General features: G+C 43.2%; 2 long non-coding RNA genes across 3 annotated transcripts; one reads left to right on the top strand and one right to left on the bottom strand.

Moving 5' to 3' along the window:
• Window positions 1-47,306: 47,306 nt before the first annotated feature.
• Window positions 47,307-56,117, top strand: LOC308473681. Of its 2 annotated transcripts, XR_013984191.1 has the most exons (4): window positions 47,307-47,525; window positions 48,162-48,282; window positions 49,892-52,332; window positions 54,765-56,117. It is a non-coding gene; the product is annotated as an uncharacterized lncRNA (long non-coding RNA). The 2 variants fall into 2 exon arrangements; XR_013984192.1 differs by lacking the exon at window positions 54,765-56,117 and having other exon boundaries at window positions 49,892-52,716.
• Window positions 56,118-56,125: 8 nt separating this feature from the next.
• On the bottom strand, window positions 56,126-142,748 carry LOC308473748. The gene is made up of 3 exons (XR_013984278.1): window positions 142,634-142,748; window positions 58,510-58,562; window positions 56,126-56,952 (listed from the first exon to the last, which is right to left on the bottom strand). It is a non-coding gene; the product is annotated as an uncharacterized lncRNA (long non-coding RNA).
• Window positions 142,749-144,179: the final 1,431 nt, after the last annotated feature.

The raw sequence follows: 144,179 nt of genomic DNA, 5'->3' as shown, positions 1-144,179 counted from the left end.
CCTTAGGCATGCACTCTCATATGTTTACATGATTTTAAACAGGCTTGCGGGATCTGTACTGAGGCATGAATCTCAATGAGCTGAAACAAGCAGGGCTTTTTCCAATAGTGAATAATATTTGCATTTTAAAAGCTCTGACAAACCTCAGTTATGGCTGCACACATGCATTATAGGCAGAGTATGTACAATCACAGTTATCCACTATCTAACTCAGACTCCTTTGAAGGCCAGTTCACATGGCCCAGTTGGTGTGATAATGAAATGGATTCGGAAGATTATTCTGAATTTACACCACCCTAGTTAGCCCATGAGCCAATCCTCATTTAGTGCTTCTTCTTCTTCTTCTTCTTTGGCGATCACTCGTGGCCGAGTAAGATTGTCTTCCATAAGCACGGTTTTAACAATGAGTCTGTAAGTGACTGTGGAAGCCAATTCTGGATCCACACGTCCTTCCACAGTGGGGACATTGGTTCCCGGGTGGGAGCTGATCACGGTGTGGATTTGCCAGGCATGTCTTCCTCTTAGCACATTTATCCCTTGCGTCCTGAGTTCGAGTGTCTTCAAAGCCCATGACACCTTTGATCAAGGCTGTTCTCCAACTGGAGTGCTCGCAGGCCAGTGTTTCCCAGTTGTCAGTGTTTATACTACATTAACCAATTACAACAACTCCCATTCCTAAGAAGGACAGAACCCTGTCTAAGGCTTGGTCATACTTTACTTACAGCTGGGCATCTGGCATGCTGGAGACCTTGGTTGTGCCACCCAGGAATGGTAGATTGTTGATGGGAAAGGTGTTGTGAGCCCCACAGTGCTGTCAGGATGGGGTCTGGACTGGCAGGCCCTGACACGGGAGGAGGAAGAATCAGGTGTGAGGGGGCCTGAATGATGGGAAACTCGATTGGAGGGGGGTCTCCTCTTTCCGCCTCCACTTTAGCCACTTTGGAAGAGAAAGAAAGGGTGTCACCTATTTCCCTTGACCTTCCTGTGGAGCAGAGAGCCGCACTGGATGTTGGAGCTAGCTGTGAGCAGGTGATGGAGGAGTCAGTACAGGAAGCATCAGTGACTGAACGGAAGCCTGAACAGCAAGGCACTGTCCTGTCATTTAAAACCAGGCGCTCCCAAAATATGGTGTGTGGAATAATTTAAATCTATGTTTGGTGTAAATTGAAAAGTATAAATATTTTTTAAAAAAACAAACAAACCAGGTGCTCCCAATTCTGGGCATTTGCAATGCTAACATTTCCACAGGGCAAACAAGTGTTGTGAGTCAGTATGCCGTGCCTCACCTTTAAAAGCTTGGTTGGTGGGGTGTGAGAATTCGTTGGGACGTCTTCGTAGCTTCTATCCAGCCCTGAGCTTCTTGGCTTATTCCTGAAGTCCTGAATTGTGATGCCTGAGCTCTGTGTACTGTTACTTGCCTGAATAACTATCTATTTATTTACTGCACGTTAGAGCCTCTGCCTATTGTGTTGAGTGGCAGCAGGATAGAATGAACAATATTGCAGCATATCGGTCTGTGGCTTTTCTTCACACCTGCAAAGTCCTCTTGCTGCCACAGAGGGTCTTTTGGAAGTTTCTTGTCAGGGCTGCTCTTTGGCCCTGGGTCTATGTTTAAACTATACTAGGTCTGCCTCAGTCAGAGCTGTGACAGTCAAATGAGTTAGATGCTAGCTACTGATATGGACATTTCAGCCTTTAATATGACCAAGACATCTTTTGTGGCTGAGGCTGGGCAACAGACCATGCAGATGGAACAAAGCACTCTTTCTTACTTCTTCCTGTCTATTCAAATATAAGTCTTAAAGACCTTGTCCATAATTTATCTGATGGTGAGCAGATTGTATATCAATATCTTGTGAAACCATGCTGTAATCTGATGTCCATATTCAGAATACCAGATTTTTTAAAATGAAAATGCCACTTTGGCCTTGACTGTGCTGCTTGAAGTCTACAAGGGCCACTATAAATACATACATGCAATTTATATTGTCTATTTATTATGCTGCTGTACATATTATTTATTGCACACAGTCCATATTTGGTAGATGAAAAATGACTCCGTATCTAAGTAGGTGAGCAGAGTCAGGTATGAAAATACAGCCATGCATCCATGTGATCATATTTGGCATTCCTCTCCAAAGGCCAGCTCAGATTCTGAGTTTTCAAATAGGGTAGGAAAGGCTTACCATTTGCTGTGCTACCCTACACCCCAGTATAGCTGTGCCACCCTTTCTGGCAGATTCATCACACTTTGCAAATAATGTAATTGTCTAGGAGAAAAGGAATTCAAATCCACAATTCAAAAATATTTCAAGAGTTGCAGGAGACCCAATTGCATTTCTTAACTTCTAAAAGGGAAGAAAAAGGCACACAGATCTCTCCAAGTGTTAATCAAGACCAGCCCTTCTGCATAGTTGGCATTTTAGTAAATTCACGTCATTTCTTTCTTTTTCTTTGTTGATTTGTCTAGGGGGTAGGAATTCATCTCTTTTCAATGCAGATTTTGTCATGTAGTTCACATCCACTTTTTATAGTCTACACTTAGTCAATGTAGAGGAATCTCAACCCTCTCTCCCAATCCAGCAATATGCTTGAGTAATCGCTATGTGACAATAATGATCTTACCCAATGGATATCTATGTATAAATCTGAGCAAAATTATCTGCTTGTGTTTGTGGTGCAAATGATCTCTGAGCTTCATTTCTGTTCAGAAATAATATCCATATTTTAAAATAAATGCCTGGCAACTTCCAGAAAGCTACATGTAGCCCTGCAACCTCCACCTCAAAAGACCAATTGGGAGCAATAGCACACGATAATATAAAGGTATAGTTGGCATATATGTCATGGGAACAGTATGAAGATTCTGTGCATTGGCAAGGCCACATTTGGAAACCCCATCAAAATAGTTCTTGCTCCATGATACTTTAAAACCAAGAATATGCACAAGATGACAAAATCAACCAGTTTAGAAATGCTTTCAGCCTAATGATCTAAGTGCCTAAAACCAGCTTGTAGAACAGGAGAAACTTCCAAACAAGGTTAATGGGATTATTTGAATAAGGTCTGTAGGGAAGGGCCCCTAGGATAGAGATGGAGAACTTCCCTTTGACCATCTTGACTTTGATGGGAGTTGGTGTCAACCAACATCAGGAAGGTCACATGTTTCGTGTTCCTGCCATAGGGCATTTTGAGTTGGTCTTCATGGCACTCACAGTGTAGGTCATCCTCTGTAATGCAGCTCAGCATCATTGCACTATTAGACTTAATAAAAATACTGTGCAACCTTTGTCTCCTGTGTGCTTAGGCAGAGGCATCAGTACACAGCCTGTCTCTTCTGTTTTATGCTTCCAGACCTCCTAAGCCCTAGTCCCACAAATGTCATGCTTAAGTCCCATTGAGTTTTGTAGGGCTTAAATAAGCTGTGGCAATTTCATTTATTCATTATAAGTATTTTTAGACTGCCCGTCAGTCATCCCAGAGTCAATTACACACAAAAACATAGAACAATCAGCAAGATTAGTTATTTCGTTTATTTACTTAAAATTTAGAGTAGGACAAATATACAACGAACACTACAGTCCCAGTAATGTTGCATAATATGATTTAAAACGGTGTTGACACACAATTTAAAATTGTATCTGAACATTCGTGAAAACCAAAAGGTCTTTGCCCTGATTCTGAGAAGGTAATAAGGTGAACCTCTTTGGAGGGGCATTTTACAGCTGGCGTGTTTCCACAGAGAAGGTGCTTTCTCCAAGTGGAACTTAGTATCATTGATTTAAAACAGACAAGCTCAATTCACTTTTATTTGGGTTGATTCAGGCCCCTCTGCTATGCTACTCTAGCGCTGGTACAGCAAAAAAGAAAGAAAGGAACAAGAACATGACCTCTGATCTGCTACTCTGACCACCGAACGCTAGCAGTGCTTCAAATACTCCAGTGGCTTTACTGCCCTGATAATCCCCTGGGCAAGGATTGTTCTGCTTGTTGTTGAGAGTAATGAAGTATGTTCTCCCAGAGGTCTTCACTATTCAGCAGAAAGCACACGAGGTTAGCCCTTGCACCATATTGTAGCGCAACACACAACATGGCAGCAGACCCTCCAAGTGTCCCTACTTTCCAGGGACAGTCCTGGATTTACAGAAGCCATCCCAGTTTCGGATTTGATCCAGGAATGTTCTGCTTCTCCTTAGGGTGTTCCTATTTTATCGGAGAAATGTTGGAGGGTATGGAGTTATGTGACCCCCCCCCCCAAGCTGAGGAGATAAGCTAAGGAGATACAACCTTTAGAAGACATCTGAAGGCAGCTCTACATAAGGGAAGTTTTTTAATGTTTCATATTTCATTACGTTTTTATATATGTTGGAAGCCATCCAGGGTGGCTGGGGCAACCCAGTCAGATGGGCGGGGTACAATATTATTATTATTATTATTACTATTCTTCTTCTTCTTCTTCAGGCTGTCACTATTTTCATAGGAGAAATGTTGGAAGTATGTGGGCCCTATGAATGTACTGATGTATGTGCATAGAGGGGAAATTTCCCATGAGGGAAAATCCTGGGCCAATTACCGTGAAGGTAAAGGCTAGCCAGTATAGCCCCATAACTCCCTCATGCATGCTTTCTAATGGGTTGGTTGGTTGGTTGTAAATCACTTTGAGTTGTCCTGGGCTAGACTACAAATTCTTCTTCTTCTTTTTCTTCTTCTTCTTCTTCTTATTATTATTATTATTATTTTGACGCTTGAAGCAATTCATGTGAACCTCCCTCAGTAGATCTTTCTTTGTCAGAAGAGTTTTTGGAGGCAAAGAAGCGCCTGCTTCTGAAATTTGATTTACAGTTATTGTATGGAAACCCATACAAGAAGCACCTAGATAAACCAACACATAGGCCCTTGTACATGGATGGGGAATGGGAATCACTTTTAAGGCAGCTTCAGATCTAATATGGTTCCTAGAGTAAAATGTAAAAATGAATAAAAGGGAGCAGAATTGGGGCCATTATGTGGTTTTACGGATAATGAATATAAACATCAATCTTTTACCTAACTTGGAAACGTCTCTCAGACAAGAGTTGGTGTTAGACAGTTATTACAGCAGAAGCGATAGATCTTCCCAATCTTTCTTGCAGAATACCCTTTGCTCAAAGATCATTGTGAGCACATGTGGGCAAGCTGCTTTCACTTTAAATGGGGAATGTTCACAAATAATGGTGCAGTTGGAATTTGATCCAATGGGTAGAAACAGGGAGAGAAATCTTTCACACACACATAAGATTTTTCACACCCAGAATGCGCTTACTTGGAAGCCTTGATGTCAGTGGAATTTGCTTTTATGTCAATGTACAAAGCATTGCCGCCTGTGTGTGGCATATGCATGCTTTCAATTTGATTCTGATAAAATGATTGTTTTTATTGCTAAAGCTGCTGTAGGTAACACAGAAACGCGCAGTGTTCTGTGTGATGTACATACAACATCTTTGTATTGATTCAGCTTGTGCTGTGCTCTTAAACTGCCTCTTTAAGACCAGGATCTTTGGAACATTTAAGGGGGAATTACAAATTGCTGTCATATTTCAATTTGGGGAAGCACCTTTCCCCTCTCAAAAATAAAAACCCTCCACCAATCCAAACTTCCATATTTTTCTTGGAAACCAAGCCAAGGATTACGGCTTTGAGTTCTAGGTGACATACACCATGTGCGCCCCATAGGAATCAGCAATATGAACATGCATAAATATTATATTTTATTATGACCACTACACAACAGCATAGAGTCAGGTAGGTTTAAGCCAATCTTTCTGAACCTGGAAGCATCTAGATTTTTTGGACTCCCACCAGCCTCTGTCAGCATAGCCAATTACCCAAACTGATGGGAGTCATGGTCCCATACAACTGGAGGGCACCAGGCTGATGAAGGCCAGTTAAAGCCCATTGATTACAATTGGCTTAGCTGGACTCAGCGTACTCTTAATTATCCTGACCAGAATGTGGTCTAGAACCCAGTTCTCTACCAGAGGTTTTCATACCTGAAATGTGCTCTACCACCAAACTGCCCTTTCAAAGCCATAACATCGCCCACTGCATAATCATCACTTGAACCATACATAATCTTTCTTTTGTTGGACATCCTATGCATTCTCCAAATAAGTCATATATGCTTTCATTTTGTAGTGAGATTTGAGTTGTTTCATGTTCTGCTTTATCCAAGAATATATCACCAATTATAGGCTACACTCATGATTTGAAAATGACTCAGTAAAAGATGGCTGGCTTCCTTATATAATATCATTGATTGATTTAAATGCCATACATTACTCTGAAATGGACAAAATATATAAGAAGAATGTGCCCTGCCAGGTGGCATGGCTACCACAGCGTCACTTTCTGCAATGCTACTGTGGCCATCAAGTAAAAATGTGGCACTGCTGTCTACGCTTAGATTTACTAAAGCCAACTACAGTGGTACCTCGGGTTACATACGCTTCAGGTTACATACGCTTCAGGTTACAGACTCCGCTAACTCAGAAATAGTACCTCGGGTTAAGAACTTTGCTTCAGGATGAGAACAGAAATCGTGCTCCGGCGGCGCAGTGGGAGGCCCCATTAGCTAAAGCGGTGCTTCAGGTTAAGAACAGTTTCAGGTTAAGTACGGACCTCCAGAACGAATTAAGTACTTAACCCAAGGTACCACTGTACTTCAACCCTTTGCTGTAGAGAACATATCCAGTGCAATGCTCCATGCAAGTCATTTTGCAGACAGCTCCAGTTCTTTGCAATGGTGTTCAGATGCATTTACTAAACCAGAGAGAGAGAGAATTGTCAATGTCATAAATGCTCTGCATAATTTAAAAGGAAAAACATCTGCAGTTGATTTAAATGTAAGTATAAATTATAGTTTCCTTCAGCACTCCTAAAACAAATAATGTAATGGAGCATTTGAGTTCCAGGGCTCCACTGGCAAGCTATATGTTTTTGTACCACATCTTCTGTTTATATATGTTCTTGCTTGTTTGACTACAAATTCATTAAGCAGCCAAAGCAGAAAAGCAGACCATCAATGTTGGTCATCAGTTCTGGGGCAATTACAAACGCAGCTCTGGTATGTCGTTGTCTGTTGATGTGGATTCAAAAATGCTTTAGGTTTTAATTCAGCAATGTGAAACTCTTATTAGTCAACAAAATATTAACCCAAACTCTATTTTGCTGCTGCTGTTCTTACTAAAGTCAAGTTTGGATATTTAGATAGATTTATTGGGCCACACCGTTCTTTTTTAGAGTGTTCACACAGCATGAAATTGGTCCCTGGATCAGCTCAGCTTGATGGTCTCTGAAAGCTGTTTTCATGATGTGTAAAAGCAATAAACACCCACCACCTGATATGCGTCTTGTCTATTAGCTGTAGAAGTACTCTAAATTCTCTTGATTGAGCTCTCCAGAGGAGTAAAGGAGTTATAATTTAGCTAAGGCAGAGTTGTACATTCATTTGCGAAAGTATTAGTTTGTTCATTAAGGCCATCATTCCAACTCAAACTCTCACCATATGTATTTATTGTCCTAATCTGATTAAAGGTATAATAATCAGATTCCCTTATGTTTGTCTCTTTGTCTGAGGTTTAAAGTAATCTAGACCTAGAGCTGGCGTAATTGGTTTTGAAGATTTCCTCTATTTCTGGGGCGCAATGGCACCTTCAGGCAACCCCCAATTTTATCACATGACCAGGAAATTACAGCACACAATTCTCACCATTTTCTGGGTTAAGGTAGTTGCAAACAGATTTTTTTTCTGAAAGCAATTAGTGCAGAAACGAACACCCAAGTTACATTAGAGTTAACTAGCCTTTTACATCATGTGAATGATCACATAAAATGTGGAAATTATCAGTCAAGGGAAAATTGGGAATATGGAATGAAGTGTGGTCTGAATGCAGCCATAGACTTAATTATAGCACAGCATAGTAGAAATTATGCTAAAGAGTTCATGGGAAAGGTGTGTTTTGAGGAGGGATCAGAAGGACGTGAGATGAGGAACATCACACAGGTGTTCTGCGAGGAAGTTTCAGGGATAATAGGTAAAAAGACAGGTGTCCTATATGAGTAAGGAGGAAACATTGAGACAGTTGAACTGCAATCTCCTTATCCTTTTAGGAGCTGGGATATATTGAACTATTCTCAACCAACTGGAAGTTATTGACAAAATGGTACTGCATCCATTCGCTTCTAGTCCCCATGTAATCAAAGATCCTCACGTATGCTCCCAGGGACAGGGCACAAGTTATGAAATTGTTTCATAAATGCATTCTAAAAAACCTTAACTCAGGTTGCCATATTTGAACAGATTAAGTTAATGCAAACAGCAGATGAATTTTGCAGCAATGAGACAAATGTTCAGCTAAATTAAAGTTATTCACATGCAGTCTCCCAGGAAATATTTGCATGATATTTTACTAATTGCTCGGAAATCTGATTGAGCTAAACAAACAGAGGGGGAGGAGGGAGAAACCAAACAAAGATTAGCCCCAGGCCTCTTCAGTTATGAGTTCCCAAAGCCTATCTCCAGCCACGAAGCTTTTTCCCTCTCTGTGAGCCTGATGTTATTTCCCAGTCTCCCAATCACTCTTTTTCAGGCCCATTATCCTTCTGCAGACACACACAGTTTTCCCCTGGTGACTAAATTTCTTCCAAAAAGCACTTGGTTTTCTCCCTTCCTTGGAGTCCAAATCTCTCACAGACTTCAGGGCTGTCTGCTTTGGTTTCTTAACTCCAAGCACATACTGATACGCTGCATTTATACCATCTGAGTCCAGCTTAATGTTCGTCAGACTTACTAAAAGTATTCAAAAAATACTGCTTGGGGGGGGGGGTTGTTTCGTTTTGGTTTTTGAGAACTATGAGCTCACCCACACTGAAGTTTAATTTGGATTTGAAGCTGTTAATGTGGATTTGATACTCTCTGCTTTATTCTTTTCCTTTAGGCATCCAAGTGGCAGACTCCACTTGCCTCCAACTAAATCAAGATGTTCCTGATGCACCGATAATGGGAAAGGGTAGGGGGGAATCCAATATAAAGGACTTAACCGTCCAGGGGTCCTTTACCCTGTATGGAAGTGCCGTATTTTTCGCTCCATAAGACACACCTGACCATAAGACACACCTAGTTTTTAGAGGATGAAAAGGGGAAAGCCCTGTTTTGGGGGGGATCAGCTCACAGTTGTGCAGATTCTTTTGCAAAGGGGAAAAGCCCCGGTTTTTTGAGGATCAGCTCGAAGTTGTGCAGCTTCTTTGGCAAAAGGGAAAAGCCCCCCTTTTGAGGATCAACTCAAAGTTGCTGAGCATACTTTGCAAAGGGAAAAAATCCTGTTTTGATGGGCTTCAACTCACAGTTCTGCAGCTTCTTGAGGAAAGGAAAGGGAGCCGTTTCTACAGATAATCTAATCAGCCAGTCACATGTCGCTGGGGAAACAAACAGCCTCTGCCTGCAGAACATTCAGCAATGGAGGCCTGGGCAAGGGGGCGGTGCCAGCAAGGGAGCCAGTGATGGACAACACATTCGCTCCATAAGACGCACAGACATTTCCCCTTACTTTTTAGGAGGAAAAAAGTGCGTCTTACAGAGCGAAAAATACAGTACAGTGGTATCTCAGGTTAAGTACTTAATTCGTTCCGGAGGTCCGTTCTTAACCTGAAACTGTTCTTAACCTGAAGCACCACTTTAGCCAATGTGGCCTCCAGCTGCCGCCATGCTGCTGCCACACAGTTTCTGTTCTCATCCTGAAGCAAAGTTCTCAACCCGAGGTACTATTTCTGGGTTAGCAGAGTCTGAAACCTGAAGCATCTGTAACCTGAAGCGTATGTAACCTGAAGCGTATGTAACCCGAGGTACCACTGTACCATTGTAATAATGAGCTACTGAATGTTCCACTGAAATGACTGACTGATTAAAACTGTACCTTTCAGGAGCCTAAAACACCTATGTACCATTTGAAGGAAGTCAGCTGAAGAATTTGGGAAGCCTCCTCAGCTCTTTACCACCTGTGCCCTTCAAAGTTGTCTGTGACAATCATTTCATACAAAATACCAGGTAAGGTCATTTAAAGAAGAAAAAGGAAAAAAAGCCTGTATTCCAAGATGCAGCAGTTCATTAAGGACAATAATTTACAATTGACAGCCAAGTACACAGGATGCCAAGAAAGATGGGGTAGGTTGGGCTCTACGGTCAACACACCATTACTAGTATCACCGTTGTTACTGCAGAGGTAAGCTACACGTGGTTTTCTTGTAATGTGAATATTTTGCGAAGGTCTTTGAAGTAGCAGACAGCTGAATACTGTGAGAGCCTCAGGATTGGAGCCTTAGTGAAAAACTTGCAGTTCACATAGCTTGCTGTAAAAAGTGAATGCGCTGGATTTGTTGAGATCAGATTTGGTGAGGTGGAAAAGACAAATATGTTGTTGTCCTAGTTTCCCTTCTGCAGCTTTCAGAATTTTCCCCAGCCTAATCCAGAGTCTTCTGAGTAGGAGGAAGAGAGAGATTTTCTGTTCCTGAACTATATGTTTCCAGGTTGTCATAGTCTTACTCTTTTCCTCGCCTCCAATTTCCTCCAGCTACTAGAGAAGCACAAAGAAAGGATATGTTTTATTGGGAATCGCTTGAAATGAAGTACATGAAACACACCCTTTCCTGCTACATAACATCCCTGATGCCAAATCACAGAAATGAACCACAACTTCTTATTTCAATTATGGAAGACAGCCCAAAGTGTAATATTCTTTCAGGAACCATAAATTGTATTGCTGGAAGTAATAGCAATCTCCTTCATAGAATCCCCTAGGAATCCCTTTATTGTCTTTAGTCAAGGACTGCATTCATATGCCTGTTGCATGCACTTCAAACAAGATGAGTGTCCTAAAACTTTGCTGTAGAGTACAGACAATTGGAGAAAGCTCTAAAAAGTTGTGTTCATTGCTCTTGCTAATAACCAAAATTATAAGTTTTGGAATGGCCCGGGTTCATTGCTTTGGACCCTGTTCGTATGTGGAATAAATAATAATAATAATAATAATAATAAATTTATTTATTTAATAATTTTTATTAAGGTTTTAAACAAAGAAGAAAGAAAAACAACACACACACAAAAACAATACAAAACTTAACAATAAAAACACAAAACATAACAATTAAAAACAAACTCTCTTTTCCTTTTCCAATTTTAAATTACTTATTTTCTGGACTTCCTCATACCTCCCTCTTTTGTATTCCAATCCACATTATTTGTCCAGCAGTTTCTTTTCCACTTTTTTAATCCCAATCTTTAATTTAATAAAATGTTAAAATATATAACTTCAACTTTTTTAAACTTTTTTTAAACCTAATCCTTGATCTTAATGTCATATAGCTTTAAATTTTTCCCTTTTATTATCAAATTTCCATTTCTTTAAACATCTTTAATCTTGATCTTTAATCTTAATCTATCCTTAACTTTAACCTGTACAGCTGGAAACCACTTATTTTGAATCCAACATCACTCTAACATTCCTTAATTTTGCAATGTTTCTGAAGATAGTCTTTATTATTAAAGAAAAGAATAATAATAAATTTATTTATACCCTGCCCTCCCCAACCAAGGCCGGGCTCAGGGCAGCTAACAACCAATAATAAAAACGAGTTGGATGAATACAACTTAAAAACAAGATTAAAATACAAAACATTAAAACAATTAAAATGCAGCCTCATCACAGGAGGAGAAAGGAAAAAGAAAGAGGGGGAGGGAATCAAATTGGCTCCAAGCCAAAGGCCAGGCGGAACAACTCTGTCTTACAGGCCCTGCGGAAAGAAATCAGATCCTGCAGGGCCCTGGTCTCATGAGGCAGAGCGTTCCACCAGGTCGGAGCCAGTGTTGAAAAGGCCCTGGCTCTGGTTGAAGCTAATCTAACTTCCTTAGGGCCCGGGACCACTAGGGTGTTGCTATTTATGGACCTTGAGGCTCTCCGTGGGGCATACCGGGAGAGGCGGTCCCGTAGGTACGAGGGTCCTAGGCTGTGAAGGGCTTTCAAGGTCAAAACCAGCACCTTAAATCTGACCCTGTACTCCACCAGGAGTACATCAGAGTCAGATAAGGCCATATGAACCCCTACTAAAGGGACAGGATACCCAAATCCTGTCTGTGAAATCACCCCAGGCTTCAATAATCAACCAGGCCTCAAAACTGTCCAAAATTCCTTTTGTCTTCTAAAAATCCAAAACAGCTTTTCTCTGCTCTTCTCTGCTTTTCTCACAAGATGCTGTGCATAGGCAAAATGTTACTTTTAAAAGCTAATGAATAGGCTCTGTTCAAAGCAGGCCTGAGAAACGAATCTTATCTCATTCTAGTTGCAACATCTGAACATGCTGAACGCAAGGCTCTCATTCCCCTTTTCCTGGGAAGGGTACCAAGAGTCCACAATAATCCCAAGACAGCTTTCTGTTCATGCTCAGAGGAACTCATGGGGCAGGACTCCTGGAAAAGGAGGAGAAAGGGGAGGGAACAGGAATGGGTATATATGCTCTGTGCACATGACTGTGAACTGGTGCATGCTTTTTGTGAGTTATCACACTTGCTCCTTCTACCAGTTCATGGATGCTAGAAATAAAGCTTTTTCTTTGAAACTATTCCTTGAGTGTCTGTTGACTCCCACTTCCCTCTCCCGGGCGCAATATTTTTCCCACCCGAGGGCAAAGCCTCATAGGGCTACACTACCTTGTTTATTAGGGCCAATAAACTGAAGCTTTATGCCAGCAACGTGAAGTTTAGTTGGCACATAGTTTATCTGACTAGGTAGGTGGTTTGCAACCTCTCCTGGATAAGTTTTTAGGCTCCTTAAGGATAAGGTCCACAGTTTTAAGGGTACCGATAGATCAAGCATTGTCACTGGATATCCAGGTAGTATCTATCACATATTGTGTGACTGGTACAACAGCTGCAACTCCTTTGGAGTAGAATTAGCTTGGACAGAGTTACCCATTCTCTAGTAATCTCTGCCTCTGATGACCTCTCAGATACTTCAGTTAGCAAAAAACCCAGTTGCTAGGCTGATAACTGGGATGAGATATAGATTAGATGCAGATATACAGCACCAGTGCTGGAATGGGTACAATAGCTGCCAGTCTATTTTGAGGCACAGTTCCATGTCTTCTTTTTCACTAACTATAAAGCCTAAATCAGCTTCGGACGCAGCTATGGAAGGGCCATTTCCTACACAAGCCTATCTGAACCTGAATCCTCCGTTCTTCATCTGGGACCCTCTGCCAGGTCCTCCTCCTATCCAGGTTTCAGCAGGTAGTAACTAAAGAAGGGACCTTTTCGGTTGTGGTGCCCCTCATATGAAATGCCCTCCCCAGGGAAGCTTACCTGCTGCCTGCCTCATTGTCCATCTGGCTCTGGGCAAGGTTTTTTCTTTATCTTTTGCCCAGGCAATTCAGAACGTTTTGCAGCTAATTTTGGATTCTGCTTCTTCTACTCCTCCTCTTTATTCTTTATATCATGCTTTTCTCTTTGATGTTTTGGGAGGAATTAAACATTGCACTACACCAATCATTCCTTCGGGGGCAAGTGTTTAAGCCTGCTAGGTGGTGTGACCCACCCTCTCCCTCCCCCCTTACATACTATGCTGGGGGTTTTCCCAACACATGCACCCTAAGCCAATGTTTTGGGAGGGGGGCACAGATAGAGGGAAGCACCGCTGCACGAGCTAAAGTCCTTGTGCACACCTACCTCTAATAGAACGCATTAATTGAACCCCACTCTTTTCTCTAGTGCTTTTTATTAAAATGCAATTACCTGGGATTTTTATATTGCGGGGATCCTAAAACAAACAAATGGCTGGAGGTTTTAAGAAAGGCAGGGCCGTCTTAAGCATATCTGGCGCCGTGGTGCAAAGATCCCTCCGGGGCCGCCCCTGCCGTTTTCCAGAGTTGTCAACTTGTCGACCTTTTCCCAAGCCTCTGCAGGGATCGCTCTCCTCCTGCGGAGGCTTGGGAGGCAAGCCACACACCCGCCAGCCATATGGTTGATGGGGCACAGCTGGCGGGCATTTAGGGAAAGAGGAGGCCAGTGGCAAGCCACGCAGCTCCCCTACTCGCTGGGGTGCCCCTGAGAGGCCAGCGCCCTGGTGCAACGTGCCAGTAAGCCCAACAGGAAAGACAGCTTTGAAGAAGGGGCTTGGTGGCTATCTGTCAGGGAATAATATACCGTATTTTTCGCTCTATAAGATGCACTTTTTCCCTCCTACAAAGTAATGGGAAATGTGTGTGCATCTTATGGAGCGAATGCAGGCTGCGCAGCTATCCCAGAAGCCAGAACAGCAAGAGGGAGCGCTGCACAGCACTCCCTCTTGCTGTTCTAGCTTCTGGCTTAGCCGCGCAAAGCTTCCTCAGAGCACGGGGAGCCTTCATCCCACTGCCCTGTGGAGGCTTCACATGGCTATCCCTGGCTTTTGCAGCCCCTGGGCAGCTCCTCTGTCCCTTCCCCCACCTCCCGGAAAAGCCTGCAAGAGACACGCTCCCTTTAAAGAGCCACGCGGAGCGTGTGTGCGGCTCTTGGGGGCTTTTTCCTGAGGAGGGAGAAGGGCAGCCTGTCAGTGACGGGCTGCCCTTCTCCCTCTTTGGGGAAAAGCCCCCAAGAGCCGCGTACACGCTCCTCACGGCTCGTGAAAGGGAGCGCTGAGCAGACCCTGGGATGCAAAGAGGCTCTGCTCAGCGCTCCCTTTAAAGAATTTTTTTCCCTTTGCATTCCCCCTCTAAAAACTAGGTGTGTCTTATGGTCAGGTGTGTCTTATGGAGCGAAAAATACGGTAGTTGCATCCTGATTGCAGTTCCTGTACTGAGCAGTAGGGTTGAATATGATGTCCTTCGAGGTCTCAAACAAACAAACAAAAGACATGCAACTTAATCCCCCCCCCCCCCGCCCTACCATAATACTTCCACATGCATTGCGGAATAATAATAAACTGGCCCCTGCATTGGCCCTCATGAATGAGCCCTGCCTGGGGCCAGGAAAGTGCTTAACATGCTAATGTGCACTTTATAAGGGAACAAACAGTATATTTTGGGTGTGCAGAGGAAACATTCCAGCGTAAATACTCAACTGGCAGCTAGTTGGAAACTTGCCACTTGAAGAGAAATGGCTCATCATGGCCAATGGTGTCAGGTTAACATTTTCAAGCTGGACAACGTACAAATGGTGTTCTTGGAATGGAAATAGAAATAGATTAAAGTGATCTCTCTGCAGTGCAAAATCCAAACTGGCATCCAGCTGGCCACTGGAAAAGAAAAGGCTGCTGCTATGGGAATGTGCTTAATGGCAGAAATATTTTGTTTTGGAGATAAGGATTAACAATAGGGATAGGAGGAGAGTTCTTTAACACAAACCATATTATCCTATCTTGCAGCCCTTTCCATGAAAAGCAGTTTATCTCCTGTCTTCAGTGAGAGTAAGTGCACCTCATTTTTCCTTGGAAGAGGAAATATTTGAAGGCATATCTCACCATCTTGGATTATAATGCAGGGGTCTTCTGGGTTAAACGTGTTCATTGGTAAACATGCATTTAAAAGGAGGGGGAGAAGGAGCACAAGGATGAAGAGACAACCGAGGGAAAAGAGAAGAAAACTGAAGACGAAAGAAATCAGCAGAAAGGACTTCCAAGCAAGCATAAGGCAGTCTTTGCCAACCTGGTGCCCTCTAGGTGTTTTGAACTGCAACTTCCATCAGCCACAGCAAGCATGTGCAAGGCTTCATCCACCTGCAGCACCAACTCTGCATCCATCAGGTCCTCTACAGAAGCATTGCCACTGACTTAACTGGAAGTATCTCCACTCTGGGTCAGTTGGTTATGATCTAAGTTGGATGATAAATGCAGGCTAGATGTACTCAGAGACGCTATTGATTAGAAAACAGTTGAAGAGCTAGGTAACCCAACTAAATGCTATGTCTAGATTTCAAAAAATGAGGAGGCAGCATGCATTTCATGGTCTTTAATGTATGTTCAAGGTTTGGGCTATATCCTCATCATCAAAACACCTCCAGAAATCACAAGGCTATGAAGAAAATCCACCAGACAAAACTTCTAGTAGGACACAGAAGGACATAGCAAATACCTGTAGAATTTATAACTTGGGGTATTTGTGTTTATTATTACATTTATATTCCTCACAGTCCTCCCCTCATTTCCTCACTAAAACAGCACTGTCAGGTAATTTAGATTGAAAGATGTTGACTGACCCAAGGTCACCCAGTGAGCTTCATGGAAGAGTGAAGATTTGAACCCGGGTCTCCCAGGTCCAAGTCCAGCACATCACACGGGCCACACCCCAACAGAACATGGCTATAAAGCAGCTTCCTATGTTGTAGTGCAACTAGTGAACAACCAGAGTAACTAGTGAATCTCCAGTCCATAGTCCAACTCCAACTGCTCAAGGGCAAATGATATACTCTAACCAATTTGATATCTGTTTGGAATGGGGCATTTCGGTGTTGCCATGTTGCCAGCCAATATCAGTGACAGAAGCCTTCTATTGTTGCGTCTAGACAGATGTGTGCTGCCCAATTGGAAGGAACTATGAGAGCTCTGGAATGTGGGTAGCCTGCCCAGAAGGAAGCCACTGTGCTCCAAGGTGCCACCACCCCAAACCCCTCCAAAAAAGGTGTGTGCTGAATTCCACAAGCACGCTGTGTATACTTTTGCAAAAGCACAGAAATTTCCCTTATTGCCCTAGAAGACTGTAGGGCAATCAAATTTGTTAACACTTGTAATTCACGGGCTCAAAAGCAAGCTAAGGAAAAGATTAAAGGGGCTTGACAAAATAAATACCTTTTTTCTGGTTGGTACTCTCTTTATCTCTGAAATTCCCCGAGCAGCCCATCGAGTACCTCACATAATAAAAACTTCAACTTCAGCACTAATCCCTATTTATTCTGTCCTGTTATATTAAGATTGAAAACAATGCAATGCACTAATAGCTCAGTACACTTCAGCTGCATTTCCCCCTCTGGCCTTGTCCTGTTCTGTTCAGAGCGGGGAATATGGGCAGTGAGTGATGTAGAGTCAGAGCAATCGTGATGGCTGAGATGCCTTGCGTATGTCTGGGTCTGTAGCATTACACTTTTAGAAGTCACCACCACCACAATGCCCATGCTGTCTATGGATCTTAACCGAGAGTGAGAGTGGAAAGCCGTGCGTGCTTAAGAAAAAGGAAAGGCGGCAGATGTGTTCAGTGGACGTCCCACTCCTTGACCTGGTTAAGCCGTGAGATTTGGATTTAAACTAGCTAAGACCCGGCGAAGGCAGTGGAACTAAATTGGGAGAATTAAATCCAAGTATTCCAAGTATTTAACTGCTTGGTGGATATTCCGCAGGGCACAGGCCCAGCCTGAGTGGAGCCCCTGACAGAGAAGAAGAGCCTACCTTGCTCTCTGGGCTTGATTCCGTTAAAATTGCCCATAGCCCAGAATACAGGAACTATTTCTGCATCGCAGATATATCAAAAGCCTGATCAGCATGGCTCTGATCATAGCGGATTTCAGCTGTGGGATAGATAACAGTGCAGTCATACCTCTGGTTGAATGAGCTTCGGGATAGTGCGTTCGAGTTGCGCTCCGCGGCAACCCGGAAGTAACAGAGCACATTACTTCTGGGTTTCACCACTTGCACATGCGCAGATGCTCAAAATGATGTCACGTGCATGCTCAGAAGCACCGAAATGTGACCCGCGCATGCACAGACATGCAGATACGGGTTACGTTTGCTTCTAGATGTGAACGGGGCTTCGGAACGGATCCTGTTCGCATCTAGAGGTACCACTGTATTAGGAATGTCTGCCTCCTTTTGAGTCTCTCTAACTGTCTGCATGAGTAGGGGCGACACATTTTCATAGATCCCACTCCTGTGCTTTTAAAGAATTGTCTGATGTACATAAATTAAACAGGTAACTTCCCCCCACCTCCAAGTCTTCCTGCTATGAACAGGACAGCAGTTGTTAAATTTATAGAAAGGAAGGAAGGAAAGGTGTAGGAAAAAGGGAGTGAGGTCAAAAATTGTGGAGCCCAAGAACAGGATTTCTTGAAAGTCATTTGACTGCAAATTTAGAACTTCTACATTAGGAAATTAAGACTATGGTCAAGATTTTTACCAATAGGCAGTTTCTTGCATTCTCCGCCCCCCTACATAATATTTAATGCTGTACTGTTTTTAACATTTGATTGGGAGCCGCCCAGAGTGGCTGGGGAAACTCAGCCAGATGGGTGGGGTATAAATAATAAATTATTATTATTATTATTATTATTATTATAATACATTTACGCAGGTTTATTCTGCACCAATAATCTGCATACCTCAACTGGAACAAAAGCCAAATGGAAAACAAATAGACAGTATAGACAGTACCATAAGGAAGTACACAGCATATGCATATGTGTTTACTATGCAAGTATGTGCATATTATGTCCTCCCCGGGGCGCCCGCAATAATAAATATAATACACACTAATTTATAAATGGATAAAAACATTTTATATCACTAGTATTGAGAACTCATTGATCCCAGAGCACAGTAAAATAGAGGAAGGGAGACAATGTCTATTTTTTGACCTTTCAAAATGCTGGAACCAAGATCTTGAAAAATACAGAATTGCTCCATTGTTTTTGGCATCAAAGCAAAAAAAGAAAAATGAATGTTACATAGTTGGGCTGCTCTTTCTCTACCTAAAGCTTTGCTTTTCGGGAAGTGGTTTGAGGGAATTAGATGTTTTCTATCAGTAAAAGGTTCAGAGCAAAGACTATGCATTTAGTCTTCTTCATTTTCATTGTTCTTTTTCACTTTTGATAGCATTTTTAGGTTCATTCGCTGCCAATTTTGTTTCCCTCTGAAGTGTCAATAGCCAAGGTGCTCTGAAAGTAGTACATCTCCTTGAACATAAAGCTGAAATAGAAATATAATTTTTAAAACCTCTGCATTTGAAGGTTTTATGGAGGACAGGTGCTCTTTTCATTATGTTGCTCCAACAGCCAATTCTCTGCCCCCCTTCTGGGGTTCTTTTTATGTATTTGCTTTTATTTTGTTCAGATATATATATTATTAACAGGGAAATCTCCCAAAGACAAAGGTTGCCTTTAGGCAGTGCCAAACCGCATGGTTCAGGGCTGGAACCTACACCACCTTACGAACCATGGTTTGAGAGGGACTGCCAAACCAGCACATCAGTTCATGATTTGAAGTTGGTTTGCAAGCCACAGTTTGTGCAAACTGTGGTTTGTGATATGTCTGGGTTCACAAACTGTTAACCAAGTAACCTGCTACATCACAGCAAGAGGACTGATCTTACGAAGCTACTTTTGTTATTGTTGTTTAGTCATTTAGTCGTGTCTGACTCTTCATGACCCCATGGACCAGAGCACACCAGGCACTTCTGTCTTCCACTGCCTCCCGCAGTTTGGTCAAACTCATGCTGGTAGCTTCGAGAACACTGTCCAACCATCTCGTCCTCTGTTGTCCCATTCTCCTTGTGCCCTCCATCTTTCCCAACATCAGGGTCTTTTCCAAGGAGTCTTCTCTTCTCATGAGGTGGCCAAAGTATTGGAGCCTCAGCTTCAGGATCTGGCCTTCCAGTGAGCACTCAGGGCTGATTTCCTTAGGAATGGACATGTTTGATCTTCTTGCAGTCCATGGGACTCTCAAGAGTCTCCTCCAGCACCATAATTCAAAAGCATCAATTCTTCGGCGTTCAGCCTTCTTTATGGTCCAGCTCTCACTTACATACATCACTACTGGGAAAACCATAGCTTTAACTATATGAACCTTTGTTGGCAAGGTGAGGTCTCTGCTTTTTAAGATGCTGTCTAGGTTTGTCATTGGTTTTCTCCCAAGAAGCAGGCGTCTTTTAATTTTGTGGCTGCTGTCACCATCTGCAGTGATCATGGAGCCCAAGAAAGTAAAATCTCTCACTGCCTCCATTTCTTCCCCTTCTATTTGCCAGGAGGTGATGGGACCAGTGGCCATGATCTTTGTTTTTTTGATGTTGAGCTTCAAACCATATTTTGCGCTCTCCTTACGAAGCTACAGTAACTGCTGAAATGGAAAGCAGACGAGCAGCACCATTCATGGATGGCCTGGTATGACAGCAGTATTCATCTGACATCCCAACAGCTGAGTCACTGCTCTTTTCCTGGGAAGGAGGACGAGTGAGGCTGCATTGCAGACACACTGGCAGGAAGGATGGATTTGCAGAGTAGCATGAACCCAATAAACATCTGTGAAGAATCGGAATAGATAAAATACAATGTAGTAATCGCCTATTACAGAAAGCAGAGGTTCCATGACCATCAACTACTGCAGCAGGAAAAGCTTATGAGCAATGCAGTACAGTGGTACCTCGGGTTAAGAACTTCATTCGTTCTGGAGGTCTGTTCTTAACCTGAAACTGTTCTTAACCTGAGGTACCACTTTAGCTAATGGGGCCTCCCGTGGCCACTGCCACGCGATTTCTGTTCTCATCCTGAAGCAAAGTTCTTAACCCGAGGTACTATTTCTGGGTTAGCAGAGTCTGTAACCTGAAGTGTCTGTAACCTAAAGCGTATGTAACCCAAGGTACCACTGTATATGGAAACATTTTCAGAACTCCCTGTGTTGGAGCTGTTATAAGGAGCAGCAGTGCCAGAGAAGAGCATCATCAGCACTCGCATCCCAGACTCCCTGGAAATAAGGGTTGCATTAAGAGTAAGTTTCTTGGCTCCCAAACATTATATTATTATTATTATTATTATTATTATTATTATTATTATGTGGAGAAGTTTCTCTGCAGAAACCAGTCCCAACCAATAACACAGATTCTTGCCACTGTACTGTAGGTAAAATTATGTGGTGGACACTTGGTGCTTAGGATAATAATAATAAATAAATAAATAATAAATTTTATTTATATCCCACCCTCCCCTGCTAAAGCCAGGCTCAGAGCGGCTAACATCATACAAGTAAGACAATGCATAAAAACAAGCGATCAATAAATTAAGATACATCCCACAATTAATTCAAACAAATTAAAATTAAAACTGGACAAGTGGCAATCTTCAGGTTAAAACTGAAAGCAGTTATCAACTATTTCCACTGATATTATAAGCACCTGTGAGTGGACTGGGAACTTCCTTTGTGCTTGTTCTTATACAAGGAGAAAATGAGTCAGACTGAACCCTGACCAAAGGCCTGGCGGAACAGCTCTGTCTTGCAGGCCCTGTGGAAAGATGTCAAATCCCACCGGGCCCTAGTTTCTCGTGAGATAGTGTTCCGCTAGGCCGGAGCCACAGCCAAAAAGGCCCTGGCTCTGGTTGAGGCCAGTCTAATCTCTCTGGGGCCCAGGATCTTGTTGTTATTTGCAGACCGTAAGCTCCTCTGTGGGGCATACCAGGAGAGGTGGTCCCATAGGCACGAGGGTCCTAGGCCATATAGGGCTTTAAAGGTTAAAACCAGACCTTAAACCTGATCCTGTACTCCACCAGGAGCCAGTGCAGCTGGTATAGCACTGGGTGAATGTGATCCCACGGCAAGGACCCCGTAAGGAGTCTCGCCGCTGCATTCTGCACCTACTGGATGATGGCTTTAAGAATTTGTTTAATTAGTGGGTGTTCCAATACCTTGATTCCCCTTCCCTTACTTTATCCTTATATTACCCATAAAGCCTGCAGATAAAGAAAAAATGCATTCCTGGAAACCCTCTTCATTCACTCATTGGTGGAGTCTCCCACGAAAATTGAAGAAGGCCTTTAGGGAGGTGTTCTTATATGCAACGGCCGCAGCTCAGACTTTAGTGGCAAAGGGGTGGAAGGAACAAGAAGCCCCGACAATAATGGACTGGCATTACAAGCTACAAGAATTTGCTGAAATGGCGCAGTTAACAAATACCCTGAGAGGCAATTCAAAACAAAAATTTATGAAAAAGTAGGATAGATATAAAACATATGTTCAAAAATACAGTACAGGTTCACTCTCTATGCTAGCATTTGATTGACGTTGGAGTGAGACTGAGTTGAGAAATAAGACTAAGAGCACAAATTGATATAGGAATGTATTAGATAAAATGTAAAGAAATATACAATAATAAGAGTACATTCTTTTGTAAAAAAGGAATATACAATGGGATAGACAGGAAATCTAGTGTGTTGGTATGTATATAATTTTGAGGGGGAAATTATTTTTGCTTTTTCTTTGTTCTTTCTTTTTGTTTCATTTTCTTTCTAGGTATATAAAATTTGTATATAATTTTTGTATACAAGTTGGATATTATATTATAGTAAGTCCTGTAATGTAATAGGTAAAGGTAAAGGGACCCCTGACCATTAGGTCGAGTCGTGACTGACTCTGGGGTTGCGGCGCTCATCTCGCTTTATTGGCCGAGGGAGCCGGCGTACAGCTTCCGGGTCATGTGGCCAGCATGACTAAGCCGCTTTTGGCGAACCAGAGCAGCACACGGAAACGCCGTTTACCTTCCCGCTGGAGTGGTACCTATTTATCTACTTGCACTTTGATGTGCTTTCGAACTGCTAGGTTGGCAGGAGCTGGGTCCGAGCAACGGAAGCTCGCCCCGTCACAGGGATTCGAACCGCCGACCTTCTGATCGGCAAGTCCTAGGCTCTGTGGTTTAACCCACAGTGCCACCCGCATCCCTGTAATGTAATATGACAACGTTTATTGATGTAATATAAGAATGTTAACAAATAAATAAAATGCAAATTCAAAAAAAAAAGTTGAAGAAGACTTGGCCCTATAAAGAGATTGCAATAGCCTAGTAGGGTGAGCAACTCAGTGCTGAACCTGTGAAGGTCCAGGTGACATGGTGGTGGGGATGTAATATTGGACTAGGCCAGGGGTCTGCAACCCGCGGCTCCGGAGCCGCATGTGGCTCTTTTACACCTTTGCCGCGGCTCCGGGGCGGATACTAGCGAGGGGAGGAGGCGCATTGTGCGCCCCGACACTCCCCACTGTGGCAGGCGCTGTACTGGCTGTGACATCGCATGGGGGCGGTGCGTGCGTTAGTCACGCACCGTCCCGACGTCACCTTCCCGCCCGCCCGCTACATTGTAAGGGGCATGTACGCTGGTCACTGTTTTGAAGGGGAGTGAAGAACACACACACACAAAAAGGTAACTTGTTAATTTAACGTTTATTTCTATGAGGAGGAGTAATTCTGAGGGGTCAAACAAAGAAATAATAAAAAAGTGACTAAAAAGTTATTTTTATAATGACGAGTTTTGCGGCTCCCAGTTTTTTTTTCTTCAGAAACGGGTCCAAGTGGCTCTTTTTGTCTTAAAGGTTGCAGACCCCTGGACTAGGCCAAAAGCGCTGCCTCACTCCTTCAGCATGAATGTTCTGCAACACGAGTACATGTGAAAAGAGAGCAGTACATGTGAAAAGGATCTAGGAGTCTTGGTTGACCACAAACTTGACATGAGCCAACAGTGTGACGCGGCAGCTAAAAAAGCCAATGCAATTCTGGGCTGCATCAATAGGAGTATAGCATCTAGATCAAGGGAAGTAATAGTGCCACTGTATTCTGCTCTGGTCAGACCTCACCTGGAGTACTGTGTCCAGTTCTGGGCACCACAGTTCAAGAAGGACACTGACAAACTGGAACGTGTCCAGACGAGGGCAACCAAAATGGTCAAAGGCCTGGAAACGATGCCTTATGAGGAACGGCTAAGGGAGCCTGGAGAAGAGGAGGTTAAGGGGTGATATGATAGCCATGTTCAAATATATAAAAGGATGTCACATAGAGGAGGGAGAAAGGTTGTTTTCTGCTGCTCCAGAGAAGCGGACACGGAGCAATGGATCCAAACTACAAGAAAGAAGATTCCACCTAAACATTAGGAAGAACTTCCTGACAGTAAGAGCTGTTCGACAGTGGAATTTGCTGCCAAGGAGTGTGGTGGAGTCTCCTTCTTTGGAGGTCTTTAAGCAGAGGCTTGACAACCATATGTCAGGAGTGCTCTGATGGTGTTTCCTGCTTGGCAGGGGGTTGGACTCGATGGCCCTTGTGGTCTCTTCCAACTCTATGATTCTATGATTCTATGATTCTATGAGTAAGCATGTGAATGGGACTACAGTGAATGCACTCTCTGAGGGAGATGTTGCATAAAATATGGTGGATTCGGTGCTTAGAAAATGTGGTTCCTTGCAACTCAAGCTTCAGATTGGACTGTGCACAAAAGAAACAGGTACATTCATTCCACAAACCACTGGTTGTCCGGAAAGCTAATCATAACAATGGCGTGTTGTTTATATAGCACTGTGAGTGTGAATGAAGTAGTCACTGCATTCCCTTCATCACAAGCTTCTCACCTCAGTTCTGTAAGAAACCACTCTTCCTTTTTCCTGCACCGGCCATTTTTTGCCACCTTTCACTGCTGTGGTTGGCAGATGTACACTTCAGTCATTCACATGAATGGTACAACAAGACAGAAGGCAAAGTTCAACGGAGAGCAGTTAACTTATCAGATGAGCTCTTTGGTCTTCCTAGAATTTCTCCTTCCTTGAGGTACAATTTTGCCGGAGGCGTAAGAGAATCTGACCCTCTTCTTGCACTGTGCTATTCTAGAAAATAAAATAAAAGGAGTTGTACATTTGTTTTTGTTTTTACAGCATGCCTCTCACCACTAAGTCTTTAAAACGACTACCGCCGTATTGCAGGTAGAATGCATCATAAAATATTAAGTGGTGCTATGCAGAACTTCCCTCTGTCAGTAGATCTCCAAACACAGCTGGATCAGCATTCATTTAGCCACTCAAAAAAATAAACCAAAAAAAGTTGGCTACAATTATAGCTACAAATGTTCAAAATGGCATAGTACCTCTGTACTACCAAGACCTCTTTATGTCAGCTTTGGAAGATTCTATGCTCTTTCAGTTGACAGTACTGACACGGGATTATTTCATTTCCTGCTGTAATAGGGGACTTTGAGCAAGTAAAGTCAGTGTGTGCATGTGTGTTTGCAAGGACAGGCAGAGTCCCCCAAACCCTGGGCAGCCGCCCCCCCCCCCATGTGGAATAACGACTCAAGACAACGTGCTATGGGATTAAAATTGGTCACATGTGGGTAGACCTTGGCTCAGGCATTGGGCGTTTATCCCTCCCAGTCCCCAGCCAGGGATCTGGGGAACATCAGGGTTATCCAGTTGGGGGGGGGGGCCGGCTCTGGAGAACATATGTTCAAGCAGAGAGAGCCGCCCCCATTATGCTGCCGTCGCAGGGGAGAGCAATGACGACCTCTCGGCGTACGGTCAAAGCCTCCCCTCAAAAAACCCTTTAACGAGGAGCCTTGGTATCGCCGCCACAAAGAGGAGAGGAGCGTGGGTCACCGCTGCACACCGCCCCCCCCCCTTAGGGAAGATAGACTAAAGGATTCTGCCCAAGGCCTGATACCGCCAAAGTTGTGATGTTTTGCTACAGGAAAGGCAAAACCTGCCAATGCAGGGGAATTCCTTTCCGGCCCTTCAACAGCGACCTTGACGTAGCAGCGCCCGCGTACCTGTGGAGAAAAGGTTAACCTGCAAAAGAAGTCTTAACTGAGGGTGGGTAGGGTGGGAGAAGCTCTGGAGCCAACTGAAGATTCCCAGGTAAGATCGTCCCTCTATTGTGTGGGCAGGTAGTCCCTCCCCCTACCTAGCCTGGTCACCTTGGCAACACTTCCCCCAGGTGGGATTGGACAACTGACTGAGGTAGGTGGAGACCTCCAGGTATCCCACCTGGGGGGAGGCGAAGCCAAGCCTGTGCTAATGGAGCAGCACAGGGTCCAGGGGCTGCACACAACCACGCAAAGGATGCCCCCCCGTTTAATGTGGGGAGCGGTCATTACCATTTCTGCATAACCAAAAGGGTATTAATAATCCTATATCACAAAAGTGTGAATGAGACATGACCACATGATAGCATTGTCTACTCTTACCCATCAACATGTTTTAACTGTGTCTGCCACATTTTTTGTACAGTGAATGTCCATGACAAATATAATTATATTATTACCTTGTCAACAATTCTGTACGAATCTTTCCTCAAACCCAACTTCCTAGTGAAATGTCTTGGCCATTCACCATGTTCCTCACATGTGCCCTGCATCTGGGCATCAATATAATGCCGGAATAATGTCATGTTTTTGTAATATCCAACATCCTAATCAGGGCCAGCCAGTCCATGAGGCAGACGGAGGCAGACGCCTCAGGTGACAGAATCCAAGGGGTGCTTCTGTGGGTGCCCAACACCACCAGAGAAGGAAGGAGAAGCAATTGCAGTGGCTTCCGAGTTCCGATGAGATCTTGCAAGATACCCACGAGATCGTGCAGAGGCTTTGCACGACCTTCCTGAGACCTGTGTAAGTGAGGCAGAGTGTCTCCCTTACCAGGGTCCAAGGAAGGTTGTGTGAGGCTTCTGAAGGTCTGCGCAATCTCACGGAGCTCTCACAAGATCTCACCAAAACCTGGAAGCCTAATAATAATAATAATAATAATAATAACTTATTATTTCTACCCTACCCATCTGGCTGGGTTTCCCCAGCCTCTGGGCTGCTTCCAACAAAAGATTAAAAATACATTAAAACATCAGTCATTAAAAACTTCCCTAAAGAGGGCTGCCTTCAGATGTCTTCTAAACGTCAGATAGTTGTTTATTTCCTTGACATCTGATGGGAGGGTATTCCACAGGGCGGGCACCACTACCAAGAAGGCCCTCTGCCTGGTTCCCTGTAACTTCACTTCTCGCAGTGAGGGAACCGCCAGAAGGCCCTCAGCGCTGGACCTCAGCCATGTGAGCCTGCCAAGGCTTTGGCGGGGGCAGCAGGGGGGCACAGCACGGGTCAGGGGAACACCTTCCCATTTTGCCTTAGGCAGGAAAATGGGACAGTGCACACACACACACACACACACACACCCATCCTAATGTGCTGGCACAACCAATTTCAGAATCCTTAGCGCTTGACTTATTTCTAAATGACCGTAGGAGCAATTCGTTATCGCGCCAAGGTGATCGTTGGAAGTCCTGTGCAAGATCTGCTCGTACATTGGGGCTTTCCCCCCTCCTCCCTCTGCGTACTGTTCCAGGGGCCCTGCAAAACCCTTCCAGAGCCAACTTCGGGGAACACAAAGGGAGCAAAGAGAGGGGAAGCCCCACGACACAAGCAGGAGTCCTTGTGCAATGCTTCCACTTACGGGATTTACTTGAACCTCACCCTGTATGTATGGATATATCTACATCAACACACAAAAACATAGTTCGTCTGGGTATCTCTTGGTTTGGTTTTTCTTTGAGAACTTGAGAGTCTCCTTCAGCCATTCTAGACATATTTAAATATAAATTTATAAAACAAATAATAATACAGTGAATCTCTTTGTCCATATTTATATTCTCTTAAATCATACTATTGAAAATTTCCAACAGCGTTTTAACTGCCTTCCAGCTTAGTATATTTAAACCTCTGAATGAATTTATTGATGGTGGCAAAGAAAAAATATGTAGGAAAATGAATGAATTCCCTTGAGATACATGGTATGTCATGAACTTCCTGAAGTTATTTTCAAATGTTTCTGCCAGCACCAATAAATCCCTCAAGTTTCAGAATAGACTGTATTAATTAAAGAACTGGATTAGGTGTTTTAAAGTTGCTGAAAGTTATATCTGCAATCGGTCATGTTCGGAGTGTATGTTCAAGATGAAATATCTGCTATTTTAACAAGCAGACATACAAACCAGCAGCAATAGCATTTCAGATGTTTGATTAGTCATATTCTTCTTGTAATTTTGGTTTACAGGATGTGTGTTTATTATTTCCATATACAGCACACAGAGTCTAAGACTCTCCTAAACATATTGACTCTAGTTTTGGGGGTTTTTTTAAAGAACTCTTGAAATCTTTATGAGAACCATTTTCATCCAACTTTACCGCTTCTGTTTCTTCTTGCCATGTGCTAGTCATGAGAGGCTGGTGGAAAAGACATGGGTCTTCTTTGAAGGGGTGTTGTGCACTTGTAGTTTAGGACTCTTTAAGGTTTGGAGCCAATATTCATCATTACTATAACTATATCGGAAATAAAAGAAATATATCAAAGACAAGCATACAGCAAAGTCTCCTCTGTAACCAGAGGTAGCCTTTTTTAAAGTTTATTCTGAATCTTTTGCAGAAAACTGCCTGCATATGCTTTTCTTTTTCTCTAGCGTAAGAAAAATCAGACACTTGTTCATCGTATTCTGAAGTGGACAATATAAACCTCATAGCTTTAAGAAATTCCCCATATTATCTGCTAGAAAAGTAAAATTTTAAATTGATTTTAATATTGTAATATTGATCTGTGAGGTGGAAGACGTAGTGAATGAATATTGTATGTTATTGTTGTGCCCTGCCTTGGGTACTAATACAGTGGTACCTCAGGTTACATACGCTTCAGGTTACATACGCTTCAGGTTACACACTCTGCTAACCCAGAAATAGTGCTTCAGGTTAAGAACTTTGCTTCAGGATAAGAACAGAAATCGTGCTCCGATGGCGCGGCGGCAGCAGGAGGCCCCATTAGCTAAAGCGGTACTTCAGGATAAGAACAGTTTCAGGTTAAGAACGGACCTCCGGAATGAATTAAGTACTTAACCCGAGGTACCACTGTACTCCTGCTGCTACTACTATTAATATTTTTATATGAGATGAATAAAAAAAATCACATACGTGTGGATTCCTGGACTACCGCAATAACAGCTAAAAGTCCTACCAATTTTTAAAAAATGATAAACTCCCTGAATTTGAGCTGTTTTAATCCATTTTAATGGGGAAAACCTACATTACTATGCACGGTTATAATTTGGAAACATGTTCCACTGAAACTCCATTGGGAGGAGGGGTTGAAGTGCCAATTGTTTGAAACAAAATTACCTCAGCCTCAACCTGTTTGTGGATAGCAGCCTAAGAATATAGTGCAAGTCACTAATTTGGAAACAGGTAATGTACCAATGCGCACATTTTTGACATGGTAAGTACTAGACGTTCCCACAAGGAAAGAATAATGTAAGTTTCCCAACCCCTGAAGGAAACATAATCCTGAGTTTATATCAGATGCTTTATGGAAGTTTATTGGAATATCCAACAGGGTTCATGTAGTGTGTCACAAGGTAAAGCCTGTTCATTGGTGATTTAGTAGCAGCATGTGCCAGTGTTACTGTAATTTATAGAACACAGATGGTCAGGGAGTTGCCCTGCTGACTTGTACCTCAATAAGAAGCGAAGCCCTGCACGTTATGGGCTGTGGATACCTCTAGTTGACTTTCCGAAATTATACGCTGATACAGAGATCTCCCCTAATGTTAAAAGATTCCAGGAACCAGCAATCTTGCAATTAAGAGGCCTATTTGCGAAAGTGGGGGCAACTGCAAACGAATAACGTTTACAAAGGCAGATACAAATGAACTACATGAAAGGAAAATGAATTGTAAGAATTATAGCTTCCTTTCTCCAGGGTTGAGATTTTAAACTGATGCTTTCTGTCATCTGGTAAATCGATAAGGGGAAAAGGTTAACGCTATTATCTTGAGTCTCTGCAAAATAAGCATTTGGTTTTAGGTTTTAGTTTAGTTCACTGTTTGTTTGCTCCTTATAATTTAATGGATGTGACTCAACCAATGTTAAGCACATCTAGATCATGTTAATTTCAATGAAAGGGTTAAGTGTATGCTAAAATATTTCTTACATAAATCAGTGGGTGTTAAACAGCACAATCCTATGCAGTTCTACTCAGCAGTAAGTCCTACTAAGTTCAGTGGGGCTTAAAAAGGTAAAGTAAAGGACTCCTGACAGTTAAGTCCAGTTGCGAACGACTCTGGGGTTGCGGCGCTCATCTCGCTTACTTCTATGGGGATTACTTCTAGGTAATTCTGGGGTTCTATGATTTTCAGTGGGTAGTGGATTGCCACCTAAAGTATTTATATTTGCATTTTATCCAATACATCTAGGCACTTTAAAACAGGTTTGGTGTGCACCAGGAAGTGCAGAAACTTTGGCCCTCCAGATTTGCTGAACTGTAATTCCCATCAGCCGTAGCAAGGATAGCTGGTGAGAGTTGCAGTTCCACAGTATCTGGAGGGCCAAAGGTTCCCCACTTCCCCACCAAACCCAGCAACCTTCTTTATGTGGTAGAGAAGAGGACACGTACCTGAGGTAACGTGGAAAGTGGGCAATTCACAGGGCCACATAAAGGCCTGATTCCTCTGATTCTTCACTTGTAAAAAAAAATGGGGAGTCCTGCAAATTAGGCTGACAGGTGTCAGTACAGGTGTCCACAAGCAATGCCTTTTCCAGGGGTGTCAACTCTATGGAGTTGACCCACCCAATGGGTCTTCGCACCCTACCCAATATCCTTTTGGAGGAGGCCAGGCCCCATCAGTGTTGAGGGGAGAGGAAGACCGAGCATGGAGCTGAGCATGGTGTGGTTTCAATGACCAGCTCCTCCTGAGCATGAGAGAGAAGGAGCCAGCAGCCATTGAAGCCACGTTGTGCTGGGCTCTGGACTCAGCCTCCTCCTGACGATGCCATGATACATGCATGATGTCACACACACAACACATGGCATTAAACGGCCACAGTGCACGCCAGGCTCTCTCAATCTTGGGTGCAAGTTGGCCTCTCTGGCCTTGTGTCACAGGCTGCCTTGCAGAGCACTTTTCTACCAGGTAACAGTAGTAGTGTGTTTATTGTGGTCAACCAGCCAATGACACAAACTGGAAGATCACCGCTTTGATCAGGAACGGCAGACTAAGACCTACAAGACTACGCAATAAAAAACCCACTATTTTTAAATTTCCATCTTCTCAGTGAAACCGAGTATTTGTCCCTTCAAGAAAAATACACATGTGAACTGAACTAGAATCTTATCTTATTCTGTTGTTTTTTCCTCTTGTATTCACATGATAGCCAGTTCTTTGTGGTCTGTGCTGAATATGGTGTGTGTGTTCCTTTAAACAAAAAATAAAAAACACCTTAGCAATGATAATAACACTTTGACCCTGGTCACTTTGCAAGAAGCATATTGTTGCAGTATTTTTGCTATAATGTCCTGTTGCTGGGTGCTGATTTTTAGAACAATAATATTTGTTAAAGTAAAAGCTAAAGGGACCCCTGACCATTAGGTCCAGTCGTGGCCGACTCTGGGGTTGTGGCGCTCATCTCGCTTTATTGGCCGAGGGAGCCGGCGTACAGCTTCCGGGTCATGTGGCCAGCATGACTAAGCCGCTTCTGGCGAACCAGAGCAGCACACGGAAATGCCGTTTACCTTCCCGCCAGAGTGGTACCTATTTATCTACTTGCACTTTGAGATGCTTTTGAACTGCTAGGTTGGCATGAGCAGGGACCGAGCAATGGGAGCCCACCCCGTCAAAGGGAATTTGAACCGCTGACCTTCTGATCGGCAAGCCCTAGGCTCTGTGGTTTAACCCACAGCGCCACCAAGTCCCTATTTGTTAAAGTACCCTTATTCAAATGAACATTTGTAGAACTTAGTTCCAGGAGAATGTATTAGAAAGAGACTGCTTTCTATATGAAGTGAGGAGAGAGCAATTTAAGCAGCTAAAGAAGAAACTATATTAACTCACATATTAGAGCTCTTTGGTGCGGGGACGGGGGACGGGGTGTATAATCTGCTTCATTGTATTTGTTTCAAATAATTAGCATTGTATCTAGATGGTGTTAATGTTCCTCATCCTCTGCTTTCAGACAGAAAGGAAATGTTGCAGGTGAAATGAGAACCAAGTTGAATAACTGGGCAGCTGCAAACACAAGCAGCAGGAACACCTTTTGCATTACCAGGTGATGATGTTCTTGACAATTTTGCTACAGATCCCCAGCTGGGGTGTGTCAGTTTCTATTTTCTCAGAGCTGTGCTGATTTACACCAGCCGAGAGCCTGGTCCATTGTCTACTCCATTGCTTTTAGCAGGCAAATCATCTTGCTATGGAATGCATCTTCTGCATGCAATTTGTCAATGAACATATTGTACTATATATCTATACATATATCTATTTATTTATCTCAGTGTGCGTGTGTATGCACACACACACACACACAAATGCTCACTCATCCTGGACAGTGTTAAAAGAAACTACTATATAGATTTATTCCCATTAATATCGGTCATTTCTACTTCTGGAGGGAACAGTTTCCACTTCAACTTATATTAGCAGCCTGGAACTGATACACTTTTAGTAGCACTACCAAAAGCTTGGAAGGCATACTTTTTCTCAATGTAAGTTGAAGACTTCTGATTCCTCAGAACTTGGATTCTCCAAATTCAGATGCTTCTTTTGAGAAATGTTGTTTGACAATATTTAATGTTATATACGATTACCAAGGCTAAGCTAACAGTGTACAATAGATCATACATGGGTTTCAGAAAATGTCTGCACCGTGCCAGAATGCCCCTTAAATATAGAGACAGACACCTGAATACACAAAGACTACTGGGTGACCAGTATCACCTCCATATTTCCAGTCATAAAAGATTGTCAACATTGCCTTAAGAATGTGGATTGATTCCACATTTTGAACACATAACTATAAAATATATACAGCACTCTGGTAATCAAAGGCTAAGATCAAGGGAGGTTGCATTTGACATAATATGAGGGACAGAATTAAGTTTGAGTTTTGAATGAATGATATTTAAATAACATAGATTCCCATGTAGATTACTTGTTCTGCTTAATGATGCTGATGAGAATATACACTGAATATTTGGGGTAAATGGGGAATGGGCAAGGAGGATTAGATTTAAGAACAAAATAAGCCCACACAGAGAAAAGAACCAGAAGGAGAGCTGTAAGGCAAATAAAATTGACAGCCTCTCAAAACTCAGGTGGCACTTTCTCTTTCCAGTTAATTACAGTTTTAATTACATGGCTTCTTGTGACTCCTTCATACCTAATAAAGTAGACTCTGTGGGGCGGCAAAGTTGGGTTTTGCTTGAACTGCAGGTGTAAGGCTCAGCATGAGACATAAATCAACTTCTTAAACATGTTGCCAGGATATGTTCTGACTTTTTCTTCTCATTCACTTGTAAAATTATGGCATCTTTTCACCATTTGTCCTCACAGAACCGTTCAAAGGGGCTGTGTGTTGAATTGCGTCTATATTTTCACTGTGTCAGAATATTTTCACCTAACCATATTCTATAGTCCTGGGGCCACTTTCATGATGTGCAAAATCAGCTAAACACATGGCAAGATGGAAAGTGGATGGTGGTTGAATGAATGAGTTCATTTTCAATAAAGCAAGAGGAAAATCAACCATCTGCCACCTATACCATCTTGCCATCCTTGTTGATTTGATGTCAGTTCCAAGTAATTTCAATATAAACAATCCGTAGCCGATCTTGAGTTACCATTTACCACGTGGTAAGTTACCTACGTGCAGGTAGCAATTTAGTCATCCAGGCATCTCAACTGTCCTACCAAGTGGTGAGTATCTTACTGCTTTTGTAAATTTCTGATCAGGTGCAGAAATGTGGCAAAGACTTTTTCCACTCCACTTGGCAAGAAATTACAGCATTAAATTTCCAGTTTATTTCATGTGCCAGTTCTAGGACTCTTTAAAATAAAACTGAAATCCAATTGGCACCGTAATTTAAAGTGTTTTGCAAGGAAATCTGTCTGGCAATAAGTAATGACAGCTGAGTGGTACTTTTTCATAGGTTGCTAATGCAGATTCAGAACCTATAGAATTTCTCTGAACACAATCAAAGGTACTTTCTCAGTTGTGAGGGGTTTTTTTTTTAAAAAAAAAAAAGCATCTACAAGATTGCCTAAATCAAATCAGAACCACAGTGCTGGTAGTGAGGGCAGACAGTAAGGAGGAGCCAATGGAATAATGGTTCAGGGGAATAAGTCAACCCCCACACCCACCTACTGTGGCTACAATTATTAAAGGTGGGCTTTTGTGTGTGTGTGTTTTTAAAAAAGGTAATAGTGAAACTTGGAGATAAGATTACATCAAGCCTGTTGTCACATAAAGTTTGGCTCTTCATGTGCTGCCAAAGCAGAGAAATGTGGGGAACAAAGAGAGAACAGCCCAAGAAACCAATTTAGTGAAGAAAGCAATAACACATAAGTAAAGAAAGCCAGGTGTAGATCTTAAGCAGCAGCAAATGATCTTTAGGGACATCATTAGCTGATTAATTTAACCTTGCTATTATCACTATAAAAATTCCACTTTGGGAAGAAGAGTTTAATGGGGAAAGTGGTCCACGAGGAATAGTGTGAGACTGGAGCGTAAGCAATTTTGAGTTTTCTCAACTCTGCTTGACTTGTGGGGAGATTTTAAAGAAACATGATCTTGAACGAAATTTAAGGAGCTGACGAGACTGCACGTGTCCATTTTGTATCCTTATGGGAGCACTTCTGCGAGAAGCAAAGATAAATGTGGAGGAATGAAGCAGCCTGCGTCCAGGGGGTTCATTATATTAAGGTTGTTGGCAAACTATTTTCCAATTATGGTTATTGAATACAAGACTCTACTCAGTTCCACCCAATAACACAATCAACTGGAGAAAGCAATTTATTTTAAAACTTGACATAAGTTTTTGGAACTCCAAACACAGTTCTTTCAAGGCCATAGTTGAGATCTTAATCAGTTTGGGGTTTGGAGGAGAGGCTGGGATTTGTTCTAACCCAATTTGGGTTTTTTTCTGCAGAAGATACTCTCCTACTCTGCATTCACCCCAATTAAGTTCTTGTGATGTACTGACTTCTAAATCTAGAAATCTAAGATGATTCTGTTATCACCAGTTACTGATATTATGAAGGGTCACAATTTCTGTTTTGTATTCATATAAGCTCTAATTGAATTGTCACAGGCTGCACTTTATTCATCTCATTGGCAATTTGACTTCAAACTTTACAAAGTCTTCTTTCTATATGCCCAATTGGCCCTACCTGCCAACTGAAGATTGCATTTCATGCATCTAATGAAGTAGTAGTGTCTAGTTCACAAAAGCTTATGATTCTGGTGGGCTGCCTGCCATATTCAATACTAGAAGATTTTTAATAAATGCATACACACTTTAGAAATGGGAAAGCCATGGGAACTAGAAAGACATACAAAAGTTAATACATAAACCCTTTGTGGGGTTTTGCTTTGTTCTTTTAGCTGAAGAATTTTTAGAAAAACAAGGACTTTGAGGCCATTTGATCTTATGCAGAGACAGACAAGGAAGATACCTAACATGTCAGCAAAAGCACTATAAATGGTTTGCCAGTGATAAGCCCATTGTAAGTCACTTTGGGTTGCCCTGAGCAAGATATAGTGACTAACTAATACAACAAATAAATAAATTCTGACAGTTACCAAAGCTGGATCCATTGGAAGAACTAGAAACTAAGGCAGGCATAGGCAAACTTGGCCCTCCAGATGTTTTGGGACTACAACTCCCATCATCCCTAGCTAACAGGACCAGTGGTCAGGGATGATGGGAGCTGTAGTCCCAAAACATCTGGAGGGCCGAGTTTGCCTATGTCTGAACTAAGGCAAAAGTTCATGAAGTCCTTTTTGCATACTGCTGGCTGACCTCCAGGAGGAACAACCTGATCATAAGAGTACATGATCAAATCTTATTGAGTAATAGGCAACGTTGGAGGTAAAGGCGGACCTGCTAGAATCACACAATGAGATCTTACACAGAGGGCTTCAACCATACATATGCATTTAGTGTGAGAGCTTTTTGACAGCCACTTGACTAGCATGGGAAAGTCCCATTTCCCCAACCCCACCACACTTCAAAGTAGCTACACAGGACCAGTCAAGTAAACCATTGAGTGGATCTCAAGCAATAATGATCAAGAAAGCCCAATGCCTATCATATTTGAATGCACGGCTTGTACTGTCGTGTAGGAAGAGATGTATTGGTTGAAAGTAGCCCCAGGTTTTCTGAACAGAATGAGATTGGGGGTGGGCAGTGCCTGTTGTTCTCTCTTCAGTTTGGAATTGGGAATGAATCGTGTGTTTTTGCCGCTTCATGTGTAATTTTAAAACTAATATTAATCATGACTTTGTTCTTGGTGACTCTGACTACAAAAGCATTTAGGTAACAAAGCAAAATACAATTCGTGTTTTTAACTGGCTTCAAAAACAAAGCTGCATATTGAATACAAAGAAATATGGCATTTGCACAACACAGTGTCTATTTAACAGCTAGTGAATGGTTCAAGTAAGAGATTGAGCTGTGAAAAGAAATCCTGGATTCATCTCTCACTTCCTACTCACACCAGATAGGATTAAACAAGCCACTTTCTCTCTTAGCTTTGGCCACCCGCAATTCCCTACATATGATGCATTAATAAGTGTTGTTGTTTAGTCGTGTAGTCGTGTCCGACTCTTCGTGACCCCATGGACCAGAGCACGCCAGGCACTCCTGTCTTCCACTGCCTCCCGCAGTTTGGTCAGATTCATGTTTGTAGCTTCGAGAACACTGTCCAACCATCTCGTCCTCTGTCGTCCCCTTCTCCTTGTGCCTTCCATCTTTCCCAAGATCAGGGTCTTTTCCAGGGAGTCTTCTCTTCTCATGAGGTGGCCAAAGTACTGGAGCCTCAGCTTCACGATCTGTCCTTCCAGTGAGCACTCAGGGTTGATTTCCTTAAGGATGGATAGGTTTGATCTTCTTGCAGTCCATGGGACTCTCAAGAGTCTTCTCCAGCACCATTAATAAGTATTCTTATGATAATATATTTTCCAGTGTGGCTAGAGTTTCAGGCAAGCAAGATGGCCCTGAGTTTTACTGGAGTAAACACTATTCAACTTTGTTCTAGTTAGGTGGTATGTTGGCATCTGTCTGTCTTAGGAAACAATGGAAGAGTGCATAAAGTCAAACTGTTGGAGAGTTACAGTGCCTACTGTGGCTGTAGAGATCAATATGGGAGAGACATGTTTTGTTGCAGCATGTTTTGTTACACCATGGCATTTCTGCTCTCGGTATACTTTACAGCGGCCTCCTCTGGTGACTGCTGTGGGTAACCACTGTGATCACCTGCAAGGGATTCCTAGATGGCAGGGTTAATGTTGCCAGCCTTCACGACACATTCGCAGGCATCTTTGTGTAACAAAAAGAATAACATATTGGAGGTCCTGAGCCTCAATGAGATTAGACTGACCTCGACCAGGGCCAGGGCCTTTTCGGCCGTGGCCCCGGTCTGATGGAACACTCTGTCTCAAGAGACCAGGGCCTTGCAGGATTTGACATCTTTCCGCAGGGCCTGCAAGACGGAGCTGTTCCGCCAGGCCTTTGGTCGGGGTTCAGTCTGACTCCTCCCCTCCACTTCATAAGAACTTGCATGAAAACAACCTCCCAATTTTTCTCACAGGCTCACATAAGTTCAGCACAAACAGTTGGGCCTGGTGAGCATTTAAGGTCCCCAACCCTAATCTGTGGGTTGCCATCTGATTGGATTTTACATTGGTACCTCAGGTTATAGACGCTTCAGGTTGCATACGCTTCAGGTTACAGACTCCGCTAACTCAGAAATAGTACCTCGGGTTAAGAACTTTGCTTCAGGATGAGAACAGAAATCGTGCAGTGGCGGCGCGGCGGCAGCAGGAGGCCCCATTAGCTAAAGTGGTGCTTCGGATTAAGAATAGTTTCAGGTTAAGAACGGACCTCCGGAACGAATTAAGTTCTTAACCCGAAGTACTACTGTATGCTGATGCTGATCTGATTTTAGGATGTATTTTAATTGATTGCCTGATTTTATGTTAATGTGTTAATTTGATGTTAGCCGCTCTGAGCCCGGTTTTGGCCAGGGAGGGCGGGGTATAAATAAAAATTATTATTATTATTATTAACAGAGTTGGTCCCGCAACATGTCTAGTGCCTGAAGCCAATTGCCCATAGAGCATATCTTTGGGAATCCTGCCATCTTCCATTCTGTGGACATGTCCAAGCACAGACATCATTGAGACTGAAGTGCAAACAAACTGGGGATGTGGGCTTAGGAATTACTATAGCACTGAAGTTATAAATTTCCACAACATGCAGCACGTTGGGCTGCATCCTAACTTTCCTTTCATTGGTGTTTATGGCACAGGATTGATTGTAGTCCCTTAGGGCAGAGTGAGTCCATGCCTGCATGAGAACAGCACTGTCTGTGCCGAATTTTATTTTTTATTTGATTTTTTTTATTGATTGGTAATGGGTGGAATAGGATGCGGGTGGCACTGTGGGTTAAACCACAGAGCCTAGGACTTGCCAATCAGAAGGTCGGCAGTTCCAATCCCCACGATGGGATGAGCTTCCATTGCTCAGTCCCTGCTCCTGCCAACCTAGCAGTGCGAAAGCACGTCAAAATGCAAGTAGATAAATAGGTACCACTCTGGCGGGAAGGTAAACGGCGTTTCCATGCGCTGCTCTGGTTCGCCAGAAGCGGCTTAGTCATGCTGGCCACATGACCCGGAAGCTGTATGCCGGCTCCCTCGGCCAATAAAGCAAGATGAGCGCCACAACCCCAGAGTCGGTCACAACTGGACCTCATGGTCAGGGGTCCCTTTGCCTTTACCTTAATGGGTGGAATCCAATTCTGCTGTTCCACACATAATGGCTTTTGATCCAGCAGCTACATCAGCTAATGGAAAAGGAGGGAAGTCTATGTCTGCAGATCTTCCTTCCCCATGCTGTGGTGCCCTGAAAACCTGGCCCTGAATGGTGTGGACAGTAGTGCAAGAGTTTACGAGGCATGGGAGAACGGAATTAAATTCTCTTTTTTTAAAAAAAATGATATTTATTAAAATTTCAGAAGAAAAAGATTACATTAATAAGAAAAATAACAATAAAGAAAGAAAAATACAAAGTACAAGAAAAAAAACAGTTAAAAACAATTCCATCTTTTCATCACTTCTCTTACATTTACTTGTTCCCGGACCTCCTCATACCTCCCTCTTTTGTATTCCAATTCAGTTTGTTAGTCCAGCAATTCCTTTCCCTCCTTTTTAGTCCTAATCTTTACTCTTGATATATTATAACATTAAATTTTTACGTATTAAAAACCAATTTTTCCATATTCTTTTATACCAGTACAGCTAGAAACCACTTAACTTCAATCCAACATCATTCTAACATTCATTAATTTTGCAATATTTCTGTAAATAGTCTTTAAATTTCTTCCAATCTTCTTCCACCGACTCTTCTCCCTGGTCTCGGATTCTGCCAGTCATTTCTGCCAATTCCATGTAGTCCATCAATTTCATCTGCCATTCCTCCAGTGTGGGTAAGTCTTGTGTCTTCCAATGCTTTGCAATAAGTATTCTTGCTGCTGTTGTAGCATACATAAAGAAAGTTCTGTCCTTCTTTAACACCGATTGGCCGACTATGCCAATAGAATTAAATTCTCTCCCTTCCTCTTAGATGTTTCTGCTGGAATAAAAGTGAAATGGCAGCATTGCATGTCATCCACATATCATAGAGATATGTGAAGAACAAAAATCTGATTAAAAGTGTGATAGCAAAACGTAAGTTCCTCATTGCAGGGAAATCAAAGTAAAATAAAAATTACACACACCCCACCAAAAAAAAGAAAAGAAAGTAAAAAAGAGTTCCTGAAAGGTAGGTCTTAGTACAGAAAGCTAAAAGGAGAGTATATTGGAGCAAATGGTCTGTAATCCCCAAGTGCTACAGAGCTATTGAATGTTGAGGCTTGGGCTGGGTTGAGCTTTTGGTCTTCAACAGCTGCAAGAAGGCATTCAGCATAAAACCTTGTAATTTGCTTCCAGGGCTAGTTAAACTAAATGGCCCATACTTATGGAAAGGAAACACCAAAGAATTATGAATATAACTGAATTAATGATTTCGGCATATCTTCATGAGATGTTTTTACTATGTGCCCAACTCTCATTAATGTTCTCAGTAACATCCTTCAGAAGTTGGCAGTATGGAAGTCGCAGGAATTTTAAATATTACAGATGCTGGTTTTAAAGGAACAAATCGCTCGATCTGTAGCCCTGCCCAGAGTGGTGCTATGCATTAGATTTGCACCCCATTAAACCCTTCTCTATAGTGGTGGTAAATCTGGGGCTCATTAACATTTAGAGATCCAGTTTGCTCATAGCCAGATGACTCCATCTTATTCTTTGAGATGAATGTGCCTTTACCCAAAAAAAAAAAAAAATGCGATAATTGATTACAGAGCTGTGCTATTTGCAAATTCATTTTATTGGCCTTTCATTAGCTCAATACTAGCTCTTGCAGAGCATTTTTAATTAGTGCAGTACAATAAAAGGATCAGAACAACTTTATGGTGGATGCTATTAATAAGAGAAAAGGTAATTTTTAAGTAACCCTTGGGTGAACTGCTGGGGGGAAACCCCACCCCCATTTCATGTTTGAAGAGGTTTCCTGTGCATTCCATGCACCAGGAGTCTCTGTAGGCCTATTCAAATTTTACCAGCTTTTCTAAAAGAGGTTCTCCATAGTTAAGATTTTTAAAACCCCAGACCACATTTGAGTTTGAAGTTTTAAAAACCCAGCCTCCATTTTTTATTTTATTTTTTGCTTACTTCAGCACTGAGATGTGAATGTCCTGAAAGTATTGCATGTGTCATATGCACGAATAGATAAAAAAAAAATCTGAATAACTGATAAAACAGGACCCTAAAACTGAAACACCTTCTGCCCTGAGCCCCGCATGTTTATAAATGACTAGGACGAAGGAACGGAGGAGATGCTCATCAAATTTGCAGGTTTCCCCAGTCTGGGGCTTAGCTCCCTGAAATTTCACTCTCAGTGTGGACTTTGATGTCGAAAGCAATCCTCCCTGAAAAGAGAACAGAAGGAAACATAAGCAGCAGGAAGTACAAGGAGAGTTCAGCTCCTGTCACCAGTGTGCTGCCTTCTACCCTAAAAATCTACTCCACTCCAGCTTTGTCTGGGTTGGAGCAGACAAGCTTTAAACAAATACATCTGTAACCATCACATAGTCTAATCCTGGTTTAAACGTTCAGTAAGGGGCTTGCAGACCATCTGCTATAGACAGAACTATTTCTCTTTCTATCAGAATACCAAGGCATCCTCTGACATTCCCCTTAGGGCCTCTGCTCATCCTCCAATGGGACAAGTATATCAGCGGGTCGTATAAGACCCTTAACAACAAATAACAATTGTTAGGTTTATCCATAAAACTTTTGGCTTACCCTGGGCTATCACCAAGCAAAATCAACTATGGCTCGTTGAATTAACTGGATTGATTTGATTTGCTGTACTTCTACGCCGCTTTCCATTTCGTATGACTCTCAGAGCGGCTTAAAAGGTAAAGGGACCCCTGACCACTAGGTCCAGTTGTGACCAACTCTGGCGTTGCAGCGCTCATCTCACTTTACTGGCTGAGGGAGCCAGCGTACAGCTTTCGGGTCATGTGGCCAGCATGACTAAGCCGCTTCTGGCGAACCAGAGCAGCGCACAGAAAAGCCATTTACCTTCCCGCCGGAGCGGTACCTATTTATCTACTTGCACTTTGACGTGCTTTCGGACCGCTAGGTTGGCAGGAGCAGGGACTGAGCAATGGGAGCTCACCCCATTGTGGGGATTTGAACCGCCGACCTTCTGATCGGCAAGTCCTAGGCTCTGTGGTTTAACCCACAGCGCCACCCGCGTCCCCAGAGAGGCTTACACACAGTAAATAACAATAACATAATGAAGCATAATAGAACATCACAAATACGGCATAAATAATATAAAGTAATTAACACATCATCTATAAAACAATTACAATATATTGTGAAGCCCATTGTGAAGCCAGCTCCAGCAGATGCTGCGCCAGCAGGCTCCTCAAGGTCCACCTGTAAGGTGCATGTTGAATCTAGGTGCCCTGCCCAGGTGCCCACCTCACTCTCAATAAGCAGGAGATCCATTCCCACTCAAGGAGTCCAAGATGAGCCTGTTCCTCTGAAGCAGCCTTCCTCAACCTCAGCCCTCCAGATGTTTTTGGCCTACAACTCCCACGATCCCTAGCTAGCAGGACCAGTGGTCAGGGATGGTGGGAATTGTAGTCTCAAAACATCTGGAGGGCCGAGGTGGAGGAAGCCTTGTCTGGAGCAGTGAGACACAACTGCACTCAGTCCATGCAGCACCTCCATGCTCAAAACATTGATACTCTATGTACTCTGCCCATAAAGTTTGTTCCCCCCTCTATCTGGGTTTGTTCCGTGCTCCCCAGGAAGCCATGCAAGATACTTAGGGAAATTATTTTCCATCCAAGGTAGGTTAATTGCTTACCTTCTGTGTTATCGGATGGCCAACTTAAGTCTACCCCTTCCAGTGAACCACTCAGCTTCTATTCCCTCAAAAATTTCCACCTTTCAGCAGATCGGAATAAATTATTATCAGAAACTGTGGCTAGATTTCTCTTTCTGGTTGCAAAAAAACCCCAAGGAAACCTCCCCCAATTAAACCTTTCCTGTCCAGCTGCTGTTCTCGTGCATTATATCTTTTTGTAAACTGCTTTGAGGGGTGTGGGTTTTTTACAATCAAAATGTGCATAAATTTAATGAAAGAAACAAATAAAATTGCAGTTTTTCATCTGATGCTTTTAAGGCATGGTGCATGAATAGGCTTACACACCACCAGTTTAGGGCTTCTGGAGAATTTGGCACAGGGGGCAGAAAATGGCAGGCCAGCACTGCAGCCCGGCTTCTGCTATGGAGCATAAGTGCGACTTGTATTCACCTCACTGAGACAACAGCAGGCCGGTGCAGACACAAGATACGCATGTATGTGGACTACTACGACCAAGTGCAATAAATAAGCCTGTCCAGTCCCTTCCAAAAGCCCTGTGCAACTAAGAAATCATGTCTTCATTTTGCCTCATCTCAGGAATATACATCTCAATAGAAGACCTCTGTCCAAAATATTCTTCCTCAAATCAGCAACAGAGGAATCAGCTGAGGAATCAACAAGGAGGATTCTGTCTTCATGCAGTTGTGTAAATCTTTTTACTCTCCGTTTTCCAAAGTTACAGATGCAAAATCCAGCAGTCTGGGACAGCATATAGATTTATGACTTGGGATTTATGTACTGGCCTGGATAAAATGCAAGCAGATCTGACTTTTGAGGGAAGCAGACAACACGGGGATTCAGTCTACAAAAGTAGGATTTGACTGTGGAAAGCATTCCTTGTGACAGACATTCATGGGAGTTAATGGCATTTATTTTTTTCAACTTTCCAGAAGGCTTTTGGGAATCAAGCCTTTGTGAAACTTATTTTCTTAGTGATTTTAATTTTCACCTACTTCTGCACTTCCTGGTTTTGACTTGGATTGAAAGCTGAAATACCACAAAAAAGTGATTCTCACCATATTTTCTCAAGTCTGGTTTCAGTCAGGAAGTAGTGGTAATCTTACAAAGAAAGATACCTCTCTCAAGACAGTTTTAGCTCAATTTCCAGAGTTTTAAAATGGTACTTATAGGTTTTACTGAGGCTTAGATAAGCCCTGAATATTTTTAGGGTTATCCAGCCAAACACTCAGACTCTAAGTTTCATATGAATTGCCTCTGACAATTTCAGAGGAATCTGATAGCTATAAACCAATTAGCTTTATTCCCTTTAAAAATATGACAAATTACCTAAGAAAACATGAAACTTGCCTGTATATACAGGAAAAAAATATTATAGAACTTTCCCATTTATTCATGGATAGGGTTGTAAAGCGAGGGTTATAAAGTTTACCAATCGAATGTTCTCGATTTATACTGATAGTTGGAATGGATACAACAAATGCACTCCAGACACCTAAAGTACATCCATACGCACATACAGGGGGCTTTGCCAATTTTTGTTTCATACTGCAATCCCTCGTCTGCATCAAATGCATCTCCAGGGAATCCTTCCCCACCCCGCTAATTTTCAAGAGTAACTTTTCAACGGGTACGACAAAGGCGACTGTACGCACCCATTTGGAAGCTGACCATTTTCTTTGTTGGACAAAAACTGGCAATTGTTTTGTTGTAAGTGACAAGAAGGGACGCAGGTGGCGCTGTGGGGTAAACCACTGAGTCTTGGGCTTGCCAATCGGAAGGTTGGCGGTTCGAATCCCCGCAACGGGGTGAGCTCCTGTTGCTCAGTCCCTGCTCCTGCCCATCTAGCAGTTTGAAAGCACGTCAAAGTACAAGTAGATAAATAGGTACCACTCCGGCAGGAAGGTAAATGGTGTTTCCGTGCGATGCTCTGGTTTCGCCCGAAGCGGCTTAGTCATGCTAGCCACATGACCCGGAAAAACTGTCTGCAAACAAACACCAGCTGCCTCAGCCTGTAGAGCGAGATGAGCGCCGCAACCCCAGAGTCGTCTGCGACTGGACTTAACTGTCAGGGGTCCTTTACCTTTTTAAGTGACAAAAATTTGGGCACGTGCATTTCAAAGAAGTCTCTTGCATTAATTTAAACATTTAGTTTTATACTGATGGTGGTCAAATGATGACGCTTGACCAGGAATGACCCCAAGGGGTTAGTGTAGGGTAATGGGCACTCCTGCATTTCACATGGCCAGCTTCCAGTAAGAACCCAGTAATGGTCTCCCGCCTTCCTGCCCCCCTTTCAACCACCAACCCCAAATTGGTTTTTGATGAAATTGCCCCCCATTTTCATTCATCCCTACCTGAGCATTTAAAAAGTTTGTATATATTCATTTTAATTGTTTAAGAAATTTCTATACTTCTTATTAAGGAACTCGGGTGGCGCTGTGGGTTAAACCACAGAGACTAGGGCCTGCCAATCAGAAGGTTGGCAGTTCGAATCCCCACGACGGGGTGAGCTCCCGTTGCTCGGTCCCTGCTCCTGCCAACCTAGCAGTTCGAAAGCACGTCAAAGTACAAGTAGATAAATAGGTACCGCTCTGGCAGGAAGGTAAGCGGTGTTTCCGTGCGCTGCTCTGGTTCGCCAGAAGCGGCTTAGTCATGCTGGCCACATGACCCAGAAGCTGTATGCTGGCTCCCTCAGCCAGTAAAGCGAGATGAGCACCGCAACCCCAGAGTCGGCCACGACTGGACCTAATGGTCAGGGGTCCCTTTCCCTTTACCTTATACTGCTTATTTATTCATATTTCTGAGTGGTACACATAAAAACAATTCACAGAAAACCTAATCATCCAATTGTAGAGTTAGAAGGGACCACGAGGGTCATGTAGTCCAACCCCCTGCAATGCAGGAATCTTTTGCTCAGTGTTGGGCTCGAACCCATAACCCTGAGATTAAAAGTCCCATACTCTACTGACCGAGCTATCCCAGCAGTCAAAATTAATTGCCCAAACAGGGACATGGACCCTGGACCCTCAGATTAAAAGTCTGATGCTCTACCAACTGAGCTATCCAGCCAATAAGACAATAAAAATAATCATAAAACCAAATATTACCTTAAAATGCCTGATGGAACAAGAAAGTCTTATTCCTGGGCCTGAAGTTCAGTAAGGAAGGTGCCTGTCAACTCCACCGTCTCGAGCCCACTATACCGAAGGTACGGATTCTGGTACTTACAAACCATGCATCTGAGCCATGGGAGACCACCAACAAAGACTGTCCCCCAAAGCTCAGTGATAAGGTCGGGACATAATGGATCAGGCGGATATTAAGATAACCTGGACCCACGCAGTAAAGAAAAACATGCAGATTAAAAGCCAATTGCACTTTAGAGAGCTTTTCTACTGAACATTTAAGCAAACGTTTAAAACATTTCTGTGGGGCAGATAATTTTACAATAGGGCAGAACATAAACCAATACCTGCTTTAGAAGACCCAAAATTTAAACTTAGGTAATTACCTCAGGTCAAATAAATTAAAATCCACATAGAGAAAATGCAAAAGTCTTATTCATCATATCAGTAAATATTAAGAAACTAGTTACAGGTAGGTAGCCGTGTTGGTCTGCCGTAGTCGAAACAAAATAAAAAATTTCCTTCTAGTAGCATCTTAGAGACCAACTAAGTTTGTTATTGGTATGAGCTTTCATGTGCATTCACACTTCTTCAGGTGGAAAGATTTTTTTTATTAAGAAACTATTTATTACTAATTTCTTGGATATGTATTAACAAATTGTCATTTTCCCCATTTGTCTGTCAGTCATTTCCACCAAGGGAACTAATACTGATATGACAGTTTCGTGTAACAATCTATTTTAAATGTAAAAGTTTTTTCAGTTCTAATATGTATGAAATCAAAATTTGACTTTAAAAAGTTAAATTAAAAACCCACACTAATACTCTGAAATGCTTGGAAACCTTAAAAATGTTCTTCTAAATCCTTTTAATGGAAAAGGACTAGGCCTGGAATGTTTGCGTGTGTGGAAGGAGACAACTTCTGTCATATGACTGAAAACCTTTAATTCAACAACTTGCCAGTATGGTGCCAGAACTAATGACAATTGATTTACATTTGTTTCAAGTAACTGCAAAAAAACCCGAAAACACCCACCATACTGGGGAGGGAATTGGCCTTACAATAAATTGTGCGCTCTCTCTGCTATGATTTTCTGCAGAGGGCTGCCAAGTAACTGAAGTTTTCACTTCTTTTTCAACTGAGGAAGGGAAAAAGGCCCTTAGTGTAATGGCTTCTCTCACTGGTACATCTGCAGTATGTTACACCTCACCTGAATCAAAGTGAAAAAGGAAAGCTGTCTAATAGCAGGTCCTATTTACACCAGATATCAGAGAGCAGGAGAGGTGAATATGAGAGCAGTGTGAGGAAATGTCAGCCTGACTGAGCTGAGGAGGGAAGGCTTTGTGAAGTTTGGTGTGTTCGTGTAAGAGCAAAATGTCAGTCAATTCTGCTTTCTGTGCTCGGGGAACACCAGCCAACACTACAAGGAGGCAACTGCAATTCTTACCTAGATTGCTTTGTGAAATGCTGACATCTTCCTAGCTTGTTCTTGATCCCAGCATTAAAACCTATCTACTCAGATGCTAGGAATGGGCAGGTGCGGGTATCCTGCCGTCATGGCGGTCGGCCAAAGCCACCCAGAAATTTAGATTATTATAGGATGTCAACAATTTGCATACATGTTGAGAGGTGAGTGTCGACGATGCATGTGCCATTTGGCAAACATTAGCACCAAATCCTATTTGATGAAATAATTGATTATTATTGGGAGGGGGGTTGGTAAGGTGGTTTCAGCACTGTCTCATTGGGTCCTTTAATAACAACAACAACAACAACAACAATAATTTATTTGTACCCCACCCTCCCCGGGATTAGGATTGTTGTAGAAAGGAATTAGTGCTGTTCTTGGGGTTTCTTAAGTTGGTGAGGAACTGGGTACCAAAACAACCGGTTGCAATTGGGAGACACCAGAACAGCATGCAGGAATGTAAGTGCAATGCCTTTGTTTGTTTTCCCTGTCTCGAAGGCAATAAAATGCATTTATTTTACTCATTTGTATATAAACAGTGGGAGGAGAACGGTGATGATTCCAAACTCATCTTTTAGAGGCCGATGTTCAGCAAGAAGACTTCTCTCCTTCTACTGCCTTACGGAGAGGTTTGTTGGCATTTTAATTTTGTTTCTAGGAAAACGCCTGGCGCTCTACAGACTCTGTTTGTTCTGTCTTTCCTTTCTTTCCCCTCCACATTGCTTATCTGAATATATATGCCTGCCCTTTGCTCAGATTTATGGGTTGGGGCAGTGCTGTGTGTATTTACAGTCTCCTGACCTGAAGACCTGGAGCTGAACAGGCGAGGGAGGAAACCAGGGCCCGTTCCATAAACAGAGACAGATATGAGGGGGAGGAAGGAGGCGCTGCTAGCACTTAACATTTTTAACTTCTTGACCAAGTGAAGGAATTAGCGATTAGATTAGAGGCAAAGAAAAATGAGAAACATGGTTAAAGATCTTTTGGGGGAGTAAGAGATCTGTTTGGGATCTGGGGTGTATTCTGTGTTTCTTAAGAGAGAACAAACGCCAAAATAGCCGTAATGAACTTATTCAAGTTGTTAAAAATAAATAAATCAAGGTATGAACAAGATTTCAAAAGTTTTAAAGGCATTTTGGCCAGAGACACTCTTTCTTTAGGTGAAATAAAAGGAAATCTTTTAAATGCAGGCCAAGTTAGAAATGCAAGCTGTTACTGAGGCAGAGTTTGGTCATTATGAATATCTCCTATTTTTCATGTTTCAGAGTTTTTTTGAGTCAAGGCTTGTTTCGGATAAGATGAGCTGAAGCTAAAAATGGGGATGTCTTCACACTGTAGGCAGCGAATGCTGAAAAAGTGACAGTGATCTGAATTTGTAAAGGAAACGTAAGTTTGAAGAGAACCTGCAATTCACACAATGAAAACACGGTGTTATTGTGATGAGCATTTTGGATGAAGCACTAAACAAAATGGCATTTGTTTATTCCAGATTCCCTTTCACTATAAACAAACCAAAGACTAAGTATCATAGATATATCTAAGCAGAGGCCAATATTTGAATATTTATTTTACAGACATGTCATAAAAGTTTATTTTACAGACATTTCTTAAAATTGAAATTGCCTTTTATTTTTTTGGTGCAGGGCGGCAATTCTGCTGTAAATTATTTCCCACTGCTTCAAAAGTGTCCTCGTTCTATTTAAAACAAGTCGCAGGTACATTTACCCTCCCTTTACAAACCTGGATAATCCATTTAAGCTTTGCTATTTGAGAGAGTCTGCTTCTCACTCATCAGATATGGCACATCCAAATGCATTAAATTTCAGGCTATACTTTTTACAACTACTGTGAACTAAACGCATCCTGGGTGGGTGGGAAGAATTGGTTCGTGAGGCTTTATTAGCTGCGAGCCCCACACCTGGGTAGCAAACTCAGACGAGTCTACAGTTAAGAGATTGGGTCTGCTTTTTAATAAATGTAAGAATTTCGTATTGTTCGCACTAGTGCAAAACTCAGAAGGGCCAATTTAATAAGCAAATGGATGACAGAGCAGGTGAGCAATGTAATGTGCAAAAAAAACCAAAACACATTCCTCCCTGGAATTTGTTTATTTTTAAATGTTTTAGGGTCAACATTGCAGCTCCCTGCTTGCAGCGAGGCAGGCTTGCAAATGCAGGCGAGGGAGGCACTGCCTGTGAGAATTTTGGAGGCGATTACTCAGCTTCTAACCTCTTCTGCTTTATTGTTTGTGCCGTTCTCCGTTTGCCAGTCAAATAATTCTGCTGCTGCCCCCCCCCCTTTTTCGTATGGTGCATCCCGTAGCAACAGTACATTTGGCCTCAACCATTCCGAACGGAGACCCATCTCTCTATGCCAGGGGAGGGGGGAAAGCACCACAAAGAACATTGAGATGAATTACTCCATTTTATGAGCCATAAAAGTTTTATTCATCTTGACACTGAAACAGGTTTAGGCAGTGAGTTGACACGCCTTAAATAAATAAGTGGAATTAATTCCCCTGCTCTTGAAACAATAGGAGCATGCCTGTACTGCGGGACAGCTGCCCACGTTGTTTTTCGTTGCTGCTTGATATCGATATTATTTGTGTGTGTTTCTGCGCATCTTCCTCTGGGGTCTGCTTGATCCACTTCAGATTCTTAGCCTGTTTTATTAGAGGTTGGAAAAGGTTCAAGACCTGGTTGTACCAGCGCTCCCACCGACAGCTCAGGAACCAGTTTGGCGTCTGGTTTGTCTGTTGTTTTACTGCTGACCTTCAAATCAACTTTCACCCCTGACCCTCGGAGGCATCTATCATGACAAGAAGCTGTTTAACACAAATGGTGCCCATTTATAGGGGAAGAGAGTCCGAAAATTTCCTTTTTATGAAGAATTGGGGGGGGGGGTGCGCTGCGTTGTGTGTTTGGAATATTATTATTATTATTATTATTATTTTATTATTATTATTATTCTACCCTTCTTTTCTCACTCACCACAGGTGAAATCCCTCCTAGCAGCTGGCTTATGAAATAATGTGAGGGGAGGCCTTAATGAGCTGAAAGCACCCTCAGCTGGAGATAAATATATGCAAATGAGATGCACAAACAAAGGCGCCTGGACAGAGAAATATCTGCAATTCCGGCAAAATGCTGCCTGCAGCTAGAAGATGAACAGCTTTGATAAAATGGTAACAGAAAGCACCTTTTTATCCCGCAGCTTGTTTTACATTGCAATAGACCATTGTCACTGTGACCCATCGGAGCAGGCAGAGGTTTCTGCGCTGTTTGGAGCAGGGGGGACAGGGGGGTGGGAGTCTTTAAACACTTGTTTTTAAGACATTCATGCAATATAATCAATGTGCTTATTTCGTTTTAGAAATGGGTATTTATTTTTTTCCACACTGGAGATGGTCAGGTTTATTTTACCTCTTCTTTGAGGACATTGCATTCAATACTGTGTTGTTTTGGTATATTTCACCTGCCGGTAAATGTTGCTGCATAAGGAAGATTAATTTGTTGTTTGAGATTTTACGGGGAGAAAACTCCCAAGTGGACAGCTAGTGAGAATCAGCATTGGGGCGAGAGAAGGTGTGGAGAAAGCCGGCACTTAAAACATTTGCGGGAAAAGCACCCAAACAGGCAGCATTAATGAAGGCAATCACATCTCTAAATTCAAAGACAGACATGGAACATGCTGGTTTTAATAAGCTTTTAAAGGCAGTCTCTAACTTTCCAAACGCTTCCTTTGCAATGTGATTGTTTGGGATTCATATATTGCCAAACACATTCACTTAAATATGTTTCCAATGCATATGGTGGAAGTACCATATCTTTAAGAAAACGTGTTGGCTTAACGTCTGAACTTTTTGCAGATTTAAGGACATTCTCAGAACAGCACATTCTGCATGACTGAGCCATGTAAAGTTTAACTTCAACCCATCTATTTTTGCTTAGCAATTAATGATATTTAAATCCTCTTTGGATATAAAAATATAATTTAGAAGCTTGTAAAAAAAAAAAAAAAGTTGCATGAATCAGTAATGTCTAAATCTAAACACAATATACCGGTACCTAACCTTGTAAACTGATACTTTTATATGGGCTTGTTCATTCAGGAATTGTCCTTCAATTTTTTGTACATAGAAAAAAATCATTTTAAAGTCTGGGTGTTTGCAGCTGCTACCACGAAAGTTCCAAATTTTGGAGTCTCAAATCATTCCCCCCACCACACACACATTTAGTTATCTGTTTGGAAGAGCTTCATTTTTTTTTCAAAATATAGATACAGATGAAAATAAGTATTTCCATGTGCCTGTGTGCCTGTGTACACATGTATGTAATATTTTCATAGCATACAATACTCTTTTATTAACCCTAGTTTCTGTGTCTTTGGAGCCTCAAGAGTTAAACGAAGCCTGGGTGTATTAAGAAGGATTTCTCTCCTCCCACCCGGGTTTGAAGTGGCTGCATTATTACATTCAGTTGCTGTTGTTTAGAAAGGGCAAACAGCATCTTAGGCAGAGAACGATGAAATTACAGCTGAGATTTAGGTTAGCAAAAGCAGCCTTCCGCAGGCTTTTATGATTCATTATTTCCCATTAAATACAGTATTAGAAATGTACACCAGATAGCTCATGGTTGCTGCTCTCAGAGCACATTATCTATATTACACAGGCCTGGGGAGCAGAATTAGAAAACTTTTGGGGAATGAGCAATATGTGTTTGCTGATAGAAGTACCATATGGCTCATCTTCATCAATTGCTTTCATTGCGACTCGGATGCTGAAGAAATTAAAGTTTTATTTGATGTGGCACAGCTTAATGAACTGTCTTCTGTTAGGAAAATTGAATATGTTTCCTGTTATTTGAGAGCAGAGCCCTCACGGTTCGCGGCTGATGAGGGATGCATTATGTATTGTTTATTTAGCATTTTAAAAACAAAAGCAAAAATCCTGAAGAAAAAATGGTTTTGCATTGAAGTTATATTTTCAATTTTTTATCCGTGTATTGCTTTACCTCATCCTCACATTCAATTTATTTTCTGCTTACTGTTTAAATGCCAGAATGATTGTATGTTTTAAAATGGTCTTTGATATGCAGTGTATATTATATATCTTGTCAAATTCCCACATTATCATTTTTAAGGAATATAGAATCACCATTAATAAGAAGGAAACACGTCTTATCAGTTTGATTTGCTTAACTTTTGATGACGCTGTTTCCATCCCACCACCACTGAGGAGTTTTAAATGTTTCAGCAGTTTGTGTTGAGATCTGGTTTCTATGAACGTAAATGCCAAAAATGGGACAAAGGAAAAATCTATATGACTGTCCCCAGAACTCTGAAAATGTCTGAACATTTTCTAAAGGAGACATCTGTGGATTGCAAGACATTGTTATAAAGTTGCACCAAGCTGTTAATGGCAACATGGTCAAAATGGTAAGGGAATATAATGAAAATGTGAACTATTATCCAATGGTCTCTTTCCATTCAGGTTAATTAAGTTCCAGCAACAGAGATGAATTTGGCATAAAAACTGTAAATATAAGATGTTTAAAATGATGAGAAGCAATCAAACACAAAAGATAACGTTTGACATTTGTAGCAAAGTTGTATATTACGGTAGTTAAGTCACTAATTAGTGGTTCAACACAGACATGTTTTAATTTGGGGGAGGGGAAAGGCATTTGAATAACTGGAAATTTTCCAAGGTCTTTGAGAGTCAGCTTTGATCAAAGAAAAGGAACCCCCCCTCCTTCTCCTAAAGCTTTTCTGTACTTGCATATCAACCATAAATAAATAAACTTTAAAAATGAAAACGTTTAGATGAGCCCATTTTTCCACATCTTGCAACACTCGAGAGTTATTTTTTTCAAATGTAAAAAGCTATTTGTCACTTGCCTCTTCTGGTTTTTAATTATTTATTTTATTTTTGATGGAATCTGGCAAATACTACCATTATACAAATTCTGTTGGAATCCCAATACTATCCATTAAAAGAACACTTTCTGTTATGTTTATAGTATTTGTGCCAAAACTTGCAGCTTTTGCTCAGGAAAACTTTTACGACTGACATCACAAGGCAGTTCATATGAGGAGTGTCTTTGTCTTTTGCTGAATAGCTGTTGGGCAATTCCAGGATACTGCATAGAAACCTGTCTTGGGGAAGAAATGGTGAAAAGTGATATCCTCCTTTGTTTTTTGTTCTACACTTGCCATCTTTAAGCAGTCACAACTGTCTTTCCCCGTGATCTAGAATTAACTAAATTGCAATGAAACAGACGCAAACATGCAGAGCAAGGGCTGCTGAAGCCACACAAAAAGTTTGGTTTAAAACAGTGGCGTTTCTTAGTGAAGAAGATGGTGCGTTTTATGAAACACTCTTCCATGACAGGCACCTCCTTTGAGGAACACCATTATGCATTGTTATCAGTGTGGTGTAATTTGACTGTTGACAAAGTATCTGTGGCAGTGAGAATGAAAGCAGTTAGAAGTGTGTCGGATTGTAATCAAAAAGATGCTTAGCTGTGCAACGCTGCTTCTTGAGCAGATTTGAATCAACATTGCCTTGAGGGGACATGCACATACAAAAAAAAAAAGTCCATTAATTTTTAGTGAGAAAATTAGAGTGGCACTTGATGAAGTGAAATTTGACATGCGTTAATTGCTCCACAGCTCTTCTAATTAGAGATTTTCAAATTCTTTTACTCCTGTCAAAGTGATGCCACATTGTCTTAGTGGACAAAGAGTAAAATTGCAAATTGGGCGGATCAACATGGAGTAATAAGACTTGCTTGTGCTTTATTTTGCTAATGTCAGGATTTGAATTTTGTGGCTCTGCTTACAAAAGTGAGGCAGGAAACTAACAGAGAAAAGAGCATTTTATTGCAACATATATATGTACAATAAAACAACTTTCAGTTGCTGTCTCATCAAACCTGAATGGAAAAGGAAAAATACAATGTACTGAATTTTGAACTACACCTTCTTAGCCTAATTCACGGCTTAGTAAATATGAATTGCTGCTATATTGAACTTAACAGGGTTAAACCTGATGTAAGTCCCAGTATCCTCTTCAACTGGGCTGTGGATCAGGCTGCTAATAGCTTATCTTAAGCCGTATGACCTCTTCAATTCGATTTTTGCCTGTATTAAAACAAATAGGGAAGTGCAGGGGACGCATTGGTTCCTAATGTACATTTTAAATATGCAGTTTAATAACTGAAGACAAACAAGAATACAGTGAAATTCGCATTTTCTCTAGGGCAGAAACACAAGTATGCCTCTGGTGTTATCTTGTGAATTAGTAAATGTACAGTATTGCAAATGCAAAATGGATCTTAAAGGGTGATTTTAAAGCTGCTGCTCTTTGCTAGCCCTTGAACCCTTTCTTAATTCATTAACTTATTGAATTTTTTTTTTTCAATTTTCCATTTTCGTGCAATAACAATATTAATGCTGGGGCCAAGGCTTGATTGGAGCTAAATTACTTGTTACCTGCTGGCATTTATTTATATGGCATTGAATTATAAAGCTTTGCTATTGTCATGCCTTGGGCGAATTGTTTATGACACCAGTAATAGGAGTAATTGTTATTGTTGAAATTACCTGTCAGCTCCCCATAGCAGTGGCCCTTGTCCCACTGACAAATAGTGACAGGGGAGAGGGATCCTCCACGCGTCCTCCTGATGACTTCTCCTCTGATAATAAGGAGTGCAGGGCCTCTGATAATTTGCCTGTCACTGCTGAGCGTGGCTTAGAGAGAGTTGGCCAAATTGTTGTCATTCACTTTGACAAAGACAGCAAAATGCTCTTGAGCAGGAGGGAGGTTTATCAAAATAAATGAAATTGCTTACACATCCTTTGTTTAGATTCCACCCCCTTCCCAGTGGCTTTGTATGAGCCTTTTAAAATTGCAATACATTTCTTATCATGGCTACTCGAATCCTCTGCATGGCACAGAAGAAGCCTTTGGCAACTTGCTGTCCGCTAAGCGAGAAATATTCTCAAAAGGCGAATCCACCCAGAATGGTTAGTTACACTGAGCTCAATAATTATAAGCAAAATGTTTGGTTCTTTTAAACCAGCTGTTTGTTTGTTGTTGCATGTTGTCATGTGTGTGTTTATCCCAACACCCTCCGGTTTGGGGTTTTTTTATGTAACTTCAGGCAAAAAGCTCATAAACAGATTACTGCTTTTAACACTGAAATTGCAGTGATGCTCAGCTTCTGCCTCCTTAAATCATGATGTCTGCTTCGGAAACCGGGACTCTTCCTACAACACCATGTGATTCCTGCACAGAAATTAGTATGTCCTCTAGAGGAAAAGCTTTAGCATCTTAATAAGCAAGGACTGTTTTCAGTCACAGGGAATTGGTGCTCACAAGGAATGCGAAGAAGCAAAGCAGCTTTGCTGTGCAGCGAAGACTTTTGCTTTTCTTAAATGCTCTGCCTGACCGGTGGAATTGGGATGATGTGGGCTGCAGAGAATGGTCATATCTGTCAGATGTTTTTAACCAATTGGATTGTGCTATTACTGAGAAGTGTTCTCTGATTTCTTCAACACATTTGCCAGCTTATAGCTGCCAAAGCTGATCGTACATTTACGATGTTCCAAACAGGATATCCTTATAAACTCCCTCTCGGTCCAGTTGAAGGGATGAGGCCAATTCCTTCTTTTAACCCATTGTTCTGTGATAGCAATAATTACCTGTATCTTGGTCTCCGTCAGCTGGCCAGATCAGTACACTTTGCCTCGAGGGCTCCTTAAACTTGTCCTTATCTGATGAGGAAAAGCTATTTAACAAGTCACTGTTGTTGCATAATTTCCTTGGCTCTCACAATGTGGTTTTGTGGATGTAAATATCTGCAGATGAGAGCTGACTCTACACAGCTGGGACAGGCATTTGTTTACACGGATGCTGTTTCTTCTGAAATCAGGTTTGAATCCTGAGAGAACTTGTGGGTGTGATGCTAATCCACTTCACATGGCTCAAGGGGGGATAACCACACAAGGAAACAAAATGTTTGATCCACAAACCAGTTAAACTCCCCTGCTTGGATTTTGGCCTGTCAATAGCAAAGCCTTAAACTGTCTATTCCAGAAAATGGTCTCATTGGAGTAAAAAAGGAGAGCTCCAAAAGTAAGTGTTTTATATATGCCAATTAGCTGTAGAGGGTTTTCTTGAGAGTCCTGTGGAAGTTAGCAAGACTAAATCCACCTAAATCTAAATATTAACTGGTTATATATTAGGCTGCTTGATAGACATTCTGAGGGGGGGAAATAATTTTAGCAAAATTATCAGGCACTTTGATTTTTACCCTCAAAATGAGCATAGTGAGTTAAAAGCAGACAACATTCATTTAAGTGGAGAAATATTGTGATTTGTACGTTAAAAAAAAAAATGAAACGTCCTACATTTGATTAAAAACACTTTCTTTAAAAAAATTACACATATTTGAGGATCAATATTTTAAAGATTGGTGTTTCACTTCATGTAATGAAGAGGATATATCCTTAAAGTGCTGAAAGACTAATAAAGCCTAAGATTCAGGTAGCTGGTTGTTGTTGTTGTTGTTGTTGCATAGTATAATCCGGAGGCGGAGCTAGTTGAGAGCAACATATGTAGTCCCAAGAGGAAAAATACAATGGAAGATGAAGATATATATTTAAAAACTTGCCATATTTCATTGTTTCACTTATCTGTACCAGTTGATGTATTCTTTCATTAGGTTTCCTAGAAATCTGTGGCATGTTTTTTCTCTCCCTAAAATCACAATACATCTTAAATGGATTGCATTATTCCAGCTCACTTTGACGTGCACTTATTAACTGTACTTTTATTTTTATCTCTCCTCTCTCCCTGCCCCTCCAGCAAGCACTGAACTATATATAATTTCATGTGGAAATGCAAATGTAAACTTTTAAACAATAAAAATTGTCTATGAAGGTGTATTATTAAAGTGAAAGAACAGCAAATCCATTCCTTTTTCCTTCCATGAGGGATCTTGCAGCCCTCCATCCTTGTCAAGGGAGATTGGACGAATCACTTTTACTGTTCTAAATAAGACAATGCAATGTTAAGAAAAACGTCAGAAACAAATCTCTCCGGATTAAAGTAACATTTCTGCATCATGTCAGTCTCAATAGCCATGCTTAATTTTTTGCATAAATTTGGTGAGCTATTCCTTGCTTAATGTTCAACATATAAACAAGCAACAATTATTATTATATGTTTAAGATTGCTGTGGATGATAATACACAGTGAGCTTTGTTGTTTTTCTAACCTTGTGTTATTTTTCAGGATGCATTTTGTTATAGGCTATAAATAAACTGTAAACTATACAATAACCCATAAAAGAAACTTTATGTAATTTAATATGAATGTGCAGCTTAGGGAGGAAAGGAGGGGGATGATAAGTTTCCCCCCCTCCAAGTTACTCCCATGTTATTTTTTTGAATAAACTGGATTAACTGTACTTAGAACAGCAGATAAGGAACATATTTCTGTTGGCTGAAAACATTCTTGAGGATTTACACAATCATTGCAATGCGTTTATGATTTTGGAGCTGCGTTTTCATATTTATGGAATATGGAGCACACATATAATAAAGAACATTCACCTACCAAAATCTGGAATAAGAAGTTCATAAATTTAAAAAACGTAAAATTACATTTTAAAAAGGGCTCCCTTTCCCCCACCCCTTGAATCCATGCTGAGAGCACCTGCTCTAACTCCTGATTTGTTGTAACCTAAATCTTCTACAGAAGCACAGACTCTGAAGCATCAGGCTTGCAAAATAATAGATAATAGTAAAACCAAATGGCAAACGAAATATAAGGTTGACTCTTTTAGGCAAATGGGTTTCAGCGGGCAATTCTTCCCCGCAAGCCTGCTGCCCTAAAAAATGAGAGGTTTTTAAAAATAAAAAATAAAAAAAGAATTTAGACAAATTTGCCTCTTAACCTTTAAAGATTTTCTGCCTATGCCTGTATGTCCTTTATTGCATTAATTTTTTATTTAAATTACACCATTAACTGGATATGAATTTATCAAGAATACATATATTGATTTATAAAACACTGTCATTAATTATTATAATAGCTAGATGTGGCTGGTATTACAAAGCCATTTAAAGGTTTTTAATATAACTCGGACATACATAGATAGATAGACATTATGGACAAGACTACAATTTAAACTGGCTACCAACAGTTAATGAAACCCATGATTTATATTCTGCTTGAGAGACTGATTAGGTTGTTGCTTTGTAAAACTATTTACTTTTTTGTCATTTTTCAAAGAACGTCTCATTTAAAAAAGAAGAAGAAGAAGAAGGCAAATAAAATATCATCCCAAATTCACCCAGTAGTGGTTTAAATGCTGGGAATATTTTATAATAGGAGTTTGGGTATGTATCATACATGCACATTCCAATTTTAGTGTTCTGTACAATTTCACATGCTCCTCTGCTGAAACAATTTTCTCTTTGGTTTTAAAAGATTATCACATGTATTTTACTCTGTAAAGTGCCCTGCTGGTATAGATTTCCTAGGGTATACAGAGATATAAATATAGATATAATTTAAAATTGTGGAAAAAAAATGGGACTTACCCAAATGCTTCTTAACAGACAGTCACAGAAAAGAGTTTGATTTAAATTGCAATCTGAAACAAAGAGGAGGGGAGGCACAAATAAGGAATGATCTAAAGAAGGCCAAAGCATAGAAGACTTTCATATTTCTGACAGTGCGTGAGTCAGTTACGCAGCAAAGCTTTACATCTTTTCATTTTCAGTGTTTCGCATGAGTCTCTGTATATGAAACACTCCTTTCTAAAAACGTGTGTTACCGGTATACTGTGCTTTTGCCGTCAGCTAGGCAAACCTAAAAGCTATCTGAGGAGATTATCTTCATCTGATGAGTCTAACAATTGTCAGCCATCCCTTAGGGTTAACCAATAGGCTCTTTTCAGGCTATCCTATGTGTTAACCATTCTGATGCTGAAATGTTTTTTATATATATATTTATGGCATTTGGCCTTTCCCCAGGCATGGTGTGTTGGTTTATATGTATGCAGAACCCAGTTAAGTTAAAAGACTACTTCCTTGCATGTGTCTTCAGCCATCAGCCAGAAGCTCAACTCTCTCCAAATTATCTGATCTTAAATAAAATGTGAACTCTTACAACTTGGTTCTTTTCTTTCCAGTTGATATTAATCCATAGCCTCCTGTGTAACAACCTTACAAAACGTATTGCTATTAGATTTTCAAAAAAGTTATTTAAAGATGGTGGCTCATCTTTCATCTGTATTCATATTTGGAGAAAACCTTCTTGGTTCTGGGAAACTGCTGATTGCAATGCAACAGGATGGAGCACATTGAGCATGTGGCTATCCACAGGGGGCCGCTGGGTTGTGTGGAGGACCTTCTATATATGTACTGCTGGCTGTGAGTTATACAAGGAACACACAGTCCAGGATGATAACATCGTAATTGTGGGCTGCTGAGAACTGGCCACAGTGTGGACTGGCTGACTCACTTCTCATTACTGTCAGCCCCTGGTCAGTATAAAAGGCTTCCCAGCCTCCACTCGTCCTACAACAATGAGTGTCGAGCTGTGCCTTACTACCGACATGGACTGCAACCCATGTGTTGTGGTTGTACATCGCCAGGCCTTCTGGGCACAAGAACCTAGGCTGCATCACTCTTGCCTTTCGGTAGCTGGCCAAGAATGACATGGCACATCCATGCGCGTACTAGGATTTATGTTATGGAGGGCCGGACACCCACCTGTCATCATCCTCTGTCTGGCAAATTCAGAATGAAATGTCTGAACAACAGTTGTTTTAAATTACTCTCTTTTGACACACACACCCCACCAAGCGCTCAGAAAAATCTGTCAAAACCTTTCTACAACTTCTACTTTTAGTTAAGTGTTTTTATTTATTAACTTGATGTGGGGGGGGGGGGACAGCAAGCCCCCTGCCCATGGGCACATCATAGTTTTGGTCTGATAACAGGGATCTCCCCGTCCCCATACTCAGCAACACTGGTGTGCTGGAACAGCATTGCAACCAAGTAACTTGTTTGTGCAGGGGACAACCTATATCCCATTAAATAAATGCTAAAGTTCTAATATAAAAGTCATCTTTAAAGGAAAGAGATCCTGTCCCAGATGCCACAGGTCCCCTATTTTCAAGAGGGGAACATCACACTTCATGGTATAGCCATATAACAGAAGATGGCAAGAAAGACAGGCCATGGAAAAATGGTGCGCATCAAAAAATATGTAGCTCTCTGTATATTCCTTGTAATTTGAAGGTGTTGGTTCTTGGATGTTGTAGAAAATGCATTTTTGGCGCGAAAAAATTAATTTATCTCGTAATTCCTTTACAGCTGCATACACAAGAACAGACACTGGCAAGAAACCACTCTCTAAAGGTATCTGCAAAGTACTCTTTAAAATGAGATTTAATCAAAGGAATCGACCAAAGTCTCTAGAATTATTTTCAAATGAATCAAATGAACAGATAGAAGCTAGAAGGTTGAGATGGATTGTGTAAAAGGGTTATTTTTACCAAATGGACTGTGGATTTTCCTGAAATATCCCATACCTTTAATATAATAAAATACTCAAATGTTTCATACTTTTTAACACTGACTTTGTGTGATTCATCTGGCATGTCTTTTCTTATGTGCATTTATTTCTCATTAGGGATCATCTATCATTCAGCATCCTGGACAGAACGTAACAATAATTTTATATTAATTTTTGCCTTCAGGATCTGCAACCTCTTTCCCAATATTCTTAACATGGAAGCAAATCCAGCTAACATCAGTGAAACGTGCTTCAGACTGAATGAGCCTGTGACCACAGCCTTAGGACAAATGTCTTCAAACTTCTAAATGCAGAACACTTTCTTTAAAAACATGTCTTGAGATTCGGGGTAATGGTCCACATTACACAGATACTACCAAAGCACTCCCCGCCCGGATGAACGGTCTTGTGGGTCTAGGATTGGGCTACCCAGGCTTCAGAAAAGGTCTTCAGCCATTGCAGCCCATGGACCAAACATTCACTTCCGCTGATTTGATCAGCATTTAGTGTTTCCATAGATCAATAATTTCAACAATCACAGCAGACAGCTGCTGATTACCAAGATATATCTTGCAACATGATGCAATTTATGCACAACTCGAATTGTAAGGGACCTTGATGGCCGTGTAGCAGAGCCCTCTGCTAAATACAGGATCTGTATTGGAACAAAGTGGACTTGTTCACACATGTTGAGTGTGGCCATGCCTGTACCACATAGGAAAATGCTGATGTAAATTGGGCTGCATGCAAGTGCACAAGGCACTGGCCACCTTATGGCCCTGACAGGCAGAAGAAGTGTATTGTCACCATACAAATTGCTATTAGCTGCAGCTGGTGAGGCAGCCCAATTTCCATAACTGTAGCTGGTCTGGATCATACTGGGTTGGGAAGCTTGTGTGTGTGAACTTGCTTCCACTATGTTCTAATGGAGAGATTATGCCTTCTTAAGTGTCTGATTTAGTCCATTCAAACCTTATGCCTCTGATCACAGCTACCTGATGGTATATTTACACAGGCTATAAAAGTGCTAGCTTGATAGACTTAGCTGCTGCCCTGATCATTTCTTTCTTTCTTGCCCAACACCTTGGTCTCTTTCCCCTGTTTGTGACCTGCACTTTTTTTCTGGACCAGACACAGGCAGGTTGAGAGGTAATAAGAACCAGATGGACATAGTGCAGAAATTGCCCAAATGTGTATGAGAATGTGGGGAGCTGTCAGGCATGGAGAGAGGCTGGAATTTTTCAGCAATAAAATGGGATTTATCACCCACTCTACCACAGTCATTGCCGACAACCGTTTACCTTGACAGGAATCCCATACCAATAGGCCACTCTGATGCAGATTTTTTTTCCTCCCAAAGAGTGATGATTGGTATTTGTTCTAAGGCTCAAATAGCCTGCATTGAAGGTGAAGCATTAGGCCAAAGTCCTGTATTCCCTACTGAGGCAAATGGACCTGCTAAAATAAGTTCCTTCCACAAGAGCTGTGTAATTGAAACCAGAGTGAGAGAATTTGATAAATGGCTTGACCCTGAAGGAATGTTAAGGTCATAAATTTTCATTGCGTTCCCTCCTCCCCCCCCCCTTTATTTTTTTAATATATTGATTATAGTTAGTATTTGTCTCAGGATTTTTCAACAAGCTTTCAGATCATCAGACATTGTCCGAAAGCAGTGCTGCAATGGGAAGTGAAGGGTGGGAGGTTAAACAACAATTTTAAAAGCTTCAGGTGGTTCTTTACCCTTCGCTTTTGCAAGGATGGACAAAGACACCCAGCCCAGTGGTAATGACGGTCGTCATCCTTGTATTACATTAATTAATGCCATGGAATGGGGCTGCAGAAAATGCAATTCAACATCATAATGAATATTATATTTTCACAAATCGTGGTGAACTTTACGAATGCACAGGGCAAAAAAATTTAAAAGGTTTGCTTATCATTTGCAATAATCTGAATTTGCTTTGATGTCTTATGAAGAGTGGCAATAATTTCATTTTATCTAAAAAAAAGGCTATGGTTCTGGGTATTTGTTGCATAAAATACACATATGTTTTAGATTTTAAAAAGGTAAAAAACCAAGAAAGGCTTCATGAGGTGAGGGAGAGAAAAGGAAGGAAGCAGAACACACACCACCAGCTTTCTTACATCTGCCACTATCACTAAGGCTGAAATTATACATGCATTTTAAAGTGCTTTAATTATCACTCAGAAATCTTCCCCCACTTCATTTAATGTGCATTATAACAATTCACCAGTTATGTTACTCCTGATTTAAATATCTCACCCACCCTGCAAGGTCAACCCCCCACTTGCCTATCCTGAAGGCTGCCTGCTATCCCACCTTCCTCCTGCAAATCATGGTAACACGATCCATTCTATCCCTGTGACAACTCTCCTGAAATCCCAGAAATATTCCCTTTGCTCATCCCATTGCCGTGTACTCCACTATTCTCCCTATGCCACAATGAAACTGACATAAGGGAAGGAGAGGGAAGCCTTATGAGTTCCACTGGTGCTCATAATTGATTGATTGATTGATTGATTGATTGATTGATGCTGTGCCCACCATGCTGGTACACACACATGTCCCTTTGAAGGAAAACAACAGCAAAAGCTCCCTTTCCCCTCCTCACAGCAGCAGCAATGGCGGGAAGGAAAGGAGTGGACTTTGCTTAGTGTTAGTAAAACTGCCTTGAAGCTGCTTTCTCCTGAACTGGTCAATTTCAGCAGAAACCACAGGATGAGGACAGCTTGGGGACATCTGCATTGGTGATGCTGACAAAGTATTTTCCTCCTGCTTCCATACAGGGGAAAAAAGGCTTTTCCAAATGTGTACAGTTCTATGGGAGGTGGGGAGAGTGATGGGTGAAGGACTGAAAATGCACTTCAGATGGAATGCTCTGGTCAGAGGTCTATTTAAGAACATGAGGCAAGTGAATTTGGAATAACAGAATACATACACACCCAGTGGAAGAAAGACTTTTTTAAAAAGCGACATGCTTTCATTTTAATGAAATCCGTCATATAAAACAAGTTAAAATAATAGCTGCAGAGCATAATCTGCTACTACGATTATGCTTCATAGTTCATTTCCTTTTTATGTTTGTGGGTATACCTGGAGGTAATGTAGACACCTACATTATAATGCAGTATAATGGACGCGGGTGGCGCTGTGAGCTTCTTGGGCTTGCCGATCAGAAGGTCAGAGGTTCGAATCCCCACAACAGGGTGAGCTCCCGTTGCTCGGTCCCAGCTCCTGCCAACCTAGCAGTTTGAAAGCACACCAGTGCAAGTAGATAAATAGGTACCACTCCGGCGGGAAGGTAAACGGCGTTTCCGTGCGCTGCTCTGGTTTTGGTGTTCTGTTGCACCAGAAGCAGCTTAGTCATGCTGGCCACATGACCCGGAAAAACTGTCTGCGGACAAACGTCAGCTCCCTCGGCCTGTAAACTGAGATGAGCGCTGCAACCCCAGAGTCGTTTGCAACTGGACTTAACTGTCAGGGGCCCTTTACCTTTACCTTTTTATGTTATAATGTAGACACCTCGTTACATCTAACAGGGATGCCATTTTTTTGAATTAACTCTAAGGGGTATGTCCAATGGTTGTGTAAGGAGAAGACAGCTCACACAATCTCTCTCCTCCCTGCGCCCCCAACTCACATTCCTCCACACACACAAAATGCTCCGCATAGAGACTAGTGAAGCAGAACTTTACTTACGGAATACATTTCTATCTTGCTTCTCCATGGCTCAAGATGGTGTAAGAAAAGAGCACAGGACTTACTTCTCATGCAAAAGGCTGCAAGTTCACTCCAGGTGAAACACTGGGCAGCCTCTGACATTCAGTGTTGATGATGCTGAGCAAGCTGGAGCAATGGTTTGGCTTGATATGAGGCGAATTCCTATGTTGCAAACCTGAAGGCATCATGTGCACTTCAGAGCTCTTGAACCCAGAAAGAAATATATTTTTAAAAAAATAAAAATTGTCCAATAGCACCTTGTTGTTTAGTCATTTAGTCGTGTCCGACTCTTCGTGACCCCATGGACCAGAGCACGCCAGGCACTTCTGTCTTCCACTGCCTCCCGCAGTTTGGTCAAACTCATGTTGGTAGCTTTGAGAACACTATCCAAGCATCTCGTCCTCCGTCGTCCCCTTCTCCTTGTGCCCTCCATCTTTCCCAACATCAGGGTCTTTTCCAGGGAGTCTTCTCTTCTCATGAGGTGGCCAAAGTATTGGAGCCTCAGCTTCAGGATCTGTCCTTCCAGTGAGCACTCAGGGCTCATTTCCTTCAAAAGGGAAGCAGCACCTTAGAGACCAACTAAGTTTGTTCTTGCTATAAGCTTTCGTGTGCATGCACACTTATTCAGCTACACTGAAACAGAAGTCACCAGACCCTTATGTATCTGAAGAAGTGTGCATGCACACGAAAGATTATACCAAGAACCAGTGGCGTAGCGTGGGTTGTCAGCACCCGGGGCAAGGCAAGTAATTTGTGCCCCCTAACCCGTGGATTTGCGCCCCCTAACCCTAACCCCCAGATGTTGTGCCCGGTGCGGCCGGCCCCCCCTGCACCCCCCACGCTACGCCACTGCCAAGAACAAACTTAGTTGGTCTCTAAGGTGCTACGGGACAATTTTTTTATATATTTTGACTGCGTCAGACCAATACAGCTACGTACCTGAATCTAGAACCAGAAATAAATGAATATGACTATGAATATTTTCACAAATCCAGAACAGCAACACTGGACAAGACCAAATATGCATGTCATTAAACCTTGTGAACCTATTTAACTTTGATGCTGATTTCTTAATATATATCTATACAAAAGCTCCCAGAGCATTTTACATTAAACATAACTGCAGCACTAAGACAGCATTTCAAGACAACACAACATTCATCAATAATATACAAAAAATAATGCAAGAAATTAGCAACAGTTCCGTAAGAACACCAGTAAAAGCCAAATCAGCTTTTACAGTTCTAAAAAGCAAGATTCTCACCAAAAGAAAATAGGATCTGCCTGCTTTCTCACAGAAGGAGGAAGGGTGGACAGACAAATCTCCCTGAGCAAGGGAATTCCATAATGGAGGGGTTGCTTCCCACTAATGGTAGGTGACATTTGTAACAGGCCCGGATCTGAAACTCTTAATGAAAAGGCAGAACTTCCTTCAAGAACTACGATTTCTAGAAACGAACAAAAGTGAGAAATGTAAAGGGTATCCTTTGTAACACTTTTGTTTGGTTGGTTTTCTTGCAAAATAATAGTAACAACAACAACAGTAATAATAATAATAATAATAATAATAATAATAATAATAGTGTTTCTGCTTATATTTTCCAATCTCTTAAAATGAAGAAAATCCGCTGGAAACAACAGCCCTACATGCACTTCCATACACTTGAATATTCCATTTCCAGGTCTGCATGCAGTTTAAGTTCTTAACTCTATTACCGGGGGGGGGGGGGGGGGGGCTGTGAAATATCATCCAAGAAGGCAAAGTAAAATGGCCTGTTAGAATGAAGGTTCTCATATGTTTCTGTATAAATATTTTAATAAAAGTTGTAAAATAATGTGCATTCCTCTGTTTTATGCAAGACAGGCTTAGGATCTGATAAGCATATAATGCAGATTGAATGTATGTTTCTGGCTTGATTCCTCCTCACCACCAAACACACAAAGAGAGAGAGAGATTAAAATGTTTCTTTGCGCTCACACTCAGGGAAATTTTGTGGCCAAGCTGTTTGAAAGAAGGAAAAAAGTATAAATCTCAGAAGTATAAATAAAATATGAAGAGAAAATGGCTTCAATCACTAACATTTTTGTAAACTAATGTTCAGCTGATGCAACTCAATTTTATTTTGCATCACATTAGTGTCATGGTGGTAATGACTGGCCTTTATTCACTAACAGTTTGAGTCAGCACTTTGAGACATTTTTCAAATTAGGTCATACGGCAAATTTGTAGCTGATACAAAGGTTGATTAAAAAGAGAGCTCCACAATTTTAAAGTGATGTTGTGTAGGGAGAATGAAACCGTGTGGGATAGTTCCAGGAAATGTGAGCTGCTATAAGCTTAGCAAAAAATAATGTATGGCAATAGGGAGTGGAGAATATTTCTACAGAGTGCTTGAAGTAATTCACATTTACAATTTAACCAAGTCCTCTGTGTATTATGCCAGACTTTTATTATGGGCCCTGAAAACAAGCAATGAATTACAATAAGGACACAGAGAGATCATCTGTCTTCCTGTTACAATGAAACGCAACCCTCCTCTTTGCATTCCTTTGATCTTGTCAATAAAGATCATTTCCCAGTCAGACCCGTCTTACAGAAGTTCCAACTACCTAACGTCACAATGAGACCACTTACCTACAATGCAGCAAATCTGAGACTAATTTGCTGTGCATATTCATGCTGAAAAATTAGCACTCAGGTTGATTCATTACTTGTTGCTGGGATAAGATTTCTCAAAAGAGCTCAGCTCTGCTTTAATCCAGCATTCTTAGCATCTGAAAACTTGGGCAAAAATCACTAGCAGGGGGAGGGTGGAGAATGCTAGGTGTTCAGTATATTTGAAACACATCAACCTCTTTTGAAAGACCGTCATTCTTTAGGAATCCTGGAGCACATCAGTTGTTTTGTTACGCTAACCAGTGGCGTAGCGTGGGTTGTCAGCACCCGGGGCAAGGCAAGTAATTTGCGCCCCCTAACCCGTGGATTTTAGCACTCGAGTCTCTTCCACTAGAGAGCAGCGAGTGCGAGCGCCCCCCCCCCCGATGTTGCGCCCGGTGTGGCCGGCCCCCCCTGCACCCCCCACGCTATGCCACTGACGCTAACACAGGGATCATTGCCCTTCCATTGATGCAGCGTAATGTCTGAAGCAGGGCCGTCTTACCCATAGACGCTAGTGGTGTGGGGTGCCAAGTTCTAGAAGGTACCAGGCGAGAGTTCAGGGAACACCGAATGAGTGCACTGAGCGAGGCACCGAATTCTGCGGGGCGTCAGAAGGCTAAAGGGGGGAAAAACTGAGCCGACGCTTGGCAGGAGTGGCGCACGCGTGCTTGCTTGCTCAGCGCAGGCCTGCTCGCTTGGTGTGCTCACTCGCCCAATGGGTTGAGGTGCAGGCATGCATGGCGCCCATCCTGTTGGCGTCTTCGTCTTCGAGCCAGGCATCAGGCGCCGCGGATCTCCACGGGGCTGGCTCCCCCGGCCCACTCGCTGCCCTCACCTGCCTCCGCCATGCCATGCCACAGCAGCACCGCGCCTGGAGCCTTCACCTGCCATGGCCACCACAGCACGAAGCAGCCAGCTGAGCCGGGAGACCCCATGTCCAGCCTCCACCTCCTCACCACCAGAGCCGCCCTCCAGCTGCTGCCCGCCTCCTCCAGCCCCACAAAGCTGGGCGCGTCACTGGCAGCGCCATCCCATCCCAAGAGGCTTCCTCCGGCGCTGCTGGTGTTCCCACCCTAAAAAAAGGGGTCGACAACTCTGGGATATGGGGGGGGCGCCGGAGGGATCTTTGCACCATAGCACCGGATATGCTTAAGACGGCCCTGGTCTGAAGGCCAGCTCAAGTGGGTATACCCAGCGCAGGCAAGTGATACAGGGAAAATGGATGCATGGCAACAGAAGATATTCCAATTTCTGGCCTCTGCTGGAGTTTGCACTGTTGCTGGCCTTCTCACAAGGCTCATCACTGGTTCAGTATGAGCCGCTTTAGATGTTTCTGCAGTCTGCTCCCTTGCATGTTTCCCAGAGCAACATCACACGTTGTACAAGTGTCATAATGCAACACACACAGAGGACTATCACATGCTTGCAGCCGAAGCATCAGTTCAAACATTTTAATGTCTGTGCTCATTTTTTGTGTGCCCCTTTTCAGGTGATACCCTCAACCAAGAGGCTGCAGATAAGCGGAAGTTGAAGCTTCCACCTTGGATGGCCTCCTGGAGGCCATGATTTGATGCTGCTCTCTTTATAAAGGCTGGGGGCACATTTCTGAGCACCAGAAGCTTGAAAGGGAGGTGTGGAATAGTCAGTGTTTTTCGGAGGGGTATGCAAGGGTACACAGTACCAGCACCCTTTTTCCCAAGAAGAGAAGCACAGGGAATAGTGAACCTATTGCACCCTTTGTATAATTTGATTGAGAACTGCTGCTGCAGCTGCCTCTGCGATGACTTGGAAGTTTCCAGTATTATGACCATGCTGCCATCAATTCCTACAGCCACTGGGTAAACTGTGGGATGTAATCCACTGGGAGCAGTCAAGTACAACATTCCTTGTTTTGTTAGAGTGGACATGCAAGGGAATGTTTGGTCCAGCCAGTCGAAACTTCCTGTTCCTCCTGGCCTGGAGCATCCTTCCTTGCATGTGACTACAGTGGACCCTTCGGATACGAATTAAATTCATTCTGGGGGTCCGTCCACAACCCGAAAAGTCCATAGGCAGAGGTGCCGCTTCTGCATGCATGCGCGGCACGATTGAGCACATGGGCATGCGCACATGGCAAAACCCACGTTCGTAACCCAAAAAGTTACATATCCAGAGTGGTACATAACTAGAGGGTCCACTGTAGTAGGTGGGCGTGACCTTTCCAGACCTGGTAAAAGGCCAAGTCATGCTGCTACCTTCCTCTATTCGACCTTCCTGTTCATCCTGCCTACTTCTGTATCACCTGGACTGTACTGCTGGTTGCCACAGCAGTTCCCCAGGTTATCTCTCATATGGGGTAAACCTGTTTGTACATGTTTGTAACTTTAAGCCTAAAGCCTGCCTTCAGGGATCACACTGTGCTCTGCCTGATCGTGAGTAAAACTTCTTTTCGTTACTTATGAAAAAGACTGTGGTGTCTTCATTCTTTTAGGAGGGATTCAAAAGGGGTCTTACCAGGAATGTTAGAACAGATCTCAATCTGGACAAGCCAGATTGAATTGCTTGTTGTCTTGAGAAACTCATACGAGTTTGCAACCGCTTTCTGCTGCGTAAGATGGGGAATGCACTCTGCTAAGTGAAGAAACTTGCTAGCGCAAGTTAGGAAGGATATTAATAGACAATATATCCTCTCCTGCCACCCTCAACATTCCCACATAAATTTCATTCTGTTTCATTGTGATTGTAATAACCAGACTGAGCACACTTTTAGCTTGCCTACCTCCTTCATCCTGCCTCTCCTCTCCTTTCCTTTTGAACTTACGACTGACCAGGCAAAACAGTTGCTTTCCCCATATGCTTTCCTGTGGGCCAACAGATATTTCAGGTGGCTTGAGAAAGTCCATGTATGCTACAAATATTACAGCATCTTCATTAAACATAAAACAGGCACACACAGTGACTCCACAAAGTAAATCCTTGCAGCAGGCATGTCAGAGTGGACGGTCTTTTTATTCGCATATTCCATGGCGAAGGGGATGAGGCTGAGAAATAGCAGCTTGTCCTGTGAAGACAGGGCTGAGGGCTTGTGCACACTTCCTGCCACTCACCACCTGGCCCAGGGTGGGGCCTGACAGGCCTCACAAGGACGGTTGCTGCTACTGCTGCTGCTGTCCAGGAGGACTTGGAGGGGCGCAGAGTTCTTTTTAAAATGTTTTAAAATTTTCTTTTTCCCGTTTGAATTTTTTGTATGTGGGGTGGGGGGGATGGATGTTTGGTTGGGCTTGGGAATTTGTTTGATTTTGATGTATTTGTAATTTTTACAGTTTTTTGTTTGTATTGTTTTATTGTGTTTGGTTTTTTACAAAGGTTTTATTTTGTTCTTAAGGGGAGGGGTCAGGGCTGCCGGGGAGTGGATCCCAGCCAACAAAATGGCTGGGGCATGTTCCACAGGGGGGGATGCACTGGGACAACCAATCTCAGTGATCGCGGATAGGAGGAGGAGTTGTGCTAAGACCAGACCATGTCATTATAGAGGAGGCAGGTTTAGTCATAGTCTGAGGACTATCCCTGCCTCCGGGTCTGGTCTTGACCAGACGAATACTAGAATCAGCAAGGGATACCCACATGACCTGAAGGTGCAATGCAATGCCAGGTCAATGATTCATAAGACCACTGCCATCCATGACTTGATCAAGGACCCATAACATTTGCAGATAGCCCAACATGTGGGTTGGTTTGATCAACATGGGGGGGGGGGTTCTGTGTTGGTGCCACACATTCTTGGTCATTTCTGGGACAAACACATCTGGGCTGATTCATGTGAAAAAGCAGCTTATGTCATCATGTCCCCCACACCGAACCACTGCCGCAAAGCAGCAGTTTTGGTAGCTTCCATGACATTTCACCATAACATTTCAACTGGCATTGAGAGCAGGCTTTTCAAAATATGTTTTGTACATTTGGTATTAGTGGAGATTAAATTAAGCATAAATATTTTTAGAAGTAAAGGGGAAAGTGGGGGGAGCAGAGACCTCTTTTACCTTGAAAACTAGAAGGCTACTTTACATATGTTCTCATATTTTGTTTGCAGCAATGTCCCTGAACTCACATTTTCAAAAGCAGGCAGCTGACTTTCTATCATGTGTTTGATGTCAGACTCAGCAGGAAACCTTACAGTTCTCAATATGTTTCTGGATTCAGTCACTTCACCCACAGTCCTCTGACAGTACAACACCTCAAATCCCTCAGAATGGAAAGGCCCATTTTATTCCCAGTCACTTTCAATTTGCATCCTAGGTTGCACTACAAGTTTTACTAGATGTGAGTTCTTGGACCAAAAATAAGCAAGAGACACAGACCACAAGTGGGAAAGGTGGCGTGAGTGGCAAAGATGACTTCGACAAGTGCTAATTTTGAAGAGTACCAGTTTAGGAACACAAACAGCTATCTGTCACAACTGTTTTCAGTATTCAGAAGTGTTTAGAGCCTTTGACCACTAAAATATGGTGCTGCTTTTGCAGCAGTTTACAGACACTCCTGCTATAATGTTGCTTTCATTTATTTGTTTGTACCAATTGAAGTAGTTTCCAAAGACTAGCAGGAAAAAATTAAAGGCTACAGTTTTGGTGGAGAACTTTCTGGGAGAAATCATGGAAATATCTGACTTTTTCCCATCTGCTGTTCTCATGTGCCACTTTCCTTCTAAATTGTTCAAGCATCTCACAGACACACTATCTCAGTAAATCCTTGCAGCAGGCATGTCAGAGAGGACAGTCTTTTTATTCGCATATTCCATGGCGAAGGGGAAGAGGCTGAGAAATAGTAGCTTGTCCTGTGAAGACATGGCTGAGGGCTTGTCCCCACTTGTCCTGTGGATCTGAGCGATTTTCCTCTTCCCCCATGCTTCCTAGGCAAGGGCCCAAGCAGTTTTCTATTTCTCCCGCTGCTTTCCTGGGGAAAACCCACCCTTTAGCACTAAATCAGGGAAAAGGTCAGTCTAAGGAAAACCCTGTTGGCATTTGCTGTGATTCAGTGTTAAAGACTGAGCTTTCCCAAGGGGCAGGAGAAGCAAGAGTATGGCTGAGCCCCATGTCTGAGACAAACTCTGGATTTTCAGTACAGAGATCACAGCCTTAATGGCTATGCCACACTGACTCTCAGTGTAGCATCCACATTCCATGTGTACAAGGAAAATCAGACCTTAACGTATGCATTCCATGAAAGGCACTTCATAATATCTTTCCTTTAGTTCTAGATTCAGGTAGGTAGCCGTGTTGGTCTGAGGCAGTCGAAATATATTTAAAAATATTTAAAATGTCCAGTATCTGAAGAGGTGTGCATGCACATGAAAGCTTATACCCAGAACAAACTTAGTTGGTCTCTAAGGTGCTACTGGACATTTATATATATATATATATATAGAGAGAGAGAGAGAGAGAGAGAGAGCTTTCCTTTAGTCCTTGAGAATGTGGCATGTGGATCCTTGCAAGCGAAAAACATCAGCGGTTGCACAGGAATCATTCATGAATCTTTATTAGTTCCTCCACTAAAGGTAAAGGACCCCTGGACTGGAAGGAGGACATCCTGACCTTCCTCTGTGGTCCACAAACCACAGCATTCATCAAAGATGCCTTCAGAGATCCAGGCTGAAATCCTGGGCACTCCAATTTAGGAATAAATCCCACTAGCTTCCGTAGGGAATTGCTTCCAAACAAACATGCATATGATTAGGCTTGTGCACCACTTAGAGATGAACGTGATCAAGTGGTCTACTGAGTGTTTAAATAAATAAATAAATAAATAAATAAATAAATAAATAAATAAGGTTAACCTGCGATGTGCACATAGCCTTATTCAGGTGTTCAGCATCATGCAACAGGACAGCAGGGTGGCAAGTGCTCCTGCCCATTGTGCCAAACACACCTCGACCCTATCCACACATTGGGTGCATATCTGCAGCAAGACATCCTAAGAAATGAACATTGCATGCCCCTGTGAGCTCACTGAGTGTGTTAGGCAAGCTACGTCGCTGTAGAGCCAACCTGTGCTGAACCTCCAAAGGTCCTTATTTCAACAATTCATAGGTGGTTGGAGGCAAAATGAAGTTTCTACAGGGGAAAAGGAAGAGAGGGAAAGGATAGAACTTCATTGTTAAAAAAAAGATTCAAGGGAGCAGAGAAGTTCCTTAGGAACTGAATGAGGTGACCAAGGGCTCTATCTATTGCACAGAGGCTTTTTCTTTAAGCCCAGTATTTGCTCACAGTTGTGTAGGACTCTTTGCAGGCAAGCTCCCAATCCTGTATGCCCTGCAGAGCTTCTCTATAGGGTTGCAGGACCCTACAGAACAGCAAGAGAGGTGACACTAGGCGCTGCAGGCTGGCCAACACAATCCCAGAAAACCCTTTGTCACACAGCTCCCATTTTCATAGACTTCCTGTCTGTCTTTAAATGAATGGCTTACAGTTCCTTGGATCACAATTATACCAGGATCACAAGCACTACTTTTACCTTCTTTGGAGTTCCTCTTTGGTGGAGGAATTGTAGGAGGACCTGAAAGCCAGTGTCCTGAAAGCCAATGGTTGTTTTTGGTCTGCCTGTAAGTGGACGGGATCTAGGCTGCCAGAGTCCCTCTGACTTTAGCTGAAGGACACCCAACTATATGGAAGAATGAAGCTCTTTGTTATGTTTCTAAATGACCTGGGAGGGGGCTTTACTTGTTGCTATCAGCTCTTGTCAGTAGACGAAAACCATGTTGTTAACTAAACGTGTTAATGATTCCCCCCCCCCCTCAGACTAGATACAGCTACATTATAGAGGTGAAACATGACTTTTGATGATCAAGCATGAAGTGATTAAATAAGGTTAATCCTCATTTTATATGCTAATAGGAAATTTATAATCTCCACTGCCTATCCAATTTAGCTGTTTTATTCTCTGTTGTTAAAAAAAGTATCTCTTATTAGTGAAAGAGAATACCCTTACGTTACACTACAGATGCTACTTTAATTGGGCTCAAGAGTATTGTGTGTAATTAGTCCACTTCTTTAATATTTCATCTATAATTACATGATTAGCAGTGTGCTTAAATTTCATAAAGGCTGCCAATTTCAGTGTCATTTCCCCCCCAAGAAAAAAGTGGACTAGGTTTTGGTCTTCTAACTGCACCAAATAAACCTGATATCAGAAGAAGAGGTCCAAGTTGGCAATAATTTTGACAAATGCTCACTCACTTGTCACAGTTACACTTTCTGGCCTGACTATGTTCCCTACATAATACACACTTATGTAATGGCCACTTGTGGTACAATAAGTCACTTTGAAGATTCACAGACCTAATGTCCTTTTAAAATATATATAATTCCTATGTCCCTGGGCTAAATTCTACCCAAAAAAACCCAGCTATGTTTCAGGAATGAGCATGAGTGGATGAGTCTGAGCCTTAGTTTTAAATTCAGATGACTTGTTTGAGAATGGGCCATCCCATCAGGTTGAACAATGAAGTGCTGGTTGCAAGCTATAGCTAACAACGCCTGGTGCTTTAATTCCATTGCAAAAATGGCCACTTCAGGCATGTTTGGAAAGCTAGAAACATTTTCGGACCTAGGCAAATCCATAATGTTCACAGTAGCATGTTCCTCACTTGATGATGGCAATACCAAGTGATAACTTGCATGCATGAATGAATGGATTGTTTCGGATGTCACACTATCAACCGATGCCACCTCCGAAACAATACTTTTCTATGGTGTCAGTTCACATATTGAGCTTCTAGTCATAAAGGACTGCTTCGCATCACTTGGTTGCTTTGCATTTAATTACTGTACATGCAATGTTTTGTGTCTCCATCGAAAAACATTGCGATTGCAGACAGAAGACTCTTGTTTCAGGCTCTTGATTTAGACATGCAAGTCATCATGTGGTGTTGCTTCAGTCACATGGTGAACTGATACCAGACATCACAATATCACAATATGACAATACTGACAATGCCTGCTGAAGAATTTCACACAGCACTTTTTACATCCTGTGGTCTGGTGGCCATGTCTGCCAGCAGTATCCCAGAATCCTTTTATGAGAGAACTGCTCAGTCTCTGAAGCAGAATATGCTCCCTGGCACATGAACCATTTTCCTTCTATGTCAGAAAGTAGGAAGACTTTGCATGTTCAGACTTTGGATCATAGCCATCTTCACTCTTTTTCTCCCACTAGAATGAGGCGTTGAAGAGCCCCATTTCCTTGTTAGCACCCAGTTATGTTTACCTTAAGCCTTAAGGTTTAGTGTATGAGCAATCAAACAGCTTACTTACTGAGACACTTCCATTCCAAAATATGATCTCTTTGCCAAAAAGAATGAAAGAGAAAGAAAGGAAAAGAAAGAAAGAAAGAAAGCTCATGTTGGTTGCAAGCAAAGGGAAAGGCCAAAGGGAAATTATTGCTATTTCAGACAGCCGCATAAATTTTCTTCCTATTTTTAACCTAGCTTTTAATTTAATAAGTTTTATGACCCTTATATTAAGTACATATGTTTTACAAGACACTGTGTCCCTTGAGTCACCCTAGATTTGCTCTGCTATAGCAGAGCTAAATGAATGAATACTGTGTTTTTGATTTCAATTCACCCCTTCTTTGATCCTTTTACCCCCCCGCATGTCTCACTATCGTTACACACACACACACACACACACACACACACAGAAGATTTGGGTTATCTGCTCTTCTACAAAAGCAGAATTAACAAATTGGTATTTCCTATGAAGGCTATAGCATCTAACTCTCTCAGCGTTTGCTATGTTATGTACAAGAAGGTAATGAAAATCATGCATCGTGTGACGGGATTTTAACAAGCATCTGATCATTTTCAAAAGGACAGGGGGTCAAGGTATTCTTTTATAGTTCTTCGAGTATATTTTGCCTAATGTGATCATTAAAAACCAGAAACAGGAGAGTGTTGGGGGGGTTGCTTTTCTGTGCTTTGCTTTAAGTTTAAAAATATAGTCATTGGCCCTGATCATATATAGGTTATTTTATTGTATTTTATGTTAAATATGCCTTCTCTTAATGGGAAAGAAAGATATTTAATCCAAAAAAAGAGGGGGGATTTTTGAAGTATGTACATTTTATATTGTAGTCAATAGATGACTATGCTATTAAAAGTTTACCAGGTCATGATCACGAGCTATGGATGTTGTAAACGGAATATAAGCAAATTTAAAAAGTCTATCAAATTACCTAAAGTATGTCTCCTTAAGACCTAGATAGTTATTCTTTGAAAAAAGTATTTCAGTACTAATAAACTGCAGAGGAAAGAAAAACGATCCAATACAGCTCTTCCTTGACTGGTGCTGTTTACTTACCTAAGTAATGGGATCTGTAGAACTGTAACTTCCCACTGCTTATATTTCCATAGAGGGGCATTTTTACAGAGTTTGTGCATGTGTTGTGTGTTGAAGATATTTACTCTGTATTGTAAAACTTAAACCACAGAATGGCTGCAATTAATTTTTAGTTTATCTTCCCGCATTCCTATAACAAGATTATTAAGAAGCGTGTTCTAAGTAGATCTGAGTAGCGAGTGACTCAGAACATGAACTTGCCAAGTTTTCTGCACAGTACAACATTTGCACTTTAAAACACAGGACTAAGGAAGTCAAACGTTGCATCAGAATTTAGCTTTGCTGCCAGACTTTAACATTCTTTGAATTTATATGGAAAAATAAAGCCAGCTTCAGTAAGATTTTTTAGAAACAAATACTGTCAGCTATGACCGACCTTAAAAAGCTGTTCAGCATTGTTGTTTTTTTAAAAAAAAACCACAACCAACTAATCCCCCTTAAAGATCTGCATAAGATATTGTTGTGTGTATATCAGAGGCCACTATATAGCCTTGTATATATTCAACTGTCTAGATGTCAGCTGCTATATTTTTATTGTTACAGGAAACCATCCAACATCACAAACGGGAAAGTTTTCAGCTTTTTCCTTCGCTCTTGGCTTCATCTCTTTTAAGGCTAAAGGCATGACCTTAAACTAGATCATATTTTAACTCTATTTGGTAAACACTTTGGCACCTTGTATGTGTTTTTTAAACACTCAGCCTTGTTTGGGTCTATAAAACTGTTGACCGGTCCCCAGCCATTGTGAGTTATGGCATCCGAGGGCTTCCATGAGGGTACAAGTACTGGCATTAAGTTCTCAAAGCCATTTTAGGTCCCAGCAGTTTTAGTCTGTCCCAAAGAACTCTTGGTCACCTCCCAAGGGACAAATTGATGTCAAATTCTGCTGTCTGTCAGGATTAAGTGCCTGTTTGCTTTTTCACTAACATGTGGTTTCAGAACAAAGCAGTTCAAATCTCCTCTATTCTTAACAAAGCATCTCAAATTGCTGAGTAAAATTCCTTAATCCCCCATCTTAATCTGAAAACACCAGCAGCACATGGTAACAGGTTTTCTTCTTTCTCTTTTTTGCCACCATAAACTATCATTAGCAAGGGTCTTTTTTCTTTCTTTCTTTCTTTCTTTCTTTCTTTCTTTCTTTCTTTCTTTCTTTCCTTGGCTAACTCATTATTCAGCAGCTTATTATCTGCAAGGGCACGCTAAGCCACTTCAGTCTTAAGACTAGATTTGGCTGGTCATTTTTCTTCCTTGTCTCTTCCATTCTAGGGAAAACGCAAAACTTAAAGCATGAAGCTCAGCAGTTCTGTTGCTCACTTCTCTTTATCAGCAACCAAGCCATCTACTTCTCTCTCAGTTTCTTCAAGGGACTGTTAGCATGCAAAACTGCCTTAGTTGTCCATTGAAAAACTGATGCACTTCAAAAAAGAACCTGCAGACTCAAAATTCCGTTGGACCTCAATGAACTCCTTTCACGTTTCCTCTTCTTTTCATTCATTGATAATTAAGATCAAGAAGCGGACACGGAGCCATGGATCCAAACTACAAGAAAGAAGATTCCACCTAAACATTAGGAAGAACTTCCTGACAGTAAGAGCTGTTCGACAGTGGAATTTGCTGCCAAGGAGTGTGGTGGAGTCTCCTTCTTTGGAGGTCTTTAAGCAGAGGCTTGACAACCATATGTCAGGAGTGCTCTGATGGTGTTTCCTGCTTGGCAGGGGGTTGGACTCGATGGCCCTTGTGGTCTCTTCCAACTCTATGATTCTATGATTCTATGATTCTAAGATCAGCTTGAGTTATAGGTCCACAAATACACAAAACTAGAAAACTATGCATTGGAACATTATATCTATATACTAAAAGCAGTTTTGAGAGATGGTTGTAGATATGAGATCAAGAAGTTTACCAGCATTGTACAGATATGGTTCAGGTCTTAAACAGAATTATGTACTTAGCAGGTGTGCAATCCTCCCCCACAAAAGCATAGGCTCAAAACCTGCACCGCAGTCCACAAACGCGCAAGAATTACCCTTGAAAGGGAAATGAGAAGTGGTTTAATACTGTAGTGTAGGGGTAAATGTTGATGTATGGAAACTCATCATGATAGGCTCCATAGCCATGTCTCTTAGGAGAAGGATAGAATCAAAGGAAAGTAAGAGCATATTGAAATGACAATGGATGACTTAGTTGTTGCCCTGGTGGAACTGGGCTGAACAGTCCTCGGTTCACATCCCTCATTACTACTGTGGCATAACTATCTAGTCATGAACGACTCTAGGGTTGCGGCACTCATCTCGTTTTACTGGCCGAGGAAGCCGGCGTACAGCTTCCGGGTCATGTGGCCAGCATGACTAAACCGCTTCTGGCGAACCAGAGCAGCACACGGAAACATCATTTACCTTCCCGCCGAAGCGGTACCTATTTATCTACTTGCACTTTGATGTGCTTTCGAACTGCTAGGTTGGCAGGAGCTGGGACCGAGCAATGGGAGCTCACCCCATCGCGGGGATTTGAACCGCCGACCTTCTGATCGGCAAGTCCTAGGCTCTGTGGTTTAGACCACAGTGCCACTGTTACCTGGGAATAAATTCCATTGAATTCAGTGGTGTTTACTCCTGACTGCATAAGTTCAGATGAGTTTGAACAAATGATCTTGAGCCAGCTGAAATGCTGCCTTTCACTTTTAATTAGAAATGCAAAAAAGTCTTGCTAAGAAGCATTACCATTGAAACTACTAGCATGTAGGTGGAACTCCTATTAAGAAAAGAAGTATTCAGGTCTGCTTGGTTATCTTCCACAATGTCTGATCTTCTGCTAATCTCTCACCAAAAGGGAAATTGAAAACCTTATTATCACCTCATTGACTTGAAGGGAGATGATGTCCTCATCCTTGCTAGAAGATTGTATCATCTCTTGGGAAAAGTTCTCAAATTGTGGTACCCCTCCACACTCTGGCTCTATTGCACCATTGGCTTAGTGCAGTATCTACGGTAAGCATGGGAGCCAGGAAGCTTTCAGGTGAAATCTCCCAACAGTGCTCCTTGTTTCCCATCACCCCTGGAAAAGCCAGGGCAGTGAAGGGAGGTCAGGTAATCCCGGCTGTCCTTCTGACCACTACTGGTTTTTATTCCATTTCTCAGCTTCTTAACTTGCCCAAACACACCTCTTGAAATAGCTAACAAGATACACTGCAATAGAAAAGAGTAAAATTTAGGTGTGCCACTATTTCTCAACCATCTCCATCCCCATTTGCAAAATGTGGATAGTAATATTGATGCCTATCTTACACTGGGATAATGTTTATCAAACACTTTGGACATTCGAAAGCACAATGATTGCCCATGTATTTTCCCCTTGGCCTTAAATAATTTCCACAATTCTGGTTTCATTCTATTCAACATGATAGGGTGGAGACACTTACCTGTTGCTGCTGCTTCGTAGGAGGCAGAGGCGATGGCCATTATCATTACCAACAGTACAAATGCACTGGCAGGAATGCTGGACTGGATTGGCCAGTGCATATACAGCACACCAACCTCACCGCCATCTTCCCATCCCAGAAAGCAGCAGCAACTCACCTGCCAGGAGGTCAGGTAAGTGCCTCTGCCCCACCACAACCGCACCATCTGATTTATTTGAATAAACACACCTGAATCAAAACCAGAGAGTTTCACAGGGAAGAACAGGCTCTATAACATATGTATGCATCAGTTAGGATTGTCAGTTTGAAACTCCTATCCAAGATCTAATGAAAAAATGTGGCAGTGGGGGCTGAAAAGCCCTTTGTAGCTCACAATAAGGATGGACCAAAATTTCACAGCAAATACTTATTTGAAAATCTCCGTTTTGAAGCTCCTACTGAACCACTAAAGATTTTCATTCCTCCCCTGAAGGTTATTTGGCAAAATGGCCTCCTCGATTTTGCCATTCGTGAATTTTGAGTGCCAAAATTAAAATAATCTTGAACATGGCTCCTGTTTTAATATTCTTCTAATATTGTTGAAGAAAGTTGTGGCTGTGGCCCCTGCTTGTTTCAATCATCTTTTTTTTAGCTCATTGCTTCCTTCAGACTGTAGCCAACATCTGTCCTGTAGCATCACAAGGTCATCAAATGATTCATGAATGACTGGAGGTGTTCTTCTGAGGGTGAAGACACAGTGGGTTTTGCTAGTTTGTTTTAATGGAGTCCATGGATTGGAAGCCTACAGGCAGCAAACATGGCAACTAGTGGAAGATACCAGGTGAATTGTGGGAGCTCCAGAACAAATCTTTCACTCCAAACCATAAAAGGGATGCGCCAACCACTTGGCAAAAACTGAATTGAGCTAGGATCAGGCATGGTCTTCATTATTTTCATGCTTTGCTAAAAAGTAGAATGCACATTCCTTGCTGCTAATGATGGCACAATTCATTATAGGTCCTTTTTGATAATACAAAGGAGGAGGCTTCCTTATAAAAGTGGGGAGGAGGTTATTCTAAAATTGTTCCCGCTGCCTTGGCATAGGAGCCCAGTAGACTGGTCAGTCTCTTGCTCACCAGCAGAGTGAGAGAATGTGAAATTCCCAGTGACAGACAAAACCTTTAGAAAAATAAGGACCAAGAGGCCCGATGACCTTTCTAAAGAAAGGGGGTGCACATGTGTGATATATTGACAAGAAACTTAGCACCTTGCCTTGAAAAGAAAACAAAGTGACCACCAGAATCTAAATTTACTGAGTGGGAATCAGAGAAACTTTGTTTATTTGTGGGGAGGACAACCAGGGGGAAGGATAATGTTTATTCTTTCAGCTTTATCTGGTTACTGTCACCTTTCAAGCAAAGTCTAAATGTGAAAATGTAGCCTGCTAATATTTTTGTTAGCCAATAGCGTTACATCAGTCACAAGTAAATAACAGAATGGTTCCTGGTATCTGATGGCTCAAAATGTAAGATCACTTTCTACTTTCAGTAATTCTTATTAAATTATAATTCTAATTAAATTAATATGGCATATAATAAAGACCAGCCTCCACAAAAGGCACTGAGTTTACCTACCTGCCTGCCAGGGCCAGAATGCCTTTATAATGGTCTTGTCTTCACCTAACTCTATAAATGCATATGGAACTAATAATCCTTTCACAGCAAGAAAATATTAGACATTTGCTCCAAAGCTGAACATAGCAAAGGTTTATTAGAGCACTGCATTCAATAATGTCCTGGGATCACTGAGCATTATGCAATTGTTATCCCTTATCTTTTCTTCTCCTCCCTCTCCCTCTCTTTTCTGAAGTGTGTTTTCTCTTGATACTTTCTTTTCTGCGTGATTAGTCATCCAGGAAATGTTTAAATTACCAAATATATGGTTTAAAAGATTGATAGACCAAATTATATTAGTTTAATACAATATGCTGGGCATACGGAAATTAGAAGCCTTTATGGTATATTTTGATTCATAAATTGTTCCTTCGTCCTATTTCGTTTGTCTGCAACAATGGGGCTCTTTTTTCCCCCTGCCTGATGTCAGACTCTCAGATTGAGTAACCAAGCAAAAATAAATGACTTAGTCCTTGGTTCAAAGAAATAATGGGTTACCAGCATAATTAATTTTATGTTTAATTACTGTAGAATGAAACAATTCAACAATATCCAATCAATCCTTAGAATGACAGAACAGAAGGTCAGCAGTTGCTAAGTCAATTGTTTTGAAAGAGAAATTTATGTCTGGTTTTCTTTTATGTGCTGGTGAAAGAAATTGGATAAAAGTGGTCAAGCAAACATTAATTAATTTATATAAATGGTATGCTGATGCCGTGGCTAAATCACAGCCTCCCGGTATGCAAACCACAAGATGACAAGCAGGCATTGTTTGAGAATTCCTGGGATAGCTGGCCCTAAAAGGTTCTGCTGTTCAGGTGATTTTTTTTCATCCAGACAAGATTTTTCCATTCTGACTGGTTCATGCCAGAACTATGTTCCATCTAAATGCTCCCCCAATCACCGGCAACTGTTGATAAGGATTGATAAAGTCATTTTCATGGATAGGTTTACTCAGAAGCAAGCCTTATTTATTCCCATCTAAAGACATAATGGACAGCAGCGCCCAGTGACTTTATCTTCGCAACAACCTCGCAAGGCAGAGCAAATCTGTAGGCCACCTTGCAAATGAGGAAATAAAACTGAAATATAATGACATTTTGAAGATTTTCAGGGAACGTGTGACATTTTCACCCTGGGGTGGACTGTATGGAGGAGCTTTCTATCCTGTGTACAAAAAACTTAAAACATTTATATTATCAAGACATTACCTACTCTAAACAGAGCTATAAAAGTACCTTAATATACAAATTAAGACTTTAAACAATAAAATTTATAAGCTAAAATTATCACATGGCCACTAATATATTAAAAAATAATGTTAATTAATACAATGTGCAATTATATTCAGAGTTTGGTGATAAAGATAGAATACATGTAGGATGTAGATAGGGTCAAATAAATTCATCTCCTTTACAGTTGGTGGCTACCTTGGCTATATAATTTGCTCTAATTTTCCTAGCAGCAGCAGTTGCAAAGAATGCTACACGCCAGGTCACATACTTATCTGTGTCTGCGAGTAAATATAAAATCATGTCAGAGGGGTTCTGGCCAGGGGACCTTGTCATTATATGTGCTAAAAATCTTTCTCTTGCTTCATTATATAAGGGGCAGCACAAGATATAATGCATAAGGTCCTCTACTTCAGGACATTCCCTAATGCAAACATGTTCGTTTGTTGGTATGATTCTGTGTACATCGTGGCAGCCTTTGGCTATGTGCAATAAAACTGACTGACTATCCTGTGTAATACAGCCTTGGCAAGTTGCTTCAGGAAAGTTGATGAAATCCCAGTCCAATAAAGCCATAGGAGTTTTGCCATAGTTGTCTGTTTTCCAAAACACATTTGCTTGGAATTTACTGTATTTTTCACTCTATAAGATGCACCAGACCATAAGACGCACGTAGTTTTTGGAGGAGGAAAACAAGAAAAAATATATTCTGAGAATTCTCAGAAGCCAGAACAACAAGAGGGATCGCTGCACAGCGAAAGCAGGGAATCCCTCTTGCTGTTCTGGCTTCTGGGATAGCTATGCAGCCTGCATTCGCTCCATAAGACGCACACACATTTCCCCTTACTTTTTAGGAGGGGAAAAGTGAGTCTTATAGAGCAAAAAATACAGTAACTCCAAATTTATGGTCAAGTCTTGCATAAAGGAGTTGGAAAAAGTTGCAGCTGTTGAAATTCCCTTTACTAACACAACTATTACAGGCACAGCTTCCCTCTGTTGCATCCCAGTCTCTTTCATCTTCCATTCTCCCTTCATCCTGTTCCCAGGGCTACTACCTGAAACCTCTTAGACACAAGTACACTTAAACATGAGCTACAATTTAATCTGACTTTCAATCTGTGTTAAAGGCATCTCCACGATTCATGGGGAGAATAGTTATCATATTCTGGGTCTACGAGGATTTTCAGCCAGGTAAACAGAAAGACTCTCCTCCTGCAAGAGAGGGGAGTAGTTGTGGTCGGGAGCCGGACTCCGCCTCAAGCAGGGGGCGTTGCCCCCTGCCTACCACTAACCTGGCTGGCGCCCACACCCACAGGCAGGCACCCAACCAGGTGCCTGTGAGGGGGCGTGTTTAGCAGCCTAAATTGCTGTGGCACCAGCCTTCCGGCCTCACTTTTCGTCGTACCGTCGCGAGTCACCCACCCTCCACTCCCTTAGAGCTCAGGGTCTCAGTTTTCTTTTGGCCTTGCTATGGACCTTAGGTTGGTCGCCCTGGTTGTCCGGGGGGGCTGGTAGGAATTTTTCCATTTAGCATTAGGCTTTTTGGTTTTTTCGCCTACCTCATAGCAATCGTCACAACTTTCGTGGTATTGGTGGGTAGGTTAGGCATTGGAATAATGTATTGTGGTGTGTCGAAGGGCTAGGTGTGGCCATCACCTGCGCCTTCAATTTTGGGTATTCCATTAAAGGAATCCGGCGGTTGTGTATTCTGTCCGATGCCTGTGTGGCGGGGGGCCATGGCACGACCCTCGGTGACATCAGGGGAGAGCTTATAGTTGGATTAGCATCAACAGGCTCCACCTACTACCCCCCTATTAGACTCACCCCTCTCCGAGTGGGTGGAGTCAAGTGACGTAATCCAATGCCTAAGCCAATACCTTTTCACTTGCTGTAATCAATAAAGTTGTGGCCTTTTCTTGCCCATTAACCTTATATCATGTGTCCTCGTGTTTTCATTCCACTACGCGGGGATCGGGTCCTCGAACCACAACACATATTTCCTGGTGCTCAGTCTTATCGCTTTAACTGATTTCCAGTTGGAAGATGTAGCACACAAAATTCCAGATATTATGTAACATTGGAGGGGGGAAAACACACTGTTGTACATAACATCTTAAAGCAGGATTACAGCATAATCTAATATTTTCTCAGGGCTGTATATATCAAGTATCACAGGAAATTGTGTGGTTACAATAGATGTTTCATCAAAGGAGTGTGGAATCTTTGCTAGGCTGCAGCCAATGTTCAGCAATTTTAAGTCCCATTGATTTGAGTGGATATGCACATGAAATCAATGAGACTCAGCTTCACTTGGCTTTTGCCCACAAAAACACTACTTGATTTCAAATATTAATAAAGCAACCGGATTGAAGTGTTCCTGGCACAGAAGAGCTGTGATATGCAGATGGTCCTTTAAACTTCATTTTGAATTTGGTAAGTGCTAAAATGCCCTATTGGGTAAGCAAAGCCCCATTTCTTTATTTTTTGTTCAGCACTTTCCATACAATATTAATAAAGCAAAACACACTGAAAACAACTGTTTAAACAAACATATTCCAAGGAGGATTTTCCCTTCTACTTTAATGGTTTGCCCTATACCAACAGGAGGAGACGTTTGTTGGCAAAATGATTAATTTTTACAAGCAGGGGTTTATATTAGAAGCATTGGCATTAGCTTTGCTGCAATAAAAAGCGAAATTGATATTTTGGGGCACCGGCTTCCTTCTGATCGCTTTAAAACACGAGCGCAAAGTGTTACTTAGTCGGCTTTGGTGAAAAATGAGACATCTGGTCAGATCACGTTAACTCACAAGAGGAAGCCCTCTTAACAACGCAATCCTGTGAATGTCTACTCAGAGGAAATCTCCACTGAGTTCAGCTGAACTTATTCTCTTTTTTAAAAAAATAATAATAATATTTATTAAAGTTTCAAAGGGAAAAAAAATCACATTAATAAAAAAAAAGAATTAACAATGAAAAGGAAAAATACAAAGTAGAAAAAAAGAAAAAACAGTTAAAAACAATTCCATCTTTTCCTCACTTCTTTTACGTTTACTTGTTTCCCGGACCTCCTCATACCTCCCTCTTTTGCATTCCAATTAAATTTGTTAATCCAACAATTCCTTTCCCTCCTTTTTAATCCTAATCTTTAATCTTGATATATTATAACTTTAAATTTTTACATATTAAAAACCAATTTTTCCATATTCTTTTGTACCTGTACAGCTGGAAACCACTTAACTTCAATCCAACATCATTCTAACATTCATTAATTTTGCAATATTTCTGTAAATAGTCTTTAAATTTCTTCCAATCTTCTTCCCCCGACTCTTCTCCCTGGACACGGATTCTGCCAGTCATTTCCGCCAATTCCATGTAGTCCATCATTTTCATCTGCCATTCCTCCAGTGTGGGTAGATCTTGTGTCTTCCACAGCTGAACTTATTCTCTGGTCGCGTGTATTAGATTGCAGCCTCAGCCGGCACAACTGGGGATCAAAACACGAGAATACGAAATAAGGACCAAATGCCTTTTTTAAAAAAAAAAGGAGCTCTGCAGAAGGGCTACAGGCAGACTTCCTTCTCGTGAGAAATGGCACATTATAGTGGGTGCATATCTGCTCTTTACGTACCCTGAATAATGAGGCCAATTGGGATAACTCGCATATCCAGGCTTGAGTCAACAGGGTGGAACTTGCATCTGAATAAATATGCATAGGATTGGGATAGAAGGGATTTGGCCTGCCTAGGCTGGCCAGCTGCAGAAGAGGATATAATTAATATGATTTAATTTCTATACTGCCCTTCATCACAGGGCACTTTACAATATAAAAGCACAAAAGTGCATAACATAGTAACAAACAAACAAAAATACCACACACAGAGTTTATAAGGCCACAGATTGTTGAATTAGCCAAAGGCCAAGGAGAAAAGAAAAATGTTTTCACCTGGCACCTAGAGATATATCATGATGGTGTCAGGTGAGCCTCACTGGAGAGAACATTCAACAAATGGGGAGCCACTGCAGAAAAGGCCCTGTTCTTGTGTTGCCACCATCCAGACCTCTCACAGAGAAGGCACATGAAGAAGGCCCTCAGATGATGATCACAGGGTCTGGGTAGGTTTAAGGCATTATGTAGGGTTGCCGTATTTCAAACAGTGAAAATCCAGGCTGTTTTTACTTTTGCCCAAATATCTTGAGCTATTTTTATGGGAAAACAGCACTTCTGACATGGTCTGCCATATGTCCAGATTTCCACAGACATTTTTTACCAATTTCTGCCTTGACACTGCTGCCGACTGCAGTATTCTGGATATGTCCGGACGAATGGCAACTCTAGCTTTATGGGTCAAAACCAGCACTTTGAATTGGGCCCAGAAGCTAGATGGCAGCCTGTGCAGTTGGGCCAGGATTGGGGTTATATGCTCAAACTGTCTTGCGCTGTTGACAACCTGACTGCTGAAGTTCCCAAAGGAAAGGGCTCCTTCCCATGCCTTCAAGGTTATGTAGAATAAAAAAATTCAGCGTATGTTTCGTACTCCCCTCCTCCCTTCCCTCCATTGCCAGCTAGGCTGGCCAGATGCTCGTGCTTGTCCTGCAAGCTACACCTGGTGAAACCCAATCTTCTGCACAACTATTAAAGGTGCAGGAGCCCTGTTTTCCTTTGCCCCTGGCCTCCTGTTGGCTGGCCCAGCGCATGATGTAGAGATACTGAATAAATAGCTATTGTAACCTTGTTGTTGTTGTTTAGTCGTGTCTGACTCTTCGTGACCCCCTGGACCAGAGCACACCAGGCACTCCTGTCTTCCACTGCCTCCTGCAGTTTGGTCAAACTCATGTTTGTGGCTTTGAGAACACTGTCCAACCATCTCGTCCTCTGTCGTCCCCTTCTCCTTGTGCCCTCCATCTTTCCCAACATCAGGGTCTTTTCCAGGGAGTCTTCTCTTCTCATGAGGTGGCCAAAGTATTGGCGCCTCAGCTTCAGGATCTGTCCTTCCAGTGAGCACTCAGGGCTGATTTCCTGAAGAATGGAATTGTAACCTAATACAGACCAATTTGCAATCCTTAACTACAACCATCTCCTAAACTTGTCAAGATGGGCTTCCTTGTAATTGTAATTATTAACCCCATTGGGATGTAAATATTAACTCTATTGGGATGCATGCGCTCACTTACACACGTACACACATGGCACTTGTGGTTGTTTGTGGTGCAGCCTTAGTGATTCGCCCTTTTTCTTTTCTTTTTACTTTGAATATAATTTTTATTATTTTCTTTTTAAAAAACATAAAATATACTAACATTACAATAACAAATCAAATACTATTGTTCCACCAAGCTCGTGACTTCCCTCCATCCTTTTAACTGTTTTCTTTTATTTCCAAGTAGATTGTATGCGCACTTTAACTGTCAGTTTCTGTCCCTCTATACAGTGGATGCTCAGGATGCAAACGTGATCCGTGTGGGAGGCACGTTCGCAACCCGCAGCATTCGCAACCCACAGTGCCACAACTGCACATGTGCGGGTCACGGTTCGCGATTCGGCACCTTGTTGGCAAGGTGATGTCTCTGCTTTTTAAGATGCTGTTTAGGTTTGTCATTGCTTTTCTCCCAAGAAAGCTCTTGCCTTAGTGTGTCTCAATTGCTGGATACTCATGGTCAGCCTATCTGAGCAGATGAGTACTTTCCTTCTGTTGGGTGGGTATGTTTTGGGGTTTGTTTTTTTAAAGAAATCTCTTTTGTCCCGTTCCCCCACTAATTTGCTTTCAAAAATGGGGGGGGGAGGTAGGACTTGCCTACACAATTCTGAAGTGTTCTGTATAACAGTGCAACCAGTGTGTACTTTTTCCTTGTCTCTCATCCGATTACAACAAGAGCGTATTGTAATGTATGCCTTCCATAGACTTCAATAACACAGTTCAGGGAAAATGACAGGTCAGCAGGCCTTGTTTCAAGTTTATGAACTGACAGGCCACTTTCAATGACAAAAAGAAAATGTAACTTAGGCCTGTTTAAAAGCAGCGATTGTCAGATCACATGTTCAGTATGTCATGCGAAACACACTTCATTAAGGACCGAATTACTTGACTTGTAACATGAGCTAAATTAAAGTCAATGTCAGACTGCATAAATCACACATTTAAATGTATTGCTTAAGTGCACTGAAACAGTCATCGTCGCCCTTCACCCCACAAGTAACCCAAAAATCTGGGCTTCATTTTTTCTTAGTTGCAAAGATGACAGATATAGAGGCTTTTCCCCACTACACCCCTTTGTTAGGACGCATAATCTTGCTGTCAAAAACTATTGAAATTTGAACAGCAACAGTCCACTGCCACCAACAATAAAGCAAGCGTACCCCATAGTAGTCTGACAATTTACAGAGGGACTTATATAGGGAACATAAAGAACAGCCATCATGTGACAGGGCAGCCAAACCCAAATTTGGTTTTATTGCAACTTAAGTTCAAATAAGATCCCAATTTCTTATAATAAACATTGATCCTGTTGATTAATATTGTAGTAAAATGCACTCTAGATATCTCAGCTCAAGTGTGGTGTGTCCTTGAGAAGGAGTCAGAAGCTTCAGCTGGAAGAGTTTGTTGCTGATGCATGTTAGAAGGTGAGAACTTATTCCTCCACTTTTGTGGCAACCTGTGATTCTCCTCTGGCCCCAATTCAGGGTGCTGATAACCTTTCAACTCTCCGTCTCCTTAAAGTGTTATTAGGCCTAGGTAAAGGTAAAGGGACCCCAGTCACAGATGGCTCTGGGGTTGCAGCGCTCATCTCGTTTTACTGGCCAAGGAAGCTGGCATTTGTCTGCAGACAGCTTCCGGGTCATGTGGCCAGCATGACTAAGCCGCTTCTGGCGAATCAGAGCAGCGCATGGAAATGCCGTTTACCTTCCCGCCGGAGCGGTACCTATTTATCTACTTGCACTTTGACGTGCTTTCGAACTGCTAGGTTGGCAGGAGCAGGGACCGAGCAACGGGAGCTCACCCCGTCACGGGGATTCGAACCGCCGACCTTCTGATCGGCAAGTCCTAGGCTCTGTGGTTTAGGCCTAGGGACATGCATTTGCAGAAACTGGTGTGGGCCCCAATCCAGAGTGGGAGCCTGCTCTGTAATGGAGCTCCTACACTCCCCCCTCCCCTTCCAAGAAATGAAAATGGACAGTTTAGTCATGCCATTTTAGCAGGGTGAGTAATGTGGTCAGTATAGCTGAGCCCTTATGCCAGCCCATCATTCCTGGCAAGGGGGTGAACAACACAGCTTCTCCTGCTGCCACTCCCACCGTTCTGTGTCCCTTTATCTCCCACCTTCTGTTTGTGTATCTTTTTTCCATATAGAAAGTTATGTTTGTTACTTTTTTCTAATAATGGTTATCTCTGACTTTCTGTGGACAGTGGTAAAGGTGCCATTTTATCCTCTCAACAGTCACCCAGAATGCAAAGCCCAGGAAATATGCTTAGTTCTCCCTGGATTTCCCTCCCCCCTTCCTTTCTTTTTTGGATGGGGGTGGCTGACACTCGGGTGCCCGCATAGGGTTTGTTCTATTCCCCCACACACACACACACACTTCTACAAATCTCCGATATCCCTGAGCCTATTGATGGCACCTCCTTATATGTGTGTGCCGTCATTTTGTCTTATTAAGCAATGGCACTCGTTGGAAAGAATGGAAACAAAAATAGACGATATTGTTAATAATTAGATAGGTATGCCTTTATAAAAGATTAATCAAGATGGATTTGGACTGTTTATCTATTGGATACGTATATATTTAAATATCAGATTCCTTTGACTCATTTATACTTTTGTGAATCACAAGCAGCTTTGCTGTAACGAAAGAAATGGCCCTGATTTTTAAGAAAGCCTGAAGTTGCTTACAGGAACATTGAAACTAGAAACTCTTCATTGATTTTATTTCTGCTGTTCATGAAATATATCAGCTGCAACTCTAAATTCTTTTACAGTCCAATTCTAAACTTATTAACTTGGAAATAAGTCCCATTGATTTAACTAGAATGTACCTCTGAGCAAGTCTGCGTAAAACGTCAGCCTTAATTGGGAGTTTCTCTTAACTAATGAGTAAGAGTGTTGAGGACTGCAGGCTTATCTTTTTTTCTCTCCCCTGAAGAATGAAAAAAATAACAAGGAATGATTATTTTTAGCTGGATTGTTCCTGTGTTTTATCTTTAAATGGGTGCATGAAGTCAAGTGATGGAGAGGGTTTTTCCTCTGCTGTCTGCCATCTGGGTTATGTCTGGTCAACGTCGTCATGGAGGGGAGGAGGGTGATATGTGGAAAGAAATGGAATCTGGCAAGGAAAAGAAAGAGAAGCTCAAAAGTTAGGGTGAAAAAAGGCCAAAGTAACTTTGTTACTTAGACTGCAATCCGGTGGTCCCTGAGACGCCTTTCCAGGGACCCTTGGATTGCTGTCTAAGTAAGGAGTCTGGTCCATCACAGCAAATGGAGAGCTGTCCCACCAACCGCAGTCTTCCCTCAACCTTCACCAGATGAGGCTCCACCTGAGAACAGGGTTGTTGAATGGGCATTTATTGGGTAGTGCCTGGGATATCATCAGAGATTATGAGCATGAGTTATTTAGTGCAGGATCTCTGCCCATTGCAGATCTCTCTTGTTGTTGTTGTTTAGTCGTTTAGTCGTGTCTGACTCTTCATGACCCCATGGACCAGAGCACGCCAGGCACTCCTGTCTTCCACTGCCTCTCATGCTGGTAGCTTCAAGAACACTATCCAACCATCTCATCCTCTGTTGTCCCCTTCTCCTTGTGCCCTCCATCTTTCCCAACATCAGGGTCTTTTCCTTGGGAGTCTTCTCTTCTCATGAGGTAGCCAAAGTATTGGAGCCTCAGCTTCACGATCTGTCCTTCCAGTGAGCACTCAGGGCTGATTTCCTTCAGAATGGAGAGGTTTGATCTTCTTGCAGTCCATGGGACTCTCAAGAGTCTCCTCCAGCACCATAATTCTTCGGCCATCAGCCTTCTTTATGGTCCAGCTCTCACTTCCATACATCTCTACTGGGGAAACCATAGCTTTAACTATACGGACCTTTGTTGGCAAGGTGATGTCTCTGCTTTTTAAGATGCTGTCTAGGTTTGTCATTGCTTTTCTCCCAAGAAGCAGGCGTCTTTTAATTTCGTGGCTGCTGTCACCATCTACAGTGATCATGGAGCCCAAGAAAGTAAAATCTATCACTGCCTCCATTTCTTCACCTTCTATTTGCCAGGAGGTGATGGGACCAGTGGCCATGGGGACAATAATATCCAAAGCTGCAAGTTGTACTCTGAAGTCAGCCCCTCTCTGTTTTATGGGATCTCCTCTGTAGTAAGCAGGTTTAGGATTCCGGCTTTAGCATCGCATTGAGGCTGCACTCCTGTGCAGGTTTGCTTGAGAGTAAGCCTCCATTCTACTTAAACCTGCAAAGGATCAGGCTGCATGCCTAAAATGTAGCAGGAACTTGCTTGGTTTGGTTTGCAGGATTCCCCCACAATAGACCATTCCTAACAATATTAAATAGTCAGGGGATACAGAGTGTGTTTAATAGAAGAATGTTCATTGCACTTGAAGGGTTTGAATGTTTTATTCACCGTGTAGAAAAATTCCCTTTGAATAGTTTTACAGGGATTTTTATGGAGCAATTACAAAGCAAGATTCTTGATTAAATATACAAATTCATGTAAAGATTCAGAATGAAACAGTTAATGAGAGCCAGGATTATAGTTCTGCCTCTTAACACCTTTGAGTCTGGTATCACTAATTAACACAACATCACTTCTCTGCTACTGAAATACAACCATTCCCCACCCCCACCCCTCTCTCTACGCCAGAGAAGTCGAAGGAGGCAGTTCTACAGATGATTGGCAAAAACCATCAGCACATAATGTGAATAACACACAAGCTTATTGAGCTATGGTGCCCAAATTAAAACCTACACTCTCCAGAAAGGCATTCTTAATATCAGTCAGAGAGATTTACAATTCTTGGTCCTTTTCCAAAGGATCTTCTGATGCACTGAAAGATGATTGTATCAGGGTTAATCCAGCTGCCAGTAGAATTGCATGTATCTTCCAGTCATCTGTGGCTTAAATCAGCAGCATATGACATTTGTCATGTTCCCACATGCTGCATGCATAACCTGGGTCCTTCTGTTGTAGAAGATAATTCACACCAATTGTATGGAGAAGGGAACTTTACTGTTGGAAACAAGAGCTGATTCCATGACAGCATGCAAGAAGAAAGAAAAGTTTGTTATAGTATCACATTGGTGGCCAAGATGACATTTCCTAACTCAACATTTTCCCCACAGAAAACATATTGCAACCAAGAGTGGTCAAGAAATCCTTATTTTTTTTACTACAGAAAGCTGAAGAGAAATACATTCCAGCTTAATATTTCCTGTCATATTTTCAATCTCGCTCTCATAGAGCAGAGCTCTCTTTTACTTATATTCTTGTTGCTCATTTACGACTTTTTGCATTTGTATTATTATTTATTTGCATATTCAATGAATAGAAGCTCTACTGCATAACAATTGAAGGGTTCATCTTTGTAGAGTATGTCATGCTTGTGTTTTCCATATTTCACCAAAGTGTATTTTTTGCTTTATCCATTTTAGTGCAATCTTTAACAGGTACACACTTTATGAGAGGAAGAAGGAAGGAAAGAAAGAAGGAAAGGAGAAGGATCAGCTCAGGGTAGTTGCGCAAAGTCTTTTAGGGTTCATGCTTTAATATCTTTTTAACCAGTTGTGAATGTTAACAAACATCTTAATTAATAAACAAACAGTTGTTATGGAAATATGTCTTCACATTTGGTCCAGAACCAAAGAGGACATCATTCTGTGGCTTTCGACATGACTTTCTTTTCTTTTCTTTTATCAATAACTAGTCTGGACAACTCTTCAATTTTTGAAACTTTTTGGAGCAGTTGTGTTTTTGGGATTATGGCCTTTTCGTAGCCAGTGAAATACACCTGTAAAAGGAACCATTATAAACCTAGGGCTGCCATACGTCCAGGAAGTATGTCCAGAAGGCAGTGCTTTGTCCTGGATCTTAGGCAAGTCCATTGAAAAATCACATTCTTTTGGCGTTCGTGTTTTAAATAGCTCAACAACTTTTGGGGCAACCTTAGTCAACCACCAGTATAAAGTCTGCAGGACAAGTGAGCAAATGACGTTCAAACAGCAAAAACTTTGAAGCATTTTATGTTTGCTTATATCAAATTTACCCACACTGGAGGAATGGCAGATGAAAATGATGGACTACATGGAATTGGCGGAAATGACTGGCAGAATCCGAGACCAGGGAGAAGAGTCGGTGGAAGAAGATTGGAATAAATTTAAAGACTATTTACAGAAATATTGCAAAATTAATGAATGTTAGAATGATGTTGGATTGAAGTGAAGTGGTTTCTAGCTGTAATGGTATAAAAGAATATGGAAAAATTGGATTTTCAATATGTAAAAATCTAATGCTATAATATATTAAGATTAAAGATCAGGATTAAATAAGGAGGGAAAGGAATGGCTGAACTAAATAAATTGAACTGGAATACAAAAAAGGGAGGGATGAAGAGGTCCGGGAAACAAGTAAATGAAAGATAAGTGATGAAAGGATGGAATTGTTTTTAATTGTTTTTTTCTTTTTTGTATTTTGTACTCTTTTTTTTCTTTTTCTATTTTTCTTTTTCCTATCTATGTATCCTTTTTATGAAACTTTAATAAATATCATTTAAAAATATATATATATCAAATTTAATCCGTCACATTATATCCTTTTATATCTGTATTGCAGGTTTGGGAAGGACATCAATGCATGTTTTCTTCTCTTCCAGCTGCTAAGAAAGGAAGAAGATGCAACATGACTGGGCACCTGGCAACTGTGTTCAGTCCAGAATCTGTTGCTTTTCCAGATTTGGTAAAGAGGCCTGCCTTTTCTTCAGCTGAGCAAGGACACCAAACCAAAGCAATGGTAAAGCACTAGGATTACGTATTGCTGGAAATTTTGCTATCCTATAGCAGATGCCATATACATCAAAACCCTTAAGATGAGCTAAGACAGACTTTGTATTATTTAAAGCATTTATAGCTTGCCAAGGTAGCTAATAGGCTAAAAACAGTAGGTGTTAAATACTTTTTAAAAAAGAAAATAAAGTAAATTATTGAAGGCAGAGTTAGATGCCCAGAAGCTGCAGAACGAAACATACATTTCACAGCAATAAAGAAAAAGAAAACCCACGTTAAATTCTATGATTCTATGACAATAGGGGTAGGCTATAGTTCCCATCAGCCTCAGCCAGCTGCAGGGAATTGTGGTCCAAAAATTCTGGAGGGCATCCTGTTGGCTACCCCGACTTAAAATAGTGGTAATATAGAAACACCAACCGATCAAACTTCACTGTTAAAATGTCCCTAAAAGACAAGGAGGAAGGTTGGTAATGAAATCCCTTTGCCACATGGCACAAAACCATGAAAGAGATGGCAAGTTCCCTGAGGATGGAGTTCCAGAGCTTTGGCATTGCTCCCAGCTTCATTTCAACACTGCCACTAGCTTTCTCAATTCATGTAATAGTGCCACTGTATTCTGCTCTGGTCAGACCTCACCTGGAGTACTGTGTCCAGTTCTGGGCACCACGGTTCAAGAAGGACACTGACAAACTGGAACGTGTCCAGAGAAGGGCAACCAAAATGGTCAAAGGCCTGGAAACAATGCCTTATGAGGAACGGCTAAGGGAGCTGGGCATGTTTAGCCTGGAGAAGAGGAGGTTAAGGGGTGATATGATAGCCATGTTCAAATATATAAAAGGATGTCACGTAGAGGAGGGAGAAAGGTTGTTTTCTGCTGCTCCAGAGAAGCGGACACGGAGCAATGGATCCAAACTACAAGAAAGAAGATTCCACCTAAACATTAGGAAGAACTTCCTGACAGTAAGAGCTGTTCAACAGTGGAATTTGCTGCCAAGGAGTGTGGTGGAGTCTCCTTCTTTGGAGGTCTTTAAGCAGAGGCTTGACAACCATATGTCAGGAGTGCTCTGATGGTGTTTCCTGCTTGGCAGGGGGTTGGACTCGATGGCCCTTGTGGTCTATTCCAACTCTATGATTCTATGATTCTATGTCCAACAGCCGAATATAATAGGTGTGGCCAAAGAGAGGCAGCTCTAGGCAACGTGAAGAGCGTAGAGAAGGTGTTTGGGGCACTAGTGATGAGATGGTGCAATGAGGGGCACAACAGCAGGCTCAGCTAGGTCAGGCCCAGGATCCATTTAACAATCCTAAAACGTTTCAGGAATTGGTTTGGAGTGCAGGCAGTGGGTTGTGAAGATTTCACACGCAGCTCATAGATGCAAAGCCTTAAGTCTTCCCTGTCCTAGTTTGTTCTGTAAGTCCCTAGACGTGTCTTTGAAAAATGACTATCCTCATCACTATTACCAGCACAGTTTCTTCTCTAAACTGCCAGTCACATCTTATAAGTTGACCACTGAGGAAGAAGAGAAGAAGAAGAGTTTGGACTTGATATCCCGCCTTTCACTACCCTTTACGGAGTCTCAAAGCGGCTAACAATCTCCTTTTCCCTTCCTCCCCCACAACAAACACTCTGTGAGGTGAGTGGGGCTGAGAGACTTCAGAGAAGTGTGACTAGCCCAAGGTCACCCAGTAGCTGTATGTGGAGGAACGGGGAATCGAACCTGGTTCACCAGATTACGAGTCCACCACTCTTAACCACTACACCACACTGGAAACCAAAGTCCCAGAATTTGGGGTGTGCGGGCGGCTGGACCTGCATGCCCACTTCTCAAAGGCATCAACACCATCCTCCCTGCATGATGAAGAAGAACCCAGCTCTACTCTTGAGTGGGTGGCATTATTTTTGGCTGTATGAAGATTACCAAAGTGGAATCAGAGAAAGTGACAGTTACATTTTCACATCCTGCGCACTTTCTGCCTGAGAATCTGATTTCTGGAGGGAACCTCATGTGCGCACAGTCCCGTCTGAGCATTTCTCTGGACAAGGTCAAGTGATCTGTGGTCAAATTAACATAGCTTGCACTCAACTGATTTTGTTCCCTTTCATTTCAGCCTCCGCATTCATGTGCCTTTTCCAAGCCAGCATCCTTCGAAGAAGCTCAAAGGAACTTGAATAAAGAAGTGCCTGTCTCCACATGGTTTGCCTTCCCTACCACATTAAAAAAAAAACACCCTTTATGCATAACTTTCAAGTGAACCACAATTCATGACAATGTTTTTCCAAGTGTTTTACTTGGTTTGGATGAGTTTATTTTTCCTGCAGTGCTAGGAGTGTGGTGCTGACTGTCTCACAGTGAGAGACAAACTGGAGTGGCTGCCAGGATGTCATAAAGAAATCAGGTAGCCAAGGGAATGGCCTCCTGAAGGAAGGGAACTCATTTATCTTGAACAGAAAACCTCCCTTCATGGCTGGCTCCTTGTCCAACTCTAAGATACACTTAACCTATCAGCAATGGGAGATTAAATACCCCCTTCTTCCCATGGGTCAATTTCATCACCTCCATGGGTGACCTCCCCATGCCCCTCTCCTTTTTTTGTTTTCTTTTGTGCAAAAAAACATACTTATCCCACTTCTGTTGCAATTATAATGAATGACCACATGGAACATATCACAATGTAAAAGGAGCAGATTTACAAAAGAGAAAACTGGCATTTGTGTTCTGAACTCTCATTGATATATTTTGGAATGTAGCCATGCATGTGTAAAATTTCAGGAGGAAAAACACACACATTAACTGGATATAACTTAATCGGGAATAGTAAAAGCACTAAGCCATTTCACATTCTAACTTTTACTTCATCCTGTACTGAGTTATCTTGGGTTTTCCTTGAGTTTCAGTGTAGGAACAATCCCTACACTTTTTGGGGGGTCAGCTAAAAAATAATACTAACCCACCCCCCAGAACATATGGGTTAGGAAACCAAATGTTCATTTTTCCTAGAGGAAACAACTAGTGCAGTCAGTCCACAGACCTCTTGCCAAGGTATGCATGGATGGCTGACATTAAGGGATGTGAAGCAGCCTTTTTGGGAGGTACATGCCTAATGTTGCCCTTGATGGCAGAGTCCCAACACAGGCACTGAGGCATCTTCTGAAGGCTATTTGAAGGTTGTTACCAAAAATTATAATCTTTACATTAGTCTTCTGGTTCACGTCCACGTACGCCAGTAGGCCTATCTCATTCTTCAATACCTGAGAAACACATTCTAAACAAGCCATCCCTAACCTGGTGCCCTCCAGATGTTTTGCACTGCAATGCCCATCATCCCTGTGGCAGCTTTGGCTAATGGGAGTTGGACGTCTTCAGGGCATGTTCTGGAGACCATGTTCTGGAGTGGGAAAATGCTTTAAATACATTGGGTAGTACTCAACTAACTTTTCTCAGAGTAGACCTATTAAAATTAATTAGCATGATTAAGTTGGGCCCATTAATTTCAACAGGTCTACTCTGCGCAAAACTCAGTTGAAGATAGCCACCCATTATCTTAGTACCCATAGACCCAGGAGTCAAATAAATATGGTACAAGATGTGTGAACCTTTGGGTATGTTCTGGGAGTGATATCTGAATCTTGTCCTATTAAAAAAATGCACCCATTGGCTTTTTCTTTCTGCCTCCCTGCAAACATTTTAAAAATTAGAATAAAGAAATGTAATGACAGCATGGCCTTTAAAATAATTTGTTTATAGCTGACAAACTTGTCGTCAATATGCTTTTGCCCAATGAGCCTCATTTGGACTTATCTGACATGTTATTGGAAAGCATTAAAGTGGATTATTGATTATTTTACAGTAGAACTAAATGGCAATTGTTTGGACTTGCCAAGTGAATAAGCTACAAGCCCATAATATTATATTTTTTTAAAAAAAATGAATGTAATGAGTCACTTTCACATTCTCCTTGCCTCCTCTTAGAAGTAGACACAGCATTGTTCATCATGATGGATTTTTGCAGTCTGATGGGCCTAGATGTAGACTTATGACAAACAACATTACCAGTAAGTAATTTTCTCTTTACTTCATATAAACAAATGTCTTTGATACACGACAATCTCAGGGGTATTCAGGTTTCATGCTTATTTTAAGAACTTTTGTTTACTTTGTGATCTTCGTAGACCATTGACATCCCATTTAATTTTGATGACCTTGTTTATTTTACAGCAACATACATTAAAAGTGTTCCTTTAGGTAACATTAACATTCTCAATTGTAATCCATCACCTAAGTTAACAATAGCTTTAGCTCTGTGGTGTATGTAATGGTTAAAAGCTTTAATGCAGATAGCAGTCTACATAATGAGTGGGAAAGGTCTGATCAAACAGATTTGCTTGGTTGCTTCTCTCCTAAGGGCCACTACAAATGTGACAAGTTATCTACATGAATATCACTACTTGCTGGGGGCTGGGGTGGGCGGGGGAGAGTGGAAACGGAATAATCATGTGTGGCAATTGAAACATGCATATGCTTCACTGTGCTGGGAAACTGCAGTTGGCCGGGAGTTTCCTGGCACATGATCACAATGAAACAAAAATGCACAATGTCATATGAGACTAAGTACGTGCCATGCTCATGGCGTTTCCTACTTAGCGCTCCTCCTTTACGACACCAGAAGCAGCTCTAAGTGGTGCTTCATCTGGAAATCCCTCTTACTGCTATTAGAGCATCAACTCATGACATATGCTGAAAGAGAGAGAGAGAGAGAACAACTTTAGGTGGACACTGTTGGCGATCACACAGGGTCCCCGGACGTTTCACCGTCTATTGATCCCTGTGCCACCACTTTATTTCTCACTGCCACCACCCAGGCCCTACCTGGGAAAATACTGAGTCCAGCCAGGGTTAAATTGGAACATAAACTTCTGTTTATTTATTGCAGTTTAACAAGCGTGTGGTTTCATAAACTGTATCGGTCAATTACAATCATGGGGTGCCTATCCAGTCCTATAACTTCCTCTACCTGCTCTCACTCACTAAACCACCTCTCAGATATTTACTTGTCTTCCTAGCTCCTAACTGTTCCTGACTCAGCTTATTTCGCTACACTCACTCAACCTGCCCACAGACTCTATCCCAATTCACTCCCACTCCAACCAACCACCCAACTCCCAACAAACTCCCCCTTCCCCCCTCCAAGAGCTGGTTTTATAGTCCCTCTGACTCCACCCCCCTGGGTTCTGATTGGGTAACCTGTTTAACTATTTCACCTCCAGCACTCTCATATGTTAACGTCACAGACACAAGTATGGGGCAGGAGGAGGTGATATTCAGTACACCTCTCCCATGTGCTCCTTTGTCTCTCAGTTCCTGTTTCTTAATAGATTTCTCCTCCCATCCCTAAAATGTCCTTGCAGATTTCCCAAAGTCCTTCCAGCAAAGATCCACAAGCAGAGCTGGCCCACCCATGAGGCACAGCGAGGCTGCTGCCTCAGGCGTCAGATTGGGGGACAGTTGGGAGAACTGCCTGCTGCTTCACCACCTCTGCTGCCTGCTCCTCCCTAGCCTCATTTTTTTCTCCCCACGGGGCAGCTTCCATGGGTCCAGAAGGAGGCAGCTTCGGTGGGAGCAGCAGGGTACTTCAGTGGATGGCAGATGAGGAGAAGGGGTCACCATTTTCTGTTTAGGCTCAAGTGGCAAACAAAATGTCCCAATCCAGTCCTGTGCACAGGCACATATTCAGACAGCGTGAAAGGACTATGCAGGGGATGGTTAGTGTCCTGGACTGGTTGGACGCAGAGGAATGGTGGGAGGAACTAGCTGGGAAACCACCAAGGGAAGAAGGTTCAGAGCCTGGGGAGTGGCGGGGGAACAACAAGAAGCGGCCACAGGGAGAAGACGGGGAAGGGCAGGTGTTGGAAGCTGAAGACGTAACAAGGCTTAGTGAGCTGGGAGAGTCAGTGGCAGAGAGAAGTCCAGAATTAGAGGCAGAAATGGGAGGAGGGAAATAATAATAATAATGATAATAATAATAATAATAATAATAATAATAATAATAATAATAATAATTTATTTATACCCCACCCATCTGGCTGAGTTTCCCCAGCCACTCTGGGTGGCTTCCAACTGAGTGATAAAAACAATACAGCATTAAATATTAAAAATTTCCCTAAACAGGGCTGCCTTCAGATGTATTTTAAAGATAAGATAGCTGCTTATTTCCTTCACATCTGAAGGGAGGGCGTTCCACAGGGCAGGCGCCACTACCGAGAAGGCCCTCTGCCTGGTTCCCTGTAACTTGGCTTCTCGCAATGAGGGAACCGCCAGAAGGCCCTTGGTGCTGGATCTCAGTGTCTGGGCTGAATGATGGGGGTGGAGACGCTCCTTCAGGTATACAGGGCCGAGGCCGTTTAGGGCTTTCAAGGTCAGCACCAACACTTTGAATTGTGCTTGGAAACGTATTGGGAGCCAATGCAGATCTCTCAGGACCGGTGTTATGTGGCCCCGGCGGCCACTCCCAGTCACCAGTCTAGCTGCCACATTCTGGGTTAGTTGTAGTTTCTGGGTCATCTTTGAAACCAAGAAGCAGAGATAAGTCAGGCTGGTGAAGAGTCATGGTTATCTCCCCCTCCTGCTGCTACAATCCCCTCTCCTCCCCGGCCTCCCAGAACCAGAAGAGGGCTGAAACACAGAGAGCTACAACAGGCTGCATGCAGGCTCAGTCTCTGATTGCTTGGGGAAAGCCCTGGAGGGGGGGGAGCTGTGGGGCAGCAGAGACTTTCAGTCTTGGTAACTAGATGTGAGCTGCTGTACTCATTGGACCTGACACTCAGCCAGATCTGTGAAAATTGTATTTCTGCTAAGAAAGAGTTAACTCCAACTTTTAAAGGCGTGATTTACTGCCAACTCGCTCTTTGACCTTTAGTCTGTGCATGCTCCCATTTCACCATTCATTCCCCCCTCTCTATGAACCATACGATTTATTCATGCTCCAGAGGAAAAGTAACTTGCACAGCCCTCATTTCATACCATGCCTTTTCACATTATCCGTAGTAGCAGACATCATGGTTGGGAGGATACACTTACTGACCTACCACCAGCTGAGTTGCTGCTGTTTGGGTCTCTGGTCCTCAAAGTCCAACCTGGTCTTCCTGCCACATCCCTGACCCCCTTGCTGAATGGCCAGCTGGCCAGCGCTTGCTCACTCCTCACATTCCTGGGACGGTGAGCAGGCTCAGACAGAGGGAGGCAGGCAGAACAGCACCGCCTGGTGCTCCTCTCTGCAGGCATCAGGGGGATTTGCCTGCCAAGGGGTGCATCGGCCCCAGTGGGTGCGCATTCCCCCCAACCCTTGCACTGGCAAACCACATTATGACACTGGCTGTTGAGAGTGTTAAGCATCTCCACCCCACCATGCCATCTGCTACTGATTACCTGTCAGATGACCATGCCTTCAAATAGGTAAGCAACAGGATTCCACTGGGCCTGTAGAAATCCACAGAAGTGTTGAGCTTAACCTTAACTTCTACATGTGCTGAGGAGCCAGTGTGGTGTAGTGGTTAAGAGCGGTAGATTCATAATCTGGGGAACCGGGTTCACGTCTCTGCTCCTCCACATGCAGCTGCTGGGTGACCTTGGGCTAGTCACACTTCTCTGAAGTCTCTCAGCCCCACTCACCCCACAGAGTGTTTGTTGTGGGGGAGGAAGGGAAAGGAGAATGTTAGCCACTTTGAGACTCCTTCGGGTAGTGATAAAGCGGGATATCAAATCCAAACTCTGGTAGTTGTTGTTCTCTTTGACATCTGGTGGGAGGGCGTTCCACAGGCAGGTGCCACTACCGAGAAGGCCCTCTGCCTGGTTCCCTGTAACTTGGCTTCTCGCAGTGAGGGAACTGCCAGAAGGCTCTTGGCGCTGGACCTCTGTGTCCGGGTAGAACAATGGGGGTGGAGAAGCTCCTTCAAGTATACTGGACCGAGGCTGTTTAGGGCTTTAAAGGTCAGCACCAAGTAGGGAAAGTGGGTGCAATTGGCAGGCCTTTTCTCTCACCTCCATTACCTAGCTACCTGTGAGGAAGGTAACTACCTGTATTTCCCCCTGTTTTAAAGCAATTGCTGAGCACGTGCTAGTTCTATCATGGATCCTACTGACTTATGGTGTTTTTCTGTTCCTGTTCTCTAAACAGTGCATGGTTTGGCAGCAAATCTTTACTGATTAAGGGCCTATGCCTAATTGAAAACCTGTGAGCTTCCTATCATGAAATCTACCCTTTGATTGAGTAGATAAACCCAATTAACTCCAGTTGGAGAGGACTTGCAATAATATTTTCACTTAAGCCCCACAATATTTCATGAACCATGCACGCAACTTGCCAAATATCTTTAAAAGATTTTGTGAAACCCCAAACATGCCAGCTCCCCCATCCCAGGAGTGTGAAATCTCATTTTCCAGTTCTCTGCTCAAATTTAATGAGCCGCCTCCTGTTTAACCTCCATGTGAGAAGGTTTGGAAGCATCCAGGGAAATTGTATTTCCCCCCCTTTGTAAACAAAGCGGAGATTTGGAAAAGTCCCCAAGATGTCTCTTTCCTGCTTGTGAAGAGTAAATGGCTTTCATAATTTATTTTAAATGAAGAATTGAATTAAAGTTTATTTTATAGTGAAACAAGAAAAGTTCAGAATTCAAACAAAGCAACAGGGATGAGACAAGTCTAACCATTCAACATGAAAATGAGCTACTAAATGATGCTTCATAGGATTCACTTTCCTGTCATTTTTTTTAAAATCATTTCATTCATTACAAAATGTACACTTACCCTGAGACAAATATTATCTTCATAATGTAAGAGTCCTCTCCTATTCATTGCAACTTGGAGTGGTACAAATAGCAGGCTTCACATTCATGAGTCGGGTTTGGGTATTTCCACATTAAATTGAAATTTAATTGAAATACCTGAATTTTACTTGTGATTTTTAGTCAGTTTCTGCACAATCCTTGTGACGTTTAGTCAGCTTTGCTTTCACTTTTCTCACATTTTGTTACTTCAGGTCTTATGTAATTCCCATTCATCCTTCAAAAACAGATAGAACATGAGCCAGACATTAGTTCCTTTCTGCTGTACAGGCCATTGCTAATATTCTGGCAACAAGCCTGATGTGTACAGATCTATACTTTGAGATCACTGCTACAAGTCATATGTACTCAAACATTTGACTTGGAACGGATTCTGTTTCTTTTGTCAGAACTGAAAATGAATTTCTTTCAAAAATGGCAGACTTGGAAAATTAACCAGCCAAGCACAGCGCAGGCTTCTCACGGCCTCCACACACACATCACAAATGATGCCGAAAGCAACCGTACCCTCTGGGGCACCATACGTAGCTCCAGTCAGAAGCTGAAACCTTCAGAGCCTCTGAGCATGTGCAGATGCCCACCAGGCACCCTTTGGATCCCAGGCAATTTACTTGTTTATTTTCTATGCCCTGCCCATCCACTCCCAAACCAGGAGAATACCATACTACTTACGATATCAGCTTGAAATTAAATTTACCATACTAATTTGTGTTTAATCAACCTTTTAACCCAGACGCTCCAGTGTCCGTGAAGTTTCCTTCTCAAGAGCTTCCAAAATTAGACTGTCTGTTGAGCTCCGTGCCCTGATCCAAATCTGGTCCTCAAGTCACATTCTGTTACTTCCTAGCAACCGCTGACTGATTAATCGAACTTCAGCCTGGAGCAGGTCTTGGCCGCCGCTTCTGTTTTCTGGTTTTATTGTTTTTTGGATAAGATATACTTTGTGAAAACATTAGGGATCTCAATTAAGCAGCTGGGTGACTTATAAATATATATTTATGTTTGAAGCCTAAGTGGCCATAGGCTTCCCTACTGTTTTACTTAGCTAACAAAACAACTCTATCAAAGTAAGTATTATTCCAAAACTCAACTTCCTCTGCCGAATGCTCCCATGTGTTCCATCAGTTTGGCTCACTGATGAACTACATCGTTTCTTATAAACTGTCCATGGCCCATAAATTTCCAAGCATAAAGGCTATTGCTTTGCTGTACAAAACTACTGAGGATTTTCCCCCTACCGTTTGATTTTGTTGGGTTGCAAATGAGCTGGTTAAGGATATTCCTCTTCAAGCTTTTCCTCCTCCAATGTATTATTTTGACTAAATGCATCTTTGGGCTTTCCTTCTTTTTTCACATGAATAATGACCATTATTTTAAAACTAGCGAGGCGCTTTCCAAATGGAAATGGAAATGTAGCCTGTTTCCGAGTGAGGGGATGAGTGAAAGCTGGAATTTCCCATCGCTCTTTCCAGCTCGTGTTTTTAAATATGTCGTGGGAGGGGGAGATTATTGGTTTGTTGTTCTTATTTTTATTATGCATTTTGTGGTTTTATATTGGAAATTTATGTTGTGAACCACCCTGAGATCTGTGGATGAAGGAAATAATAATAATAATAATAATAATAATAATAATAATAATAATAGTGTTCCCTTGGTACATGGTCCTTCAAGGGCTGCCACTTTTTTGTAGCATGATGCCTGTGCCTTTCAAAAATGCCCGACAAGGCTTGTGTTTCTTAGATTTATATATTGCTTTTCTCCACAAAAAGTTCCTAGCTGATTGACCAAAAGAAATACTAAAAATACATAAGCGTAGTCATTGTCAGTTTATTTCTATACCAAATTTTCCATGGTAAAAACTGTCATCAAAGCAGTTCACAGAAAAATCAGAGTCTAAAGTAATATCAACAATAATAAGACGTATGATATCACTGCAATATAACACACACAATCAACAAATAGCATTTCATTTAATATATATAGACATTTAAGTAAGAATACAGCTTATTAATTGTCAAGTCAAAATATCCATTAGGCAACTCCCTTATAAAGGCTGCTAGGACTGGAGGGTGTAGCGACACAGGTGAAACCAACCATCTCCTGCTGGTCATCAGAGAATGACTCTTCCTTCGCAGGTCTTCCTCTTGAAACAGCTCTTGCATGAAGACTCACCCCTTCCTGCAGCAGCTCCCTTCTGGAAGCTCTTAGGACTACAACTGTTTTGAATGAAATAGAGAGCCTGCCCATCCAGTTTGCAATTTAAAGCTGGGCACTTTCAGAACTGGAAGTAGGAGACAGGGCAAGGGGAGAACTGGTCTACTAGCTGCTTATGTAATAATGGCCTTTGACTGTGCACTACAGAGCCATTTCCTAACTGATATGGGGCACTGCTGGCAGGGGGGCACCAGAAACAAGCATAGTTGTCTCCTCCTTTGTTTCTTGATGGCACCTTTTCTGACTGCACTGATGGGGTGGTTCGGGAGAAAGAGGTGGGCAGGCGTACATACGGACCTGCAGACATTATTATCATATGAACTGAAGTCATGTTTAGTTGGGTAATCTGATGTCAGCCCAGCAACTCTCAGTGAAGCCTTATACTTTTAGACAGGCAGCTGCCATTCAATCTAAGTCACCCTAAAGACCCATAGGACATCCAAGCAGAGGAGATGTTCACGTATAACCTTGGGAAAGCGCAACAGTTTGAAGGAAATGGCTGGACGTCTGTCCATAAGTATCCACGCTGAAGAAGCAATCTGTAATACATGCGCCATCATTATGGTTGCCTAGGAATGAGGCTAGTGTGGTCTGGTTCAAAGTCAGCCAAAAGGTAATGCAAAGATTTGGGGTTGTATCCATTGGTAGGCATCCTTGAAGTTCATTCATACTTAGGTCTGCTCTAAACAGAAGTTATGGGGAGGCAGTCTTGGACAGAAGATGGACTAGTCTGTACTGAAATGGTACTGTAGGAAGTAAACACACAATGGAGCGGAATAGCTGTTCAGATAAGCAACAGTAAGGTAATGAGAGTTTTAGATACAAGACAGCAATTTTTTAAAACAAAAACACAACTACATACACGCACTGTCATTATCCACTTACAGAATACATATTACAAGGTCTTTCAAAGGGATGCAAGTTCAGATTGTAGTTCCTGTCTATATTAAAGTAAAACAAGCAGGCTGCTGCCAGTTTTAAAGACAGTCGCTTATTATTTCATACACAGAGACAACAAAACTGCAGTTATGGAAAGAAGGGTAGCATTTGCGTGCTTAAAAAGAAACTAAAGCCCTTTTATGATCTATGCTAATTTTCAGCTGCCACATTGATCTATTTGCATCTATGTTCCTGAGAGGGAGGACGTGTCCTGGGAAGGGAGACTGTAGAAGGAGGACGCCAAAACAGCCAAGATGTGCATTCTGGAGGGAAGAGGAGAAAGTCCCGGGCAGTCATCAGGGGTTTGGGCTGGGTGACATTTAAAGCCGTAAACAGCTTCAACCCTGTAAACCCAAAGGAGTGTCTCCACCTCCATCATTCAGCCCAGACACTGAGGTCCAGCTCTGAGGGCTTTCTGGCAGCTCCCTCACTACACAAAGTGAAGTTACAGGGAACCAGGCAGAGGGCCTTCTTGGTAGTGGTGCCTGCCCTGTGGAACGCTCTCCCGTCAGATGACAAGGAGAAAAAGAACTACACAATATTTAGAAGACATCTGAAGGCAGCCCTGTATCATCAGGAAGTTTTTAATGTCTGGTGTTTTACAGTGGTACCTCTGGCTACGTACTTAATTCGTTCTGGAGGTCCGTTCTTAACCTGAAACTGTTCTTAACCTGAAGCACCACTTTAGCTAATGGGGCCTCCCACTGCTGCCATGCCACCACTGCGCAATTTCTGTTCTCATCCTGAAGCAAAGTTCTTAACCTGAGGTACTATTTCTGGGTTAGCGGAGTCTGTAACCTGAAGCGTCTGTAACCTGAAGTGTATGTAACCCGAGGTACCACTGTATGATGTTTTTATATGTGTTGGAAGCCACCCAGAGTGGCTGGGGAAACCCAGGCAGATGGGCAGGGTGGTATTATTATTATTATTATTATTATTATTATTATTATTATTATGAAGGAAAGTAGGCAGTATCCTGAAAAGCCAGGATGTAAGACAAGCCCGGCTGGATTGGGCCAAAGACCCAACTTGCCCATCATCTTCTCACAGTGGCCAACTAGATGCCGAGAAGCTGACAATCAGGAATATGATATGAAGAGATGGCTCGTGTAGTGTCAAAGTGTGGTGGGGAGGGGGGGAAGTAAAGCAAAAACAGATGTCTAAAGAATAAGCAATTTGACTTTTGTGTCACTCATAAACCAATTAAAAGTTACTGCAGCAAACTGACAGTTCCCATGAAAGAGGGGGATAAAGATGAAACACAAGCCAGAGGCACTTTTCCCTTCGGCCGTGAGGAGCCACGACTCAGGATGCCCAGTTCTGTTCTTTGCTGATTTTACAGCCATGTTTCCAGCTCCCCAGCACCACAATAAGTGTGATCAAGACACCGTCTCGCCTTGTCACTCCAACCCAGAATCTGTCTTTTCACCTTCACACTTCTTCTTCTTCTTTTGCTCATTAAGCAAACAGTGTGATATTTCTACTTTTGCTACTCTCTTTGACACAGGTTTAACAGCATTTCCCCATCCAAGTCAGCTTTGTAGTAATGCGTAAATAATTGGTTTTGTTGTGTCAGGTATTTAGATGAAATGTGGTTAACAAATTCAGGTGAGAAAGGAAAACTGAAGGGAGTGAATTGCTTTATTTTAAATTTTTTTAGCATTTAAATGTAGTTGTACTTTCCAGGTTTGGAAGAATTCTTGTTTCGGTTTTGTGTACACCATCTGTAATAACTAGATTGTTATTTAATATTTAACCTGCCTTTCAAAACCATGTAGGGAAGAATGCAAGAAGCATAGCAAAGGGCTGGTATTAAAATGATGGCTATTCAGAATAATTTTGAAAATACAGCGGTTCAATCCCATGTTTATAGCAAGTAATAAAGCCATAGGAACCAATCCTGTGGATTTTTACTTTTAAGCAAGCCTCCTTAAGATGATTGAAGCTCATTCCAAAATAAGGTAGGCAGGCATTTTTACTTTATACATCTCAGCAGTTAGGGTTGCCATATTTTGAAGAGCAAAAAAGAGGAAAGGTGAAGGTGGCAGTGCCAGACAGAAGCACGCAGGAGCTACAGCGCTGGCACAGGACATCCTTGCACCCCTATTCATGTTGTCGCCCATAATGCACACCCCAAGCACCTATTCACACACGACGCTCCCTGCACCACGCCACTGTTCTCGTCTCCCTCCATACACACCACACACCCTCCCACCAAGTCCCCACACTAGATGTCTTAAGAACTTTGCAAACTGCAAGCATGAGTTGCTGTTTCCAGAGAGTTGAAGGTTGCTGGAGAGGAACTGTGCCTTTTGAGGTCCACTTTTGCCTACAGTAGTCAGGTTTTGCAGGGAAGGGTTTATTACTTCAAGACCTAAAGTTTTACTTACTGATAAGTGACAAAAGAAATAGGTGGATGTGGGGTTTCTTGTTGTTGTTATCTATTGAAATTGGTTGTTGTTTTTTTAATTAAACAATTTATTTTCTTTTTCTTAAACTATGCCTACACCTTGTGAATAATACCTCCTTTGAACCACTTTCAACCATTAATGTTCCTGTGTTCATCGAAAAGTAGTTCTGGAACCTAGGGGAATGCAAGAAGGCTCCATCATTCCTACTCCCAGGTTGATGAAAACAGGAGTATTAATCTTCAATTCACTCTCTGTCTCCCATCTCAGACATATGAAACCAGTATGTGGGTTGTACCAGTTCAAGGAACAGGTGGCGGCACGTTTGATCAAATTCTCCTTCATATAAAACTTCCCTCCACACAGAAAACTGGATGCCAAGCGGAAGGATTGTAGTCCATTCTCCTGCCTTTTTATTCTGCCTTTCACACTGAGAGCCAGTGTGGTGTAGTGGTTAAGAGCAGTAGTCTCGTAATCTGGGGAACCAGGTTCGCGTCTCCACTCCTCCACATGCAGCTGCTGGGTGACCTTGGGCCAGTCACACTTCTCTGAAGTCTCTCAGCCCCACTCACCTGACAGAGTGTTTGTTGTGGGGGAGGAAGGGAAAGGAGATTGTGAGCCGCTTTGAGACTCCTTAAGGGGAGTGAAAGGCGGGATATCAAATCCAAACTCTTCTTCTTCTTCTTCTTCTTCGTCTTCTTCTTCTTCTTCTTCTTCTTCTTCTCCTGCCATTAAGGCAGTTCTTAATCAAAACCAGTGGTGCTGGAAGTGGAGGGAGGACTTCACACCTGACCTTTCGTGGGACACGTTCCTGCCCCTGATGATGTCAGCAGCTTGTGCCTGTGACCAAACTACCTTCTGCTTAGCAACTGTGTGTTTGCATGCGCAGGTTCCGCTTGCCTCTGTCACTGCAGTGTGGCCACCCGTGTCCCTTTGCCCAGTGAAATACATCATTAGCAACCATTGCTTGACACGCTACCAGGGGGTCTTGGTGTTTAGGGAAGCTTTTCATCCTGTGCAGTATGCCCAGGGGGCTTCAGTCTGACATACATGATCCACCTAGGAAGGTATATGTATGCTTAAACAGGTTTTGATGCATATCACACAGAGGATGAGCAACATTATTAGCCCTTGTGTCCATGGGGAAGTGTGAATAGTCAGAAATTCTGGCACACTGTGAATGTTAATTTCATTACTGCAAAGGTCCAGTTTTTCAGCTAGCTAACCCTTCGATCAAAATTATGGTTGGGTAAGGTAAAGGTAAAGGTAAAGGGATCCCTGACCATTAAGTCCAGTCACGGACGACTATGGGGTTGCGGCACTCATCTCGCTTTACTGGCCAAGGGAGCCAGACAGCTTCCGGGTAATGTGGCCAGCATGACTAAGCCGCTTCTGGCTTTTTCTTATTTTTCTTATTTAAGTTGGTTATTTAAGCTCATTCATGTTTGTCTAGATGCATGATTGTACAAAGATTTCCTTATATCAGAGTACAAATTAGCTTAAGCAACAGTATAATGTCACAAACGACATAACACTTATATAAAAAGGATGTTGCGCCAACATTTTAGGCAGATACACAAGTTGAGTTATTCAAAGATTTACGCTCCAGAACACATCTTAATCTCATACTACAGATGAAAGAAGCCATTATGATCTTTGAACACCTCTTTCATGTGTTAAGAATTCTGCACATTCTAAACATGGATCAATTTTGCCACCCTGAAAAGAAAAGGTGCAAGCAAAAATGTACTTACAGCAGCAGTGTTTTTACAGTACAATCTTCTCCATTATGTAAATTGGGAAGAAGAAAATCGAAATGTCAAACATTGTTACATCTGATATGAAACTGTGCTGCATTCAACTGATGCATTAGTTGCTGTACCTTTCAATTAAAACATTGCCGAGTGTTCTAAAACTCTAAAATGGCTGCTAATCAATTAATCTTGTCCCCAGCGTCTGTTGTTCTATAATGTCTCTTGATTGTAACATTCATGGTTTTTGAAAAATGACCCATTTGACTATGAATTTCAGAACAAGAAAAAGCCCGTCTGAAGTGTGTCTCCCACTGTAGACTTTACTTGTGCGCTGATTAATTGTTCCTGAAAAGTGTGCAGATGCATTATCAAATAAATTATAGCTGACTGTGGCAATGAAGAATTAAAAGGACCCTGCTTCAAGGAATCTTGGTGACATCATCATAAACCTGAGGAGCAAAGAGCAAATGGTTTATGGTGTCACCAGAACCTCTCTGTGTATTTCAGAAAGGGTTCATATTTTCTCCCTTGCTCTGCTTTTTAAAACATCATTCATGCCACTTTAAAAAATGCATGCATTTACAAGTCTCTTGCCTCATTCTCTTTTGCTTGGCCAAGGCTGTGTACACACTATAACCTTTAAAGCGCATTCAAAGAACCTTCTTTCCCTCAAAGAATTCTGGGCACTGTAGTTTGTTATGGGTTTCTGTGAATTGTAACTCTGTGTGGGGTAAACTACAGGGCTCAGAATTCTTTAGGGAAAGGAATGTGCTTTAAAGGTATAGTTCATATGCAGCCTTAGTTATCTTATTATTATTGATTTAGTATAATAATATCTCACCTTCACAGACGACCTAATGGTCACAACATCAGACCCCATAAACACAGCAACCACCCTAACTAAAGAACTCAACACATTCGCAATGGTGTCGGGCCTACAAGTAAACTTTGCAAAATCTGAGGCTCTGTGCTTCAAAACACACACACACTGCATACCCAAAAGGAATTCACCAACATCACAAAGATAAAACTGCTGCACCAAATTCAAGTACCTAGGGGTTCAAATAACCAGAAACCTCAGCAAACCTTACCTCCACAATTACAAGCCCCTATGGCGACAAATCAACAGGGACTTGAGGAAATGGAACAACACCAACTTCACCCTCTCAGACAAAATAGCAATGATAAAAATGATCACCCTCCCAAAACTAACCTATTTATTCCAAACCCTCCCAATCTGGATTCCCCAACTCAATTCCAGAAGTGGCAGAAAAAAACTACACTCGTTTATTTTCTCACACCAAAAGCCAAGAATAAGCCCCAAATACCTCAGAAGGAGGATGGGGAATTCCCAACATGGAATCATATTACATTGCCAACAAAGTACACCACATAATCCTGTATATTCTAGGAAACGAACCAATGGGTCTACTTGGAGAGAGACACCATCGAAAACATCCCCACAACAACATACCCATTTCTCCCAAACAAACTAAAGAAAATCCCCACCACACTGAACAGGTTCACACAGTCCATGCTTAAAGCTTGGAAAGGAAAAGCAGACAAACTCTCCCGATTCTCGTCCCCACTAACCCCCCTGGCCTACCACCCACTATTCCAACACGCAGCACAAAACCTCCAGATAAAAACTTGGCCAACCAAAGGCCTACACTGTCTAAAAGACTTCTATAGCAACAACAAGCCCATACCAACACAAGAACAAACTAGGGGACACCCAAATACCTTGGCTAACACATCATCAACTACATGCCTTCTTAAACAATGCAACAGTAAAATCAGCAGCCACTAGGCCCTTGACCACTTTCAGAAACCTTCTCCTGAAAGCAAAGGGACATAGTAAAGGGATGGTATCCACAATATACAAAATACTGATACAAAATCCCACAAACCCCTTTGAGGCAATCAAAGAACAATGGGAGCATGACATAGGCTATGAAATTCACCCCACCTAATGGACTAGAATGTGGTCTAAGCCTCCCTTCAAGTCCATATCAGTCAAAGGAAGGGAACTCACTCTGAAACTCACCTACAGGTGGTACTTAACACCACAGAAACTGGTGCTGATACCCCCAGGAACCCGTGCGCTGCTCTGGTTCGCCAGAAGCAGCTTAGTCATGCTGGCCACATGACCCGGAAGCTGTACGCCAGCTCCCTCGGCCAATAAAGCGAGATGGGAGCCGCAACCCCAGTCGTCCACAACTGGACCTAATGGTCAGGGGTCCCTTTACCTTTACAACTGAATATCATTCACTTGGAACCTCTCATAAACCAGAGAGGTTGGTGCAATGTGGCAGCTGTGGGGCATCACCGCTGCCCCAGCAGTGCAGGGGCAGACAAGGATGGGCTTGGGGATGGACAGGAATACCAGGTTGACTACACTGGTGCCCCTGTGAAGCCTAAAGCCCCATACTATCCATTTAAGTGGCAGCAGCACCACAGAGGAAAGCTCTGCAGCGCTGCCCTCCTACACTGCCTGCTCCTATCATGGGTGGCGCCAGAAAGAGGGCGGGGCCAAGTGCTCCCCCAAACAGGGAGCTCACCCCCAGACACTTGTTTGTTCCTCCGCCCTACATTGCTGGACTCCTGTCATTAGCTCTTACTGTTATTTTCCTTTCAGAGTCATGTGGGGCACAACTAACATACCTAGCAATATACCTTCCCCTTCTGTGTCTTCCCACCCACCCACCCATATTTCTTTGCTGCCACTGACTCCTACTCATAAACTTCCCAGAGGCATTTTGCCGACAACCATTGTCGGACCAGAAGGTTGGACTTGGTGGAAACAAATGACTTGCCCAAGACCACCCACTGTGTCCCATCACAGGAAGAGTCTGAGCCCCAGATCGTTTAGTTTTAACACCTGTTTAGCAGAAGGTGCCTAGTGATGCTGAGAGACAAGTGAGTTGACCACAGGTCGCATACTGAGGATGGGGTATGTATCTTCTCTAAACAATTCCTCTTCCAGTTCATTCCTCCGCCTCAAAAAAAAACAAACTTTCAAATCTCATCTCCCCAAAAGGAAAAATAATTTCACTTGTGGACTGGCCAAATAAAATCCACTTCAACTGATGGAGCCCCCCACCCCCAGCACTCATTTCTCATCTGCCTCCAAGAAAGAAAGGAAAAGAAAATTTTATCCTGAAAACTCTCTTCTCTTCCAGCTTAAATTCAGAGAGCAAAGGATGTTGAAAGATTCCGGCCATCCAAGCAGCAGATATCTACCAAGAATGCCACCTCCACTCTGACACAATGCCAGCACCTGTATACAGGGGCGGATCTACTATGAAATGAATGAAGCTTAAACCCCAGAAGTGACTCTAGTCCATGTTGCTTAAACATTTTGTGTCTAGTAGAAATGCAGAAAACCCCTAGAAAGTCAGGCTCTGGGTTTATAATGGCAGAAAAGAGGGCTATAGAGTTGTACCTTCGTTCTCAAACTTAATCCGTTCCAGAAGTCCGTTCTAAAACCAAGATGCAATTTCCCATAGAAAGTAATGCAAAACGGATTAATCCGTTCCAGGCCCCTAAAACAGCAATTTAACATGAATTTTAGCATCTAACGAGACCATTGATCCATAAAAGGAAAGCAATAAACAATGTACTGCAGTCACACAATCAATCAGTAGCTGAACTGGGTTCCACACAGTGACACAAAAAAAAAGAGCAGCAAAAACAAAAACGCAAAATAAATAGCAAAAAGAGACAGACCTCAGTGTAACACTCAAAACGGAGCACATTCGCAAACCAGAAGACTTACTTCCAGGTTTGCAGTGTTTGGGTTCCAAGTTGTTTGAGTACCAAGGCATTTGAGAACCAAGGTACCACTGTAGAGACATCAGAGTCTACCCCTGCCTTCATAATAAAACCAACTGAAGAACTCTAAGGCTACCACGTGGAAAAGTCTGCATCTTGGCTGCTTCCTGTTTTGTGCATGAAATCTAGAAGGTGTCGACCTTCCATGGCTGTCAAAGTCAGTCCTTGTTCATAAGTATGTGAGTCACATTTATGTGAAACCTATATCATATGGCGATGACTTTGGCAAAACACGGCCCAGCTGGAAATCTGCTCCAAGCCTTTCCCCCCACCAAGAGGCCTGGCCTCATGCTATGAAATGCTTTCATGTCATTCTAACATGCTGTAGGAATAATTTCCCCGTCTGTTTTCTTGTGTTCACATGTGGTTGCTTGAAACGGTTCCATGAAAATTGCACTGCCAATTCAGATAAGACAATGAAATTTATGGATGAGGGTAGACCTAAGTATTAATTATCTTTCGCACCAGTGTTTCAAGGGAGGCTCACAAACCCACATGATATCCCTTTCATGCTAAATGTTGCCTTCGGATCTCTAATTTAGCTGAAAGATGTTTTAAAAGTCATCTTGCCAACCAGCTCCTTTCTGGCAAAACATCTAAGAGGACTCAAGAATGTAAGTTAATCCTTCTTCCAAGGTTAGTTTAGCATGCCCTCTCTTCAGCTTCTTGGAATCACCTCAGTTCAGACAGTAGCCAGCCCAGGGAAGCAGGACTCCAGCTCCAAATTCTGTCTCAGGCATTGTCTATTATTACTGTTATCATCACCACCACCACCGCGTTATAAAAAAATTAAAGTTCAGTATTAAAAACAGCTAAATTCTGAAGGAAATCAGCCCTGAGTGCTCACTGGAAGGACAGATCCTGAAGCTGAGGCTCCAATACTTTGGCCACCGTATGAGAAGAGAAGACGCCCTGGAAAAGACCCTGATGCTGGGAAAGATGGAGGGCACAAGGAGAAGGGGACGACAGAGGATGAGATGGTTGGACAGTGTTCTCGAAGCTACCAGCATGAGTTTGACCAAACTGCGGGAGGCAGTGGAAGACAGGAGGGCCTGGCGTGCTCTGGTCCATGGGGTCACGAAGAGTCGGACATGACTAAACAACTAAACAACAACAAAAAACATATCACAGTCATAGGAATGGGGTGGGTCCTAAAGCAAACAACATCTTGGATGTCAAAGACCAGGACATTTTCCGACGGCTGTATTGTGAAGGTGTCAGATGAACCTCTGTGCAGCGGAATTCCACAACTTAGGAATCTCCTGACACCTGTGCCCACCATGACAACACATGTCCTATTGATTAACCACCGCTTTGCTTTAACCATGACATTTATATCCTGTCTTTTCTCCACAGGCGTGTTTATGCTTTTGCTCTCCTCGTTCTATCCTGACAACAGCCCTGTGAGGTAACATAGGTTGACCTGAGTACTGTCAGTAAACTTCATGGCTGAATTCACATTTGAACCTGAGTCTTCCTTAGTTCTAGTTGGACATTTTTGTCACCGAACTAAGCAGGATGCAGAATGGTTTCAAACTAGATGAGATACCGCATTGCAAGGGGTTGGATTAAATGACCATTGAGATCCCTTCCAACTCTACAATTCTATTATTCTATTGTTATACACACACACACACACACACACACACACACACACATTTGTTGTTGTTGTTTAGTCATTTAGTCGTGTCCGACTCTTCGTGACCCCATGGACCAGAGCACACCAGGCACTCCTGTCTTCCACTGCCTCCCGCAGTTTGGTTAAACTCATGCTGGTAGCTTCGAGAACACTGTCCAACCATCTCGTCCTCTGTCATCCCCTTCTCCTTGTGCCCTCCATCTTTCCCAACATCAGGGTCTTTTCCAGGGAGTCTTCTCTTCTCATGAGGTGGCCAAAGTATTGGAGCCTCAGCTTCAGGATCTGTCCTTCCAGTGAGCACTCAGGGCTGATTTTCTTCAGAATGGAGAGGTTTGATCTTCTTGCAGTCCATGGGACTCTCAAGAGTCTCCTTCAGCACAATAGTTCAAAAGCATCAATTCTTTGGCAATCAGCCTTCTTTATGGTCCAGCTTCCATACATCACTACTGGGAAAACCATGGCTTTAACTACATATATATATATGTAGATGCATTAGAAATAAGCTTGTGTGGTGCTACTATGACAAAAGATGTCTGGCAACAGATGGGGTCTGGTTTGTTATGAGTTCCTCTGAGGCAATAGCACAAATGTGTCACATGACGCACACATCTAAAGAAGAACAGAATAGCTGGTTTCTGCTCCAGAATCAGTTCCATGTTTGCCAAGCTTCTACACCAGACTCTGGAATCTATTTCAGATTCTGAAATGCAGTTTCAGTGCCAGTGCGCATGAGAACCAAAATTGCTTTTAGCCACAGCGGAGCAGAAGCTTCTTTCCACCAACGCGGTACGATAATGTTGCCACCATTGGGCCGTGTTGCACTACATAGATGCAGGAGGCCTCTCTGCGCCCATAATGCCTGAGGAAACGGCACCGGATTCAGACAAATTTCTAGCTGATGAAAAGAACCATAATTACATCTCAAATTCCATTCTGAATGGGATTCACTGGCATGATGTCTAGATATACAAATTACATACTTACAAATACTCACTTGGATAGCCATTTCAATGTAATGGTTTGAAGTGTTGCACAAGGACCTCAGAAAGCAGGGTTCAAATACCCACTCCGCCATGAAGCTCACTGGGTGACCTTGAACCAGTCACCATCTCTCAGCCAAACCTACCTCACAGGGTTATTGTGAGGATAAAATGGGGAAGAAGAGAACTAGGCACACCAAATTCAGTTACTTGGAGGAAAAGGTGGCAATAAATGCAATAAATAAATAAAGTGCTTCCTCACAACAACGTTCAGAATGCTGTCAAGCTACGCTTAAACTACCAGAAAAGATCCAGTGAGGTACACCCTTACAATATAGCTGTCAACTTTTCCCTTTTCTTGCGAGGAATCCTATTCGGAATAAGGGAATTTCCCTTTTAAAAAGGGAAACGTTGACCGCTATGACTTACAATCATTTTGAAAAAAACTTCCCCCTCCCAGTCTTCCATCTATTGTCAAATATTTTACTGGCATGTGGTTTGATTTTGGTTTTACCTGTTTCCCTTTTATAACAGCTTATAACAGCCCAATATCTCGTCATGTTTCCATATGCATATTTCTTTGGAAGAAAAAAAGTAGCTTAAACTTCCTACAATTACAGGATATTATGAAGCTTCATTCCTCAGTCAATCTGGCTGGCAACCTTAGGGGACAGGTTATTCTAAGAAGAAGCAGCTTCAGCAACACATTTTGATCACTGTAGCAACAATTCAAAGATGAAAATCTGAGGAGAATTTGGTTCTTATTGTCATTTAAAGCTTAAAGATTTAATGGTTTATTCTCTTATTGATGTGAAGAGGATTTATGTGATTATTTCCCATTAACAGTAATGGGAATTGTATGCATAAATCCCCTTACAGAGTGATAGATTGGGGAGCCGTGTGTGTGTGTGTGTGTGTGTGTGTGTGTGTTTAATAAAAATACTTGTGGCCAGGTCAGCTATATTAATTCAAAAACATTTACATTTTTCTTGAGTCACAGTCTTAAGTTTGACATTGCCTGCTAATCTATGGCTCATAAAGCCAAAGTTCGTTGAGCAGAGATAGAAATGATAATAGATCTGTCTCCCTGAACCCTCTCAACACCCCCAACAGAAAATTGTAAGCATATTCAGTTCTACAGAGCTTGTATCCATCCTAGTTAGGTTTGATGGGGTTAAAGTGTATCACTTTTATCTTATTCCTTCAGGCAAATCTTGCCCATACACCAAGATAATGCACACCAAAGCGTGGACCATCACAACCCCGGGCTGTGAAAGATCCTGAAACAGCTTTGAGGATGTTATTCTGTGAAATATACAAACTGGGCTGGCCCCATGGCCTGCTGTTTGGGCTGACAGGAGTGAAAGTACTTTACATCTCAAGACAGAAGAGATTGTGAGCACTGAAACCGGTGACAAACATCCAAAATGGCTGCTGCCTGGCTTAGGACTTTGTGAACACGGGTTTTGTTGAACAATATCAGTAGCATGATGCATCAGAGAATCCACATCTTCAGTTTTTCCTCGCTTGACTACAGGCATAGGACCAGGACCAGCCCAACCATTAGGCAAAGAGGGACAACCGCTTCAGACGGCAGATGGCCTGAGATACGCTCCCCAAGGAAACTGTGTCATCTCTTCAGCGCCAGGCAAATACATTTTTATTCACTGGGCATTTGAACAGCCCTGGTGGCCTGACATTTAATAGCTGCTGGTGCCTCTCCTGTGTTGTGCTGCTTTAGATTGCTTTTATTGGAACAAACATTTTTAGTATTTTATATTTGCATCGTTTTATTGAATTTCTCCTGTAATCTGTATTTTGCATTTTAATACTGTAAATCACTTCAGATGCCTCTGTATGTGTAAAGTGATATACAAATGTAATAAACTAGCTAATTTATTGGGGTGTCTGTGTAGTAGTAGACACCCTGGCCTAGTATAAGAATAAAGGTAAAGGTAAAGGGACCCCTGACCATTAGGTCCAGTCGTGGCCGACTCTGGGGTTGCGGTGCTCATCTTGCTTTACTGGCCGAGGGAGCCGGCGTACATCTTCTGGGTCATGTGGCCAGCATGACTAAGCTGCTTCTGGTGAACCAGAGCAGCGCATGGAAATGCCGTACCTTCCCACTGGACCGGTACCTATTTATCTACTTGCACTTGACATGCTTTCAAACTGCTAGGCTGGCAGGAGCAGGGACTGAGCAACGGGCCCTCACCCCGTTGTGGGGATTTGAACTACCGACCTTCTGATCGTCACGCCCAAGAGGCTCAATCTGGCTTATTTGCATTAATTAGAAATCCCTCATGTTGCTCCGTATCAGAGCAAACTTAACATAGACAGCATCGCTAATAATTGGTGTTGGGGTCGTTTGGATTAGTAAAGTTGTACTGCATCGGAAGTAGTCATATTATACACCAGTTTACCTATTACCTAGCTTAGGGAAATAGGTTGGCAGATGTTAATAAATGTAGCTGAGAAGCAATGGAGAATAAGTTTTGGAAAGATGACATCTGTGGATGAGACAAATGTCACCTGCCCATAATAGGTTTTGGATACAGGCACCCCAACTTCCCTTCTGCTCTGACTGGGGAAAGATTTCTTAGCTGACTTTAGAAAAAGTACCTCCTAATTTAATTTGAATAGACTAAGGAACAGGAATAGTCAAAGCTTGTTTTGTCATAATTAATTTTAAAACCAGAAATTTGCTTAAGCAATAGCTAATTAAATTTTGGAGGTCTAATATTAGATTAGGAAAGAGCATAATGGTATCAACTGCATATTAGATTATCTTATGTTCCTTCTCACTTACAAGTATTTCTGTCTCGGTTGTTGATGTTGATCATGATGACAATTGATGACGACAATGGTGTTATTGAAGGGTAAGACCAACGACGTTCCAAAATACAGTAGTAAACCATAAAAAGGGTGACTGGGTGACCATTCTCATAAGATAATAATTTATTCCTGTCTTTAAGAATGGAAAGTTCAACATCATTGTGGGCATTTCCTATCATTAGGCAAATACAGATTCATCTGAACCTGGAACCCTGCTACTGACACCATGCACACACAAACACACATTTATTCTGAGCATGCCCAGAAAACAATATTGCAAAGTTATGGGTCGTGCGCATAGAGCAGTACAATTCTGACTGCCGTGTGCGTGAGATGACAAATCACCTCTGGCCCAGTGGCGTGGGATCATCTAGGAAAAGGATGCACCCTCTCTTGCTAAAGCCCTTCTTACTGGAGGTGGAGGTTTAAACACTTTTTTAGTTTCAAATTCCAAAAACTTTATTGAAGGTCTTACTTATTCACCTGCATGTTGTGACAGCCAATTATTGGCAGGAAGAAGGAGCTTTGCTAATATGCTAGAAGGAGTGCAGAGCTCATGGGCAATTTGAAAGTGAAGTAGTAGAACCACCAACAAACGTGGAGTTTGTTCAAGGTTCCAGACACTCCATTTCACACAAAAAAGACCCTCTGGACCGAGGCTGTTTAGGGCTTTAAAGGTCAGCACCAACACTTTGAATTGTGCACGGAAACGTACTGGGAGCCAATGTAGATCTTTCAAGACCGGTGTTATGTGGTCTCGGCAGCCCAGTCACCAGTCTAGCTGCTGCATTCTGGATTAGTTGTAGTTTCTGGGTCACCTTCAAAGGTAGCCCCACGTACAGCGCATTGCAGTTGTCCAAGCGAGAGATAACTAGAGCATGCCCCACTCTGGCCAGACAGTCTGTGGGTAGGTAGGGTCTCAGCCTGCGTACCAGATGGAGCTGGTAAACAGCTGCCCTGGACAAAGAATTGACCTGTGTCTCCATGGACAGCTGTGAGTCCAGAATGACTCCCAGGCTGCGAACCTGCTCCTTAAGGCCACAGTTATCCCATTCAGGACCAGGGAGTCCCCCACACCCGCCTCCCCTGTCCCCCAAAAACAGTACTTCTGTCTTGTCAGGATTCCACCTCAATCTGTTAGCCGCCATCCATCCTCCAACTGCCTCCAGACACTCACACAGGACCTTCACCGCCTTCACTGGTTCTGATTTGAAAGAGAGGTAGAGCTGAGTATCATCCGCATACTGATGAACACCCAGCCCAAACCCCCTGATGATTTCACCCAGCGGCTGCATGTAGATGTTGAAAAGCATGGGGGAGAGGACAGAACCCTGAGGCACCCCACAAATGAGAGCCATGGGGTCTGAACACTCATCCCCCACCACTACTTTCTGAACATAGTCCAGGAGAAAGGAGTGGAACCACTGTATGACAGTGCCCCCAGCTCCTCTAGATGGTCCAGAAGGATGTTATAGTCAATGGTATCAAAAGCCGCTGAGAGATCCAGCAGAACCAAGAAACAGCTCTCACCTTTGTCCCTAGCCCGCCGGAGATCATCGACCAGTGCAACCAAGGCAGTTTCAGTCCCATGATGAGGCCTGAATCCTGACTGGAAGAGATCCAAATGCACGCAGATAACGTTTGCAGAAGTCCATGTGATTAATGGCACTCCTTGCCTTGCTGAGTGATAGCAAGGATCAAGCTGGGAACCACCAGACACTGAAGAGTAACAAGAAGACATGCTGGCTGGAGCTTTCCAGTCAAAAAATTATGCTAGGGGAGATCAGGGTTGGCCCGCGACATTTTGGCACCAGAGGAGAACCACAAAATGGCAGCTCTCCAACTAGGGAAGAAGGGTTGAATGAAGATCTACGTTGGGAACAAGGGGGGAATAAAGATCTGCACCAGAAACAAGCATGAGAGGAGACCAGCAATGCCTTCTATTGGTCAATGGGGGGCAGGTCTACCCTCCAAGGAACATGCCACAGCCATTGCTGCCACCATGCTAGAAAAATGCAACCTGTGCTGCTGAAAGAAGTTGTACGACTCATGCAACACGTTGGCGACTAACATACACACAATAATAATTATACAGTGGTGCCTCGGGTTAAGTACTTAATTCATTCCAGAGGTCCGTTCTTAACCTGAAACTGTTCTTAACCTGAAGCACTATTTCTGGGTTAGCGAAGTGTGTAACCTGAGGCATATGTAACCTGAAGCGTATGTAACCCGAGGTACCACTGTACATTCTTTATCAATCTTCTGAGAAAAATACAAAACCTTATGCAAAGCCACAGAGACTTGCGAACTACCCAACCTAAGATGAACTTATAATGTCTGGTTTCAATGGATTTTTCAAATATTTAACTCAGTCTTTTGTTTTCTTTATCTTTTTAGGTAAGTTCATGAAAATACCAACAAAAGGTTCCGTTTGGTGTTGTTCACAATACTGAGAGATGCTAGTGAAGTTGTAGATAGATGTTAATGAAGGTGTATACAGGGTGCCAGCGTTTTGCACCTATTTCGCCCCGGCAGTCCAAGAAATCTTTTTTTCCCCAAAAAATTTTTATTGGTTTTCACAATATTATAAGCAAACAAACAAACACACAAGACAAACAAACATAACAAACATAAATCATAGCCTTATTGAAAATTACAGTTATTAACTTTGTTAAGTGACTTCCTCGCTTCCCCTTGGTTGAATTTCATTGCATGTCCTTTTAACGGTTTTCCAAATCCCAATTTTTATAAAATTTAACTTAAACATTAACATCCTTAAATCTTCACCTTATATAATTAAACATGTTAATTCATCACTTAACATAAATAAAAGCCTAAGCTTATTAAGTATCTGCAAGCTATTTCCGGTTAATTTAATTTAACAAATTTAACTAAATAATCATTAAATTTATTCCATTCTTCCTGATATTCCTCCTCCTTCTGGTCGCGGACTCTTCCAGTTAGGTCGGCCAGCTCTGAAAAATCCATCACCTTCATCTGCCATTCTTCTACTGTTGGTAATTCTTGGGTTTTCCACTTTTTAGCTAACAAAATACGAGCAGCAGTTGTGGCATACAAAAATAATTTAACATCTTTCTTGGGCAATTCCAAACCTGTTATTCCAAGAAGAAAGGCCTCTGGTTTCTTTATAAATGTAGATTTCAACATTTTTTTCAATTCATTATAAATCTTTTCCCAGCAGTCCAAGAAATCAAGAGGCTGCTGTTTGCCCCTGATGGGGCCCTTTTACTGGGGCTTGCAGGTAGCACACTCCCAAGGTAGTTTTCCGGGCTTCTTCAGTGGTCTAATCTCAAAGCCTTGATACGTATATTCACTAATAATAATACAAACCAAATCTTATTAGAAACAACTTATTGTACTTCTAAATATTCAGTTAAATCAAAAATACATATCCATTATACGTGAAATCAGACACTACAAAAAATTATACAAATATACTTACATTTTATAGAGAATACTATTTCTTGGCTTAACCTTAAGATTAAGATTTAAGATTTACTTAGCAAGGTTACCCTGTTTGGATCTGGATATAAATACACTCTTTCATTACTAATTGCTCAACAGGTGTTTAATGTTAGCGAAAAATGAGGAGGGGAAGGAGAGGATGAAGGGAAGGGGTGAAGTAGATACTGAAAATACTTACATCACATGTGTTTCACATACAGTACATCATATGTGTTTCACATGGCAGCAGCAGTGGGCGATGCATTCCTTGGAGGGCAGGATGCGCCCTCAGCTTGCCTCATGGGTGGGCCAGCCCTGGAGGAGATGGAGATTTGTTCCACACACCCTGCAGGTCAAGCTTTCCTGAGAACCACCCCATCCCTCCTATCCATGTCACCTTTCTACCAATTGTACAATAGGGTTTATATTGTGGCTTAATCTTACTCTTTGGGGTGGTGTGAGGATTAATTTGTCAATGTTTTGCAAAGAGCCAACAGTCTCACTGTTCTTATAACAGCAATAAGCAGAGAAGCTTTGCCGAATTGTAACGTCTCAATGGCATTATTTGTGTTCGTTATGTATCAGCTGAATTTAACAGCTCAGTTAGTCATTACCTGGTAACTTTATTTATAAGAAACTGCTTATTCCTCTTTCAAAATCATAGTACCATTTCATTTTTGTGAAGTCAGGAAGCTTGGTAGATTCCCACCCCCCAGAAGGGATTATAGGCATTTATATGGGCAATGAGGATGTAACACAAGGAAAAATCTTTTACAGGAGATGTGTAAACCTTTGTGCTTCAGGGCAAAAGCTAACTACTAGCTAATGAGAGTCTGAAAGATACTTCTATGTTCCTATAATCATCCATTATAGAGTTACTTGCTCTTTCTCTTTGAAGTATTCAGTCCTGGCCATTTCCAGGGGCAAGACATTGAGACCCACTAAACTAAGCCAGGGATCTGATATTGTGCTCCTATTCCGATAATCCTGTTGGGGTTTTTTTTGCATAAATCCAGGGTCAGAGTCCACAGAGGAATTAAAAGCAAAGAGTTGGGAGGCAGTGGACAAGCTCATCAATTAAGGAGTCAAAAGAATAGTCAGGGCAGGAACACCCGACAGCACCTGGGACTTACGTCATCTCTGTGTGAGGTATGTAGCGCCTGGGACTTACGTCATCTCTGTGTCACAGGTATGTAGACGCACACAGTTTTATGCCGTAAGTACTGTACTTCATATAAGAATTAGATTCTCCTCTGGGTCATCAGAAAAGCCTTCAGTACACTGATTAATTCATTAACTTTCAAAGGTGAATAAATAACCAAGGCTTCAAATTTTTATCTCTTTGGCCTTCCTATTCTGTTACCAATCGCAGATATGATTATGGAACACAACCTTGACACGCTCTTTTGCACCAGCGTGTGTGCTGCAAAGCACATTGGTGGGAAAGTTACCAGCATGTGATGAAGTTTTATAACCATGTTTTATCAAATCTGTCATTCTCTGTCAGTGGGACTGTTATCACTCTGAAAGGAGAAGCAGGGCAAAGCAGTGACGTACAAGCTTAGTAAAGTTCATTGTTCTTGACCGTGGATGTCAAACTCTGTCCCTTTTTCCTCTTTTTGTGTGGCGTTTTGCTTTGCTTTTAGTAGTGGAGTTTAGCAAAGGGAGGGATCTTACGTTTGGATACAATGGTCTTTGAAATGAAATTAAATAAATGCTAGAAGCCAGGAGATGACAGTCAGGTGCGTTCGTTCTCTATCTCTCTCCCTCTCTCTCCCACCAAATAACTCAATCATGGTCGCAAAACGCCATATTCTATTGTTCAGGAATACCAAATATTCAGGGGAACTGGGGAGGTCATTCATATTTCCATGGTTAAAGGGTGGGTCTTTTCATGGTGGAGAAAATAAGGAGAGAAGATCCTTACATGGCAAGTTATCAGACCCTAGGGCAAACCAAGAGGTCAAAAGGTATGCAGTGGACATTTATTCCAAAAGGGCATCAACCTGAATTCTCCCAATAGTGGTGTCCAAACTTTTTCCAAAGAGGGCCAGATTTGATGGTGTGAAGGGCCATGAGGGCTGAGCAGAGGGCCAACCAAAGTTGTTGACCATTTTTTTAGGATTGAAGTTGTTGAGGGTTTTTTTTAGGATTTTACCCCAGGAAATGAACTTGGAAACTGCCACAAGGGACAGATTAAACCGACTAGCAGGCCAGATTAGGCCCCTGAAATGGACTTCGGACATGCCTGTCCCAAACCATGAAGGATACTTTTCTCTCCCTCTTTCATACCTTTCTAGCCCTCTTCATTGCAAAGAAACAAACTGAAAACATAGTTGCCTCTTATAATGAATTAAGGCATATCTATCATGTTAGCTGATCAGTAAAGTCTTGAAATAGATTTAACATTCAACTGACCTGCAACATCTCCTCTGAAAACCTCAGGGGACCAGCTTAAGTGGAGCAGGAGCCTGTTTGACATGATTCAAATTGTCCTTCAAATACCTTGTCTACAAGCAGGGTGTGAGCAGATACACACGTTCTTTCTTGACCTGGCAATCATGGGTATTGGTGGTGGTGGTTATTCATTCTGCCCGAATGGTGCTGTACAGAGCAGCATAAACTAACAGAGTAAAATAAACAAAGAAAGGAACCAAAGGGAGGGGAAGCAACTTAAGGAGAGGGAAAAGAGAGTCCTTGGCTAAAAAAAAAATTCCACACCCCAGGGGTCGCCCATCCCATTTTACCACCTGGGGTGAAACGTGATGGAGACACTTTTCCCCACAACCCACTGCCAAAGCCTTATTTACTGGGGTTGTGTGGCTGCAGCAGCTTCTAGTGAGATCAAGTGAGAATTCCATAAAAAGGTAAAGGGACCCCTGACCATTAAGTCCAGTCGCGGCCGACTCTGGGGTTGCAGCACTCATCTTGCTTTACTGGCCAAGGGAGCCAGCATTTGTCTGCTGACAGGTCATGTGGCCAGCACGACTAAGCTGCTTCTGGTGAACCAGAGCAGTGCACAGAAGCGCTGTTTACCTTCCCGCCAGAGTGGTACCTATTTATCTACTTCACTTTGATGTGCTTTCAAACTGCTAGGTTGGCAGGAGCTGGGACCGAGCAACAGGAGCTCATCCCGTCATGGGGATTTGAACCACAAACCTTCTGATCGGCAAACCCAAGAGGCTCAGTGGTTTAGACCACAGAGCCACCCACGTCCCCCACCTTTCTTTAAAGGTAAAGATAAAGGGACCCCTGACCATTAAGTCCAGTCGCGGAGGACTCTGGGGTTGCAGCATTCATCTCGCTTTACTGGCCGAGGGAGCCGGCGTTTGTCCGCAGACAGTTTTCCCAGGTCATGGGGCCAACATGACTAAGCCGCTTCTGGCGAACCAGAGCAGCGCATGGAAACGCCGTTTACCTTCCCGCCAGAGTGGTACCTATCTATCTACCTGCACTTTGACGTGCTTTCGAACTGCTAGGTTGGCAGGAGCTGGGACTGAACAACGGGAGCTCACCCCATCATGGGGATTCGAACCGCTGACCTTCTGATCGGCAAGTCCTAGGCTCTGTGGCTTAACCCACAGCGCCACCCGCATCCCATATGAGTTCCATAAGATCTTGCAATAGTTTTGGGAGATCTCACAAGATCTCGCCAGAAGCTGTCGCTGCAGCTGCCCAATCCTGGCAGCAGCAACAACAGGGGTGAGCTTGGCACCCACGATGGTGCTGTGCCAGGGGATTCTGCTACCCAAGGTGGCTGCTTCCCTCTGCCTCGTGGGCAGGCCCAGCCCTACTTCCCTCAAAAAATCCTAGGATTTCTAGTTTACTCCTCAACGATCTATAATTCCCAGCACCCTTAACAAACTACAGTTCCTAGTATTCTTTGGGGAAGTCGTATGCCTTAAATATATGGTATAGATGTGATCTGAGAGCAGGGCAATAGGGGGGTACATATACATTGAAAGCACATGACTTCCCCCCAAAGATCCTTGGACTTGTGTTTTTTTAACAGCAATGGAAATTGCAGAACTTACAGTGAGAAACCACTGTTCCCATGATTCTTTGAACCATGTGCTTTAAATATATGGTATAGATCTTCCCTAACAAAGCTACAGAGAATGAACATGATCAAACACAGTTACTCATGCTTATGTATCACTGTGTTTCTCTTTGGCATTTGCATTTGCTTTTTAAAAAGCACCTTAAATCGTATCTTTTAATTCATTTGTTTGCAGCTGAATTCCTGCTCTGCTTACCCCTTACATTTCATTGCTGTTGCTCCCCAAGCATTTCCCCTGCCTTAATTTCTTTGTAACCTTCCAGTTTCTCTATTTCCCCTCTCTTGGAAAAGCTGCCCATCTTGTATTGCATGCCTGTGGGCAGGAATGTCTGTCTGTGGGCTGTTGGGTGGGGGAGAGGGGACACCGGATGCGCCTTCAGCCATAGTGAGGAGCAAGGAAAAGGGATGGATCTGTTGCTTGCCTTGCAAGGGATTCTTGTAGGCAGAAATACATATTTTCAATCCAGCATGGGATTTCAATTTGACAGTGGTTGCTTGGTTCACTGGAGGCTAGTGCATCAGGGCAAATGGATCCCCCAACCTCGGCCAGCCCCCACCTTCTGGCCTTCTTCCATACAACCTATGGGGAGGGGTGACTCTCCCTGTCATTGCCTCCAGCTCCTCCTACGACTGGGCTCCAGGCCCTCCACTCCACCAGTCCCAATGCACACCAGCCATCACTGATTTGGTTGCAGCCACTTTGGAACGGTAGGTGCAAAAGCAGAGAACAAATCAATCAGCTAACAGCCTTGCACATTTGTGTAGCATGAATTTGCTCTGTGAGTGTGACAAAACAAGGCATGATTCCCCTTACAGATTATTGAAAAGACTAAACCAAAGGACTAAACCCCAGACTTGGCCCTCCAGCTGTTTTGGGACTACAACTCCCATCATCCCTAGCTAGCAAGACCAGTGGTCAGGGATGATGGGAATTGTAGTCCCAAAACAGCTGGAGGGCCAAGTTTGGGGATGCCTGGACTAAACACTGCCCTTGTATCCCTGGGATAGTGAGTTATCCCTACATAGCCCTACAATATGTCAAAAGGAAGGAAGGAAGGAAGGAAGGAAGGAAGGAGCAGGTGTAGAAGCTGGAGAGATACGTAGACAGGAGCAATTTCTGCCTCATATACCCATATATTTTGGAACACCTGAAACAACTTAAATGAATGCCATTGTGTGTGTGATGGTAGGGAATCCCAGTCTCTACCCCAGTGTTCTTCTGTGCTGATACAATCAAACAGTCTAGAAACTCTCTATAATAAAATCCCAGCACCATGGAAACCCATGGCAGAATTTGCAATATTATTAAATAGTACCAAACTTCCATCTCGCAAATTGTGCCAAACCTTCAACCTCTCACCCCAAAATCACACGAAGCAGCAAGTACAGCACTGGGTGCCGCATGCTTAAGCCAGAGAAAGGCAGTTTTGCAAGACTTTCACCAACACTCCTGATTCATAAGCTCATGGTTCCAATGCAGTTGCGCTATCACAAAGGCATTCAAAAATCTGTTGGGGTCATAAGTATTTTGCCTCTCTCTCCCTCCCTCTCTCTCTCTCTCCCTGCACCACCATTGCCAAAACTCTCTAGAGAGAGAGCCACATGCACAATGTTAGCATCATTAATTCAAGTGCACACAGCTTAGCCATGATTCACTCTCCAAACAGCCTTCACGCTGCGGTTTGGAGCACTAATTTGGCTGACTCACTTGAACACCAGCCTTTTCAACACAACTTCAGCGACCAAAGGAGAGCCCTGTTCAGACATGTTGTTAAAAAGATAGCCTAACTCACCAGCTATTGGTGGGGTTTTCCTGTATCCTGTCATCTCCCCTCAGCTGAGATGCGGCTGGCAGAGGACTTACTAACAGAGTTGAGTTTTGCAGTGCAACAATAGCAGGAATAGAATGGTGTCTGTTTAAGGAGGGGAAGGAAGCAACTGGTTCCTATTACATATAAAGCAAAGCCATAGGTTACAGCACAAGTTTTTGTCTTTGGTTTTTTGTTGTTGTTGTTTTTTAAGCAGCAGAAGGCCCTGCTGTAGTTTATAGAGGAACCAGTGCAGTGCAAAGTGCAACAAGCTCATCCTTCAACCAGGCAGCAAGATCTGTAAAGGTTTTCAGGAAACAAGATCCTGGCCAGAACATTGGCAGGCAGCAATCGCAGCTTCTATGCCTGCTGGGTGTATATGCCTTTGCACCTAAAGAGACAGAGAAACCTAAACGCAAGAGTCTTGCAGGACCCACAACGGAGAAAAGGGTGTTGACCCTAACTCAGACCACACAGGGAAGTGCATAAATCAGAGGCATCGTGGGCAGGACCACGGGGCACTAGAAGAACAGACCAAGCTGCACTCGCCCTGTGTTGACATGTGGAGTTAAAATGCTCAGCAGAAGTTGAACTTGACACTGAATCCGTGTTGGAAGAGCACGCTTTACCCTAGATATAATCGCATTGCAACTCTGAGTTTAGAGAAACAAGAAAGCTGAATTTATTACAGGAAATACATGCTTGCTGGAGCTAGGGATCGTCCTTATCTAACAAAGGTGGAGAAGTGGTGCTTGCTCTTACATCACAGGTTAAGTCAGGAAGGACAGTCGAGGAAACATGAGATTCCTCTCTCTACCTGCTCTTTCCCATGCAAACAAATCAGCCTCCGGTGCAAGCTGAGTTCCAGAGGGGGTGGTTTTAGGGTAGCACGACTGGTACACGGGTGCCCAGGGTGCCACACTGCAGGGGGTGCCACAACAATGCTGAAGAACGGAGCAAGAGAGTTGGGGGCGGCAAATTTTAGCATCGCACAGGGCACTGCTGAAATTTGAGAGCTCCAAGTTCACGGGTGGCGCTGTGGTCTAAACCACTGAGCCTAGGGCTTGCTGATCAGAAGATCAGCAGTTTGAATCCCCGTGATGGAGTGAGCTCCCATTGCTCGGTCCCAGCTCTTGCCCACCTAGCAGTTCGAAAGCACATCAAAGTGCAAGTAGATAAATAGATACCGCTCCGGCGGGAAGGTAAACGGCGTTTCCGTGCGCTGCTCTGGTTAACCAGAAGCGGCTTAGTCGTGCTGGCCACATGACCCGGAAGCTGTACGCCGGCTCCCTCGGCCAGTAAAGCGAGATGAGCGCTGCAACCCCAGAGTCGTTTGAGACTGGGGTTTACCTTAAGTCCACCACTGGTTACATTCCAACAGATTGAACTTGCAGAAGGAGTTGTGTCACTTGAACCGCCCTTTTCTAGCTGCCCGCCCCCAATTTGTCCCCAGCTCCTGCAGAAATTGATCAGCCACTGCAAATAGAAATGTGCTCTGAATGTGCATCTAGAACAGTGACCCCGGTCATTGCTGCACTGAAACAAGGGCGACTGGAAGATCCCCTTTGTGCCTCCTTGAACCTGGGAAAGAGTCTCCGCTGCTAGGAATAGAGTCCAACAACATCTGAAGGGCACCATGTTGACTACTCCTGGATGAAAGCAAACACAGGAGATGGGTCTGCAAAGGATGGAGAGAATGAGGAATAATTTGGGAAGTAAGAAGGTCTGCCTCCAGAGGCAGATTTTGGCAACAGGCGATCAAGTATTAATTTATTGTCGTATTTTACCACCACTACGCACTATTTAGGCAGTCCGCCTCAGGCAGCAAAGTGTCTTGACTTGGATCATATTTCTTTTGATGGGGTTCACAAGAGAAGAGGGAGGGAGAGAGAGATTGGACTGGATTTTTAACATGTTGAGGTGTTAGAGCATTCACAAGACTTTTTTAAAAACCAAAAACAATGAACACCAGTTACACTAAACCCTATTTCCACCACACACACACAAACATTTTGTTACCATTTCTCCTGATCGCTTCTCTTTAAAGACCGAGTTCATAGTAGGGTTTGTGCCCTAAATTTTGTTTTTGCTCATGTACAAAATTGCAGATGATCTCCTAGCATGGAATTGTATGTTGCATTTTAAAAAAATGCTTTGAGTCAATTTTTTGAAAATAAGGGGGGAAATAGTTTCAGATAATAGTATTTTTTATCTTATTTTCCCCCTTATTTTCAAACACTCCTCATTTACACATACTTACTACCCTAAGCCTGTAAACTTGACAATAATTCCTACTTATTTCAATGGAGCTTGCTTCTAAGCAAGCGTGCTTAGGAGAATCTTAGCACATTTACCACATTATAATTAAATTTATTGGGATTTGCTTCACAGTAGACAGCCATTAAGATTATGCTGTAAAACATTGCTCTTATTGTTTTGTTTTAAATGGGAGTCAGTCACGAGAATTTCAACTGGGGCATTTGGCCATTTTTATCAACAATTTTCTTTCAACATTTCCAACTGCCTATCAATATAGCACAAAAATATAGCATGGCTGTCTCTCTTTTGCCAAAGTTATCAGAAGTGGGGAAACATCTCTGAACGCGGCAAGCAGGTAATGTAATTTGTGTATTGCTTCGTAATTGCTAACAATACTACCATGGGTGTAGCCAAGGGGCCCATCAAGTAAAACAATAGAAACACCTAACTAACTGACCAATCACGTCGGTTCTGCCCCCCAAACAAAAGTCCTGCCCCCCCCCAGTCCTTCCTCCCCCCAACAAAAATCCTGGCTACGCACATGAATACTACCGTATGTATGCTATTTTCGCAATCAGAACTTCAAGAAAGCAAATATTACTGGCGAAATGATGGCTTCTATATAAACACACACATGCAGAAAAGATGGAAATTCTCAATTGTTCATTCTAAGCATATTCCAAATTATTGGAAGTACAGTAATCAAATGCACTTCTCCATTGCTGAGGACTGTGCAGTTTTACACCCTCATAGCCTTGGAGAATTATTGGGCAAGGAGAAGACTCTTTTCGAAGTTTCCATGATACATATGTACAAATAGTTTAATATTTGATGACTGATATGTGTCCTCTCAGCATTAACTATGCACAATTACCGTGGCTTTTTCCAACCAAGGCATCGGACACCATAACCCGGTTTTAAATTAAATCTGCAGCTATAGCCAAGTGACCTTCAACTGTGTTGTGGAACTGGCAGATTCCAGCAGTTTCGCGTTTTCAAAAGGACACCGAGAAAGAGACAGAGCCGCCTATGTCCAAGAAAGAGGTCCCAGTGTGAAAGGGAGGGGGAGTCCCTTCTCTGTGTTACTTAGGTTTCTCTAATGTAGCTTAATTACTTTTAACCTCTGGAAACAATTAGGTAACCGTCCTTTGAAGTGAGACAGACAACTTGTCAAGCTGAGGGCAGCAGAATGCCAATAATTGTTTTCTTTATATGCACTGTGAATAGACGTGTGTGTGTGTGTTGGAAAAATGAACTGGGTCAGGCGCACCCACGAACCTAGTTATGGCAAATGTTGGGTGCTCAGGATTTGGAATAGATTTTTGATGAGCTAGGTATCGTTTGTGGAAATTCCGGGAACAAATCTGTTCCGGCCTCCACACAAAGCAGTTAGAACTCCATGGTATGGAAAGCATAGCCCCCCTCCCTTTCCTGGAAAAACCAAATAAATGAAAAGCGCGAGGGCGCGCGCAGGTCTGCAGGAAGCTCAGACTCTCGGTTTGCAACCTCCGCATCTCCTACAAACGCCCATCTTCTGTGATCTGGCCTCAGGATTATGGCAGTTCCCTCTCAGGTGCCTTTCCTGAGCCTTCCTCGATCAAAGGGAAGCCCGAATGTCAGCAGTGATTGTGATCTGAAATAAGATAGCTCTGAACCGAGGAAAGCGGCCTGGAGTGCGGGGAGGATGGGCGCAGGGCGCGGCGGATGCGCTGAATATCTTTGGACAGCGCATCCCCTGGCAGAGACGGGGCGGGACGCGGCCCCGCTCGCCGGGACGCCTCGTTCCAGGCGAACACAGCGCCCATTCTCGGATCAGATCACATCAGGTGGAGAAGCGCGGACCCCTGAGGCCGCCTCGCCGGTTCTGACCTCGGCAACCCCGCGCCAAGGTCGTGCCTGCCTCTCCTCCAGGCTGGGAGCCGCTCAGCTCCAAGGAGGAATTCGGGTGTGGCTCCGAAGCTGAAGCGAGCGCCACCTTCGTTCCGGCTTCTCAGAGGCGAGCCGACTTGGCCAGAGGAGACTGGAGGTGGGGAGACTTCCAAAAGCCCCCTTTGGGCGCAGTGTTGGCCTGGAGTTTGGGGCACCACTGACCCGTGGAAAGTCTTCAGTGCCCTAGGAAACCACCGAGGCCAGTAGGATTTAGGATCCCAAAATACATTTGGGCTATAGAATCCGCCGCGGCCCATAGGCGCGGCTTGCGCACATGCTTAACCCTGGCCGGCGCTTGAACAGGACTGGGGGGGGGGGCGGTTCCGCGGAATTCAAAACGGAGGTCGACAAAGACCCCCGGGGGTGGGCAACAGGGCTGATACTGGGGCAGTCCCCACCCCCCAGGCCTGGCACCGCACAAGGCTAAAAAAAATATTTTTTGATTTTGAAGGGGGGGGACCGGCCCCACAACCGCTGTCGAACAACACGCCGCCGCATGCCCTCTTTGGCTGTACTCCACACCCCTCCACCCCCACTTCCTGGCCAGGGGATTCCCCGCCCCGCCGGGCTCTCGGGGCTTTGACCGGCCCTTTTGCGCAGCAGCCAGCCTGCAAGTCCCGGCGCGGTCCCGAAAATCTTTCCCGTGCCGTGCGGACGCCCCGTCTGCTTGGGCGAGCCGGAGGGAAGAGGTTTCTTCCTCCCCAAACACCGCCCCCCCCCCCCGCCACCTCTCAAGACAGTGGCGGCTGCTGCTCAAGGCAACATCTCTATTTTCTCCCTCTCTAACCAGAGAAGGGAAGAGAAAGGTCCCCCTTGAGGCGCGCGTCACCTTGGCGATGTAGCAGCGTTGCAGCGCACTCTCCCTCCTGCTCCGTCGGGGGAGGCCGCTTTCACTTTCCGCTCTCCTTGCGCGCCCGCGCGCGCTCCCCTCAGCAGACGAAGAGACCAGCTCTTCGTCGTTCCCTTCCCTAGACACCCCCGGCAATAAATAAATTTCGTGCGGTTCCTTCCAGCCGCCAGAAAACTGCGGCGGATGGGACACCTCGCTCGGACTTTTTAAAGACTCTTTCTACTTTCCCCTGCCCGGCCTCCCGGTTCATCTTCACCTTCGATGGCTCCTTTTAATACTGTCCCCCGCCCTCCTCTCTCCGCTCGTGCCTCGGATCTGTATCCCTGGCCCCCATTTTCATGCCACCGAGCTTTCCCATTATTGTCCGCCCGCTGCTCTGTCTCCGCGGTTTGCTGCGGCGAGGCAGCCGCCTTAGTACTCCGACTTTCAGCTCATCAACGCCACTGACAACCTGCAGGAGGACACTGGCTCGTATCGAAATCGCCTTTGGGGGAAGAAGAAAGGGAGGATTCAGTGGCTGCAGGCCGGCTGGTTCTAACCACGCCGTTTTATCCCGACTTGGAAGGGAGCCGTCGGGACTGGGCCGATGGACGTGCCAAGCACATCGGGTGCGGCGCAGTTCTTGAAGCCAGCGCGCGCACCACGTACGGGCACCCCGTATGCCCCCTCCCCAACACCCACCAGCCCCCACCATCTTAGCCAATAAGCAGAGAGATGTAGTTCAGCAGCACCTGGAGGGCGCCAGGTTGGCTCCCCCTGGCGCGCGCGCAATCCTAACCCCCCAAGGACAGCTCCGTTGCGTGAGCGAGCCACGGCCGCCTTTCGCAGCAATACACCGCCTCCCACCCCCTGCTTCAAGAGCCCTGCCATCCCGCTTGCTTGCCTGAGATTTTTCCCCGACGAGCGGTACGCTTAGCGCGTGCTGCCCGCCTCTCTGCTGACCCGAAGACACGAGTCGTGGGAACGGGCAGCAACGTTCGCCTGTCAGGGTGGCAGATAAGACGGCGCGGGGAGCCGGGGAGCAGCAGGGCGAGTCTCCCCACCTCCCCCCCCCGCCGTACCCCCACTTCCTTCCCTAAAAGAAATCTGCCAGCTCTGCTTCAGCGAACTCCTTCCACCCCCGATCTTGCCCCTTGCGGGGTTCGCCCCTGCTCGTCCTGCCCCCAATACAAATATATACCGTATATTTATATATTTTAAAACCCTTCTTTCTCCCTTCTATTAACACTTCGTTGAACAGCTTAAGGGATGAAGGGTTGGCAGTTGCCTACAGAAGGTTTCAGTTCGCTTTCCGTAGGAGGGAGCGAGCGGGGTCGGTGGGGGGTCGCCCAGCTCCCCAACTTTGCAAAAGGCGCCGCGAGGATTGGGGCGCCGCAGCCGCAGCGGCTCCAGGTTCTGGGGAGCCTTCGGGCCGCGCAAAAAGGAAGACCCGGGAAAGTCAGTAAACACCAGGAGGGGGGAGGGGGGTCTCCTGTCTTTTGTCTTCGTTTGCTGGTCTGTCAGCGACTCCCCCCACCCCCACCCTCCCAGTTTGGCTCGGGCTTGGCTAGGTTTGCAGCCAAAACAAGGCAGAAAAACGCCGCGGCCGGCCCGCTCCTGAACTTCTCACCTTGAAAAACAGAACCAAAACAAAACACGCGAAAGAGTACCATTTAGTGACAATCGCCTCGGTTTCTTTTAACCCTCTTTTACAAGGGCCTTTAATTGTATAAGGATGAGGAGACCACACAAACAAACATACACACACACACACACACACACACACACACACTACACATCCCAAACTAACAGGAGCCTAACAATCAGAACGAGGGGCGGAAAAATTTAGCGTTTGGGAGGCGGCGGCGGGGAATTATTTATACCTTTGACATTTAAAAGAGCATAATTAATTTGTCCTGTTTGCCTTAACATTGTTGGGGAAGGCTTCCTAGACAGCAAAAAAAAGATGGGGGGGGGTAGAAAAAGGCACAGAGAGCTCGGAGGCCGGCGCTGGTCTCTCCCCCACCCCTTTCAGATCTGTAATCAATCACTGGAGGCAGGGATATTGTAAAGATTCGATAGATTAAAATGCAAATGAAAGGTAGAATAAGAAACATTAACATGGCAATCAAAGATTTAATAATCGTAAATCAGGGAGGGCTTTTTTGTTGGTGTTGCAGCTGCACTTTATTTATTTATTTTAACTTTAATTATGTTCGTTCTATAAATAAATAATTTCTGAACCGAGACTTAAAAAAAAATAATCAGGATTTTTAACCATGAACTCCAGTACTCAATCTCTTTCCTTTAAAAACCGTTCAAAGGTTTTGTTTGTTTCATTAATGGGGAAGAAGAGAGAATAAATCTTCTAAGATGGTATTCAACATTCCCAACCTAAAATCCTGATCCAAATAAAAATTGTCGTTTCAAAATTCAAGATATTTATTTGCCTACATCGTTGTAGCACTGGTCAAAAGTGGGTGGAGAGAGGGGCGGAACAAGAAATATATTTTAAAAGATGCAAGAGGAAGGAGATCCTCACAATAATGACTTTAACATCCAGATAGTTTTATTAGCCGATATTGCCATTTTAAAACCGATGAGAAACGCTCAGCTGTAAAGCTGTGATCTATCTAAGCAGGAGGGAAACCTGCCAGCAAGTAATTTCTCCTCCAGAACTTTTTCGGACCTCCCTTCTCCAAAATGAAACAGCAACAATATTAACTAGGAAATGTTTTCTGCTGGCAATTTCGCAGTGCAGAAAGGTCCCAGATCGGTGGCTTTAGCCCCCACCCCACACGCGCCGCGTGTTTTCGTGGTGCTGTCGTCTTACATGCAGATTCCGGATACATTTACCTGAAGTCTGGCCCCATCAATCGAGCGCTCCTCCTTTTTCATTTAAAGGGCGTTTAAGTTCGGGTGGTGGCAGTTCAATTGACTTTCAATGGGAACAGACAGTCTAAATACACCCCCAGGAGACTGTAAATACCCTCTGAGTTGGATTCTAGAGAGGGGCTTTTTCATGCCTCACACCCCGATCTTAAATACAGTCACAAGCAGTCCTTTTCGCAGAATTCACTGCCATGAAATTGCGCTCAGATTTCACAACATTTACTCGGGACCTAAATCCCGCAAAAGTTAACTGGATTTGCTGCTCAGAAAATAGATGTGCAGCGATTGTTATGCAGTACTCGAGGATGAGTACCGAAACCCGTCTAACATTGTGGGTTCTATTCCGTATTGCGTTTATTTTAAAAGTCCTGCTTCGCGCTGTTGGGTCATCTCCTGCAGGGACGGGACTTGGAGATTTATTTTTTTAAGTGGAGTAAACAATGGAGGAGCAAAGTGGAAATCCTTTGCCTAAATTTGGCATTTCCAGCAGCATCACCTTCTTCTTATTTTCGCCTTGAATGATGGGGTGAGAGATGTCTGGTTAGCAATTCCCACTTATCCAAATTATGTATATATAGAAATATATTAAAGGGAACATGACGAATTTCGAAAATTGCTGCCTTGAACAAGGCATAATCCTCTGGATGAAATATCCAAGCGGTTATTTTATCCAGAGGATTAATATGCCACATTTTTCCCCTAGTCCGTGGCTAAACAAATAATCTTCGCAGTATTTATATATTTTGGTGACAATACAGCAGGAGGGTCGGAGAATCGCACAATCACCATTTTACACACTTTACGCGGGGCTGCTGCAATCCTGAGCATGGGGTTTTTGTTTTTGTTTTTCCTTTTTTTATTTTTAGCTTCAATTGAAATCAGTGGGACATACCACCTAATAGGCGAACTTACTCGAATCAGAGTACAAGACACAGAGAGAGAGAGACACACGCCGCCCTTTGCCTCTTCTCCCCTCCTCTCCTGTGCAACACGCTGCCTCGATTTGCCCCGTGGCTCGTGTCAGCTCCACGCCACGCCACGGTGCCACCCTGTTCCCGAGTCAGGGACAAGGTGTGGACTAATTTCATTTTCTTGACTGGTCAGGTAACCAACCCGTTGGCTGCCAGCTACCTAAGGCGACGCGATCCTAAGGGAGAATCTGGAGGCGATCACGCTAAATCTGCAGCGCGCATTAAGGACACGGAGGGTGCGGGTGGGAGGAAAGCGGGGCTTTAAAGGGAGGCTTTAAAGTGCTGCGGGCTGCTAAGTGCTTCCAGATATAGCCTTTGTCAATTTCCCTGTAGAGCTCCATTCATCAAAGGAGAGGCTAGTTGCGGGGAGGAATCGCGGGTACTTATTCTCAACTTTCCTGCGCCCACTTTGGGCAGCGCGCATCACGAGCCTCCCGCCCTTCTCTCCCCATCAAGGACTTGCTCCTTGTCTGGTTGAAACGCAGCAAGGCAGGTCCTTGATTTTGCATTTCACCAAAAGGTTACGCAAACCTCTTAACAAGAAAGGAGAAGGAAATCGTGGCGGTGAGGTCCCTGCAGAATCAGGTAGCGCGCGCCAGATCGCCGCCCCTGTGCAGCGCTAAAGTTCTCTCTCTCTGTGTGTGTTGTGTGTGTGTGCGCGCGCGTATCTCCTGACCCCACAATGCACAGCTCGGTTTCATTGATCATCTCACTCCCCCCCCATCTCACCCCTCCCCTTTATGAGATAATGCAATTACAAACATCAATAAGAAGCTGCAAGGGGAATCATTATGCGGTGACAGTGATAAATGACGCTGCAGAAATAGCAGGCTTTTTTTTTTTCCTAACAGTCCGGGAGCCCAGGGGCTTTGGGGGCCTGAGCGCAGTTACCGAGGAAACAGATGACATCCAAAATGGCACCAAAGGAAAAAAGAAAACAAAAAAAGAGCAGTCCTTTCTTTTGCCTTTCACTCTCCTTCTCCCGCTCCCACCCCCAATGGATCCAAAGAGTTAGTTTTGGCTTTAGAAACAGCTGCCACACAGGCATTTAGTTATTTCACACATTAAAGCCCTGGAAGATTTCCTCTGTCCACTACATAAAATACAAAGCTGCTGAGACTGCTTAGGAGTTTATTAACTACCTTCTAGCGAGAACCTGAACAAAAGCAGATCTTGCGTTATCACGATTCTAGGACAAATGGCCCGATTCGGCAAAGTGGGGGGGGTCAATCTCCGCCCCTTATAAGACAGACACACACACACACACACTTTTTACAGAAGATCTTAGTGTACTTTGCGTCTTCTAACGGTCTAGTAAGGGCGGCCCTTTTGCGATTCCAAACCTTGAGCCGGGGAGTCCTTTTTACACCTCCAGTAAACACAGCAAAGTCACACAAAGAGGATAGACACACAAAGACTAACGGAATGGTAGCTTTAGAATACAAGATCAAGTGCACACTATTCACATCCACAAACCTATTCCTTGGGGCGGGGGATATCAAACACACTTGGAGATTTTCGCTAGGATCCCCGGGTGGACATTCTTACAAGTCATGGGTTTAGGATCAACGCGTAAGGCAACCCAGAGGAACAACAGCCTGCGAAAAACTTTCTAAATTTCTCGGTCTTGATGCCCGCCTAAACGTCTACCTAAACTCTCTGGAATAACTGCTTATATTGTTGACTAGTTGTGGTGGGCGCGCTTCGCATGAAAACCGATTGGCAGTGCGATGCGATAGGTCGACTCGGGAGTAAATCCTTTTGCGCTGAGTGGCGCTTACTCCTGGGTGAGTTGCAGCCTTCTTCAGCAGAATCATTCAGCAGCGCATTCTAACTGGAAAGGTTCCCTTGAAAACCTGCCCCTTAAGGGTCTATGAGTCTGAACGCTCATGTACGTGCGTGGAAGATGGTGTCTTTGTCAGCCTAAAATTGCTTTTCACTGCTAGCCACACTTGGGCACAATTCCAAAATTAATTCACAAGTTGTGGAGCAAGCCTTGCTTGGAAAGACCCCTCCCGCGCCAGTCTTTGCACACAGGAGGAGCGACAGATTCACTTTTAAGGCATAGTTTACCTTTTTAAAAAATTTTTAAAAATAGGGGGAAACCCCCCACACATCTTCCCAAACACACAACCCCCACGACTTTTTAAGGTGCCACTTTTAACTCAAGCGTCCGCCACCGTTTGCGAAGCACCTTGGAGACAGCAGCCGGCCAAAGGTAAGTCGCTCGCCTTGGGAGGTTTGTGACCGGCAGCGGCGAGGAGAAGCCACTGGCTGAGTTTGCTATTCCGGGTCCCTTTAGGGACTTCTCGGACTTTCGGGTGCGTTTCGCTCGGCTGGAAAGGCTCCACACGCACCCCCTTCCTTCCAACACACACACACGTTGGATGGATTTCGATAAAGTAGGAGAGGATATATGGAACTGATATTATCCCCCCGATCTCACGTGAGGTAGGTTTAGAGCTTGAGGAAGAATAACCTTTGTTGGTTATACACACACACACAGGCTGCACGCCTTGCAGGAAGGAGGGGATGAGAAGGTAAGGAGATGGCTCTCTTCTTTACACTCTCGCACACACTTTGAAGGATCCGACTGTGATTTTTGACACTGGAGAAAGAGAGAGGAGAAGTGGGGGGCGGGGGAGAGAGACTCCCACTCCAAGCACAGAAATGTCCCCAGGTTCCCTCTTCTGGGCTGGATGATGCTGGTCCCACCCTTTCCTTCAGTGCAAATGGACCCTCAGAAAAGGGCTTTGGTCGGAGGAGAGAGAGGCTGGCAGGACCTGGGCATGAGAGGCCGAAGGAGACAATCGAGAGCAGGCTGGCTTGAACAAGAAAAGAAACAAAGCGGTTATCTTCCGAGGAGGCTGGAAAGTTGAGTGGGTGAGGGGATAACAGCTAATCCCGCCTTGTGATGCCGGATTTTAGGCGGCGGGGGCAGACTCACACGTGGTGCTTCTTTTGCCAGCTGACACGTGTTCCGGGACGAAATCCCACCCCCGCCCCCACGACCAGAAAGAAGCGGAGCAAATCGCCCTTTTCTCGCTTCTCCTCCTGTTTTTCCCTTCGCGGATCGAGCTTGTCTGCAAACAAAGCTGGGCGAGGAAAAGTTTTGCAGGACTTTAAAAAGGAGGCGGGCGGAGAAAAGGGGGTAGACCTCCGTCCAGCAACACACAAACACCAGCATCCTCTCCCCCGCCCCAGGAAACGAATAGCAACAGCAACAAAAATCCCCTCTCCCAAATCCGTGTCGTATCGATCCAACTGCTTTGCCTTTCCGTTTTTTTGCTTTTTGGAATAAACCTGCCCTATACTATCCAACGCCACTTCATGGTCAGGGAAAAGGCAGGGGAGGAGCGGGGTCGCGCTGGGGAGAAAAGGAGATCTCTCTGTTCACAACGGCCAAAGGGGGACCGGAGGGGCCATTTGTTAACTTGGGAGGAGGACGGAGACGCTTCCGATTCTGCGGCTGACAAATGCAGAAAGAGGCGAAGCCCTTTGCCCGGCTGGGCTAGTGGTCCCTCCCGCCCCGCTCGGGGGTGCTGCCTCTAGAGGGGGCCTTGCGCCCCACCCTCGCCCACCCCACCGGACTCCGCTCTGCGGGCTCCTGGGAGAAGCCGGGAGTTCAAATGCAGACAAACAAGATCTCCATGATTCAGCTTCTCCAAACACACACGCACCCCCTACCCCTGCCTAGGAAAAGTGACAAGGGCAGCAGCAGACTTGGGGTGGATCCGGCGGCGGCACTGATAAAAAGAAGGACAAGGTGTATTAAATCAAAACAAAAATAAAACTAAAGTATTGTTTTAATCGCAGCGACCCTAATCTTGGAACAATTGTATTATCCGCGCAATAACTCTACGGAGAACCTTGGTTGGGGGTTTAAAGGCGGGGGAGGAGGGATCATGTCCAAACACGACGGTAAAAGTTCTCCACTACCAGCTGCCCGCACACCCCGCCGATCAAGCGGGATTTCTCGCAATTTCTCAAGTGACACTCGACTCGGTGCAATACGGTACCCTCGCCGCGCACAAAACAGGCAAAGAGGAAGCCCCAGCGCGCATGCGGCAGCGTCGGACAATCTTTGCAGGGGCGGGGAGGGGGGGGGGAGAAAGAGCTGACAAAAAAGCAAGACCGGCGGGGACGCCGGAAAACTTTTGCGCGGAACTTGGGGGAGAAAAAGGCGGCGGGATCCGGGGTCTCCCCCTCCAGCCCAGCCCCTCTCTCTGCAAATGCTTCCATGCAGAATGGCCAAGGCGCAAAGCTAGTTCCCTTCTGCGCTCCAAAGTATTTTCCCTAGCAAGCACAAGTGGGAGCCCAGATTTGGACTCGGGGGGCTGGGGAAGAAGCAGCACGAGGACGGGAGGGAAGGAAAGCGAGGAGGAGGAGGAGGAGGAGGAGGAAGAGGGCGGGCTCCTACCTATCGGGTCGTTTTTCCATATCCCCAAAAGATGGCAGTCGAAGCTGACATTCCTTCTCCTTGGGCTCTGCAGCGGGTGGCAGCGAGAGGGGGAAAGAGCGAGAGAGAGAAAGGAGGAGGAACGGGAGGGGGGGGAGAGAGGAAGGAGGAGGAGGAGGACAACTGATCTGTTTTCAAACTAATCCCTCCAGAGATTTTTAAATACAGACAACCGCACTCCGCTCACAGCGCTGCAAAACGGGAGACGTTTAAGCGCGCGCGCTTGGAGAGCCCTTTTCGCACCGCTCCGCGCGCGCGCTGGGAATCTGCGGAACAGAGCAGCAGACGCGCCAGAAACCAGGACATCTTTGTTCGCTGCGCGCGCGCGCACACACACACACACACACACACAACCCCTCCGCGCGCATCGCTCCACTCCCACAAAAAACACGCGCATTTTCCGATACAGACATAAATTAATCTCGCTTTCTTTGTGCTAGACGGCTCTCGGAAAACTTAATTCCCAGCTTCGTTTTTGAAAGGGGGGGGGGGAGACTAAAAGTGGATCAACGGCTATGGCAGCAGCGCCTTGTCTCTCCATAGAGGGTTACTGGGTGCTTTAAGAGGGAGGGAAAGCGCCTGTTTCTTTATTTTCTCCTTTACTTAAAGCAGATCCAAGTGCATGAATTGCAATCTGGTTGCCAAATAATAATAAAAAAAAACTTTCCCCCTCCCGCCCCCCAACACACACTCTCTCCCTCCCTTCTTCTCTTTCTGTTGCTGCTGCCTTTGCTTTGAATGTGGGTAGCTAGGAAACAGCGAGCAGGCTGAGAAGGCGGAATTTCCAACGTGTAAAATGTTCTTAACGGAGCCATTGAGAGTGTGCAATAAGGCGTGAGGGGGAACTAATCTCTCCATTTAAATGTTTGTGGCAATTTTATCTAAATGAATTTTAATGCTAAACGAGGGATAATTCCCTATTTGTAACCCGTTTACTTTCTCTTTCCTTTGCCTGTAAAAGCCGTCTAACATCATGCGATGAACAATAACAAAACAAAACAAAAAACATACTCTCAAGGCATATTATTCATTAATGTGTTATAATTGCAGCTGATTGTCTTGGCAGATAATACAGAGAGGGTTTGGGGTGTGGGTACACACAAACATACCCCAAACCCTCTCAGTATTTTTAATATATATATATAGATGTCCCCCTTTAATAACGTGAAATGCACAAAAATAAATCACGTCGATGAAAGCAATAAAATCTCCCTTCTCTTGAAAAAGTGGTATATTCGGGTATTTTTCCACTCTTGAAAAGGAGTGGTTTTAAGAAAGGATATAACACTGGCAAAGAGCTTAACAGTTTACGTTTTGGCAATGCATGCATTGTTAATATCGCCTCATGCTGCAGAAAGAAGAAAACAACAATTTCCTGACCTTACAAAGTTGGAAAGGGGAGCTTCCTCAGACAAGGGGAAGATGAGAAAGGTCATTGGCTGGCAACTCTCCAGAAATCCACCCCCTCTTCTGCCATTGATGCATGTGGCTTGATGGTTATGTACTG

The sequence above is a fragment of the Podarcis pityusensis genome, assembly GCF_964106645.2.
Source record: "Podarcis pityusensis genome assembly, chromosome: 3".
NCBI classification, from domain to species: Eukaryota; Metazoa; Chordata; class Lepidosauria; order Squamata; family Lacertidae; genus Podarcis; species Podarcis pityusensis.
Note: the sequence above shows the minus strand (reverse complement) of the source record. Positions and strands in the feature narration are given on the sequence as shown.